At 45.6% G+C, this 142,160-nt stretch overlaps 6 protein-coding genes and 1 pseudogene across 11 annotated transcripts; 5 read left to right on the top strand and 2 right to left on the bottom strand.

Annotated features, from left to right (window-relative positions):
* The first annotated feature begins 4,703 nt into the window (after positions 1-4,703).
* On the top strand, positions 4,704-5,636 carry LOC103006272 (olfactory receptor 4D2-like). The gene has a single exon (XM_007176141.1). The coding sequence runs from the start codon at positions 4,704-4,706 to the stop codon at positions 5,634-5,636; it is 933 nt and encodes a 310-aa protein (XP_007176203.1).
* A 12,866-nt stretch (positions 5,637-18,502) lies between these two features.
* LOC103006003 (olfactory receptor 4D1-like) lies at positions 18,503-19,438 on the top strand. The gene has a single exon (XM_007176140.2). It carries the CDS (start codon positions 18,503-18,505, stop codon positions 19,436-19,438), a length of 936 nt encoding a protein of 311 aa, XP_007176202.2.
* A 2,138-nt stretch (positions 19,439-21,576) lies between these two features.
* Positions 21,577-28,855, top strand: LOC103014638 (olfactory receptor 4D2-like; annotated as a pseudogene).
* Positions 28,856-40,532: 11,677 nt separating this feature from the next.
* EPX (eosinophil peroxidase) lies at positions 40,533-62,048 on the top strand. Its single transcript, XM_028164965.2, has 14 exons — positions 40,533-40,623; positions 41,659-41,717; positions 48,544-48,667; positions 48,775-48,868; positions 49,126-49,301; positions 49,446-49,563; positions 49,654-49,783; positions 50,650-50,856; positions 55,652-55,970; positions 57,494-57,654; positions 58,010-58,265; positions 58,702-58,872; positions 61,042-61,279; positions 61,847-62,048. Exons 1-14 carry the CDS (start codon positions 40,533-40,535, stop codon positions 62,046-62,048), a joined length of 2,346 nt encoding a protein of 781 aa, XP_028020766.2.
* A 1,035-nt stretch (positions 62,049-63,083) lies between these two features.
* Positions 63,084-74,459, bottom strand: MKS1 (MKS transition zone complex subunit 1). 5 transcript variants are annotated; one of them, XM_057536740.1, is made up of 18 exons: positions 74,335-74,459; positions 73,812-73,921; positions 72,619-72,689; positions 71,990-72,145; positions 70,869-70,966; positions 70,553-70,681; positions 70,185-70,289; positions 69,637-69,745; positions 69,047-69,103; positions 67,965-68,007; positions 67,642-67,707; positions 66,075-66,145; positions 65,655-65,724; positions 65,448-65,555; positions 64,641-64,774; positions 64,054-64,136; positions 63,870-63,967; positions 63,084-63,763 (listed from the first exon to the last, which is right to left on the bottom strand). In XM_057536740.1, the coding sequence occupies exons 1-18, from the start codon at positions 74,412-74,414 to the stop codon at positions 63,672-63,674; spliced, it is 1,680 nt and encodes a 559-aa protein (XP_057392723.1). In that variant the 5' UTR covers positions 74,415-74,459; the 3' UTR covers positions 63,084-63,671. The 5 variants fall into 5 exon arrangements, 4 of the variants coding, with proteins under 4 accessions (XP_057392723.1, XP_057392726.1, XP_057392724.1 ...); XM_057536743.1 differs by lacking the exon at positions 64,054-64,136; XM_057536741.1 differs by lacking the exon at positions 74,335-74,459 and having other exon boundaries at positions 73,808-73,910.
* Positions 74,460-111,232: 36,773 nt separating this feature from the next.
* Positions 111,233-130,153, top strand: LPO (lactoperoxidase). 2 transcript variants are annotated; one of them, XM_007176137.2, is made up of 12 exons: positions 111,233-111,308; positions 112,538-112,625; positions 116,725-116,885; positions 118,235-118,352; positions 118,795-118,924; positions 119,674-119,880; positions 121,112-121,436; positions 123,046-123,206; positions 127,463-127,715; positions 128,578-128,751; positions 129,522-129,759; positions 129,946-130,153. In XM_007176137.2, the coding sequence occupies exons 1-12, from the start codon at positions 111,233-111,235 to the stop codon at positions 130,151-130,153; spliced, it is 2,139 nt and encodes a 712-aa protein (XP_007176199.1). The 2 variants fall into 2 exon arrangements, with proteins under 2 accessions (XP_007176199.1, XP_007176200.1); XM_007176138.1 differs by lacking the exons at positions 112,538-112,625; positions 116,725-116,885.
* A 1,861-nt stretch (positions 130,154-132,014) lies between these two features.
* MPO (myeloperoxidase) lies at positions 132,015-141,898 on the bottom strand. Its single transcript, XM_007176136.2, has 13 exons — positions 141,805-141,898; positions 141,562-141,655; positions 141,061-141,236; positions 140,701-140,824; positions 140,472-140,601; positions 140,195-140,401; positions 139,003-139,321; positions 137,038-137,198; positions 135,426-135,681; positions 134,789-134,959; positions 133,738-133,975; positions 132,798-133,012; positions 132,015-132,081 (listed from the first exon to the last, which is right to left on the bottom strand). Exons 1-12 carry the CDS (start codon positions 141,878-141,880, stop codon positions 132,805-132,807), a joined length of 2,160 nt encoding a protein of 719 aa, XP_007176198.2. The 5' UTR covers positions 141,881-141,898; the 3' UTR covers positions 132,015-132,081; positions 132,798-132,804.
* Between the last annotated feature and the right edge of the window lie 262 nt (positions 141,899-142,160).

The raw sequence follows: 142,160 nt of genomic DNA, 5'->3' as shown, positions 1-142,160 counted from the left end.
TTGGGCTTCCCTGGTGGTGCAGTGGTTGAGAATCTGCCTGCTAATGCAGGGGACATGGGTTCGAGCCCTGGTCTGGGAAGATCCCACATGCCATGGATCAACTAGGCCCGTGAGCCACAACTACTGAGCCTGCGCGTCTGGAGCCTGTGCTCCGCAACAAGAGAGGCCGCGATAGTGAAGAGGCCCGCACACTGCGATGAAGAGTGGCCCCCGCTTGCCACAAATAGAGAAAGCCCTCGCACAGAAACGAAGACCCAACACAGCCAAAAATAAATATAAAAATAAATAAATAAATAAATAAAAGATTACTATTAAAAAAAAAAAGAATGGGAAGCTAACCTTAAAAAAAAAATAAGAATGGCCATCATCAAAATATCTACAAACAATAAATGCTGGAGAGGGTGTGGAGAAAAGGGAGCCCTCTTGCACTGTTGGTGGGAATGTGAATTGATATAGCCATGTGGAGAACAGTATTTTTAGGTTCTTAAAAAACGAAAAATAGAACTACCATATGACCCAGCAATCCCACTACCGGATATATACCCTGAGAAAACCATAATTCAAAAGGACTGTACCCCAATGTCCACTGCAGCACTGTTTACAATAGCCAGGACAAGGAAACAACCTAAATGTCCAACGACAGAGGAATGGATAAAGAAGATGTGGTACATATATACAATGGAATATGACTCAGCCATAAAAAGGAATGAAATTGGGTCATTTGCAGAGATGTGGATGGACTTCGAGTCTGTCATACAGAGTGAAGTAAGTCAGAAAGAGAAAAACAAATACCGTATATTAATGCATACATACGGAATCTAGAAAAATGGTAGAGATGAACCTATTTCCAGGGCAGGAATAGAGTCACAGACGTAGAGAATGGACATGTGGACACAGTGGGGGAAGGGGAAGGTGGGACGAATTGGGAGATTAGGATTGACATATATACACTACCATGTGTAAAATAGATAGCTAGTGAGAAACTGTTACAAAGCATAGGAAGCTCAGCTTGGGGCTCTGTGATGATCTAGATGGGTGGGATGAGGGATTGGGTGGGAGGGAGGTCCAAGAGGGAAGGGATATATGTATACATATAGCTGATTCATTTCATTGTACCGCAGAAACTAACACAACATTGTAAAGCAATTGCACTCCAATAAAAAAATGAAATAAAATAAACTACAAGGATATATTGTACAACACAGGGAATATAGCCAATTTTTTATAATAACTGTAAATGGAGTATAACCTTTAAAAATTGTCAGTCAGTATATTGTACACCTGTAACTTATATAATATAGTACAGCAACTATAAGTCAATTTTTAAAAAATAACTTTTAAAAATCTATATCTCTTGTATGTGGAAGAGCTTCACATTATATTCTTATCTGCCACAGGCAGATACTTTATTTTGCCAAGTATAAACATTTGCAATGAAAGAATTCAGACCAATCTGGAAATCCTATGCAGATCAGAGAGCTCTGTGTAAGAAGTCAGACAGTTTTTACAGCACATCAAGGTTACAATGCCAATTAATTCCAGTTTTGAGCAATTCCTCATAATGGGATATATATGGGTTTCCTGTACCAATCCTTGTGTTAGAGGTGATAAGAATTCACATGTAAAGAATGTTGGCATTTTATAGATGATGTAGTAGACTTGGGACAGGTGGTTAATCAATATTGGGACTTTGGTTGGCAAAATAAAGGACACGGTTTACAGGGCAGTAAGTTTCCACTGTAGTCTACAAACATTTTCCCACCTATGAATTTCCCAAAGTGAAGATCAATTAGGCTTAAAAGTAGAAGAAAGGACAAAGAGAAGAAGGAGGAGAAGAAGAAGGAAAGAAATCAAGCCAGTTATCTGGACGATTCCAGGAGAAAGAGAATAGTCCCTGTGCTGATGAGCAAGTCCGTGATGCTCAAAGTGTGGTCCCCAGAACAGGGGCATCAGTATCATCTGAGAACTTGTTACAAATGCAAATTCTTGGCCTTACCATTGACCAACTGAATGAGAAAGGCTGGGATTGGGGCACACTAATTTGTCTTTTAACAAGTTCTCCAGGTGATTGTCTCAAGGGTAAGAATCACTGGTCTAAGAAATGGGTTCTTCCAAAACTCCCAGAGAGTCTGTTTCTTTTGAAGAGACTCTTGTCCTTTTAGATGTTGGCCTGAGAATTCTACATTCTACAAATCTATAAAATTATATTGTCCTTGGTCCTTTTGGCCCCCAAGGAATAACTCTTAATAATTATGTGTTTTTGAGACATTTTGAAACTTTTTAACAACTCCTATTGCTTCCTTGCCCCCAGTGGTAATCAGCCCAGCCCTGCTTCCTGAGCCGAGTCCAGTAGGTTCTCCCCAGGGATATACCCTCTTCCCCAAGGGTCACACCCATTGTTGTATAGGTGATGTATGGGCAGTGGCTGGGAAGCTAAAGCTGCAGAAAAGGATTTCCAAGAAGATGGAAGACCTGAAGGCGCTCTCCCATTCTGGGCTGAAGAAAGGTGAGAGACCAGGGTTTCCTCACCTATAGATAGAGCAGCTGTAAGAGGCATCCAGAAACACTTGCTGGACATGGAGATAATAAACAAGTGACATAGGCTTGATAGTAGTAATTCTTACGTGTGAGGAGAGCCTCAGAAAGTAATGCATGGAAAACGAGGTGTTGAAAACAGATTCCTCAAGTTGCATGTGCAAAACCAGTCTTTTTACAACCAAGTGAAAGCTTGGTTCTGTGATTTAGAGGGAGGACGCTAAGAGTAAAGGATAAGGGAATACAACACAAAATTCTCCACATGGATCACATAATTACCTATTAATACATTATGTTCGCAAGCATTTTTTGAGCAACTGCTAAATCAGACTTAATATAGGTGCTGGGGCTACTAAGTCGTTGAATTGAAAATCTAGTTAAAAGGGACAATAGAAAAAAATGATAAATACTATAACAGAGGTACTTATAAAAACATTATTGGAACCCAGAGAAATAAGGGATTAATTCTGTGTGGGAGAAATGGAGAAGGAGTCACAGAGAAGGTGGTATCTGAGGAATTCTAGGTTGAGAAGGTAGTAGAAGGTATTTCAGGAAACAGAATTCATTCCCAAAGCTACAGAAATAACCAAGCATATGGCATATGTGAGAGGTTATGAATTCCTTGAACAGCAATCAGTTCCTGGATAACAGGGATACTGATTAGAAAGGTAGATGGAGTCTACATTTTACAGTTCGGTATGACATACTGAGAGGGAGTTGCACATATGGAAGTATGTTTTTCAACCCTGAATTAATCTACAAAGCATGTTAGGCAGCTTCTAAGAGTTTGAGTTTTAAGCTGTGGGCCCTTGATAGTCATTAAAAGATCATAATGAGGGAGGAAGACGATCAGATACGAGTTTAGAAAGGTCTCTCTGACAGTGGTATAGAAGATGGCCTGGCGTGGAAGCAGATGGAAGCAGAAGGATGCGATTAAAATGACCTCTGATGGACAATAGATTGCAGGAGGCAGGTGCGGGGTGGGGGGGGGGGAGTGAGACAAAGCAGGGGAGTGTGGGAGCCACTTAACCCTCACCTGTCACCTCTGTCTCTCACCGTCTGTGTCCTTCTTCACCTTTGTTCCCATTCCCTTCCCTGCCCACCCCACCTCTCCATTCCCCTTCCTTCCTCCCCCTTTCTCTTAATCTGCCCTCTTTATTCCTTTGTCTATTCTATTTCTCTTGTTTCAACATCTTCCTTTGTCTTCTATCCTTGTATTCAGTAACATCTTCTAAAATTCTTGTTCCGTTCAGAAGAGCTCTTCCAGTCCCCTTCATACAATAGCCCTCACTCATTTCTTAACCCAGAGAATCTCTCTCCCCCTTCTCTTGTCTCAGCACTCACACCATATATCCCATTACCTCATCCAGTAAAAGACCACCTACATCAATGAGGGAGGCACTCCCTATAGCTGTTCACCCACCCAGCAGTCAACACCACGTGTTTTTGAGTATTGACTGTCAGCAAAGATGAGCACTGCAGGGCAGAAATAAATTATAAGATACATATTTATATCTCTGGGAACTTAGAGTTGAATTACGGAGGGAAAACCTAGAAATGTTAATGAACCATGAAAAGTTCATTAACATTATGATGTGTTCATTGTTGCATGAAAAATGATTGGTACAAAAAAGCATTAGAGACTGGAAAAGGGAGGGTATCTTTAGAGCAGGAGACTACACAGAGGAGAGTGATTACCATTTATTATTCCAGACACTGTTCTAGGAACCTTACGTGTTATTTATTAATTCCCTAGGCAATTTCTATAAAGGAAACATTCTTCTTAGAGATGTGGAAACTAAGACCCAGATTAAGTAACTTACTCAAGGTCAAATTCAAGGAAATAGAAGCTCTGAAATTTGACTCTCGTTTGTTGGATTCTAAGTTGTCTCCCCATCACTATATTACACTGAATCATTGAAAGGCAGGCTCTATGTGTCTCTGGATGGCTTTAAGATATCGCTTGAATGTGTATTCCAGCACTGACTAGTGAAATCTCCAAAGACAAGGCCATTTAATCAGCACCTGGTATTATGATCCGCACATGAGGATGTCCATCATCTGGACTTGGACAATTGCTTTGAGCCACTGAGCACTAGAAGGGCACATAGTAACTTCATGCATCTCTGTCTATGGTGTGTTTTCTTTAGGTGTATAGAGAAGACACCATGGAATCAGGGAACCTCACATGGGTATCAGAATTTGTCTTCCTGGGGCTCTCACAGACTCAGGAGCTCCAGCTCTTCTTGTTTCTGATATTCCTGTTTGTCTACACCACCACTCTCACGGGAAACCTCCTCGTCATGGTCACAGTGACCTCTGATTCCCGGCTCCAGACACCCATGTATTTTCTGTTCCAAAACCTGGCTATCTTAGACCTCTGTTTCTCCTCAGTCACTTCCCTAAAGATGCTTGTGGACTTCCTCGCTGAGAAGATCATCTCCTACCAGGGCTGCATGGCCCAGGTCTTCTTCTTCCACTTTCTGGGAGGTTCCATGGTCTTCTTCCTCTCAATGACAGCCTATGACCACCTTGCTGCCATCTCCCGGCCCCTCCACTATGTCACCATCATGAACACTCAGCTCTGTGTGGGGCTGGTGGTGACAGCCTGGATGGTAGGTTTTGTTCATTCCATTTCCCAACTGGCTCTGATGCTTCCACTGCCTTTCTGTGGCCCCAACATCTTAGGTAACTTTTACTGTGATGTTCCACAAGTACTGAGACTTGCCTGCACAGACACTTCTGTCTTAGAGTTCCTCATGATCTGCAACAGTGGGATGCTCGATGTCATCTTGTTCCTCCTCCTCCTGATCTCCAACTCAGTCTTCCTGGTGATGCTGAGGTCCCACTCAGGGAAGATAAGGAGGAAGGCAGCTTCCACCTGCACCACCCACATCATCGTCGTGCCTATGGTCTTCATTCCAAGCATTTACCTTTATGCCTGGCCCTTCACCTCCTTCTCCATGGACAAGGCTGTGTCCATCAGCCACAGGATCATGACCCCCATGCTCAACCCCATGATCTACACCCTGAGGAACCAGGAGATGCAGGCAGCAGTGAAGAGATTAGGGAGGCGCTGGGTGGTTTGTAAAAGGGAGTGACAATGGGTCACTTTTCTTTGGCTTTGTTTTCCATTTATAAGGTGGAGAGAGAGTATCTGCCCTCTTCATACCCGTGGATGTGTTGTGAGGGTCATTGTAGAAGTGAATGAGTTTGAAACTAAACAACTTACTCAGATTTTTAGAAAAAAGGAAAATATCCTTTTTTTGTGGTGGATGATTTGAACACTCCTAGGACAAGATGTGTTGTCATGGAAACATTCTGGAAAGCCATACCCTCCTTTCTGCCTTCTTGGTGGACAGTTTCCTCTTAAGATGTCAGCATTTCCCCAGAAGAGTAGTTCTGTTTTCTGTATTTTGACCTATTTTCCCAGTACCCCATTTTGGTGTGAATCTGGATTGTTGGAAACTGCACAGAATTCAGAGTATTAATCCTTAAATTAGAGACCCTAACCCAACACTTACCGAACAGATGACCTTGAATGAGACACCTGGCCTCTCTTGAACTTGTAACTTCTTCCTCAACAAACTTGCTGAAATTAATATCTGACCCCAAGCCTCCCAGGTGTATTATAAAAGTCAAACCCCCAAAATTGTGAGAAAACATTGAGTGAACCATATAACTATATTTTATTTTATTTTCAAATTGGAAATTATCATGAATATTCAGATTTTTTTGCTGTACATTTTAATATAGTATAATAATTATTACAAGCAAAAGATTATGTGTAAAATGCATGTAAGTTATAAAACACTATATTGTATGAACGCTCATGTACACACTACTCAGTTCAAGAACCATATGGCACCGATAGCTTATACCTGCCTGTAGGTACTCTCCATCACATCACTTCTCCCCAGATGAAACTATGTTCTTGAATTTTGTGTTTATCATTTCATTGCTTATAAAAATAATTTCACCACATTTTTACATAATCAGTGTATTGTTTTGTTTTGCTTTTTTTGAACTTTATAAACATATCAGACTGTACTTAATATTCTGAGGGTGTTTTTCACTCAACATTATGTTTCTAAACACCCGTATTGCTCTGTTTGACTGTGGTTCATTCATTTGCACTGCTATATTATATTCCATTGTGAGAATAAGTTATTGGGGTTGTTCCCAGTTTTTGCTCTAGCAAACAGTGCTCTTTTGAATATTTTTCTGCTTGTCTCCAGTTGTTATGTTGAGGAGCTATGGGTCATTACCTTGAAGTGGAATTGCTGAGTCATGAGATCTTCAAAGACTTACCTTTACAAAATAGTGCCAAATTGTTTTCCAAAGTTGTAACACATTACATGTTCATCAGCAGCGTTGAAGTGTTCCTACTGATTCACATCCTCCTAACAGTTGATGTTGTCAGACATCTTCATTTTTGCCGGTTTATGGGTAAAAAATGATATTTCACTGTAGTCAATTTGTATTCCTCTAACATTTCTTTCCATATTTTTTTATTGCATTCAGGTTTCCCATGAATGCATTTTGTTCACTTTTCTACTAACTTTTTCTAGTTAATGTAGGAGTTCTTACATAATTTGCTGATCTATTGTCAGCTATATTTATTACAATACCTTCTCCTAGTTTGTGGTTTGTCTTCTTTATTTTTGGTGTTAGTGTTCATGTAGTCAGGTATATCAATCTTTTATTTTGGTATTAGCTCTTATAGAGATCTAATTTTTTAAAATTGCTTCTTATCCAGAGGACAAAAAGATATTCTGCTACATATAATAGTTCTTTTTTTAAATATAAAGTTTATTTATTTATTTATTTATTTTTATTTGGGCTGCATTGGGTTTTCTTTGCTGTGTGTGGGCTTTCTCTGGTTGCTGCAAGCAGGGGCTACTCTTCGTTGCAGTTCGTGGTCTTCTCAGTGCAGTGGCTTCTCTTATTGCGGAGCACGGGCTCTAGGTGTGCGGACTTCAGTAGTTGTGGTATGTGGGCTCAGTAGTTGTGGCACGCGGGCTCTAGAGCACAGGCTCAGTAGTTGTGGCACACGGGCTTAGTTGCTCCGTGGCACGTGGGATCCTCCTGGGCCAGGGCTCGAACCCGTGTCCCCTGCATTGGCAGGCGGATTCTTAACCACTGCGCCACCAGGGAAGCCCCATATAATAGTTCTTCTATTTTAACTTTTTTAAAAATTTAACTTTAAACACCTTTTTAACTTTTTGAAAAATCTCAAACTTACACTAAAGTTGCAAGCATAGTATAAATGACTTTTTTTCCCCTAATGGTTTGAGGAAACTGGGTAAGTTGCCAACCTGATGCCCACCTTAATATTTGTGTGTATTTTCTACAGAGACATTCCCTACAATACTGCCATACAGTCACTAAAATTGATACACATCAATACATTGTTAGAATCAAATCTTTAGCCTCTACTCAAGTTTTGCCATATGTCCCAATAAAGTCTTATAGAAAGAGAATCTGCTTCAAAAACATGTGTTGCGGGACTTCCCTGGTGGTCCAGTGGTTAAGACTTCGCCTTCCAATGCAGGGGGTGCCAGTTCGATCCCTGGATGGGAAGCTAAGATCCCACATGCCTCGTGGCTGAAAAAAAAAAAAAAAACCCAAACATAAAACAGAAGCAATATTGTAACAAATTCAATAATGATCCACATCAAAAAAATCTTAAACAAACAAACAAACAAACAAAAAGACCATGTGTTGCATTTAGTCGTCATGTGTCTTTAGGCTCTTTTGATCTGGAAGAGTTGCTCCTTGATTTTGACTATCTTGGAACTTTAAAAAATTATTGGCCAATTATTTTGTAGAATGTCCTTCAGTTTGGATTTGTCAGATGTTTCATGATGATTAGACTCAGGTGATAACATCTTTGTCAGTTTGCCAGGAATATGGCAGAAGTCATGCTGTGTTCCTATTACAACCTATGAGGGATGAGTGATTTTACTTTGTCTCTTTACTAATGTCCCATCACTCTTTTTTTTTGTTGTCCCATCACTTTGATTACTTGACTAAGAAGTGTTCATTAGGCTTCTCACCTAAGTTATTTATTTTCCCTTGGAAATTAGTAAATATTTTGTGGAAAGGTACTTTGAGACTATGTCAATATCTGGTTTCTTATCAAACTTCCAATTTATTTATTTATTTATTATCTGTGTGAACTTGTATTTTCCTTTTGTTATTCATTAAGTTATAATCCATTATTATCATTACTTACTTTGATGCTCAATTTATGCCAGATTTGGCCAATCATAGTCTCTTCAGGCTGGCTTCTATGTTCTTTTTTTTTTTTTTAATATTAATTTATTTATTTAGCTGTGTCATTGTGGCACGTGGGCTCTAGAGCGCGCAGGCTTAGCTGCGGCATGCATATGGGATCTTAGTTCCCCGACAAGGGATTGAACCTGTGTCCCCTATGAAGGCGGATTCTTAACCACTGGACCACCAGGGAAATCCCATATGTTCTTTCTATTCTTTGAGCACTTCCTTTCTTACTGGCCCAATGAAACGCCCCATGCTTATCTTGTACTTTCTGTGCTCCAGCTCTGGAATCAACGATTTCAGTAAACAGTCCTGCTTCCTTTGAGTGGAGAATGGTATTTAGAAGGCAAATTTGGGTGCTGGGTGTGCTTATTGTTTCATATATATATATATATTTCTCCATTCCCAATCCAGCATCACAGAACTTAGAACTTATTCTGTTTTTCCCTTTCCACACTTATAACTATTTTCTCTGCTGAGGAACCTGGCTCTCATAATCCTTTATATAAATATATGAGATTCACTTCACATAAAATTAACTTTTTCAAGTGTACAATTTAGTGGCATTTAGTGTTTTCACAGTGTTGTGCAGCCATCACCTCTATCTTGTTCCAAAACATTTCATCCCCCCGAAAGGATTTCCCGTACCCACTAAGCAGTCATTCCCCATTCTCTCCCTTCTTAGCTCCTGGAAACCACTAATCCGCTTTATGGACTTACCTATTCTGGACATTTCATATAAGTAGAATGATAAAATATTTGTGTCTGGCTTCTTTCACTTAGCACAATGTTTAATAAGGTTAGTTTACACTGTAGTATGTATTAATACTTCATTCTTTTTTGGCCATGACGCACGGCTTGAGGGATCTTAGTTCCCCCATCAAGGACTGAATCTGCGCCCTCAGCAGTGAAAGTGTGGAGTCCTAACCACTGGACAGCAAGGGAATTCCCTGTTCTCCGTTCTTTTTTATGGCTGAATACTATCCCACTGTCTGGATACAGCACATTTTGTTTACCCATTCATCTGTTGAATGACATTTTAGTTGTTTACATCTTTTGCCTGTTGTGTGTAGTGCTGCTGTTAGCCTTTGTTTATAAGTATTTGAGTACCTGTTTTCAGGACTTTCAAGTATATACCTAGGAGTAGAATTGCTAGGTCATATGGTTAATTCTATGTGTAACTTGTTGAACTGCCAAAGTGTTTTGCACAGCAGCAGTACCCTTTTTTGTTCCCACTAGCAATTATGAGGCTTCTAAATTCCTCACATCTTCTCTAACACTTGTAATTTTCTTTTTTTTTTTTTTAAAGGATTTTCTTATTTATTTATTTATTTATTTATTTTATTTTTGGCTGTGTTGGGTCTTCGGTTCGTGCGAGGGCTTTCTCCAGTTGCGGCAAGCGGGGGCCACTCTTCATCGCGGTGCGGGGACCGCCCTTCATCGCGGTGCGCGGGCCTTTCTCTATCGCGGCCCCTCCCGTCGCGGGGCACAGGCTCCAGACGCGCAGGCTCAGCAATTGTGGCTCACGGGCCCAGCTGCTCCGTGGCATGTGGGATCCTCCCAGACCAGGGCTCGAACCCGTGTCCCCTGCATTAGCAGGCAGATTCTCAACCACTGCGCCACCAGGGAAGCCGTAATTTTCTATTGTTATTATTATTATTACCATCCTATCATGTATGAAGTGGTATCTCATATGATTTTGATTTTCATTTCCCTAATTACTAATGATGTTGAGCATCTTTTCATGTTGAGCATTTTTTCTTGTTGGACATTTGTATATCTTCTTTGCAGAAATGTATATTCAAATCCATTGCCTATTTTTTTAAAATTGGGTTGTTTGTCTTTTTTGTTGTCAAGTTGTAGAAGTTCATTACATATTTTGGATAATAGATCCTTGTCAAATTTTGATTTGCAAATATTTTCTCCCATTCTTTGGAAGAAATCTTTTCACTTTTTTCATAAGGGTCTTTGATGCACAAATTTTTAAATTAGGATGAAGTCCAATTTATCATTATTTCTTTTGTTGCTTGTGTTCTTGTTATCATACCTAAGTATGCCTTAAAAATCCAAGTTCATAAAGATTTACCTCTATGTTTTCTTCTAATATTTTTATAGTTTTGTCTCCTACATTTAGGACTTTGATCCATTTTGAGTTAATTTTTTGTAGATGGTATGAGGTAGTGGTCCAACTTTATTCTTTTGCATGTGGATATACAGTTGTCCCAGCACAATTAATGAAGAGACAATTCTTTCCCCATTGAATAGTCTTGGCACTCTTGGTGAAAATCAATTGACCATAAAAATATGGTTTATTTCTGGACTCTCAATTCTATTCTGTGTAGGGATGGGCCCTTGGAGTTCCCTACTCTGCCATTTTCTCTGACATCACTCTATCCTTAATTTATTAACTTGTTTCATTCATCCCCCTGTATACAACCATCTCCCATAGCAGTTCTGTCCATGTTTCCACTCTCTCCCCTGATGCTTTTCTCACTCCAGTTGGACTTTGGTATCACACAGCAGACCAGCCCCCTGCTCAGACACTTTCCTTCCCCTACTCATGCTCCAACACCCCCATCAGAACATCCCCCATGTGGAAACCATCCTCACCCTGCTTGGGCTCTGACGCCTGACATCAGGGTGCACCTCTGCATAGACACCCTTCTCATCCATTTGGAGCTTTGCTCCCCACAATGAGTCATCCCACTATGGGAATATTCTTCTCACTGTGCTTTAACGTTCACAATTGGTGGCTCCCAAAAGGGATATCCAGGCTCTGACAACCCATGCTGGGCCCCATCCTGTGGAAACTCTATTCAAACTATGCTTTTATTCTACACTAGGAGGATTTTCTCAACTCTACCTTCCAATCTCTCTATTAAAGTTTTCATTTCTGTCAACATATTTTAATATCCAAGAACCCTTTTTTGTTCTATGATTTTTAATACCATCTTGTTCTTATTTATGGATTCTATATCTTCTTGTTTCTCTGAAAGGATGTTAATTATATAAACTTTTCTTCCATTTCCTATGTCATTTCTGTTTGCTTCTCATTTATTTTTCTATTTATTTTTTTCTCCTTTTGTATTAGTGGTCTTCCTGTTGATCCTTGGCTATCTACATTTAAGAGTAAGGGAATAAAATATGAATTCATACCTCTATGTATTAAAGCTTTTAAACTTTACCTTAGGGGTTCAGGTGGAAATCAGCTCTTTACTGGAGGACACCCAAGTGCCAGTACATGGAGGTCTATTTTTCAGGAGTTGTTGTTTCTGCAAAGAAAAATCTTGATTTCCTGTCTTTGGCTTAGATGCTCAAATTTTGTCCTGGGGTGAGGAGAGTGATGATCCTCAGTACCTCTTAGACAGAGAAATTACTGCTGACCTCCTTCTCTTATTTGAGTTTGTGACCTCACATTTGAGTTCGTGACCTCTGCTGTTAGAAGAGTTTTCCTACATAAGACAGACATTGCATTCCTGTCAGTATTCTCTTGCCTCTGGCCCATCATGTTCATTCCGTATTCCAGATGCTTTACAAGAAGATAGCCCTGTTCTTGGGTGTCTACCCAAAGCCATTCCCAACCACCTCCACCTTGCTTGTCCCCTATCATAAGTGTTCACTTTCCCAGAACACTTAGAAGCCAGGAGTGCTCATGTGTTCATGTGATTCAGTTCATGTGATCACAACAGTGTGTTAGCCTAGGAGATTCTGGGAAAGATTTCTCCTTCAGGAGTAGAGGCAAGAGATGCAGGAGGAGAAAGAAACTGCCCTCCACCCGTTTCCTCACCACCAGCCTTTGAATGAGATGCGTGAGGGCATACACCATAAGGAAGCATGGAGGCCATCTCGGCTCATGAGGGAGAGGCCAAGGGCACCACAGACTCACTGAATCAGGGTCTTGGTATCACTGAGCCATGGGTCCTTGTTGGCTCGTCGGTTTTCACACTCTGATTATTCCTAGTTACCTATTTATCCTCCTCCTTCTGTTCTTAGCTCCCATCTCCTTTTCCCTTTCTCCTCTAGCTCTTCACCCTCCTCACATCTTTAATGATTTTGAAGCTGGGATCGGCTGGGTCATGAACACAGAATATTTATAGGCCCCTAACTGCCCTCATGAAGTCTTCTGAAACAGGATGGGGTATGAATAAACAGAGGAGCTGCACCGCTATGTTCATCCTCTCAACTCTCCCATCTCTCCTCCTCCCTGCTGCCAGACAGGCCCGCATCTGTAGGTCATTCTTCTGCATAACGTCCTCCACTGACTTCTCACCCCCCTCAAGGTAAAATCTAAGTGTATTAACCTGACCTCTTAACACTATTCACAGTGATCCCTGCCTCGTCTCCCCCCTAATGTCCCATCACTTCCCCTGTGCTCCAACCTTGTCAAGGCCCTGAGGGTTCTTGGAGTGTATGCTGTGCCATTTCATCTCTGGACCTCTGTTCCCCCTGCCAGAAACACACTTTCCCTCCTTTGTCTGCCTAACACACTTGAACATCACCTCTGTTTAAATGTCATGTCCTCTCCAAAGTCTTCCTTCTTTTCCAGTCATGGTTATTTGCTCAGCCTTTTAACCTTTGAGCATTCCCCTGGTAGAGCTGTCTCCTCTCTGAAGTGATTTTATATGCTTCTGGGTCTGTTTTCCCCATCAGCCTCTTATTTCCTTGAGAGGAGAATGCATGTTTTATTTTTGTATCCTCAGCATTGAGCATTGAGGTGTACCCAACCTGCCTTTCACTGCTCTTCTACTCTTAAAAAAGGATAATTTTCAGTTATGTTAACAAATTTTGATCTAAAACAGACTGCCAGATATTTCCCCAGCAAAGACAGGTTTATTCAGAATCAGCAGAGAACTGCAATTCAGTGTCTGCACCCAGGGTGAGCCATGTGGAAATCCCCCATGGAAAGGGAAAGGAATGCATTTAGAGAGAAAAAGGAGGGTGGCAGGCTGCAGTAAGAAAAGAGCCCATGGCTTTTCATTGGCTGAGTCCTTGCCAGGAAAGAAGAGGAGTCAATTCTACTTAATTGAGATTTCTGTTTATTAACTTTACACACATTTATTGAACTTTCACAATGGGCCAAGTACAATAACTCCAAAACAATATGAAACTTTGTAATCAATTTTTAAAACAAATAAATTATCCACAATCCTGCTCTAAGGGATCAACTTTGGGGTTAAGATGTGGTTTAGTAGACATTTCATTCTCATTTATGAGAGTATACTCCTTGAGAGGAGAAATATATAAACTAGAAGATACAAGGACTTTCTTATTGAAAACCAAATCAGAATAATAATGAATTAATCCAGGTAATTTAGTTACTGTTAATGTTACTGTTAGTGACATTTGACAGTCAAGGAGATTGATAAGACCTATTTCCTTCCCTAGCATCAACCCAGGCTCTTTTGACAAGACGCTGGAGTTTAAAATCAGCTAAAGCTCTAAATATTGGGAAGAATTAGTGTTTTTAGAATCTCTTATTATGTAGATAAAACCAGAGCTTAACATCGTTTTTTATAAACCTGAGAGATTACATTTTGCTAACTATAAATATTTGTAATGAAAGAATTCAGACCAACCTGGAAAGCTCATGTAGAAATGAAAACTGTAAGAATCACAGTTTTTATTGTACTCCAAAATTCTAAAGACAGTTAATTGCGATTCTGAACAGTTCATCATAATAAGATGGCATATACACTTCCTGTACTCATCCTTTTATGAAAGGAAGGACCTTATTGAGTAATAATTCATATATAAAGAGTACTAGAATGTTATAGATGGGTCAATAGAATTGGATATGGATGGGAAATCCACCTCCAAATCGATTTGGTTGACAAAATAAAAGACAGAGTTTACAGGGTTTTTTCCAATGTAGTATACAAATATTTTCCTACCTCTGATGTTGTCCAAGTTAAGATTAAATAACTTTTTTAAGTAAGCTATCAAACAGTTGTCTTGATGATGCTGTGAGAAAGAACTGTTCGTTGTGAAACTCAACAAGAGCAGTGAAACTCAAAGTCAGTGGTTCACAAACTGTGGCCCCAGAGAAGCAGTGTCAGCATCACCTGAAAACTTAGAAATGCAACTTCTCTGGCTCGACCAAAGACCTACTGAATCAAGAATTCTACGTGGGTGTTTCTGAGTTTTAACATACACTCCAGATAATTCTAATGGATGCTCAAGTGTCTGATCCAGTGAACTATGAAAGGGGTCCTTCCAAAAATCCCAGAAATTTTGTTTCTTTTGGAGAGACTCTGTCCTTTCCGATCCTCATCTCCTAATCCTACAGGTCATGAATCTCTACAATTTTCAATATCCTTGGTGGGTTTTTCTTTTCTTTTGTTGTTTCGTGAGGGTTTTTTGTTGCTGTTTTTGATTTTTGTTTGTTCCTTTGTTTTTTGGCCTCAAGGTGACCTTTCCAATAGTAAGTGTTTTTGTGAGACTTAGAAACTTTTTTAACAACTCCCACTGTTCCCATGTCCCCAGCAGGACTCATTCCAGCTCTGTTTCCTGAGCCCAGTTCAATAATTTTTCCCTGAGGATAATCCCTCTTCCCCAGGGTCGTGGCCATGAGTCATGTGTGTGAGGTATGGGCAAAGAACAGGAAGCTGTGAAGCTGTATGGAGAGGACCTCCCAGAAAGATGTAAGACCTGAACCCTCTTCCCCCATTGGGGGCTGAAGGAAGGTGAGAGCCTGAGGGTTTCCATACCTGCCGTTAGATCAATTGTAGTTAGGTTCTTGGAAACACCTGCTGGAGGGTGGAGAGAATAAACAAGTGACATAGACTTGATGGTACTAAGTCTAATGTTGGAGGAGAGCCTCGGGAAGTAATTGGGGGTCAGTGTGCTGTTAAAACAGGTGCTTAACTGTTGGTGGGAATGTAAATTGATACAGCCACTATGGAGAACAGTATGGAGGTTCCTTAAAAAGCTAAAACTAGAACTACCATATGACCCAGCAATCCCACTACTGGGCATATACCCCGAGAAAACCATAGTTCAAAAAGAGACATGTACCACAATGTTCATTGCAACACTGTTTACAATAGCCAGGACAGGGAAGCAACCTAAGTGTCCATCGACAGATGAATGGATAAAGAAGATGTGGCACATATATAAAATGGAATGTTACTCAGTCATAAAAAGAAATGAAATTGAGTTATTTGTAGTGAGGTGGATGGATCTAGAGTCTGTCCTACAGAGTGAAGTGAGTCAGAAAGAGAAAAACAAATACCATATGCTAACACATATATATAGAATCTAAAAAAAAAAAAAAGAGGTTCTGAAGAATGTAGGGGCAGGACAGGAATAAAGATGCAGATGTAGAGAATGCACTTGAGGACACGGGGAGGGAGAAGGGTAAGCTGGGACAAAGTGAGAGACTGGCATGGACATATATACACTACCAAATGTAAAATAGCTAGCTAGTGGGAAGCAGCCACATAGCACAGGGAGATCAGCTTGGTGCTTTGTGACCACCTAGAGGGGTGGGATAGGGAGGGTGGGAGGAAGACACAAGAAGGAGGGGATATGGGGATATATGTATACATATAGCTGATTCACTTTGTTATAAAGCAGAAACTAACACAACATTGTAAAACAGTTATACTCCAATTAAGATGTTAACAAAACAAAACAAAACACAGGTGCTTCAGGTTGCACGTAAAACCCCGTACTTTTAGCAACCAAATATAGAACTGGCCTTTTGAGATAGGGAACAGAGGATAAGTAAAATCACTTTAAAATTTTCCACATAATCAATTACCTACTTAATACCTTATTTTGACAACATTTACTGAGCATGTGCTATATCACTGTTGCTGTTCCAAGTTCTGGGGTTACCAAAATATTGAAATTATGATGTAGTTGGATGAAGGGAGAAGCTGAAAACATGAATGATGTTAAATCTATAACAGAGGTATTTTTAAATATTATAAGAATCCTGAGAACTGGGGAATTCATTTTGCATGGGAGAAATGGTGACAGGAGTGACAAAGAGGGTGAGATTTGAGTGGGCCTTTTCTAGGGTTGAGAAGGTATGAAAAGAATTCCAGGAAACCAACATGGAAATAAATATATGGCATGTTTAAGACTATAATCTATTAAAGAGCTAGTGGTTCATCAGAGGGGAAGATACTGACTAGAAAGACAGGGGGAGCTTACGTTTTACAGCCCTGTATGACATGCTGTGTTGCATGTACATGTGTATGTGTTTCTACCCTGACTTGATCCTAATGTGACTCCTAAGGGGCTGTGGATGTGACTCCTAAGGGGTTCTGGTGAGCATCACTACAGGAATAGACGTGAGACGGGAACGTGATCATTTCAGCATTTAGAAAAGTCTCAAGTACAGGTGTGTAGAAGGTGTACTGGAGTGAAAGAAGGTGAAAGTGAAAAATAAAAACGGAGTGATCTTTAAGAGATGATGGATTTCGGGAGGTCATGTGAGGGCAGGTGGAGACTGAGAGGAAGTGGGGGTGGGGAGTGGGGAAGCTACTTAACCTTCACCTGTCACCTCTTTCTCTCACCCTCCGAGTCTTCACCTTTGTTCCCATTCCCTCTCCTGCCCAACCACTTTTCCGTTCCCTTTCCTTCATTCATTCTATCCCCCCATTTTCCTTCCTTGTAATTTCCTTTCTCCCTTTAATTCTTCATCTATTTCCATTTCTCTTCCTTCAACATTTTTTTCTCTTCTACCCTTGGATTCAATACCATCTTCTGAAATTGCTGTCCTTTCAGAAGAGCTCTAAGTCTCCTTCAAAGAATGTATTCATCTATTTCTGCCACTTGACTCCACATATGATCTGGGTGAGGGGAGCCTTACCAAGTAAGGGGCCACCTACCCTAGGGGATGGGGAAAAAATGGAATTTCCCAGGTATGCAGCTCTTGCCAGAGGCTCCCCCGCATGGGCCTGCATGGACATGCACACCCAGAAGCGTTTCACCCACCCTGGAGTTAACACCAGGTACTTATTAATTAGTGACCATGTGCAAGGATGGGCAATGCAGGGCACAAACAAATTGTGAAGTCAAGACTATGTGTGTAGCACTTTATTGTTGAATTGTGGAAAGAAAACACAGACACATGAAAAGTTCATTAATATTATGATGTGTTAACTGTTGCATGAAAGAAAAATGATTGATATAAAAATGTATTAGAGACTGGAAAAGGGAGGAGGTCTTTAGAGCAGGAGACTACACAGAAGAGAGTGATTACCGTTTATTATTCCAGACACTGTTCTAGGAACCTTATGTGTTATTTCATTCAATCCCCTTGACAAATTTATAGGCAAAACATTTTCTTAGAGATGTGGAACCTGAGACTCAGATAAGTAACTTACTTAAGGTCAAATCTCATGGAAATATAAAGTTCTGAAATTTGACTCTGGTTCTGTTGGATTCTAAGTGTCTTCTCACCACTATATTACACTGATTCCTTGAAAAGCAGATTGCATGTGTCTCTGGATGGCTTAAAGATACCTTCTGATTGTGTATTCCAGCATCAACTAGTGAAATCTCCAAAGACAAGGCCATTTATATCAGCACATGTATTATGATCTGCACATGAGGATGCCCATTATCTGGACTTGGACAATTGCTTTGAGCCACTGAGCACTAGAAGGGCACATAGTAACTTCATGTATCTCTGTCTGTGGTGTGTTTTCTTGAGGTGTACGGAGAAGACGCCATGGATTCAAGGAACCTCACGTGGGTATCAGAATTTGTCTTCCTGGGGCTCTCACAGACTCAGGCGCTCTATCTTTTCTTGTTTCTGGTGTTCCTGTTTGTCTACACCACCACTGTCATGGCAAACCTCCTCATCATGGTCACGGTGACCTCTGATCCCCGGCTTCAGACACCCATGTATTTTCTGCTCCAAAACCTGGCTGTCATAGATCTCTGCTATTCCACAGTCACTGCCCCAAAGATGCTGGTGGACTTCTTTCATGAGACCAAGACCATCTCCTACCAGGGCTGCATGGCCCAGATCTTCTTTTTTCACCTCTTGGGAGGTGGGACTGTCTTCCTTCTCTCAGTGATGGCTTATGACCGCTACATAGCCATCTCCCGGCCCCTCCATTATGTCATCATCATGAACACTCGAATGTGTGTGGGGCTGGTGGTGGCTGCCTGGGTAGGGGGCTTTGTCCACTCTATTGTCCAGCTGGTTCTGATGCTCCCATTGCCTTTTTGTGGCCCCAACATCCTGGATAGCTTCTACTGTGATGTTCCACAAGTGCTAAGACTTGCCTGCACGGACACCTCCCTCCTGGAGTTCCTTATGATCTCCAACAGTGGGGTGCTGGTCCTCATCTGGTTCCTGCTCCTTCTGACCTCTTACACTCTCATCCTGGTGACACTGAGGTCCCACTCAGGGCAGGCGAGGAGGAAGGCAGCTTCCACCTGCACCACCCACATCATTGTCATGTCTATGAGCTTCATTCCTGGTATCTATATCTACACCCGGCCATTCTCCTCCTTCCCCATGTACAAGGCAGTGTCCGTCAGCTACACGGTCTTGACCCCCATGCTTAACCCCATCATCTACACCCTGAGGAACCAGGAGATGCAGGCGGCCATGAAGAGATTAGGTAAGCGCCCAGTGATTTTCAGCAGGGAGTGAACTTAAAATAGGTTGACTTCAAATGACAAGTCTTCTCTCAGAACTTTGGTTTTCCCATGTGAGAAGTGGAGGAAAGTCTTTATGGAGTGTAGCAGTTGAGATTAAACTAATATTTCTATGGACCTACTCCTGTGGCAGGTATTGTGTTAGGCACTTTTGCACTTTTATCTCATTCTCACAAAACTGACAGTGGATGTGTTCTTATTATATTAAACAGTTTTACAAATGAGAAAACTCAGAGAGAAGTGACCTGCTCAATGATGAACAGCAAGGGAAGGGCAGAGCTTGGCCATGAGATTGTTCCTCTGACTCCAAGTTTCAAGACAAGAGATATGGGTGGGATTTGAAACTCAGGGTCTTCCACAATCACAAGGGGAAACTTAGAGAGTTCCTCATCTATGGATGAATATCTGTGATGAATGGTCAATACTTTCATCTCAACTCTGAAACAATCACATTTGTCCTGCTCCCTGCCTCTCTACCTCATCCCCACTGTGGTATTTTGGAAGTGATCTCACTTGTAACATTGTTTAAATATTTCCCATAAGGGTATTTGCCTTTTGGACTTGTTCCTCTTCTACCAAATACTCCTTGGATAATCTGAATTCTACCAAATACTCCTTGGATAATCTGGATAGAGGATGTGGCTGAGAAGAAGATGCTGTAGTATGGTTGGGAAACCAAGGCCAGAGGGCAGGGCCTTGTCTATTAGTGGGCAGGGCCATGTCTATTAGTGGTCCAGATATGAGGTATGGGTTCAGTCCAAGGCTGCCACCTCATGGGTTTCTGCCTTTCTCTTTGTCTTCCTGCCCTGGAATGAGGGCTGCTTGAGGGCGGGGGCTGTGCTTTATTCATTTAAAAATCCTCTCAGTACATAGTACAGTATCTTGTTCAGGAAGCATTTCTACATTTTCTTGCACCGTTTTCTTTCCCTGGCAAGTTCAGATGTACTTTTAATTTTTCTCTGTAGAACTTATATTTGTTTATATCTCCTTTGAAGTATGCTTCACTTTATAAAAGTCTTGGTTAATGTATAATGTTGCTCCAAAGTTAAGAAGATAACACAAAAGCTCTTTTGTTTCCTCTTCCCTCCCAGCAACCATCCCATCCAAGAAATAAAAGTTATAGGCTCTTCAAGCCATCATGGCAGCTCTGAGTTTATCCTTTCTCCACCTCTACCTCCCTGCCCCATTTCACACATTCCTCCCCATTCATGGTGGGTCTTTGGAGATGAGGGGAGAGAACATGAACTGTGTCATGTTTGATCTGAGTGTCCCTCACAAAAGTGTTTTCCCCTTTCACACCAAAGTCCTTTAAATATCTGATATTTTTCTCATCCTCTAATTGATCTCTTTCCAGATGCAGCATCTGTATTCCTTCAATTGTTCCCATTGTGACAAATTTCCTGATTCCACCATCCTTGCCATCTCCTCTGTATTTACCCTCAAATGACAACATCCTCTTAAAATGTGATGCTCACCATATGACACACAGCTGCACAGGGGATGTGAGCTCTTTAGAAAACAATGATGGTCCTCTTTGAAATATATATCCATAAGGATGCTTTTGGTTGCAAGTAGCAGCATAACCAAATCACAGTGGCTTAAAGAATGAGGAAATTATCTCACTTAAAAAGACTAGAGGATAGGCAATTCCAGAGTTGGTTAATTCAGCAGCTCCAACATTTTAGGGCTCTGGGTTGGCTGCTCTATAATTCCTTGTCTTTCCCCTCATGCTGGCAATATGGCTGCCAATGCTCCAGTCATCATATCTTTATATCCAAATAATTCAGCAAGAAGGAAGAGGAGAGGTATTCATGTGCTTTTTTTTTAACCAGGGGAGAAAAAATTTTCTAGAACCATTGCAGCAGAATTTCCTTATGACTCATTGGCCAGAAACTGGGTCATATATTCACCCCACTCTGCAAAGGAGGATGGAAAGTGCATGGCTGGCTGTATCAGCCAGAAAGAAGGAGGTTGGAAATGGCAATTGACAGTGTCTGCCACATAGATATAAGCCCATGGTAGCAGGATTGTAGAGACATGATTGGCCTCAGTCAGAAATCTTGGTTGACAATGAGCAAAGTTTGTCATAGACAGGGTCATAAAATCAAAAGCCTAGAGAAGCTGACAGTGAGCATGAATAAGTTAAGTGAGCCCAGTTAAGACTAAGGTGAGCTAGAGGGTGCATATCCAGGCCAGAGGGCAAGTCCCACTCCTAGTGCTCTTCTCCATCCTCATGCAGAGCTCCAATATCTAAATCCTTACAGAACAATCAGAAGGATTTTATTTAGAGATACTAAACAGCCCCAGACGAACAGTCCAGGCCATCTTCCCAAACTGATATTCTAGGATCTTCTGACAGAACAACGGACCTGATCTTCCTAAACAGAAGCCTCAATGAATACAGCTATATCCATGCTGTCTTGACTAGTATAGTGGGATAATAATAGGCTTTGAAGCCATGGGACTCAGATCCCGGCTCTTCCTCCTCTTGGTTGTGCTCCTTTTAGGTATCTTTGAACCTCAACATCTTTAGCTACACTTGGTACATAGTAGGTGTTCAATTAATGTTAGTTCCTTCACACATTTCCATTTATCTTTTTTTTTTTAACTTTCCATCAATATTTTAAAATTAAGCCAAGATAGTTAGGCATCTGATTCCTTAGAATCTGAACAATCATGTTAAGTAATGGTCTCCAGTCATTTTATTTATATGATCAGTGAAAACAGCTCTTTTAGAAGTTGATGAGGGAAGGCTGTATATCATTCCAGTGACAGCAGATTAATTTTGGTCCAGAGATTACTTCACTTCTCCTCAGCATCATTAATCACTTGATCTTGCCATTCTGCGTGCACTTATAATCAAGCTCCAGGATGATTTAAGTGTAAGGAGAGAAAGACCTCAATACTCCTTGCCTAAGAAATTTACTTCATATATGATACATTAAAAATGGTGTATCAGTCAGTGTTCCACCAGAGAAACAGGACCAATATGATATGGAAATGTTTGGAAGGAAGAAATCTTCCTCTACAATTCTAAGTTCTTCTGGTTGGTCTTAGAATGAAATTGACCTGAGACATTAACAGGAGAGAATCAAACAAAGTTTGAGAACATACATGTGTGAGAGACACTCAGGCAAACTGAATAACTCACCAAAATGGCTGAAACCTTCTCCTTAAATACCATCTTCAGCTAAAGACAAGAGAAGGTATTGGAGGTAGGGCTGTGGACCTCCAAAAGAGAAAGAAAATTGACATGGAGATGGAAAAGCAAATGTTTTTGGTAAATTAATACTTGCTGGGCCATGTAGAGACAAGGGGACACAGATCTCTAGGCCATGTTCCCCCCGCTCACACACACACACCTAGCCCACATTCTTTGTAGGTGTCTCTGGTGATAGTTCCATTCTGGGAACAGGTCCTCTATCTAAATTCTTTTTGTAGCTAAAGGATAAGGTCAAAGTTTCTTCCTGAGTCTTTTTGGGCCTTGGTTGTTATCAGCTCAAAATAATCCACATGCCAAAGAAACAAAGAGACATTTTGGGGTGGCAAATTTTGCACGTATATATATCTGGAGAGAGAGAGAGAGGGAGATTTATTGCAAGATATTGTTATTGGCTTACATGATTGTGAGACTGGCTAGGCAAGTAAAACATCTGTAGGGCAGGCCAACAGGAAGGGCAGGCTGGAACTCTTAGGCATGAAGCTGCAGTCCAGAATTTCACTTTCTTCAGGACCTTTTAACTTACTGAATCAGGCACATCCAATCTCCATCAGGAGATTAGCTAGGATAATCTCCTTTACTTAAAATCAACTGATTATTAAAAAATAAAATCAACTGATTATAGAATCAATCACATCTACAAAATATCTACACAGCAACACCTAGATTCATGTTTGAATAACTGAGAATTATAGACTAGTCAAGTTGACACGTAAAACTGACCATCACAAGGGGAGAATCATTAATCATCAGTGATGCTGAGCTCCCTCAATGAGGATGTAAAAGAAGTTCCTTCTAAATGTATCCTGCATCCATTTAGCAGTTTGAAGTTAAGTCTGACAAATATATATTTTCTTAGATATGTGGCTTATAGAGAAATCATTTTCTCAGCTCTGTACATGACTGGGTCTTTAACATAATTACTCCATTCCAGCCATTCTGGGCTTTGGAAGTTATTACGTTGACTAGTGGATGCAGTGAACAGATGAGGTTTGGTGAACAATTTACAGAATCACATGTGCCCTGACAGGGGAATATGTAAACTGGAACATATCAGGTTTCTCTTATTGAAAGCTAAATCAGAATCATAAACTAAAATCAGCCACATGATAGTCAAAAAGATGGACAAGTCCTGTCCCCTTCCCCAGAATCAATCAAGGCTACTTTTCTAAGTGACGCAATTTTATTATTTTATTTTTTTCCTTAGTGACTCAATTTTTAAATGGACTAAAGCTCTAAATAAGTATCTTTTTAAATCTACATCTCTTGTATGTGGAAGAGCTTCACATTGTACTCTTTTTTAAAAATTTTTTATTTATTTATTTATTTATTTATGGCTGTGTTGGGTCTTTGTTTCTGTGCGAGGGCTTTCTCTAGTTGCGGCGAGCGGGGGCCACTCTTCATCGCGGTGCGCCGGCCTCTCACTGTCGCGGCCTCTCTTGTTGCGGAGCACAGGCCCCAGACGCACAGGCTCAGTAATTGTGGCTCACGGGCCCAGCCACTCCGTGGCATATGGGATCCTCCCAGACCAGGGCTCGAACCCGTGTCCCCTGCACTGGCAGGCAGACTCTCAATCACTGCGCCACCAGGGAAGCCCCACATTGTACTCTTATCTGCCACAGGCAGATAGTCTATTTTGCCAAGAGTAAACATTTCTGAAATAATTCAGACCAACCTGGAAGTCTTATGTAGATCAGAGAGCTGTGTCTAAGAAATCAGACAGTTGTTACAGCACATCAAGGTTATAATGCCAATTAATTCCAGTGTTGATCCGTTCATCATAATGAGAAATATAAGGGTTTCCTGTACCAATCCTTGTATTAGAGATAGTAAGAGTTCACAGGTAAAGAATGCTGCATTTTATAGATGATGTAATAGACTTGGGTACTGGTGGTGAATCAATATTGGGGATTCGGCTGAGAAAATAAAGGACAAGGTTTACAGGGCAGGAAGTTTCCCTTGTAGTATACATTTGCCCATCTATGACTTTCTCTAGGTAAAAATCAACTAGGCTTAAAAGTAGAAGAAAAGGAGAAAGGGGGGAAGGAGGAGAAGAAGGGGAAGAAGAAGGAAACAAATCAAACCAGTTATCTGGAAGATTCCAGGAGAGAGAGAATAGTCCCTGTGTTGAGGAGCAAGTCTGTGGTTCTCAAAGTGTGGTCATCAGTATCATCTGAGAACTTGTTACAAATGCAAATTCTTGGCCATACCATTGACCAGCTGAAAGTCTGGGGCTGGGGCACACTAATTTGTCCTTTAACAAGTTCTCTAGGTGATTGTCTCAAGGGTAAGAATCACTGATCTAAGAAATGCATTCTTCCAGAACTCCCAGAGAGTCTATTTCTTTTGAAGAGACTTTCATCCTTTTGGATCTTGGCCTGAGAATCCTACATTCTACAAATCTATAAAATTGTATTGTCTTTGGTCCTTTTGGCCCTCAAGGAATAGCTCTTAATGATTATGTGTTTTTGAGACATTTTGAAACTTTTTAACAACTCCTATTGCTTCCTTGCCCCCAGTGGTAATCAGCCCAGCCCTGCTTCCTGAGCCGAGTCCAGTAGGTTCTCCCCAGGGATATACCCTCTTCCCCAAGGGTCACACCCATTGTTGTATAGGTGATGTATGGGCAGTGGCTGGGAAGCTAAAGCTGCAGAAAAAGGATCTCCTAGAAGGTGGAAGACCAGAAGATTCTCTCCCATTCTTGTTGAAGGAAGGTGAGAGATCAGGGTTTCCTCACCTGTAGATAAAGTAAAAAGGATCCAGAAACACTTGCTGGAGAGTGCAGAGAATAAACAAGTGACACAGGCTTGATGGTAGTAAGTCTGAAGTGAGAGGGGAGACTCAGAAATTAATGCAGGGGAAGCAAAGTATTGAAAACAGATTCCTCAAGTTGCATAAGGAAAACCAGGCTTTTCACAACCAAGTGAAAACTTGGTCCTGTGGTTTAGAGGGAGGATACTGAGAGCAAAAGATAAGGAAATACATCACAAAATTCTCCACATGGTCACATTGAAAAAGATCACATAATTACCTACTAAATAACACATTAGGTTAGCAAACTTTTTTTGAGCAACTGCTAAATCAGAGCTGCTATTATAGGTGCTAGGGCAACTACGTTTTGAATTTAAAATCTCGTTCAAAGGGACAACCAAAAAAGTGATAAATGCTGTATCAGAGGTACTTATAAAATGTTATTGGAACCCAGAGAAATGAGGGATTAATTCTGCATGGGAGAAATGGAGAAGGAGTCACAGAGAAGGTGATATCTGAGGACTTCTAGGTTGAGAAGGTAGTAGAAGGTATTTCAGGAAACAGAATTCATTTCCAAAGCTCCAGAAATAACCAGGCATATGACATATGTGAGAGGCTATGAATTCCTTGAACAGGAGTCAGTTCCTGGTTAGAAAGGTAGATGGAGGCTACATTATAGAGCTTGATATGACATACTGAGAAGGAGTTGCGTGCGTGTATGGAAGCGTGTGTTTCAACCCTGAATTAACCCACAAAGCAGCTTCTAAGAGTTTGAGTTTTAAGCTGTGGGCCTTTGATAGTCATTAAAAGATTATAATGGGGAGGAAGACGATCAGATATGAGTTTAGAAAGGTCTCTCTGACAGTGGTATAGACGATGGCCTGGCGTGGAAGCAGATGGAAGCAGAAGGTTGCTATTAAAATGACCTCTGATGGACAATAGATTGCAGGAGTTAAGTAGGGGGGGCGGAGTGAGGCAAGGAAGGGGGGTGTGGAGGCCACTTAGCCCTCACCTGTCACCTCTGTCTCTCACCCTCCGTGTCCTTCACCTTTGTTCCCATTCCCTTCCCCGCCCACCCCACCTCTCCATTCCCCTTCCTTCCTCTCCCTTTCTCTTAATCTGCCCTCTTTATTCCTTTGTCTATTCTATTTCTCTTGTTTCCACATCTTCCTTTCTCTTCTATCCTTGTATTCAGTAACATCTTCTAAAATTCTTGTTTCTTTCAGAAGAGCTCTTCCAGTCCCCTTCATACAATAGCCCTCACTCATTTCTTAATCCAGAGAATCTCTCTCCCCCTTCTCTTGTCTCAGCACTCACACCATATATCCCATTACCTGATCCAGTAAGGGACCACCTACATCAATGAGGGAGGCACTTCCTATAGCTGTTCACCCACCCAGCAGTCAACGCCACGTGTTTTTGAGTATTGACTGTTAGCAAAGATGGGCACTGCAGGGTAGAAATAAATTATAAGATACATATTTATACTTCCGGAGTTTAGAGTTGAATTATGGAGGGAAAAACATAGACACATGCAAAGTTAATTGACATTATGATGTGTTCACTCTTGCATGAAAAATGATTGGTACAAAAATGTATTAGAGATTTGAGGAAGGGAGGGTGTCTTTAGAGCAGGAGACTACACAGAGGAGAGTGATTACCATTTATTATTCCAGACACTGTCCTGGGAAACTTATGTGTTATTTTACTTAATCCTCTAGACAATTCTATAAAAAAACATTTTTTTAAACATCTTTATTGGAGTATAATTGCTTTACAATGGTGTGTTAGTTTCTGCTTTATAACAAAGTGAATCAGTGATACATATACATATATCCCCATATCTCTTCCCTCTTGCATCTCCCTCCCTCCCACCCTCCCTATCCCACCCCTCTAGGTGGTCACAAAGCACCGAGCTGATCTCCCTGTGCTATGCAGCTGCTTCCCACTAGCTATCTATTTTACATTTGGTAGTGTATATATGTCCATGCCACTCTCTCACTTTGTCCCAGCTTACCCTTCCCCCTCCCCATATCCTCAAGTCCATTGTCTAGTAGTTCTGCATCTTTATTCCTGTCTTGCCCCTAGGTTCTTCATGACCATTTTTTTTTTGTAAGAAAACATTTTTATTCCCACCTTACAAATGTGGAAACTGAGATTCAGAGAGATGAAGTAATTTCCTCAGGGTCAAATCTCAAGGAAATAGAAATTTGACTGCAGGTCTGTTGGACCCCAAGAGTCTTCCCATCACTATATTACACTGACTCTTTGAAAGCCAGGGTGCATGTGTTTCTGGATGGCTTTAAGATATCTCATGAATGTATATTCCAGCAGCAACTAGTGAACTCTCCAGAGATAAGGCCATTTTATCAGACCTGATATTATGATATTATCAATGTCCATCATCTAGACCTGGACATATCAATTTGAGTCTCTGAGAACTAATGCATCTCTGTCTGTGGTTTGTGTTCTTTACGTGTATGGAGAAGACACCACGGAATCAGGGAACCTCACATGGGTGTTGGAATTTGTCTTCCTGGGACTCCTACAGACTCAGGAGCTCCATCTTTTCTTGTTTCTGGTGTTCCTGTTTGTCTACACCACCAGTGTCATAGGAAACCTCCTCATCATGATCATGGTGAGCTCTGATTCCCGGCTCCACACACCCATGTATTTTCTACTCTGAAACCTGGCTGTCATAGACCTCTGCTATTCCCCAGTCACTTCCCCAAAGATACTGGTGAATTTCCTCACTGAGAAGAAGACCATCTCCTACCAGGGCTGCATGGCTCAGGTCTTCTTCTTTCACTTTCTGGGAGGTGCCATGGTCTTCTTCATTTCAGTGATGGCCTATGACCACCTTGCTGCCATCTCCCGGCCCCTCCACTGTCACCATCATGAACACTCAGCTCTGTGTGGGGTTGGCGGTGGCTAGCTGTGTGGGAGGCTTCATACATTCCATTTACCAACTGGCTCTGATGCTCTCACTGTCTTTCTGTGGCCCAAATATCCTAGGTAATTTCTACTGTGATGTTCCACAGGTACTGAGACTCGCCTGCACTGACACTTCTGTCTTAGAGTTCCTCATGCAATAGTGGGTTGCTGGATGTCATCAGGTTCCTTTTTCTCCTGATCTCCTCAGTCCTCCTGGTGATGCTGAGGTCCCACTCGGGGCAGGTGAGGAGGAAGGCAGCTTCCATCTGCACCACCCACATTGTCGTGGTGTCTACGGTCTCTGTTCCAAGCATTTACCTCTATGCCCGGCCCTTCACCTCCTTCTCCGTGGACAAGGCTGTGTCCATCAGCCACAGGGTCATGACCCCCATGCTCAACCCCATGATCTACAGCCTGAGGAACCAGGAGATGCAGGCAGCAGTGAAGATATTAAGGAGGCATCCACTGGGTGAGTCACTTCTCTTAGGCTTTGTTTTCCATTCGTAAAGTGGAGAGTGAGCTACTGTATCTGCCCTGTTCATTACTTGTGGATGTGTTGTGAGGATTATCATGGAGGTGAATGCGTAGTGAACCTAAGTAGCCTACTCGGATTTTTAGGAAAATGGATAATATCCTTATTTTTGTTTTTGATGGTGATTTGAACACTCCTATGACAATGAGATGTGTTGTCATGGAAACATTCTGGAAACCCACACCCTCCTTTCTGCCTTCTTGGTGGATAGTTTCCTCTTAGGATGATAGCTTTTCCCCAGAAGAGCAGTTCTGTTTTCTGTATTTTGACCCCTTTTCCCAGTACCCCATTTTGGTGTGAGTCTGGATTGTTAGAAACTGCACAATATTTAGAATCTTAAGCCTTAAATTAGAGACTCTAACACATCACTTAACAAACGAATGACATTGAATGAGACACCTGGCCTCTCTTGGCCTCATGACATCTTCCTCAACACATTTGTTAAAATTGATATCTGACCCAAGCCTCCCAGCTTTATTGCTAGAACCAAATCCAAAACTTGTGAGAAAATATTGAGAGAACAGTATAACTATATTTTATCTAATTTTCAAGTTTGAAATCATCATGAATGTTCAGTTTTTTTGCTTTACAATTTAATAAGGTATACTAATTATAACAAGCAAAAGATTACATGTAAAATGCCTCTAAGTTATAAAAGACTATATTACATTGTATGAACATTCATGTATATACTACTCAGTTCAAGAACCAGAAGTTAACAATAACTTGTAGCTACCTATAGGGGCTCTCCATCACATCACTTCTCCCCAGATGAAACCAATTTCTTGAATTTGGTGTTTATCATTCCATTGCTTATAAAAACAGTTTCATCACATTTTAACATAATCAGTATATTGTTTTGGTTTTTTTTGAGCTTTATACAAATAAAATACTGCACATAATATTCTGAAATTTGCTTTTTTTCACTCAACATTATGTTTTTAAATGCCCATATTGTTTTGTTTGGCTGAAGTTCATTCATTTGCACTGCTGTGTGATATTCCATTGTGAGACAAAGCTTATTTGGATTGTTCCCAGATTCTGCTCTTTTGAATATTCTTCTACTTGTCTCCAGTTGTTATGTTGAGGAGCTATAAGTTATATACCTTGAGATGGAATTGCTGACTCATGAGATCTTCAAAGATGTACCTTTACATAGTAGCGCCAAATTGTTTTCCAAAGTTGTTGTACCAAATTACATGGTCATCAGCAGCGCTGAAGTGTTCCCATTGATTCACATCCTCCTAACAGTTGATATCGTCTGACTTGTTCATTATTGCCACTTAAGTGAGTAAAAAATGGTATTTCACTGTAGTCTTGATTTGCATTTCTCTAACATTGCTTTCCATATTTTTATTGCCTTCAGGTTTCCCATGAATGCCTTTTGTTTGCTTTTCTATTGGCTTTTCCTTTTTAATATAGGAGTTCTTATATAATTTGGTTACTGGTCTATTGTCAGTATTTATTATAATACGATCTATATTTATTATAATTCCTGCTCCCATTTTATAGTTTGTCTCCTTTATTTTTGGTGTTAGTTTTCATGTAGTCAGGTTTATCAATCTTTCATTTTAGTATTAGTTTTATTGAGATTTAATTTTTAAAAATTGCTTCTTACTCAGAGGACAGAAATACATATTTTCTTCTCTCAAAGGATGTTAATTGTATAAACTTTTCTTCTGTTTCCTATGTCTTTTGGGTTTTTTTCTCATTCATTTTTCTATTTATTTTGTTTTTCCCATTTGTATTAGTAGCCATCCTTAAACTCCTTTTGATCCTTGGCTATCTACATTTAAGAGCAAGGTAATAAAATACTAATTGGTACCTTGATGTATTGAAGCTTTTAGACTTTACCTTAGGGGTTCTGGAGGAAATCAGCTGTTTACTGGAGGGCCCTCAAATGCCAATACCTTGAGGTCTATTTTCCTAGAGTTGTTGTTTCGGCAAAGAAAAATCTTGATTTCCTGTCTTTGGCTTAGATGCTCAAATTTTGTGCTGGGGTGGGGAGAGTGATGATCCTCAGTACCTCTTTAGATAGAGAAATTCCTACTGAGCACCTTCTCTTATTTACATTACTCACATCTGAGTTCATGACCTCTGCTGTTAGAAGAGTTTTCCTGCATTAGACAGACATTGCATTCCTGTAAGTATTCTCTTGCCTCTGGTCCATCATGTTCATCCCCGTTTCCAGGTGCTTTATAAGAAGATAGCCTTGTTCTCTTGTGTCTACCCAAAGCCATTCCCAACCACCTCCCCCTTGCTTGTCCCCTATCATAAGTGTTCACTTTCCCAGAACACTTAGAAGCCAGGAGTGCTCATGTGTTCATGTGATTCAGTTCATGTGATCACAACAGTGTGTTAGCCTAGGAGATTCTGGGAAAGATTTCTCCTTCAGGAGTAGAGGCAAGAGATGCAGGAGGAGAAAGAAACTGCCCTTCACCCGTTTCCTCACCACCAGCCTTTGAATGAGATGCGTGAGGGCATACACCATAAGGAAGCATGGAGGCCATCTCGGCTCATGAGGGAGAGGCCAAGGGCACCACAGACTCACTGAATCAGGGTCTTGGTATCACTGAGCCATGGGTCCTTGTTGGCTCGTCGGCTTTCACACTTTGATTTTTCTTAATTACCTATTTATCCTCCTCCTTCTCTTCTTAGCTCCCATCTCCTTTTCGCTTTCTCCTCTAGCTCTTCACCCTCCTCACATCTTTAATGATTTTGAAGCTGAGATGGGCTGGGTCACGAACACAGAACACTTATAAGCCCTTAACTGCCCTCATGAAGTCTTCTGAAACAGGATGGGGTATGAATAAACAGAGGAGCTGCACCGCTATGTTCATCCTCTCAACTCTCCCATCTCTCCTCCTCCCTGCTGCCAGACAGGCCCTCATCTGTAGGTCATTCTTCTGCATAACGTCCTCCACTGGCTTCTCACCTCCCTCAAGGTAAAACTTAAGTGTATGATCCTGGTCTGTTAACACTATTCACAGTGATCCCTGCCTCCTCTCTACCCTAATGTCCCTTCACTTCCCCTGTGCTCCAACCTTGTCAAGGCCCTGAGGGTTCTTGGAGTATATGCTGTGTCAGTTCATCCCTGGACCACTGTTCTTCCTGTCAGAAACACACTTTCCCTCCTTGTCTGCCTAACACATTTGAATTTTACCTCTGTTTAAATGTCATGTCCTCTCCGAAGTCTTCCTTCTCTCCCAGTCATGGTCAGCTGCTCAGCCTTTTAACCATTGGCCATTCCGCTAGTAGAGGTATCTCCTCTCTGAAGTGCCTTTATGTGTTCTTGGGTCTGTTTTTCGCATCAACCTGTGAGTTCCTTGAGAGGAGAATGGATTTCTTATTTTTGTATCCGCAACATTGTGCATTGAGGTGTACCCAACCTGCCTTTTACTGCTCTCCTATTCTTAAAAAAGGATAACTTTCAGTTATGCTAACAAATAGACTGCCAAATATTTCCCAGCAAAGATGGGTTTATTCAGGATCAGCAGAGAATTGCAATTCAGTGTCTGCACCCATAGTGAGCCACGTGCAAGTCCCCAGTGGGAAGGGAACTTCTTTCTTTAGAGAGAAAAAGGAAGGTGGCAGGCTGTAGTAAAAAAAGAGCCCATGGCTTTTCTTTGCTGAGTCCTTGCCAGGAAAGAAGTAGAATCTTTCTTTTTCCTGTTGGGCTCTGCTATTGTCACAAGGTTTGAGAGCTCCCCCTTCTGGTCTCTCAACTCTATTTAATTGAAGTTTCTGTTTATTAATTTTTACACATTTATTGAATGTTCACAACGGCCCAAGTACAATAACTCCAAAACAATAAGCCACATTGTAATCAATTTCTAAAACAGATAACTCGTCCACAATCATGCTTTGAGGAATCAACTTTGGGGTTGAAATGTGTTTACAAACATTTATGTGACTTGAGAGGAGAATATATATAAAGTAGAAGATATAATGGCTTTCTTATTGAAAACCAAATCAGAATTATAATTAATTAGTCCAGGTAATTTAATTAGTTATTGTTAATCATGTTACAGTTAGTGACATCTGACAGTCAAGGAGATTGATAAGATCTAGTCCCTTCCCCAGCATCAACCCAGGCTATTTTAACGAGTGGTTGGTTTTTAAGTGGAATAAAGCTCTAAATATTGGGAAGAATTCATGTTTTTGAAATCTATATCTCTTGTATTTGGACGAAACCAGAGCTTCAGATTGTGTTTTTCTATGTTCTTGCTAAGTATAAATATTTGTAACAAAAGAATTCAGGTCATCCTGGAAATCTCATGTAGAAAGGAAAGCTACTGTACACCAAGATTAGAAATTCCAATTCTGACTGGTTCATCATAATAAGAAAACATATGCACTTCCTGTACTAGTCCTTGTATAAAAGGAAGGATCTTACTAATAATTCATATATAAAGGGTACTAGAATGTTATAGATGGTGCAATAGAATTGGATATGGATGGGGAATCAACCTTGGGATCCGGTTGACAAAATAAAAGACAGATTTATAGGTTTTGTTTCCAATGTAGTATACAAATATTTTCCCACCTATAATGTTGTCCAAGTCAAGGTCAATTAATTCTTTTTAAAAAAGTAAACTATTAAACCAGTTGCCTTGATGATGCTGTGAGAAAGGACTGTTCATTCTGCTGACAAGAGCAGTGAAACTCAAAGTCAGTGGTTCTCAAACTGTGGCCCCAGATAAGCAGCATCAGCCTCACCTGAAAACTTGTTAGAAATGTGAATTCTCAGGCTCCACCCAAACCTACTAAATCAAAAATTCTGCGTGGGAGTTTCTGAGTTTTAACATTCCCTCCCGGTGATTCTAATGCATGTTTAAGTGTGTGAACCACTTGTCTATGAAATGGGTCCTTCCAAAAATCCCAGAAATTTTGAGAGATTCTGGCCTTTCTAATCTTGATCTCTTAATCTTACATGTCATGAAGCTCTACAATTTTCATTGTCATTGGTGGGTTTTTGTTTTGTTGTTTTTTGTGTGTTTTTTAAAAATTTTTGTTTGTTTGCTTGCTTTTTGCCCTCAAGACAGACCTTTCAAATAGTAAGTGTTATTTTTTGTTGTTGTGTTGTTTTGTTTTTTGGTTTTGGAGTTTTCATATAGAATTATTTTATTTGCACTTAAGCAGATGCATTACAGAAGGTAGTTTGGTTATAGTGTCCATGTGTTAAATTATTTGTTCATGCGTTAATTCAGTTAATATTCATTAAGCTTCCAATATGTTCCAGGTATTTCTTGGGGGGGGGGAAGGGAGTTTGTAATTTTTTTAATTTTATTTTTTATACAATTTTTAAAGGTTACACTCCCTTTACAGTTATTACAAAATATTGGCTATATTCCTCGTGTTGTACAATACATCCCTGTATCCTATCTTACACCCAATAGTTTGTACCTCCCACTCCCCATCTCTATATCACCCCTCACCCCCTTTCCCACTGATAACCACTAGTTTGTTCTCTATGTCTGTGAATCTGCCTCTTTTTTTGCTTTATTCACTAATTTGTTATACTTTTTTAGATTGCACATATAAGTGATATCATATAGCATTTGTCTTTCTCTGTCTGACTTATTTCACTCAGCATAATGCCCTCGAAGTCCATCCATGTTATTGCAAATGGTAAAATTTCATTCTTTTTTATGGCTATTTAGTATTCTGTCATATCTATATACTGCATCTTTATCCATTCATCTGTTGATGGGCACTTAGGTTGCTTTCATACTTTGGCAATTGTAAATAATGCTGCTAGGAATATTGGGGTGCATGTACTTTTTTCAAATTAGTGCTTTTGTTTTTTCTGGATATACACCTAAGGGTGGAATTGCTTGGTCATATGGTAGTTCTATTCTTAGTTTTTTGAGAAACCCGCATACTGTTTTCCACGTGGCTGCACCAATTTACAGTCCCAACAGTGTACAAGGGCTCGCTTTTCTCCACATTCTGGCCAACATTTGTTATTTGTGTTCTTTTTGATGGTAACCATTCTGACAGGTGTGAGGTAATGTCTCATTGTGGTTTTGATTTGCATTTCCATGATGATTAGCGTTGCTGAGAATCTTTTCATGTACGTGTTGGCCATCTGCATTTCCTCTTTGCAAAAATGTCTATTAAGTTCTGCCAACTTTTAATTGTTTTTTTTGTTTTATTAATGTTGAGTTGTACGAGCTGTTTATATATGTTGGCTATTAACCCATTATTGGTCCTATCATTTGCAAATATTTTCTCCTATTCAGTAGGTTGTCTTTTCCTTTTATTGAGGGTTTCCTTTGCTCTACAAAAGCTGTTAGGTTTAATTAGGTCCCATTTGTTTATTTTTGCTTTTATTTTCTTTACTTTAGGAGACATATCTCAAAAAATATTGTGGCAATTTATGTGAAAGAGTGTTCTGCCTATGTTATAGTATACAGTTGTACATTTATGTCTTTAATCCATTTTGTGTTTATTTTTCTATATAGTGTTAGAGAATATTCTAATTTCATTCTTTTATATGTAGCTGTCCAGTTTTCCCAGCACCAATTATTGAAGTGTCTGTCTTTCCTCCATTGTATTGCCTCCTTTGTTGGAGATTGACTATCAGTGCATGGGTTTATTTCTGGCTGTCTATCCTGTTCCATTGATCTGTGTGTCTGTTTTTGTGCCCATACCATTCTGTATTGATTACTATAGCTTTGTAGTATAGTCTGGAGTCACAGCACATAATTCCTCCAACCCTGATCTTCATTCTCAAGATTGTTTTGGCTATTTGCAGTCTTTTGTGGTTCCATACAAATTTTTAAATTATTTGTTCTAGTACTGTGAAAAATGCCTTTGGTATTTTGATAGGGATTGCATTGAATCTGTAGGTTGCCTTGGGGAGTATGGTCAAATAGCAAGTGTTTCTGAAAGACTTAGAAACTTTTTAACAACTCCTTGTCCCCAGCAAGACTCAACTCAGCTCTGCTTCCTGTGCCCAGTCCAATAATTTCTCCCTAAGGATATCCCTTCGTCCCCAGGGTCATGCTGATGAGTTGTGTGTGTGAGGTATGGGCAGAGATCAGGAAGCTGTGAAGCTGCATAGAGAGGACCTCCCAGAAAGATGTAAGACCTGAACTCTCTTCCCCCATTTGGGGCTGAAGGAAGGTGAGAGCCTGAGGGTTTCCACATTTCCGGATAGGTCAATTGTAGCTAGGTTCTTGAAAACACCTGCTGGAGGCTGGAGAGAATAAACAAGTGACATAGACTAGATAGTACTAAGTTTAAAGCTGGAGGAGAGCTTCGGGAAGTAATTGAGAGGATGTGCTTTTAAGCAGCTGCTTTAGGTTACATGTAAAACCCAGTAATTTTAACAACCACTTACAGATCTGGCCTTATGAGATAGGGAACGTAGGATAAGGAAACTCACTTTAAAAATCTCCACATTGGGCTTCCCTGGTGGCACAGTGGTTGAGAATCTGCCTGCCAATGCAGGGGACACGGGTTCAAGCCCTGGTCTGGGAAGATCCCACATGCCGCGGAGCAACTAGGCCCTTGAGCCACAATTACTGAGCCTGCGCGTCTGGAGCCTGTGCTCTGCAACAAGAGAGGCCGCGATAGTGAAAGGCCCGCGCACCGCGATGAAGAGTGGCCCCCACTTGCCGCAACTAGAGAAAGCCCTCGCACAGAAACAAAGACCCAACACAGCCCAAAAACTAAATAAATAAATAAACTAATTAAAAAAAATATCTCCACATAATCAATTACCTACTTAATACATTAACTTGACAATATTTACAGAGCATGTACTGTATCAGAGCAGCTGTTCCAAGTTCTGGGGTTGCCAAGATATTGAAATTACGATGTAGTAAGTTGAGGAGAGAAGCTGGAAAAATGAATGATGATAAACCTGTAGCAGAGTATGTTTTCGATGTTTAAGAACACTGAAAAATGGGGAATTTGTTCTGTATGGGAGAAATGGTGACAGGAATGACAGACAGGGTGATGTTTGAGTGGGCCTTTTCTAGGGTTGAGAAGGTATGAACAGAATTCCAGGGAACCAACATGGAAATAAATAAATATGGAGAGTGTTTAAGACTTTAATCCATTAAAGAGCTAGTGGTTCATCAGAGGCGGAGATACCGATTAGAAAGGCAGATGGAGCTTACGTTTTACAGCCCTGTATGACATGCTGTGTTGCATGCACGTGTATGTGTATCCACCCTGACTTGATCCACAAAGTATTGGCTGTGGCTCCTAAGGGGCTCTGGTGAGCATCACTACAAGGATAGAAGTGAGAGGGGATGTGATCATTTCAGCATTTAGAAAGGTCTCATGGACAGCTGTGTAGAAAGTGGACTGGAGTGAAAACAAATTGAAGTGAAAAATAAGAAGGGAGTGATCTCTCAGACATAGAGAATAAATGTATGGATGCCAAGGGGGTGGTGGGATGAATTGGGAGATTGGGATTGAAATATATACACTGCTGTGTATAAGATAGATAACTGGTGGGAACCTACTGTGTAGCACAGGAAACTCTACGTGGTGCTCTGTGGTGACCTAGATGGGAGGGAAATCCAGGAAAGAGGGGATATGTGTATACATATGGCTGATTCACTTTGCTGTACAGTGGAAACTAACAACATTGTAAAGCAACTGTACTCCAATAAAAATTAATTTAAAAAAATAAGGGAGTGGTCTCTGATAGATAATGGATTGCATGAGGTCCGGGTGGGAGATGAGACGAGGCAGGGGGAGTGGGGAGGGCACTTAACCCTCATCTGTCACCTCTATCTCTCAACCTCTCTGTCCTTCTTCACCTTTGTTCCCATTCCCTCCCCTGCCCACCATCTTTCCATCTCTTCTTCCTTCACTCATTCTATTCCCCCATTTTCCTTCCTTATAATTTCCTTCCTCCCTTTAATTCTTCATATATTTCCATTTCTTCTCCTTCAATATTTTTTTCTCTTCTACTCTTGGATTCAATAACATCTTCTGAAATTGCTGTCCTTTCAGAAGAGCTCTAAGTCTCATTCAAACAATATATTCATTATCTATTTCTTCACTAATGATAGTTACCCCTCTGCCTCCACCTCTGATTTGGGGACCCTCACCTAGTAAAGGACCACCTACTGTGAAGAATGGAAAGAAATGGAATGTCCCAGGTGTCCAGCTGCGTCCAGAGGCTGCCCTGCATGGACCTGCACACACAATAGCTTTTCACCCACCCAGCAGTTAACACCAGCTATTTATTAAGTACTGACTATGAACAAGGGTGGGTACTGCAGGGCACCAATAAATTATGAATCAAGACTTATGTCTGTAGCACATTATGAACTGTGGAGGAAAAATATAGACACGAAAAGTTCATTAACATTATGATGTGCTAACTGTTGCATGAAAAATGATTGGTACAAAAATGTATTAGAGACTGGAAAGGGAAGGAGGTCTTTAGAGCAGGAGACTACACAGAGGAGAGTGATTATCATTTATTATTCCAGGCACTGTTCTAGGAACCTTATGTGTTATTTTATTTAATCCCCTAGACAATTTCTGTAAAGAAAACATTTTCTTATAAATGTGGAAACTGAGATTCAGAGAGATTAAGTAACTAGCTCAAGGCCAGATCTCAAGGAAATCTCAAGTGTGTGTGTGTGTGTGTGTGTGTGTGTGTGTGAGCAAGAGAGACAGACAGACAGGATCCCGAGAAAGTGGGAGAATTAGAGAGGGAGGAGCAGAGGCCTTATGAGGGAGGAGTGTGAGCGGTTGAAAGAGGGGATCACGGGCTCCCTTAGATTCTGCACAGGTGTCAATAAAGCAGCAAGGCTGTGGGGTGGCCGCTGAGGTGAAGGCTTGGGGGAGGGAAGAGGGTAAGCTGGAGCCTGTCTTCCATGACAGAGAATGTGCCCCAAGAGTCCCTGTATAGCTCTCCCAAGAACCTGGACACGGGGCCATGGGCCTTGGGCTAACCCCGCAGTGTGAACAGACAGAGAAGACACGATGGCCAGGAGACCTGCTGCTTTGCACTGGGAACTCTCACGGGGAAAGGACATGTTGTTTCCCCCTCTCATCCTCCCCACCTCAATACCAGACGAGAGGGACTGGAAAGAGGAAGGAAGAAGTGTGAGGAGATACACAAGTAACAAACGGACAAATAAATAGATAATTTCATAGAACAAAAGCTGTGAAGGAAATGCATGGGGTAGTGTGACAGATAGGATGGGCAGCATTGTAAAATGTGGCTGGGGAAGCGATCTCTGAGGAGGGGATATTTCAGCAAAGACCTGGACAATGAGAAGGAGACAGTCACACAAAGATCCAGGTGATGGGCAAGCATTCCAGAAAGAAGAAACAGCAAGTGCAAAGGTCCTGGAGGTTAGAATGAACTTTTTGCCCAGAGGAAAAAGAAAAGAGGACAGTGTAACTGGAGTGTTATGAACAAAAATGATCTTGGTAGGAGGTGAGGTCTGAGGTGTTATGTTAGTTATCTACTACTGCGTCACAAATCAACCGCAAACCTAACAGCTTAAAACACAGCGATCATGTATTCTCTGTCACAGGTTCTGTGGGCCAGGAATTCTGACAGGGCATGCGGGAGACAGCTCGTCCCTGCTTCCAGATGTCTGGAGCCGCAGCTGGAAGACTCAAAGGCCAGGGATGGAATCGTTTGACTTTCATTCACTCACACGTCTGGCTGTTGATGTTGGTGTCAACTGGATGCCTACGTGAGACTATTGACTAGTTTCTCCATGTGGCCTGGGGTTCCTCACAACATGGTAGTTTCCAAGGACAAGTGTCCTAAGAGAGAGAGGGAGGTGGGAGCTGAATTCTTTCTACATCTAGCTTCAGATGTCCCCATAGCCTCACTTCTACCACATTCTATCAGACAGAAGTGAGCATTCAAGGGAGGGGAATTAGACTCCATCTTTTAGATGGGGAGAGTCAAAGAATTTGTGGGCATACCTTTAAATTACCACCGATGTTGATAGGAACCAGATCATGAAAGCGTTTGAATTTTATTCTAACTGCAGTGAAAGTCTTTGGAGGGTTTGGGTGTAGAAGGGAGTAGTGGCATGATATAATTTATAATTTAAAAAGGTCACGTTGGCTGCTAGGCAGAGAATGGTTACAGAGGTCAAACCTGGTGGAGTGGGTTAAGAACTCGACTTGGATTCAAGTTCAAGTTCCTGCACTAATCAGCTGTTACCTTGGGCAAGTCTCCTAACAGTGGAGGGTAGGAGTACGCTTTTACATTTATATGGATTTACGTAGAGGTTTTTCCTCCCTCAGACCTACAGGGGCATGTTTGTTTCATGCCTCCCCTCTGTTAGATGCCTGTTTTTGTTCACCACCATAGCCCTAGTACCCAGAGCAGGCCCTGGATCGTAAAGGCTCTTCATAAAGTTTTGTTGAAAGCATAAACAAACAAATAATATTGTAAACCCCACATTAGTCCTTGAAGACAGTATCCACCAACCCAATAAGCCTTTAGCAACTGGGAGAAGTATCGGGGGAGCACCTGACTCCATCTCTTCTGGGATAATCCTGTACGCATTCTGGATGTGAGGTCTGATTCCATTCAGAACCATTATCACTGCCTAGATAGGCACAAAGAGAGCCAAGACCTGCCCTTGCCCCAGAGCCCAGCGCAAGTGGCAGACCCAGGATAGCCCACTCTGGCATCCAGTCATGGTGCATTCCTGGGACGATGTGCCTTCCAGGGACGAGGGGGAGGAGCAGGGCAGAGCCTTGTTCCTTCCCGTGACCGTCTCAGAAGACGGTACTGGGGGCGTAGGACGGGAGGAGGGGCGAGAGAGAGGAGCCCTCACTTAGCACAAAGGGCTCTGGCTAGTGGACTTTCTGTCCTTGACACTGGATGCTGGCTCCGGCCGCCTCCAGTGCTGCCAAGGGGCTGGGACCACAGACCCACAGACTCATTACCTCACCAGTGAGAAGCTGAGGAGGCTGTGGCTGGCGGGACGGGGATAAAACCTGCACAATCTTTGAAGTCATTGTTTGCATTTTTGAACCTTCTAAATTGTAAGTGCCCCAGGCAAGAGACTATTGCATTCAACAGGGTGTCTAAATTCCTACAGCTTTCAGGCCTTCATTCCTTCTGGATGCATTGAGATGCCAGGAGGCAAAAATGGATGCGTGTGGGCTCTTCCTGGTGGAGAAACTGTGCAGCCGTCCCTCTCAGGCTCTGGGACCCCGCCCACCCCCCTTGCTCCAGACTGGCTCCCATCCCCGTGCTGCAGCGGCCACCCTAGAGGTGGGGAGCTGAGGGGGGACAATCGGAGCAGCCAGGGCGGCCTGTCAGGCTCTCCTCCAGTCCCACCCGTGGGGCAACCTTCCCAGGCCTGAGGCACCTTCCAGCCTGTGTGAGGAGGCTTCTCTCACCAGGTCACACCCATGCCCTTGGGAGCCTGGGGGAGAAGGAAGCAGCTTGTAGAGTCAGACCCAGGTTGAGATCCCTTCCTGGCTTCAAGATGGTGACACCTTCTTTCCTCTGTACCCCAACAATAAAACTGAGGTCCCAGGCGGCAGCAGCTGCCTTGTAGGGGTGTTGTGAGAACTCAGATGAGTGTAGTAAAGCACAGAGCACAGGCTGGCGAGCAGCAAGGGCGATGGATCACCCCGAGCCAGCCGCAGTGCCCCACCCCCGCCCCTGCTGGAACCTGCACCTCCCGGCCTGTTACCCTACAAGCAGCAGCGCCCGGCGGCTCATATGTCCCACTGAGTCCTCTCACTCATGACGTCGCTCAGGCAAAACACGGTCTGCCTGGTGTGCAAGCCCACGGTCCTCCTCCCCTAGCCCCGTCCCTGCCCCTGGGAGTTCCCAGTCTGATGGAGGAGGCGAGGTACAGCTCTCAGGTAAGGCCAAGGCAGGCGGGAGGGGAAGGGATGGCCCTCAGCTGCCCCCACCCCCAGCCTGGACCTGCACATCTCAAGTGCTCACCAGGGACCACTCCTGCCTCCTGAACAGCCCTGCCCTTCGCTGATTTTACCAGCTGATCAGAGAGGTCAAGCAGCCGGGGTGGCACTGGGCTCCCAGGCCAGCTGGCCAAGGCCCCACGGTGTTTTTCCTGGCTTCGCAAAAAACAGAACACTCTGAGCTGCCTCCCTCTGGGAGCCCTCAGCTCTGGTGCACACCCATACACACAGGACCACACGTGCACACACCCTTGGCCTGCCCCGGCCTCTGGCACGGGGTGCAGCCACTGTCGTTTGAGCCAAGCCCCTTAGTCTCCCTGCAGACCTCAGTGTTCTTGTTATGAGAACAGAGCTAAGGGCCCCATTTCCAGGAACCCCTGGGAACAGGAGCAGGCCCTGAGCCCCGCTCCACTGCACCTGTCTCCACAGGGGCCATTGGAGCTGAGCAGATAAAGAGATCCAATCAGGCCTGTGGCCAGCAGCTCCACCGTGGCTGGCAGACGGTTCTTGTGAAAGCGGTTGCAGAATCTTGAGGTTTCAAGATGGCCAGAGGAGGGCAGGAAGGAAGTTTCTTGGGTACTGGCACCCGAAAGATGCCAGGGTTGGAAGGCTCCCTTGTGGTCCAGGGTCTGGGCGTCAGCCTGGTAGGGCCAGGCCTGCAACAGTATCCACTGACCCAGGGCTTGCCTGGCCCAGGGACAGCAACACACCTGACCAGAGGCACAGGTCCTAATAGACGTACAGGCACAAATCCACCCCCTGACCCGAGAGCTGTGACAGGCGAGGCCATAGATGCATCCATTCCACACATATGTATTAAAGCCCCGCCAGGCGGTGGGTTAGATGCTGAGGCTACAGTGAGCAACAGAGCAGGCACGTATCTTCTCTGTGTGGCTCTCACAGACCTGCAGGGAGCTGGGGCTTAATAAAATTCAAGCACAGAAATACATGTATAATCACAACGATGCTAAGCCCTAGGAACGCAGCTGCAAGAGTAAGGAACAGGAAGACCTGGCCACCCGAGTCATGGCCAGTGGGGCCGGGACAGGAAAGGCTCCGTGGGGATGGGGCCTGGAGGGTCAGCAGGAGTCACCAGGCACAAAGGAGAGGGGCCTTTGTGGTTGAGACCCATCGCAGGTGGCGGGAGGCCTGTCTCAGGAGTTGAAGCCAGCGGGGTTAGAGGGCAGAGGAACAGAGAGAGGAGACAGGGCTCTGGAGAGAGGGGCTGGCTCGCCCAGTCTGGCTCCTTAGGAGACGCTGCTTGGAGGGCCAAGATGAGTCCCAGGGGGGACGGCATGCTGGGACCAGTGTGCCAAGTCCCCCAGGGCCTCATACTCCCATGGTCATCAGGGAGGGAGCTGGCGGAACACAGTTGAGGAGCTGGCTGGTCAGGGCCCCAGTCCCCAGGTGTTCCCAACCCTTCTTATGGCCCCCTTATTCCTAGTGGCCTCATCTCCGGTCACCCCAAGTGGTCTTTTTGATGGGTTTCACTACAAATCTTTTCCTCCTGTGTGCCTCCATCTTGGACCCTTATTTTGCCCATTTCTCTTTCAGAGGAAGAGCTCTCCCGCACAACTCCCTAACCGCTGAGGTCCAACCAGGCCCCCAGCCTGTAAGGAGCCTGGTTCATCCCCAGCAGCGGGTTCTTGACTCCACATATAGAGGCAGGAGCTCACGCAGGCCTCGCAGGGAGCTGAGCTTCTCAGACACCCAACCCAGGGGGGCATCCCACCCTGGCTTCCATGCTCAGTGGACTGCCCATTCTCACATCCTTCGGGCAGCACCCACTTCAACCGCCTGCAGCTCCAGCTCCTGCCCTCTTGGCCTTGCACCGGGAATAGTCATGGGGCCCACCTAGTGCCCACCCGAAGGCTCCAAGTCACCACCATGGTGGCCCTCAACCCCCTGCCCCACTCCACTTACCTGGCCTATCGGGGTCAGGACCCTGGGAGCTCCAAACTGTCATCTGGAAAAGGAAGAGGAAATCGCATCTGGTGGGGGAAGGGACGTGTCCTCCTTTGCAGGGTGAAAAAAGGCGTGTGGATTCATGGAGCTAAATCAGGACATGACACGGTTCACTCATGTTCCACAAACATTTCTGAGCACTGGCCAGGCCCCGTGTGTTGGGTCCACAGCTGCAAACAAGATCGGGCCTGGGGTCCCCGTGGTCAGTCCGGGAGGGGGACATGGTGACAGCATGCCTTCAGTACAGCCCATTTTGTGCTGACAGAAGCATCAGCATAGGTTGCTCTGCAGACAGAACACAGACCATGTTGAGGGGTGAACGGGAAAGGGATGAGGGAAGGCTTCCTGGACGAAGTGGTGTCTCAGCTGGGTTGTGAAGATGAGTAGAGGTAAGTCAGGCAAAGGGAAAGTGCAGGAGGACCCAGAGGCGAGGGAGAACATGGTGCATTCAGAAAGCTTCTGGGAAGTCCAGGCTGGAGTGTGCTGGGCAGTGGGGAGGGGTGAGTGGAGGCTGGAGAGGTCCTATGGGGCCTGGGAGCGTGGAAGGTTTGGGGTGGGGGTCCCTGGGCTGCTGCTGAAGGGACATCGTGCATAGGCCCTGCAGACCATGACTGTGCACATCAGGATCCCGGAAGGGCCCGGGCTCCTCCCCGGTTCAGCACCTGAGCAACCCCTTCCCCACTCCCAGGCACTCAGAGCCCGGTGCTCCCCCTCGACCCCCTCCCCAGGGACCCAAACTTGGGATGTGTGTGGAAGGACTTGAAAGCTTCCTGACTTGTCATTTAGTGAGGGCAAGAGGAAGGGGCAAAATGCCAGTGCCAAGGCCGGGGCAGAGGACGAGCAGGATATAGGGGGGCCTTGTCTGTAGGGGATCTAAAAGTACCAATGGCACAGATGAAGTGTTGGACTGCTTCCTATTCTCGTCACGCGTCAGCAATTCTGAACAACGTCAGTGATGAAACGCTCCTCCCCAAAGACATCTTTCATTGGTCTAGATTCTAAACAATTGCTGCAATTACCGTTGCTTTAACAGTTCTATGTGTAAGCTTCAAATGAATGCATTTTTATTGCTTATCCTTTAATATGTACTGTGTTCCACGTGGAAGTCAATTTGGAGAATTCCCAGTTATATGGTGGCTCCCTCAGTTACCTGCATTTGCTTCGAGAGTAAGTTCTAAGGGTTCAGAACCATCCAAGCTGGCTCTCGCTATGCTTTGTGCCCCTCATCCCCTGTAGCATCACGTATTCTTGCTTTTAAACGGTTGGCTTAACATAAACAGTGTTAACTACTGGGACTGCAAAGAATGAAGAGACAGAACTTGACTTTCTTCCATTCTGTCACTCTTTGTGACCATTTGGAATGAGAATTTGTGTTTAAGATTTAAAACAGTGAAACAGAGTGCAAATTGGGCAGTATAATATTTTTAAAGTGCAAATTTAAATTAGTATGTGAATATTTTACTGAATTTGAATATCGTTAACATTGAGATTTGTTCTTTAAAATTTTTTCAATTGTTTATTTTAAAACTAAAAAAACACATCAAGAAAACAGAAACTGTAATGATACATTAAGTATTAAAACCACCAATATGTAGGTAGTTTTTCCCCTTTATTTAAACACATTCATGTAATTAAAAAGTATTAATCCACTACTCTTTTCCTTTTTATGTTGTAGTATTTTATTTTTATTTCATTACTGGGATGATTATGTCCAAATTTAATAAGTGAGAATTTCCACACATTTCCTTTCTAGCCATTATTATTACTTTTTTTCATTTAATGAGTGTTACTGAAAATAATTTTGTGGTGGAGAGGAGAAGGTATCAAAAACGAATCTGCTCCCATATCAGACACTCCAGGTCGCCACTGGGCAACACTTAGCCCCGAGGAAAATCTCTCCTGTGAGGTCCCAGTGGGCATCATGAAAAGCCCATGGGGGCATCTGAGGGGCCTGTGGCCCTTGCCCACACTCCTCTCCTGTTGTCTCTGTGTGGTTGACCCTGACCACAGAAAAAAAGCACGTGACACAGCTGACCACTGTGAGACCTGGAGAGGGCCACGCATGTCCAGGCCTGCCCCCCAGGGAAGGTCAAAGTGGGAGAGGGGGCGGATCCCCAAACTGGAGACCCCCAGGAGGGCTTCTCCCTCCATCACTGTCTCTCCACTCAGTTTCCAGTGGCCTGAGTTGAGCAGCTGGCACGCCCACTCCGACGGGAGGGTGGTCGGAGACCAGGATCTGAACAACCCTGACTTTGGAGGCCTCCCTTCCTTTCTTCCTGCCCTCCTTCTTCCCAGGCACCAGGGCCTGGATGGCCTGCAAAGCTCTTGCACTCACTGCCCCCCACCCTTCCACCTCATGGTAACTGCTGGAGTAGGCTCAGCAAAGGAAGCAGCAATAGGACGGGACGACAAGGCTTGTCAGACAAACACCGTCCAGCACCTGCTGCATGCCTGGCCCTGGTAGCGTGTCACCTTTATTCCATAACAGCTCTGCAAAGTAAACAGAGAAAGGCCTTCTGGTAGACAGTGAGGAGGCAGGCTCTGAGGCAGAGCAGCTGAGCCAGGTGAATGGCGGCTCTGGGATTTGGACCCAGGCCAGTTCTCTACCACCTCTCTATACTGCTCTCAACAAGCTCCTGGGTGCTAAGTGCTGCGGCTCCCAGAGGGAGCCTTCGTACGGCATCAGCAGAAGCCTGGGAGCAGACAAGAGGTTCGAGGTGGTTGCAGAGGAGGGGCAGGGTCCCTTGCCCGAACACTGCCTGCCTGTCCAGCCCTGCAGCCCCGGGAACCCGCCATCCATAGACCGCTTGTGCAGGGTTTCTTGGCGGCTCCTTCCTATCTGCTTTCCTCTCATCACCACCTGGAGCCGTCGGCACGCCAAAACCCCCCCGAGATGGGCCAACATGGCAGGGATGGGCCTAGAGCCCGGGTTCTGTCTCAAGCTTGTCCCAGGGACCATGGTGGCCCGCAGCTGCGGCAAAACCCGTGCACACCTCACTACTGCTGAAGAATGAGAGTCCTCTCGGGGGGAGAGCAGAGCTCAGTCTGAGTCCTCTCCGGGGGGGTACCCTGGAAGGAGAGCGACCTCGGTTCCATCCGCCCTGCCCCAGCTTCCAATCTCCTGGGCGCATCTGGGCTCCTGAGGGCAGGGGAGGTGAGCACATTTGGGGAGCACTCCACATCTTTTGCAATCTCTCTCCTTCCTGAGGGTCACTGTCCCACTCTCACAGGCCTGGAAGCTGAGGTCCAGGGAGCGGTGCGGTCTCCCCCGGTCACCCGGGAGATCAGCAGCAAGGAACTCGGTGGGCTTGCTGCAACTGCACGGTGACGGTCCATCCTGACCGTTATGCAGGAGAGGGGCCCCACGCTGAAGACAAGGAGATAAGATCAGCAGGCCCAGGCCCTCAACTGGGGCTTGTGAAAGGGGTTGCTGAACGGGCTGTTTCAAGAGCAACGGGCGGGCCGGTGCTACTGCTGTGGGAAGAGGCTGCGGAGGGCGTGGCGGCTGCGTTGGGCGGGGCGGGGCTCGGAGGGCAGGAGGCACAGGGACTGCTCCGAGGAAGGGATGGACACGTGCACCTGAAGAAGGGGCGAGCACAGGCAGGCTGCAGGGTGCAGCGGGGGTGACTCTGGGGCTGAGCGCTGAGCGCTGAGGGCGGGGTGAGCGCTCTCCAGGCAGACCAGGATGGGGTCGGAGCAAAGGATGAGCTTGGGCTCATCCAGTGGCGGAAACCGGGAGGAAAGGACAGGGGGTGTGAAGGCCTGGGTCCTGGGGGGAGCGCCGACTGGGGGCGTCCTACCCTTCAGATGCAGAAATGGAGGCCCAGCCAAGGTGGTGCAGGCCGTGGCAGAGTGGGGTCCAAACCCAGGTGGGTCGGAGCCCACCACCTCCTCTAGGGAAGCCACTGCTGACCAAGCACATAGAAGGTCAGAATTTACATCCAGCACGGGGTGCAAACCTGCTACTGACATGCACTGAAGAAGCACGCAGAGAAGCGCTAAGCCTGAGGCAGGTCCTCAGCTTGCACAGAAGCCTGCTGCCATCACTCTGCGGGGTGCTTCCCGGTGACATCACACTGTGTCCCCCAAATGGCCCATGAGGCAGCACCTTAATTTTCACTGCTAGGCCCTGCTTCCACCATCACCTCACCTTCCCCTGCATCTTGGAGAGAGCTGGAGCAAGGGGGAGGGACCGAATCATTGATCCCACATCATTCATCCCCTCAATCAACTTACTGAGCACCTACTGAATACTAGGCCTTGTGCTGGGGGCTGGGGAGATATGACAGTAAGGCAGACCCGGCTTCTGCCCTGTTGGAGGAGGAGAGGGGCCTTCCCTATGATTTAGCCCAAGTCCCATTTTAGGAATGTGGAAACTGAGGCTCAGAGAGGGGAAGTGACTTGCCCAGGACCATACAAATAGTTAGGGGCAGGACCAGGCGCAGCGCTCTTCTGAGGCACACCCAGCAAGTATTCACTGAGCAACATCTGTGTTCTAGGCACTGCTCTGGGCCCTGGGAGAAATATATCAGTGAACTCGATAGCAAAGAGGCTGGGGATGGAGTGAGCAGATGAAAGAACGTCTCCATGTTGGTGAGGGGTAAAGTGGGGTGTTTCAGTGTCACAACTCCCCCCAAAATGAGAGGGAAGTTCCAGAGCTCCACCTCAAGAGGCTGGGCTTCTTAGGCCCAGAGCTCCCCTCCCTCCCCCAGGACAGGCTATAAAAGTCCCTTCCCAGCTACTTCCGCAGAAGAGCAGGAGGAGGTGAGAGGTCAGCTCAGCATCCTCTCTCGGTGAGAAGGCATCAGGGGACACCCACCCGTGTGATCGCTTACCCCCCTGTGGCTGGGGTCTCACTGCAGAGATGAAGTTGCTCCTGGCCCTGGTGGGGCTCCTAGCCCGGCTCTCTGAGGGCACCACCCCAGGTAATAGCCCCTTGGACAGCCAAGGAGGAGGGCAATGGAGGGGGAAGCACTTGGGTCTGAGGGACCTGTGGCTGCCCTGGACCCTAAGCCTCCTTCCCCCTGAACAGCCTCCCCTAGGGTGGTGGAGACCTTGGTCCTCCAGAGCTGCATAACAGAGGCCAAGTTGCTAGTGGATGCCGCCTACAATCAGACTGAGAGGAGGTGGGCCTGGGTCTGGGTCTGGGGACTGCGTGGGCCTGGAAGGGTTGACGATGGGGGATGGATGGACTCCAGCCAAGGTCATCTCACCCAACACCTGCCCCTGGGCACCTTGGGGCAGTGCCATGTCGGTAGAGAGCCTCCTTTCTATCCATCCTTCTGTCTGTTCACACTGTGCTGACTGTCCACTGCCCAGGTTGGGGCTCTGCTGGGTGTGTCTGCTTCCTCTCTCCAGCCCTCACTTCTCCTCTTCTGGGCAGCATCAAGCAGCGCCTTCACAGTGGTTTGGCCAGCCCCATGGACCTCCTGTCCTACTTCAAACAACCGGTAGCGGCCACCAGGAGAGTCATTCAGGCTGCCGATTATATGCATGTGGCCTTGGGACTGCTGGAAGAGAAGTTACAACTCCAGGGGTCCAGATCCTTCAATGTCACTGGTACTGTGGAGTGGAAGGAAGCCAGGAGGGGGTTGCAGGGTGCACGCCTTGGGGTGTTGGGAGGGGAGAGGGGAAAGGGATGGGAGGTACAGAACAGACCAGCTCTAGAAGAAGCTAGAACCCTGCCCACTATCCCACCCCCAGATGTGCTAACGAAATCCCAAATGAGGCTGCTGTCCCAGGCCAGTGGCTGTGCAGCCCAGGATGAAGCCAAGAAGTGCAGTGACAAGTACCGCACCATCACTGGGAGATGCAACAACAAGTGGGTGCTGGGGCGGCACCTGACCTGGTGGGGCCCAGTTCCCTCCTCTCTTTCCCAACCCTGCTGACCCCAGCCCACCCATCGCTGCAGGAAGAGACCCTGGCTGGGGGCCTCCAACCAGGCCCTGGCGCGCTGGCTGCCAGCCGAGTATGAGGACAAGCTGTCTCTCCCCTTCGGCTGGACCCCCGGCAAGAGGCGCAACGGCTTCCTCCTCCCCCTTGTGAGTCAGGGCTGAGGGGCTGGAGGACGTTCCATCTCTTCTAAACGTGGGGAGTAAAAGCTCAGCCCGGAGTCGGACAGGGCTCGAACCAGGCTCTCCCACAGGCTGGCTGATGACTCTGGGCAAGGACTCCAGCTGAATCAGTTTCCTCAGCTGTAAAATGGCAGTAAAACCCACTTAATATTACTGTTGTGACTATTAAATAAAGTCCTGGACATAAACGTCCATGTAGGATGTGATATATTAATGCTAGCCATTACAATATTGTTTTTTCTGAAAGAATTCATGTCAAAGTACCTTGCTAAATATGAGGAGCAATACATCTTAATGTAGTTCTATCTATTGACCTAAACTATGTCATATTTAACAATTTATCAATCTTCTATTCATATGCCAAAATAACAATGTGTCATCTACCCATCTATCAACATCTATTTATCAATTTTTCTTCCGTTGGTCTTTCCATCTATCCAATTCTCTATTTATTATCCGTCGCCTAGCAACCAATCCTTGCATCTATCAATCAGTTCTACCATCTAATTATCCATTAGTCTATAAATTGATCTATCAGTTTGATCTATTTATCTCTCTGGAGAAGCTGGTGGGGTCTGAGCCAGCCAACCTGGCCCATCCCCTTCCTGGAATTACTCCTGGAATCCTCAGGAGCTGGGCTGGAGAGCATCCGTGTAGGAATGACAGCCACATAGGAAGTGGGACAAAGCAGGAGAGGGGAGGGGGGGGGGAGGGCAGGGGAGGAGGAGAGACTGTACTAACTCCAGCAGGGGCAACCTGCCACCCCCTGAGTCCTGGGTTGGCTCTGACACCCTGCAGAGTCAGCGCCCCACGCTGATCTATCTCCCCACCAGGTCCGAGCCGTCTCCAACCAGATCGTGCGCTTCCCCAGCAAGAGGCTAACCTCCGACCAGGGCCGGTCCCTCATGTTCATGCAGTGGGGCCAGTTCATTGACCACGACTTGGACTTCATCCCTGAGTCCCCAGCCAGAGTGGCCTTCACTGTGGGCGTCGACTGTGAGAGGACCTGTGCCCAGCTGCCCCCCTGCTTCCCCATCAAGGTACTTACCCCCGACTCCGAGGCTCCTGATGTGGACTCCACCTCTGGCCGAGAGCTGGGGCTGGGCATCTGGCACCTAGTGCACCTGCCTTAAGGAGCTGCCTGTGACGCTGGAGTATCAGACAGAGACAAGATGCACAGTCCGGCACAGACGCCTGGTTCTGTGTGTGTTTGGGGGTGGGGGGGTGGGGGGCAACCTGCCAGGAGGTCCTGGTGCTGGCCTCATGGAAGGGGAAGAAGTTGAGACTAGCCTTGACCCCTGGGTCCCTTTCCAACAGGGAAGTCTTTAGGGTCTCTTAGCTCTTGCCCTTCTCTCCCTCCTGGGGTGGTCTGAGAGCCCTGCAGTTCTCACCATTTCCTGGGATCGGGTTGTGAGCACGGTGCTCTCCTTCAGCTGAGAGACAAGGATGGTGAGGGACACTAGGGAAGAAAAGACGGGCTCCAGGGAGCACAGCCTCAGCTGGGGACAGAGGGGACCCTCTGTGCACACACACACACACACACACAGACACACACACACACACATTCACTCGCCCCTACTGGGTAGGGCAACGTTCTCGCGACGTGACATGTGAGGGCCCCTGGCTGGCTCCTTCCTCAAGCTCCTCTGGGGAACTGTCCCCTATCTTCCTATTACACCTTTAGCTCTTGACTTTTATTTATTTATTTAATTTTTAACATCTTTATTGGCATATAATTGCTTTACAATGGTGTGTTAGTTTCTGCTTTATAACAAAGTGAATCAGCCATACATACACATACATCCCCATATCTCCTCCCTCTTGCATCTCCCTCCCACCCTCCCTATCCCACCCCTCTAGGTGGTCACAAAGCATTGAGCTGATCTCCCTGTGCTATGCAGCTGCTTCCCACTAGCTATCTATTTTACATTTGGTAGTGTATATATGTCCACGCCACTCTCTCACTTCATCCCAGCTTATCCTTCCCCCTCCCTGTGTCCTCAAGTCCATTCTCTACCTCTGCGTCTTTATTCCTGTCCTGCCCCTAGGTTCCTCAGAACCTTTTTTTTTTTTTTTTTTTTTTAGATTCCATATATATGTGTTAGCATACGATATTTGTTTTTCTCTTTCTGACTTACTTCACTCTGTATGACAGACTCTAGGCCCATCCACCTCACTACAAATAACTCAGTTTCGTTTCTTTTTATGGCTGAGTAATATTCCATTGTATATATGTGTCACATCTTCTTTATCCATTCATCTGTCGATGGACACTTAGGTTGCTTCCTTGTCCCGGCTATTGTAAATAGAGCTGCAATGAATATTGTGGTACATGACTCCTTTTGAATTATGGTTTTCTCAGGGTATATACCCCGTAGTGGGATTGTTGGGTTATATGGTAGTTCTGTTTTTAGTTTTTTAAGGAACCTCCATACTGTTCTCCATAGTGGCTGTATCAAGTTACATTCCCACCAACAGTGCAAGAGGGTTCCCTTTTCTCCACACCCTCTCCAGCATTTATTGTTTGTAGATTTTTTGATGATGGCCATTTTGACTATTTCCTTACCCACATTAGGGAAGTTTTCAACTGTAATCTCTTCAAATACTTTCTCAGTCCCTTTTTTTCCCTCTTCTTCTTCTGGGACCCCTATAATTTGAATGTTGGTGCGTTTAATGTTGTCCCAGAGCTCTCTGAGATTGTCCTCAATTCTTTTCATTCTTTTTTCTTTATTCTGCTCTGCGGTAGTTATTTCCACTATCTTATCTTCTAGGTCACTTATCCGTTCTTCCGCCTCAGTTATTCTGCTATTGATTCCTTCTAGAGAATTTTTAATTTCATTTATCATGTGTTCATCATTGTTTGTTTGCTCTTTAGTTCTTCTATGTCCTTGTTAAATATTTCTTGTATTTTCTCCATTCTATTTCCAAGATTTTGCATCATCTTTACTATCATTACTCTGAATTCTTTTTCAGGTAGACTGCCTATTTCCTCTTCATTGTTTGGTCTGGTGGGTTTTTGTCTTGCTCCTTCATCTGCTGTGTGTTTCTGTTTCTCTGTCTTCTCATTTTGCTTAACTTACAGTGTTTGGGGCCTCCTTTTCGCAGGCTGCAGGTTCGTAGTTCCCATTGTTTTTGGTGTCTGCCCGCATTGGGTAAGGTTGATTCAGTAGGTTGTGTAGGCTTCCTGGTGGAGGGGACTAGTGCCTGTGTTCTGGTGGATGAGGCTGGATCTTGTCTTTCTGGTGTGCAGGACCACATCCGGTGGTGTGTTTTGGAGTGTCTGTGACCTTATTAAGATTTTAGACAGCCTCTCTGCTAATGGGTGGGTTTGTGTTCCTGTCTTGCTAGTTGTTTGGCAGAGGGTGTCCAGCACTGTAGCTTGCCTGTCGTTGAGTGGAGCTGGGTCTTAGCGTTGAGACAGAGATCTCTGGGAGAGCTTTAACCGTTTGATATTATGTGGAGCTGGGAGGTCTCTGGTGGACCAATGTCCTGAACTCAGCTCTCCCACCTCAGAGGCACAGGCCTGACACCCAGACAGAGCACCAAGACCATGTCAGCCACATGGCTCAGAAGAAAAGGGAGAAAAAAAGAAAGAAAGAAAGAAAGAAAGAAACAAAGAGAGAAAGAAAGAAAGAGAGAAAGAAAATAAAGTAAAATAAAGTTATTAAAATAAAAAATTTATTAAAAATTAAAAAAAATCTTAAGTAATAAAAAAAAAGAAAGAAAGAAGAGAGCAACAAACCAAAAAACAAATCCACCAATGATAACAAGCACTTAAAACTATAGTAAAAACAACAACAACAAAAAACAGACAGAACCCTAAGACAAATGGTAAAAGCAAGGCTATACAGACAAACTCACACAAAGAGGCATACACATACACACTCACAAACAGGGAAAAAGGAAATATATATATATATATATATATATATATATATATATATATATATATATATATATATATATAAAATGGAAGAGAGCAACTAAATCAATAAACAAATCTACCAATGATAATAAACTCTAAATACTAAAGTAAGATAAACATAAAACCAGAAATAAATTAGATGCCAAAAGCAAACCCCAAGTCTACAGTTGCTCTCAAAGTCCACCGCCTCAGTTTTGGGATGATTCGTTGTCTATTCAGGTATTCCACAGATGCAGGTACATCAAGTTGACTGTGGAGATTTAATCCGCTGCTCCTGAGGCTGCTGGGAGAGATTTCCCTTTCTTTTCTTTGTTCGCACAGCTCCCAGGGTTCAGCTTTGGATTTGGCCCCGCCTCTGTGTGTAGGTCGCACTCTGGCTTCTGTTCTTCACTCAGACAGGATGGGGTTAAAGGAGCAGCTGATTCGGGGGCTCTGGCTCACTCAGGCGGAGGGTGGGGGGAGGGAGGGGTACAGATGCGGGGTGAGCCTGCGGCGGCAGAGGCCGGCGTGACGTTGCAGCAGCCTGAGGCACCATGCGCGTTCTCCCTGGGAAGCTGTCCCTGGATCACGGGAGCCTGGCCGTGGCGGGCTGCACCGGCTCCCGGGAGGGGCGGTGTGGAGAGTGAGCTGTGCTCGCACACAGGCTTCTTGGTGGCGGCAGCAGCAGCCTTAGCGTTTCATGCCTGTCTCTGGGGTCCGCGCTGATAGTCACAGCTCACGCCCATCTCTGGAGCTCCTTTAGGCGGCGCTCTGAATCCCCTCTCCTCGTGCACCAGGAAACAAAGAGGCAAGAAAAGGTCTCTTGCCTCTTCGGCAGCTCCAGACTTTTTCCCGGACTCCCTCCCGGCTAGCTGTGGCGCACTAGCCCCTTCAGGCTGTGTTCACGCCGCCAACCCCAGTCCTCTCCCTGGGATCCGACCGAAGCCCGAGCCTCAGCTCCCAGCCCCCGCCCGCCCCGGCGGCTGAGCAGACAAGCCTCTCGGGCTGGTGAGTGCTGGTCGGCACGGATCCTCTGTGAGGGAATCTCTCCACTTTGCCCTCTGCACCCCTGTTGCTGCACTCTCCTCCGTGGCTCCAAAGCTTCCCCCTCCGCCACCCGCAGTCTCTACCCGTGAAGGGGCTCCTAGTGTGTGGAAACCTTTCCTCCTTCACAGCTCCCTCCCACTGGTGCAGGTCCTGTGCCTATTCTTTTGTCTCTGTTATTTCTTATTTCTTTTGCCCTACCCAAGTACGTGGGGTAGTTTCTTGCCTTTTGGGAGGTCTGAGGTCTTCTGCCAGCGTTCAGTAGGTGTTCCGTAGGAGCTGTTCCACATGTAGATGTATTTCTGATGTATTTGTGGGAAGGTGATCTCCGCGTCTTACTCCTCCGCCATCTTGAAGGTCTCCCTAGCTCTTGACTTTTAAACCAAGCATAGCAAATGCCACCTCAATTTCGAGTTACATTACTCTATGTGCAGGTCTGTTTTCACTGAATTGCCAGCTTCCTGCAACTTGTCCTGGGTTTCCTCGACCTTCACAGTCTCCGAGGCACCCGGCACAGAAAGGGGCTTAGGAAATGTCTGTTGAATTGAATGGAATGAAAGGAGCACAAGCCTCATGTCAGGAGAACTAGGTTCTAATCCCTCCTCTCCCGCTAACGAGTTGTCAGTTCCCCTCTCTGACCCTCAGTTTCCCCACCTGTAAAATGAGGATCTAAGGCCTCGTCCATTTCTAACCTTTCATGACTCTATGACACAACATGCTAAGGATGCTCAGATGACCTGGTGAGCAGCGTGAGTCTGGATGAGTCAAGGAGGGCTTCCTGGAAAAAGGGAGTTTTGAGCAAGGTTTTGAAGCAGGTGGGGGATGACCAGGAGGAGTGAGCTTGCTCGGGAGGGGCCCCAGTGTCACTGGCTCCTCTTCCACCTCAGATCCCGCCCAATGACCCCCGCATCATGAACCAGTGTGACTGCATCCCCTTCTTCCGTTCGGCACCCTCGTGCCCCCAAAACAAGAACAAAGTCCGCAACCAGATCAACGCGCTCACCTCCTTCGTGGATGCCAGCATGGTGTACGGCAGCGAGGACGCCCTCGCCCTGCGGCTCCGCAACCAGACCAACCAGCTGGGGCTGCTGGCCGTCAACACCTGCTTCCATGACAACGGCCGGGCACTGCTGCCCTTCGACAATCTGCACGAAGACCCCTGCCTGCTCACCAACCGCACCGCGAACATCCCCTGCTTCCTGGCAGGTCAGACTCGGGGGTCGGAAGGAGGAAACACCCAGTCCCTGGGTTCTGGGTTGGGAAAGCCTGGTGGGACTCGATGGGGGTGCATGGCTTCAGACCTCAATATTAGACACACAGATCTGTGCACAGTCTTCCCAGAATCAGTAAGTTGGAAGGAGTCTCTTTGTGAACCCGGTGTGTGGCCGGAGATCACCACTTGACTCTCTTCGGTGAAAAGGGACTCACCCCCTCTGCTGTTCATCTGGAGCGGCGCTGACTGCAGAAGGCCCGCCCCCCCCCCATTTTGATCCAATGCCCATCTGTGGCTCTTCATCATGCTTCTAGAGCCTCAGAGAAAAAGCTCTATCTTTCACACAGTAATAGCCTCTTTAATTACCTGAAAGTAGCTTTCACTTCCACCAAATATTTTTTTCTTCTCTGGGCTAAATTCCCTTAGAATCTTCAGTTTCCCCCCTGCTCTTGCTAGACACTGTCACCTGGTACCTTCTTCTGGATGCATAATCCGAACTCTCCTGGGGGTCTTTGCCCCTGCCCCCCCATGCTGGTTATCATAACGATGGTCATTGCTTCTGGTTATTTAATATATTTAAATGTGCCATCTCTAATCCTTACAGCAGCCCTGAAAGGAGAGCATTATTAGCGTCCTCGTTTTGCAGATGAGACACTCAGGGAAGATAACTAATGCGCTCCAGAGCAGAGTGTCAGATGGCAGAGTCCACGGTGAGGACTTAAGTCAGTGTAGTGGCCAGGTCTGGGCTCTCTCCACTCTGCTCCACCACCTCCTTTGCAGGGAGTCAGCTCCAGCCCCTTTTCTAAGGACTGTATGTTTCTTTGCTCCTGGCAAGAGCGGCATGCACCTTCACCAGAGGTTTACTTAAGAGTAGATTGAATAAGACCACATACAAGGGCTTAGTTCAAAGCCAGCAAATGACTGTGTGTAAGGCCACCTTCAGGAATGTACTTTCCTTCCTGGCCTCTAGCTTCAGGAATGTACTTTCCTTCCTGGCCTCTAGGAGAAGGTCTGGCTACAGGAACAGGCTCTGCCCAACCTTCCTTCTTTCTCCTTCCATGGGGCTCCCTGGGGAGGGTAGCATGACACCAAGCCCAAAGCTGGGGAGAGGTCCAGCCCCTGGAAGAGAATGTGCAGAAGGATGCAACCCACAGGACAGGTTCCTAAAGTCACCCAGGACCCTCCACCAGCTGTGGATCTGGTAATCCTGCAGAGCAGAATCATTAGGCAAAAGGGTTCCTGCCTAAGACCAGCAGCTGCCCTGGGCCACCTCACGCAAGCTCATTCCAGTAACTTAGGGACCCGAGACTCCACTGTCCTCCCACTCCTGGCCCATTGTGTTTGTCAGTGGAGCCTCACAGCACAGCTGAGGAGATGGAGGTCCATGAGGGCCAGGAATTTGGCCCAGGTCACAAAATCCCACCACCTCTTTCTAGTCCCCAGAGCTCTGTCTGCCTTAGCAGAAAGACATTGCTCTGGGAAGGACTATGGTGACTCTGAACTTGGGGTTTTCAAGGTGACAGCCGGTCAACCGAAACCCCGAAACTGGCAGCCATGCACACCCTCTTTGTGCGAGAGCACAACCGGCTGGCAACTGAGCTGAGACACCTGAATCCTCAGTGGACCAGTGACAAGCTGTACCAGGAGGCTCGGAAGATCGTGGGGGCCATGGTCCAGGTAGGGGGCCCTGGGCCCCAGCATCCCTTAGAAGGCAACCTGGCGTGAGAAGCCATCCTGGGAGATGTGCCTCAAGTCAGCTGGGTCTGGGTGATTGGGAGTGGTCCTGAGATCCGACCTGTATCCCCAACACTGCCACTAACTCTCTCTGTGACCCCGTTCATGTCACCCAGCCTCTCTGGGCCTCAGTATCTCCATCAGACAATGGGAAATTAACATCACCACATTTGACATACTGCCAATAAAGAATCAATATGTCTGAGCAGCCCTTCGAAAAGCAAAAGGTCTGTCCAAAGGCAAGGGAGTGGGGTGGGTGGCCACTAAGGTAACGTTCCTCCTCCATCTTTTCTTCCAGATCATCACCTACCGGGACTTTCTGCCCTTGGTTCTGGGCAAGGCCAGGGCCAGGAAAACCCTGGGGCCCTACCAGGGGTACTGTTCCAATGTAGACCCCCGTGTGGCCAACGTCTTCACCCTGGCCTTCCGCTTCGGCCACACCATGATCCAGCCCGTCATGTTCCGCCTGGACAGCCGGTACCAGGCCTCAGCACCCAACTCGCGGGTCCCACTCAGCTCCGCCTTCTTCGCCAGCTGGCGAATCGTGCACGAAGGTGACCAGGTTTTCCAGAGGCAGACAGGGCGAGGGGGTGGGGCCCAGCTTAGTGCCGGAGGCCAGGCTACCGCTCAGGCTACTGCTAATCACCTCCCCAAGCAAGTGAAAACAAGGCAGGTGCCACCAAGACCCTCAGTCACGGGCCTCCCATCCCCTCCGCGATTAGAGGATTTCTAAAAGGGGAGGAGACTGGTGGTTGTGGTCCTGAAAGGAGCTTGCCTTCCACTCCTTCCCGGAGAAGTGGGGGTGATTGCTTTTCTTGCCGGCTCCAGCTCCCTTCATGTCCACCCAGGCCACTGTTTCCGGACACAAACATTATAGAATGTAAGTGACTGGGGCTTGTCCAGCTCTGAGCTAGCTTGGCATCATGTGATGACCCTAGGGGCTTCCAGGAGGCTGGTCCAATCTGTGCTGCTCATATTCCCCGCCACCAGGTGGCATCGATCCCATCCTCCGAGGCCTCATGGCCACCCCTGCCAAGCTGAACCGTCAAGATTCCATGTTAGTGGATGAGCTCCGGGACCGGCTGTTTCAGCAAGTGAGAAGGATCGGGCTGGACCTGGCAGCTCTCAACATGCAACGCAGCCGGGACCATGGCCTCCCAGGTGAGGGGGCTGCCCGCCCCTTCCCAGGCTTCCCCAGAGCAGGGTTGCTGGTGATGGTTGGTTGGGGGGAGGGTTCAGAGAAGACCCTTGGCGCCTCCTTTCTGACTGGGACTGTCTATAGGATGTGCTGAGGCTGATGCAGCAAAGCATCCCTGGGACCTCGTTGTTGCTGTTCTGCCACATCTTCTCCATCCTCCATAGGGTCTCTAGCTTTAGGGTCACAACAGGACCAGGACTTGGACGCAGGAGCTGAAGGACACAGGACACAAAGGAGATCAGGACTTTCCAAGTAGAGAAAAACAGTGGCTTTAAAAGGCAGGGAAGAGCTGCTCCATGCCCCACCACCCTGGCAAGATCCAGGGAGGCAGTTCCAGGGATATAGAAACTGGCTCTTGGCTCTAATTGGGCAAAGAGCCTGAGAGGCAGGGAACAGGTGGAGTTAAGGTAAGACTGCCTTGGTTGTTTGGTGAGGCCACAGAAAGACTTTATCCCAGGAAATAAGAAAAATTAGGCACTTTGCTAGGATCTTTAATGGATATTAACTCTTTTAGTCCTCCCAATGACCTTGAAAAGCAGCTGTGACAGACATTTTTATAAATGAGGAAATAAACTCAGAGACATCTAGTAATTGGCCCAAGCCCACATAACTAGGAAGTAGTAAAATTCGAATCAGTTTCAAAATTTCTCCTTTCGTCCCCCTGTTCAATCCACGATGTTAGGGGAAGGCTTTGGCCACAGCCTCCCTCATCTCTCCCTCTCCCCATCTCCTACTTCCCTGTCTAAATACAACCCGAAGCCCCATCTGCCTCTGCTAATTTTTGGCCGTGAATAATATAGGGTGGGCAATTTCTACTGCACCTAACACAGCCCCTGGCTGGCACACAGCAGGCACTCAAGAACCTGAGTTTCTTTTCTTCCCTACGCTTGGGTGCTCCTGACAGCTAGTGTCGTGGGTGCCCCCTGCTGGAGATCTGATATTGCTAGCTGCCCAAGTTGCCACACAGTGAGTTTCTGTACCCTCTAAACTGTCCCAGAAATAGTGTACTGATCATAGCTCTTGCAGTCTCCTCCAATCCCTTCCCAAATTTGGAATTGGAAGGCCTGGTTTGAACTCCACTTAACGGTGGGGTGGCCTTGGAAAAGTCACAGTTGCTCAAGCTCAGCGAATATCCATTGATAACATGGGGATTACAAAGTACCTCACAAAAATGTGAGGATCCTGAGAGATATCCACACAGCAGTGCTCAGTAATGGTGAAACATTATATGGTTTTCCTTTGTTCAGCTTGGGGGATGGTGTTTGGGAGTTGTAGTTCAATGGACAACGTTGGGCTGGTGTTTCTTTGAGTCATGGCAAAGCTATCTTCCTCCTATCTTAATGGTCCCCATCATATCATGTGACTTGTCCTGGTGTGGGATCCTGATGGCTGAGAAATCAGTATGGTCTTTGTTAGTTTCTGAGTAGGTGAAAAAAAATTTTTAATTTTAGTTAAAATTTTAATTTTAAATTATATTGAGATATAATTAACATATCACAAAATTTACCAATGTAAAGTATATAATTCAATGATTTTAGTACATTTAGAGTTGTGCATCATATCTAATATCAGAACATTTTCATCACTCACAAAAGAAACCTAGTAATAATAGTCACTCCCCATCCCCACTCCAGCCCCTGACAATTACTAATCTTCTATCTCTACGTATTTGCCTATTCTGGACCTTTCATATAAATGGAATCATACAGCATGTGGTCCTCTTCTGAGTAGATAAATTTTATCCATGATTTTCATTTCTTGGTTCATTCACTCATTTATTCATTCGGGCATTCTACAAATCTGAGAGTCTTTTCTGTTCTAGGTAATGTCTTACTTGTGCCTGATTAATGCCACGATAATATCATTGTGATTGTGAGTGTTGGGTTACGACAGCTTCTTACATTAGGACACTCTTCAGTGTGTGCACAAAGCATGGCTGTCTGCTCGCACTGAAAATTAAGAGGGCAGTGGTTTGGTCTTTGGAAGGTTCAAGGCCTCTTCTGCCAGCAGGGATTTTGTTCTGCCCAATATTGCCTGACCACAGAGCTCCCTCAGGAGAAATCGCGGCGAGCAGAAGTTAATGGGAATCTGCAGGGGTAAGACTAAACTGCTCCTGTCCCCTTTCCCTACAGGGTACAATGCTTGGAGGCGCTTCTGCAGGCTCTCCCAGCCCCGGAATCTGGTACAGCTTAGCCGGGTTCTGAAAAACCAGGGTTTGGCAAGGAAGTTCCTGAATCTCTATGGAACACCTGACAACATTGACATCTGGACTGGGGCCATCGCAGAGCCTCTTTTGCCAGGGGCCCGAGTGGGGCCTCTTCTGGCTTGCCTTTTTGAGAACCAGTTCAGAAGAGCCCGAAATGGAGACAGGTAAGTAACCCCTACCCTAAAGGGACCAGCCCCAGAGGCAGGGCAGAAAAGCACTAGAATTTCAAGACTCAGAAATGAGAGAAAGTACTCTTTTTAGCTTCATCTCTTCCAAGTACACAGGATCCGAGACCAGGAGCTCCTCCCTGGAGAGCTTGGTAAGAGGCAGAGAGAGCACTTGCCTGAGTTGGAGGCACCTTTAACTCAGGAGAGAGACTTCTCAGCCTCACTGTTCCAGGCTTAAGGATCCCAGAAAACATGGGCACAAAAGCTAAATCTGGTTTCCCTCCAATAAGCTTGTGGTTTAAGACTTGACTTCTTATTTGGATTTGGCATTTACCTGGGTTCAAATCCAGTCCTGGCTACTTAAATTACTGTGCAATTAATACCGGGCAATTTACTAGACTGCTGAACTTGTTTCTTCCTTTATAAAATGGGAATCATACCTATTTTGCAGGGATTCTGGAGAATTGAATGAAATAATGTATGTAAAGTACCTCACACACAGCAGGTGCTCATTCCTGTTCATCCCTGCCAAACTTCACCCACATCTCTCCACTGTCTTGGTAGGTTCTGGTGGCAGAAACAGGGTGTTTTCACCAAGACACAGCGCAGGGCCCTGAGCCGTATCTCCTTGTCTCGAATTGTGTGTGACAACACTGGTATCACCACCGTTCCGAGGGACATCTTCAGGGCCAACACCTACCCCCAGGGCTTTGTGCCCTGCACCTGCATCCCCAGCCTGAACCTGTCAGCCTGGAGAGACAGATGAGGCTTCTGCAGGTAAGGGGGACCTCCTCCAACAGCCCTGGGCCGTGTCAGGCCCTCACTTCCTTCCCTGGACAGGACAGCTGTGTCCTCTCAGGCCCCTGAGCAGGAACAACAGAACTTGTCTCTAGCAACAGATCATGCTTTCACAGTGGCTTCCCAGTATGCTAGCCTCTGAGTTGATAGTTAATCCCAGGGCCCAGGACTTTGAGGGGCAATTAGGAAGTATCCAACTAGCCTCAGCTTGGTCATCAACACCCTAAGAACAGCTCAATCTCTGGACATCCAGCAAGTTCCTCACTTGCCCACTTGTGCTGCTTCCACAGGAGTCCATCCCAAGCCTCTGACCTTGGAGACCTTGGAGACAAGGAAACCTGGGGAAGACCACAAGGCTACCTCCTCCCCTGGAGCAACTGCTTCCTGCTGATGCTTTTACTGGCTATAGCTCAGAGCTGGTTCTCTGGCTGGGAGTGACGGCCAGGGCTCCCAGCAGCAATGAACCCTCCTGCCATGCGAGCCTCTTATGTATTAGGTCACATGTCAGCTCCAGGTGCAAGGGCTCATGAGCCAAGCAAGGGGGTCCTGAGGCCCAGGCAAGAAGAGTCATCTTCGTCTCCAGCCACTTTCATCTATTTCCCACCCTGTCCCTGACCCCTGCCTATGACTGGAAGGCCAGAGTCCCAGCCTCCAGCCGCCCCATGGTCTTTCTCTGGAGCCTTAAGGCTGCACAGCACACTCTGCTTCTACCAATAAAGCACCCGTGAGGGCAGAAGCTGGTTTCTGCATTGGGCTCGGGGGAGGGGGGCGGGGGGGGGCTGGACCTCAGTCCCATTCTTTGCTCCAGATGTTTAAGAGGAGTGCTGCTAAGACACAGCTGGCACTAACCTTAAAGCCTCTCCTGGGGGCTGAGTTTAGAGCATCGAGACACTGTGGAGTAGGAAAAGGCAGGGAAGGGCAGCAGCGTTAGGGGCCCCGACATTAAGGAGAATACCTTGGCCATGCAAGCAACCCGAGCAGAAAACCAGCCAACAGAACGTCAGTCAGTACAAAAAGTTTTTATGTACAAAAAACACAATAAAAGATGACAGCTGGCTAGCAGAAAGGACTGGGCACTGCCTTCAGCCTTCATTTACTACAGAAACAAGCCCCCAGCAGGAAGGGGAAGCTACCCTGGGAAGAGGAGGCTGGGTTCCTGGGCCAGGAATGTAAGATCTCTCTTGCCTGCCTTCTTTCTCAGGCCTCCATGTGTAAAGCAGGTGTGGAGCAGGAGGTACTGCTGCTCTCTGCCACTGAGACCGTGAGACAGGCCGGAAAGGAGGCTGTGTCGAGGACAGAACTAACTTTGGGCTTCCCCCCAAAACTGGTCTCAAACCAAAAAGCCTGTCTTGTTGCGATGGTCACTTGCAGTGGCTGACGTATGAAGACAGGGACCATACGGGGGCCACAGGGTCTTTGGCTTTGTTGCCACCCAGCAGCTGAAGATCAGGCAGGGGGGCCAGCCCGGGATTCTCAGCTCTTCCGGTTCTCAGCAGGTCAGCGGGGTCTCTAATCAGAAAGACGAAGAGGGCCCAGGCCTTGGATATCACTCGTCTTGTCCTCGTGCACGGCGGGCCAGGACTGCAGCGAGCTAGGAGACCGTGGCCCCCGAGGGGCTCCCGAGGTCCTGGGGAAGGCTTTCTCGGGCCTCCTGCATGCGGCGCCGGGCTCGACGGAAGGCTTCTGTGAGGGAAGCAGACACAGGAGTCAGCTGCCATGGTGTGGGGCAAATGGGGCCCACGCGGATGCTGGAGGGGGGTGTGGCTGGGACTGGGTGGGGCGAGCCTACCTAGCACACCGTGAATGGAACTTTGCTGGCTGAATCCCTCCAGACAGTCCAACACGCTCCTCAGCCTCTTCCGGAGAGAACTGGACTCCAGGAAGGCCCTGCGGGGGAGTCCGCCACATGGCCATGGCTGCTCTTGCAGCCCTCAGGGTCAGGAGCCGTGAGGCGGGGGGCCAGGGCCACTCACCGGGACTGCTGCAGACAATGCAGGCGGAAGGTGACACTGCCTGTGGTCTCCGTGCGGAGTCCAAAGCGGCTCAGACGCTCCCCCTGCGGCATCCGGTTAACGTCAGGCTTCTGTTGGTTCCTATACCCCAGGCGCCACAGTGGCCTCACTCCCATTCTTATTCCCATTCTTGGGGAGAACAGTTCTGTTGGGGAAACTTCATCCCAACACCCAGATTCCATCACCTCCCAACTGTAAATCAAGGAGCATTCCAACCTCATTCGAGAATCAGCAGTCTTATAAGCTGCCTGCCAATCCTCTGATTCCTGAGGACTCAGGGATGGGCTGGAAGGAGGGGCCAGTTATTCCGACAGGGACCAGGGGAGACCTCTAAGTGTACTATTTTCCAGAGCTCTCCTAGGATAGCAGTGATGTTTGTACCTGGTGCAAGATGTGGCCGAGACTTCCCGCTTAAGCCACAGGAAGGAAGAGACTAAGCAATGATGAAGCAATGAACAATTAAGAGGCTTTAAGCCAGATTCCACCTATTCCAGAAGAGATAGGGACATAAGTTCCCAGCATGAAGTCTCCCCAAAGACGAAAGTCACCTTGAAGGTTGCTGGTACCCGCACGTAGGAGAGGTCCTCCAGCTCCAGAGAGCCGCCGATGAAAACCCTCCTCAGCTCAGCCACCGGGCCCAGCTCCAGGGGCCTCCACGTAGAGACCGTCAGGGTGTGTGAGCCTGCGCAAGAAGAGGAGAATGGGGCCGGAAGCGGCACGTGGTCCCTTGCTGACTTCCCGGCAATGACATGGGCCTCGCCACCACCAAAACACCTGGTCTGGTGATGGCCTGACCTCTGGTGAAGGTCATCATCGTGGTTTAAGGTACCCACTTGAAAATCAATCCCATGGAAATTCAGATCTCAGCTCTGCCAGTTATTACCCGGGCACCAGGACAAGTTTCTCAACCTCTCTGAGCCCCATTCTCCTCATCTAATAACAACACCTACGCCTCGCAGAGTGATGGGGAGAATTAAATGAGAAGCACTTAGCACTGGCGCACAATAGAAGACAGCGGCTATTATTTCAAAAGGAACGCTGATCCACTCGATACACACCCACCGAGAGCCCGTCTTGCCGCGTGGCTGCTCCCTCAAGGCCACGAGTCAGATCAGAGGAGCCGGAAGCAGAGCCCAGAGCTGCTCAACTTCCCAGTTAGCGGTCATTTCACCCAGCTGTCTCTAACAGAGGGGGAACATTTCCTCAAAGGGAGCAAGGAATCTTGCAAGTTAAGTGCTTCGAATTTCCCATCATCCCTACTCCTCACAGGAAGTGGTCGAATCTTCTGAAGTGTTAGTCTTGTTTCTAGGAGCTAGGGCACATGGGCCACAGGAAGGGCAGGGATAAGAGGTCACCTGGGGTGGCAGGCAGCACCACAGCCCCGTAGCCTTCCACGCGGCACCTCTGCCAGTAGTCCAGCGAGAGGACCTCGCAGTAGAGCACAGGCCATGCCGGGAGAGCACCTGCAGCAAGGGGGAGAAGCGGCCAGGTCAGGGGGGGCCTTCACCAGGACAGGGCCTGTCTGAGGAGCCCCAAGGCCGAGCACCTGCCGGGCCACTCACCAGCAGATTCATCCTCGTGGAGGAAGGAGGCCTCAAACGTGAACGGGTAGGAGAAGTAAGCCACATTATCCTAAAAAAGAGGAATGCTATTTTATACTCAGTGCCATGGGGTGGACAAGGGCCCACTTGGAATCTGTTTTCCCTGTAGCCAACGACAAGGTCACCGTCCCAAGGGAAAAAGAAAAACTATCACCCCAGGTAGGAAATAAAAGGCTGACAGGTGAAGGGACACCGAAACCCGAGCTGCTACCACTCTCAAAAAGGCAGAGAGAACCCTTGGACCAGGCATCCCTGCAGAGCCCACAGTGAAGGGCCGGACCCAGCTCTGGAATCTTCCCCAGGACGTTAGCCTGATAATCTTCAGATGCCTTCCCCCGAGCAGTCCTGTTCCCTTCTAGGTGCCCCTTCTCATTGCCCTACCATTCCCAGGGACTTGGTGGCACAGGTCTGTGTTATTCCTGAGAGCTGCTGGAATGCTGGGCTTGACCAGCCTGAAAACCAAAGACCACATATAGTAAGTCAACGGGGAGGAAGGCAAGCAGTTGAGAAAAAAACAAAGCTCCTTTCTCCATTCACTCACTCATTCATGCAATCAATCATTCATTTCACATTCACTGTGTGTCTGCTATGTGCTATGACCGATCACTGGGGACATCTTGGTGACCAGATAGAAAAGCTTCCTGTCTCTCATGGGGCTACCATTCCAGTTGGGAGTGGGAGGGGGGAATAGACAACAAACCAACCAACAAAACACTATCAAGTAGTAATAAATGCTAAAGTAAAAATAAAACAGGGTGAAGACACTGAGTGGCTTGGAGGCTCATTTAGACGGGGTGGTGAGGGAACACCACTCAGAGGTGACACTTAGGCTGAGACCTAAACTAAAGCAGAACCAGTCGTGCAAAGACAGGACACAAAAGCTTTCAGACAAAGGAAATGGCCCTGAAAAGGCCCTGAGGTGGGAATGAACTTGGCCTGTTCAAGAACAGAAACGACAACTGCAATGTTGTAAGGGAGGGATAGGCAGGGGCCAGCTCGTTCAGGGAATGGAGTTTGGATTTTGCTCTAAGTGGGAAGGGAAGCTGTTGGGGCTTTAAGTTCAAAAGAGACGCAACTGGTTTACATTTTAAAGGCTCAGTTAGGCTGTGGTGTACGTGGCAAATGAAACGTAAGAGGGAGCAAGACAGGAAGCGAGAGGATAAATTAGAAACCTAATGCTTTGGCCTAAGCAAGAGATGACGGTGGCTTGGCCCAGGGTCCTCGAGAGAATAGAGGATTCAAGACATCTTTTGGAGACAGAACTGACAAGAACTGCTGATAGAATGAATGGCGGTAGGGAGCTAGGGAAAGTGAGGAATCAAGGATGTCTCTTAGGTTTCCGGTATCAGAAACTAAGTAGATGACGTTGCCATTCTGCTAAGATGGGAAAGACCGTGAGGGCAGGTTTGAGGCAAGAGGGGGAATCAAGAAGCTTTTGGTCACGTTAAACAGGAACGACAAAGAGGTAAGTGGACATGAGTGTGGCGTTCAGGGGAGAGGCTAAGGCTAGAGAGAGAAATCTGGGAGTCTGAGACATACAAACAGTACTGAAGCCACAGGATGTATGAGGCCACCTAGAAAGACCGTGGAGAGAGAGTCACAGAAGGCCAGGCCCAGCCTTGGGTACTCTAATAGTTTTAGATCAACAGAAGATGAGGAAACAGCCAAGAAGGCCGCTGAGCCACCAATGAGAGAGAAGAGAGGAGCACAGAGCCAGAAGCCAAGAGGAGAGTTTCAGTGAGGAAAGTGAGCTGTGGTGAATGCTTCTGAGAGGCCAAGTAGGGTGAAGGCAGAGACGTCACCACAGGATTTCACATCTTGGAAGTGATCTATGACCTTGAAAAGAACAGTAACAATTTCAGTGGAGGAGTGGGGAAGGAAGTCTGACCGAATGCCTCTGGAAAACTGTCAGAATGGGTAAAAAGAGAGACTTATGAATATTACTTACTAGTAGTCGGCAATTCCACGAAGAAGTGGACGTAAAGATTGTCAAACTCATAGCCTTGGGCTGAAACTAAGAAAACAGGAAACTGTTTCAGCTTATCCTCCTATCACCCTTAACACCCGCCCCAGTCCTGAAGGGCCCACCCACGTGTGGAAGCAAGTCCCTCACGGGCCAGGAACTCTCTGTGTTTCCAGGAAAGACACATGCCTGAGTCTCCCGAGTGCTGCGGACAACCCAAGGCCTCTACTAGGGCGGGGAGGATTACTCCACAGCTAAATCTGGCACTTGCCAAGCATCAAGGGACTTCTGTCTGGTAAGACACTTACCTACCTCTCCATTTACAAAGAGCCGGAGGGCACCTGGTACCGTCTGAGGTAGAGAGAAGGGGGGACAGATCAGGAGGTCTGAGGGAAGCGACCCCTCTCCTCCAGCCTGCCCATAAATCCCCAGAGGACCTGACGCTGGACGTCAGATCCAGGTGTGTGACTAATCCCGCTTCCTCCCCACCTGCCACTTCTGCACAAATCTGTTTCCTTCATTTCTAAAAGTGTGTAACGTAAGGGGAAAAGCACCTAATTTAAATGGTGGGGAAGGCAACAAAGTGTGGGGAATTTACAAGAATGGCCAAGAGAAGCATTCACAGCTGCCTGCTGCCATACAGCAAGAGGCTAGAGACCCCTGCTCCCTCTAGAGGGAGGTCAAGCAACTAGGAAGTTTCCTTTTTAAATTATTTGTGTATCTATCTTATCTAACTTTTTAACACCGAAAATCTGTTGCTAATACAACACAAAAATAGTGAAAGTTAACTTTTTAGAGAGAGAGAGGGAGACCACCAGGTAACTCTCTCCTTGTTTCCAGATCTAGAAATGGAACTCCTGGAATAAGAGAAGACAAAGTTAAGTCCGTAAAGACTTAAACCCTTTTGTTTTAAGAGCCAAACTATTTGACAAACAGAAATGACACCCCCCCCCTCTCTCTATGGGGCATTAGGAGAAATATCTACATGAAGTGTAAGGAAGACACTTTTCATCTTTATATTTATTTAAAATTAATTACAAATACATGAATGCACTCCCACTGATAAAAATTCAAAACCACCTAAGTTTAGAGAATAAAAAGTAAACATTCCTGACACGTCCCTCTCACCACCCAATAGCCATCTACCATTTCCCAATCCCACCCCCTCCCCAGAGAAAGCCGCCCATAGGGTGTGTGGCCTTTGAGAGCTTTTCCTGTGCATTAACACTTCTATATCAATACGCAGTGCTTCAAAAACATAACAAGGACTATACTCTAAATGTTATTTGTTACTTTTGTCCACTGAAGAGTATGTCTTCGGGACCTTGAGGAGAGAACTGTCACTCAGTTGCAGTCAGAACGCTCTGGCTACAGAAACCCAGCTACTCACCGTCTCAAAGTCAGTGCCCACGAGGCTGTTGAGATACTCCTTGTGCCGGCCATAGAGCTGAGGAAACAAACCACACTGAAACTCAAGGTGCGACCCCAGCCAGACCAGGGTTCAGATCTGCACGGGAGGGAGAAGAGCAGCAGGAGTGGGAAATGCCACAGAAAGCTGGAGGCCTAAGCATCCCAGACACTGACATCTGACAGTGAAGCACAGAGGCTCTGGAGTCCCCTGGTCTGGGACCAACCTGGCTCTCGCACTTACGTGACCCTGGGCAGACTGCTTAGCTTCTTGATCTCCATTTCCTCATTTATAAAGTGGTAATAATAAAAATATTCACCTCAAAGGCTTGTGGTACAGTCTAAATGAAATAAAGTATGTGCAGGGCCTAGCACAGAGCATGGTAAATGCTCAAATAAATGGCCATTATTATCATGATCTTATAATAGGATCGAAACCTTATATCTGATATGTCAGCAGTGCTTCCCAAGTCAGGGGAGGCCACTAAGAGCAAGGCCTTGCACCTGCTGACCCAACCTCGGCCGCGGCCTCAGCTCCCAGCTCTCTGGTTCTCAGAATGAACCAGCACTTACGTCCTTGAACACACGCTGTTCCCGCTCCTCCTCCTCAGGCTGTGCAAGGGAGGACACGTTGTCAATCGTATACTTCCACAGCTCCTGCTTCTCCCCGTCCGTCTCGATTCTGTAAGGTCAAAGTCACAAAGGGACTAACTCAGAAAATAGGAGATGGGCCCTCCAGCCCCAGCCCAGGGATGAGCCGATTTACAGTTCCGTTATTCTAAGACGTAAGAGGAGGAACAGTCAACCCAGAGGAGAAGACCTGGCTAGTTCATCTCTCCCAGTTGTGATTAGTCCCTACATGCAGCAGCACAGAGCATTATTTTCACTTAACTACACTGATAGAGGTATCACTTTCAAATCAGTGTAGGTGCATATTTTCTCAGAACAGGATGCCCAGTGTCCTAAGGGTCTATGACCTGGAACAGAATATGAACCACTGGCTGGGAATTTAAAAGTTAGAACAGATGAAGGGCTTTCAGAGAATCTCCTCAACTTGGGGCAAGAAGTGAAGCCAAGGAAAGGAATGCCAGTCTCCGCCATCCCTTTCTTCCTCTTCTCACCTGTAGGGTCCTCTGGAGCCAGTGAAGTCAGGTTTTACTGTGATCACACCATTACTGTCTACCTTCAGAGTACAGAGGACATGTTCATACTTCTTATAGCCAAGCCTAGAAACCAGGGAATTAACACCAGGGTTCAAGATTGCTGCCCCACCTCCAGGGAAGGAGGAAGAGGTATTCAGGACACATCAGGGGAGAGGACAGAGGCTGGAGTGAGAATTGTCATGGTAAAATACTCTCTTCCAAAGAAAAAGAAGAAGGAAAAAATCCCTCCCTCCCATATACCTGGGATGACTATAACAGGAGAGTGATGGTTAGTGACACGAGAAGAGAATGAAGGTCTGAGCTGGGCAGTAAGAAGCTTCACTCACTTTCCATAGGGCCCCAGGTCCGCCATGATGTACATTGTCTGAAGAGCGGTGTTGATGACATGGTTGTTCCTGATGAACTCTTCTGAGGGTTCCCAGGTGACGATGCGTGACTTAAGGATGCCACCCTCCCTGGGAGACACCACAGGAAGGGTCACTTCCCTGGCACCCCCCGAAGAGCCTGAAGGAGGAGCTCAGGGGAGCACGCGAAGGTGGAGGCCCGCTGCAGGACGGGACGCTCGAGGTGGTGGGCATACCGAGAACACAGGCATGGACGGACCACAGAGGCCGCCACGGCCCTGTACACACTTGCACTCACATCCCTCGCCTGTCCTGCCGTCGCCGCCTGACATTTGCCATTCGCTCGACCAAGAATGACGGCATTTCGCTGGCTGCAGTGGTCATTTTCTGACAGTGCTGGGAAAACAGAGCAGCCCAGTGTAAGCCTGCTCAGGGCCATGTGGGACCAAGGACCCGGAGGGAAGTCTTCCTTCTGAAACCTCACACAGAACCTGAACCTCACAATCACGCTGACGGAGGGCACAGTGGCACAAACAGCCCAAAGAAGAGCCCAACCAAGCCTTGGTTTGCCCGAAGGTTGTAGCAGCACATTATCCTTGAGAAATGAATTTATTTATGCTAATCTTAAAATGAGCCTGCCATCTCTAAACACATACCAACAAAAAGTTTGGTGAGTCTGCCTGGCAGATGTTGACATCACTAGGTGGCTGGCAGGTGTGAAGTGTGACATAAGTATTCTGTGGAAAACCCTCCCACGGGTAACTGAACACTGCCTGTAATTTCCTTTTCTTTACCAAAACAGACAACCCAAAGTTTATATGCTACCAACCCACAGCTTTCCTGATATAAGCATCAACCTTTCAAAAACATTCACTTAACACCTGGCTCCTTGCAGAGATCTACAAGGTCATAGACAAAAATCAGAAAATATAGGCACTCCCCTCCCTCAAGGAGTTTAAAATCTCACTAAGAAGACAGAATATGCAGAAGAAAATGTAAAACAAGTCCATGAGGGTGTGCTGTCAGAGGCAAATTGAGGATATAAGCCATTCCCTACGCAGTACCGAATTCTTCTTCAAACCCATATATTCAGTTTTGGCTGAATCCATGATGAATTTTATCTAGATGGTTCTAGACTCCATCCACCTGTCTGATCTCATGATGCACAGAGGAAGTCAAACCCAGTGGCTGCTTCTCCCAGTTTGTGGTCTGCAAGCCTATCATTAGAGACACTGCCGGCTCCCCCAGGCCCTCCAGCAGAGGGAGCAGGGAACAGCAGCCCCATCCCCCACCTACCCCAGCTTGGCTGCCAGAAGCTCTGTGTCCCCTTAACAGGTTTCTGAGTTAACACACAGAGAGGCCAGAAAGCTAAGGGAGACAAAGGTGAAGGGAGCTACGGTGCTTGGGAAAGAATGCTACCTCCTCCAAATTGGTGTATCTATCAGAGTCAGTGTAGGTAAAGATTCGTCGGTTCTTCCTGGCATCCAAATGCTCCAGCTTCAGAATCTCTTGGCGGTACTGATGATCCAAAGGGCTCTGACAGGCTGCTTCATTTTGGTACAGATCTACTTCAAACTGAGGTCACAAGGAAACAGAGTTCTACTGAGAATATGTCAAATTTTGTTCCTATAACAGTTTGGTCAAATTAGTTCTATAGAGCTGATGCAATTTGACATGTTCTCATAGCCAACTGTCGTTTATCTAAACTAATGGAGGACAGGAGAGCCAACGAATGTTAGAGCTGAAAGGAACCACAGTGATAGTCTAATTCAATTCTGCTATTACAGAATTGACATACCAAAACAGTAATTCTGCTGTTTTGGTATGTGGCCCAGAGATGAAAAGTGTCTTACCCAGGATTATAAAACTGGGTAGTGGCAGGCACTATATTCCATTGACCCCATAAGCACAACCGTGGAAAGTATAAACTGTTATAAGCTTTCTGGAAATCAGTTCAGCAATATGCATCAAGAATCCTTCTCTGTGACTAGTCAGGTGGAGGTGGACCGGGGGGAGGCAGACTGAGCAGACAAGGGACACTGGCTCACCTGGCTGAAGAGCTTCTCTTGCCATTCAATCACGACCTCCTCCTCTTCATCTACCTCCGGGCGGTGTCCACCTCCAAAGACAACAGAGTGAGTCAAATGTTTGAGCCAAACTAGCACCACTTCTTGCTCTGTGGTTGGTTATAACCAAAGTCCCTGCTCTTATATTTGCCACAAAACCAGTTGGAGTTCACTGATCTATGAAGCACTCACTCTAGACTTACTCTATAGAGGCTGTGGATATGTGCAGAAGCCAAGATTAGGACCCAAGAAGTCTTCATCACTACTCTGATTTGAATAAAAGGAAGTCATGCTTTCCAGGAATTATTTGATCTAATTCAGTGTCAGGAGCTGAAAGTTATTAGATATAGGCTGAATAGCTCTTCCTCAATCCCAATTGCCTACATTTGCTAGACAGGAACTGTGGCATTTTTATCTTCACTATTCCTGAAGCCATATATCTAGAATCACAAACACTATAACCTTAAGAGACCAAGTATCAGGAGAGAAAAGGAAAGACATATAACTGATTTTTTTTTTTAAAGAACCAAATCTAATATACACACTCCTAGCTGAGTATGTCTTTTTCAAAGACACATGCTTCACAACCAGCCAGCTCACACTCTTGCCCAGGAATATTTTTGAACAGAAACAACAAAAGCAGAGAGACCAGTGACCTAACACAAACACACTGTCCTCTCTTCCTCACTTTTCTGGCTTCCCAGATAAGGAAAACTGCTAGATCACAGATGGTGTCAATATGTACATTTTCCAAGCAGACCCCAATTTTTAAGCTGTTTTAAAAAGTGTTTAGTTGTATGTTTCAAGCTTGGAGCGATATTTTCTCTCAGAAAAAAAAATGCCACAAATGGTATTTAGGTTGACAGGCAAATTTATAACATATCTAAAGTATGGTATTTGCTATTTCCCTACATTTGACCACAATTCGGATCAGCATCTTGATGGCAGGAATCAAGCCTTATTCAATTTTACACAACATAATGTAGTAGTTAAAATTGCCTGGGATCAAATCCTGGCTTCAACATTTACCAGCCCTGCGACCTTGGACAATAAACCCAACCTCTCTATACCTTTTCTCAGACTATAGACCTGGGTCTACTCTGTCTTAAGAGGTAACCTCCGCCCTAGGCCCTTCCCCAGATCCCCAAGCGGCCACACCACCACCATTCACCCACTGGCGGATGGGTGAGGCCTAAAAGTGGCCAAGTCTATGAGGTCCTTCCCGGGCTGGGCAGCAGGCTGGTAATGGAGGTAGTTGCTTGATGTGATTCTTTGCAGGTGGACTCTGCCAGGAAAAGAGAAGCCCAAAATACTTGTTACAAAACACTCAACCAGGAGATGAATGCAGAGCAAAGATGGGGAAACAAAACTCAGAAGAGGGTACGGCTACCAAGAATGTGGCGGGGTGTAGGCGACAGAGGGGATGTGAGTGGGGCACGGGGCCCTAAGAAGAAGACGATGGGAGAGTGTACTGGAGACACAGGGCCTCGAGAAACTTGGGAGGGGCAGGGTCCTGAAAGGGTGGGTCTGGAAGTTGTGAATGAAGAGGGTGCCGGGTAGTGAGGGAGACGCGGGGAGACGAGGTGACAGCGGTCAGGACTGCAAACGCAAGTGGGGGTCCCAGCAAACAAGAAGTGAAGTTCAGGCTCTAATTATCTGACAGCATAAAAGCACGGGGCTCTGGGGTGATGCGACTACCGGAGGCGGAGGTTGCGCACGGGGTCCCAAGAGCGATACACGGCCTCTCCGGTGTCACTGCTCCAGACGGTCTCCGCCATGACAGCTGCGCTGCGCGCGACTGCGCCGGAAAGCGCGCCGCCCCAGTTCCCCTGGCAACGGAAACGCTGGGTTAGGGAGGCGGGAACCCGGTTCCCTACGCGGCGCTGCAGAGTCCCGCCCGTTGCAGGCCCAGGCCAGTTGGTGCAAGCGCACGCTTCGGCTGGGGGATCTGCGGGTTTGCCGCTAATCCTGAGTGGGAACAAAGCTCGCTCACAGCCAAGGCCAGACTTGATGCACTTTACAAATGAGGGAACTAAAGCAGCGCTATAGGCCCCTTTTATACAGATTCAGACAGAAATGGTGATGGACACCAAACCCAAGCGTCCTGAGTTCTCAACTACTACTTTTTCCACCACACGACACAGCCTTCCACTGAATCCTGGGAAACTTTGGCCTCCTGATCGGTGGACGTGACTCACAGAATGCACCCATTCTTCCCAAAGGAGTCAGGGGAGGTGATGACGGTTACTCAGACATGAAAATATATTCTTGGAAGAAGGCAAAAAAGTGTCAAGATTTATTAATCCTTGTGTTGGCATTCACTGAACCAGAGAAAGAAGAAACAAGGAAGCTAACAGTAAGGAAGGAAAAGATGTCATTATTGCACTGGTTTTTCCCCTGCGTGTGTTATTTCCGGATTTTTAAGCCAGCTTAAATACCTCACTGGCCTTGGGAAAAGTCAACAAAATGCCATTATGAAGACGTGCTTCACTGGACTGCCAGAGGCAGGACACACCATAACCTTGAGTCTAGCTCCCTGACACCTTGGGGATGTCAACAATTTTCAGCCTTTGACATTTGCTGCTTCCTCAACAGGGTAGGCAATAGTCCCCTGAACTCAAGAATCTCATGCCAGTTTCATTATATGGCATTGGGAGCCCTAAGCAATAAAGCTGCTGTTGTGTAACACTAAGGACTCACCGTAACAATAGCCCTATTTATTTAAGATCTGATACAGCCTGGGCGCTTTGTTTGTATTGTCCTTAATCCTCCTAGAAACCCCTTAAGTAGGTATTTGTTATTCTCATTTAATCAATGAAGTTATTGAAGGCCAGAGCTTGAAGGTTGAACTCTAGTAAGTGGTGAAGGAGCTGAGATTCCAGCCCAGGTCTGTCTTTTGAAGCCTGAACACCTTCCACTCTGCTTCACGACCTCTTACCTACCAATTTATTCTATAAAAGCACACAGTTGCCAATCTGGGAAATAATTATTTCAACAGGTGAAACCACGGAGGCAGAATATTAGCTTTTAAGAGAAAAGCCACTCTAATTTTTTCTTTTTAAGTTGTGAATAGGCAACACTGTGCCACATGAACAACAAATGATAAAGGTGGAGCCTGTACCAACAGTTTAGTTTTATACGAAATCAAACTTATAGCAAAGTCAATCTGACATAATTATAGACAAAATAGGTACTGTACCACATGGTATGGAAATATAAGTTATTTGTCTAACCATAGGTGAATTATTTTTATACAGGTAAACTAGATTTTTATTCTCCTTATATTTACTGGTATAAGTCAGTATTCTTAAAATTGGGATCCATGAGCATAGTTCAAAGGGTCTATTGACTCTTTCCCTTACCAGTAGGGGATACCAATATGAGATTAAGAGATACAATCTACTATGTATAAAATAAATAAGCAGCAGAGATATATTTTACAGCACAGGGAAATATAGCCATTATTTTGTAATACCTTTAAATGGAGTATCTATAAAAAATATTGAATGCCTATGTTGTACACCTGAACTAATATGTTCTAAATCAACTCTACGTCAATTAAAAAAAACCTCCCTAGATTTTTGTGGGGGCCATTTTCTGGAAAGAGTTCATGGCTTTTATCAGATTCTGGAAGGAGTTTGTACCCTGATATCAAGAGTAGCCTGATCCCCACTACATTTATATACTGACATCTTGTTAAACATCAAAAGTTTGGATTATATAGCATAAAGGCCAAAATCCCTTGTACCACCCCCAGCAACCCTTCCTCCCCCATCCCCAGTCAGGAAGGTTCAGAGTTGACGTTTAATGTGTTCTCCCTAAAATAGAACCATTATTTGGAGGCTTTTTGTTTTTTGTTTTTTTGTCTAGAAAACACTTACACAAGCCATCACAAAGGGTAGATATTGCCTCCATTTCACATATTTATAAACCAAGACATTAATTGTATTTCTCAGTCTTATGACCAAGAAGTATAGAGCCTGGTCTTATGTTCAGGATATTTTGACTCAAACCTATGGGCTCTCCTTTGAACTGTGCTGCCTCCATACATCTACTCCCACCCCCAACCCCAATTTTTTCTTTCTTAAACCAGCCACATCTGAGCTATATCATAACAGTCCAATCGCTCTCTCTTTCCCCTCTCCAGTTGGTACTTTATAACTTACTTGGGCTCTCCCGACTACAAGACTTTAGGAAAGCAGAAGAATATCACTACAGTTCTTCAAAAATTCTTCTAGGTCCCACAGTGTCTATGCTTTATGCCTAATAACTATCCCTTGAACTCACCTTGGTCCAGAGAAGAGATCCTACTGAAATGGAACAATCTTATGAGGAATAATAGACTTGACTCTTGCTTTTCTCTCTCTCTCCCTGACTTTGAAGACGGAGGAAGGGGCCATAAATACACCATAAAGCAGAAATTGTCAGATTGGATAAAAAGCAAGATCCAACTATATGCTGTCCACAAGAAGCTCACTTTAAATATAAAGACATTGATACTTTAAAAGTTAAAAAAATGGAATGAAATCTTGCCATTTGTGACAACAGGATGGATATAGAGTGTATTATGCTAAATGAAAAAAGTCAGAGAAAGACAAATACTTCATGATTTCATTTATATGTGAAATCTAAAAAATAAAACAAGTGAACAAACAACGAAACAGAGATATAGATACAGAGAACAAATAGGAGGTTGCCAGAGGGGAGGGAGGTAGGGAGAGGAAAGAAATAGATGAGGGAGATTAAGAAGTACAAACTTCTAGTTGCAAAATAAATGTCACGGGTATGAAATGTACTTTGTGGAGAATATAGTAAATAATTTTGTAATATCATTGTATGGTGACAGATCAAAACTAGACTTACCGTGGTGATCATTTTGAAATGTATAGAAATATCACATCACTATGTTGTATAACAGGAACTAACATAATGTTGTAGGTCTGTTATACTCCAAAAACAAACAAACTCATAGAAAAAAGATCAGATTTGTGGTTACCAGAAGTGGGGGGTGGGGGCAGAGGGAATTGGATGAAGACAGTCAAAAGGTGCAAATTTCCAGTTATAATAAAAATAAGTACTAGGTATGTAAGGTACAACATGATAAATATAATTAACACTGCTGTACGTTACACGTGAAAGTTGTTAAGAAGGTAAATCCTAAGCATTCTCATCGCAAGGAAAATTATTTTTTTCTATTTCTTTAATTTTGTATGAGTATTTTTGTATTCTGTAATTTTGTATGAGATTATGGATGTTCACTAAACTTATTGTGATAATCATTTCATGACATACGTAAGTCAAATCATTATGCTATACACTTTAAACTTACACAGTGCTGTATGTCAATTATATCTCAATAAAACTGGAAGAAAACAAAAGTAGAAAAAGAAAAAGCAGGAAAAGAAAAAAAATGTTTTTAAAAGTTAAAGGATGGAAGAAGATATACCAAACAAACACTAATCAAAAGAAAGCTAGAGTGGCTATATTAATAACAGACAAAATAGACTTCAAAACAAGGGATATTATCAAGAATAAAGAGGTATATTTTGTAATGATAAATGCATCAATTCATCAAGAGGACATAAGAAACCTAAATATTTATGCAGTTAATAACAGAACTTCAAAATACATAAAGCAAAAATTGGTAGAAATGAAAGAAATCCACAATTATAGTTGGAGATATCAACACTTTTTCTTTTTTCTTTTTGTTTGTAATACAAGCATTTATTTATTTTCTTTTTTAAAAATAATACTACAATATTATATTAACTTCAGGTGTACAACGTAGTGACTCAATATTTTTATAGATTATACACCATACAAAGTTATTACAATATTATTGACCATACTACTTGTGCTGGACATTTATCCCTGTGACTTTTATTTTTTAAGTGGTAGTTTGTACCTCTTAATCCCCTTCACCTATTTTGCCCATCCCTGCACACTCCTCCCTTCTGGCAGCCACAAGTTTGTTCTCTGTATCTGTGAGTCTGTTTCTGTTTTTTTCTGTTTTATTATACTTTTTTGTTTGTTTTTTAGGTCCCACATATAAGTGAAAATGTTCAGTATTTGACTTTCTCTAACTTATTTCACTTAGCATAATACCCTGTAAGTCCATGCATGCTGTTGCATATGGCAAGATTTCATTCTTCTTATGGCTGATATTCCATTGTGTATAATATGCCACATCTTCTTTATCCATTCATCTATCAGTGAACGCTTAGGTTGCTTCCATACATTGACTATTGTAAATAATACTGCAATGAACATTGCAGTGCATATATCTTTTTGAATTAGTGTTTTCATTTTCTTCAGATAAATACCCAGGAGTGGAATTGCTGAATCATATGGTAGTTCTATATTTAATTTTTTGAGGACCCTCCATATTATTTTCCACACTGGCTATACCAATTTACATTCCCACCAAAAGTGCATTAGGGTTCCCTTTTTACCACATCCTCACCAACACTTGTTATTTGTTCTCTTTTTGATAATAGCCATTTTGAAAGGTGTTAGGTGATGTTTCATTGTGGTTTTGATTTGCATTTCCCTGATGATTAGTGATGTTAAGTATCTTTTCATGTGTCTGTTGACAATCTGCATGTTTTCTTTGGAAAACTGCCAATTCAGGTCCTTTGCCCATTTTTAAATCAGATTTTTTTTTATATATTGAGTTGTATGAATTCTTTATATATTTTGGATATTTACTGTTAACCTCTTTTTAGACGTATCATTTGCAAATATATTCTCCCATTCAATATGCTGTCTTTTCATTTTGTTGATGATTTCCTTCACTGTGCAAAAGGTTTTCAGTTTGATGTGGTCTCATTTGTTTATTTTTACTTTTGTTGCCCTGGCCTGAGAAATCAGATCCAAAACAATATTGTTAAGACCAATGTCAAAGAATGTACTGCCTATGTTTTCATGGGAGTTTTATGGTTTCAGGTCTTATATTTATGTCTTTAATCCATTTTGAGCTTATTTTTGTATATGGTGTGAGAAAATGGTCTAGTTTCATTCTTTTACATGTAGCTGTTCAGTTTTCCCAACACCACTTATTGGAGAGACTATCTTTTCCCCATTGATTGATTTGTGGATATTGAACCATCCTATTGTCCCTGGAATAAATCTCACTTGATCATGATGTATGATTCTTTTAATGTATCATTGAATTTGGTTTACTAATACTTTGTTGAGAATTTTTGTGACTGTGTTTATCAGGGATATTGGCCCATAATTTTTTTTTTGGTAGTGTCTTTGGTTTTGATATCAGTGTAATGCTGGCTTCATAGAATGCATTTGAAAGCATTCCCTCTTCTTGGAAGACTATATGTTTCCAGAAATTTATCCATTTCTTCTAGGTTGTCCAATTTGTTGGCATATAGTTGTTCATAATATTGTCTTATGATTGTTTGTATTTCTGTGTTATTGATTATAACTTCTTTTTCTTCATTTCTGATTTTACTTGGGCTCTCTATTTTTCTCAATGAGTCTGGCTAAAGGTTTATCAATTTTGTTTATCTTTTCAAAAAAGAGCTCTTAGATTTGCTGAATTTTTCTATTGTTTTGTTTTTTCAGTCTCTTTCATTTATTTCTGCTCTGATCTCTATTATTTCTTTCATTCTACTAACTTTGGGCTTTGTTTGTTCTTTTTCTAATTCCTTTAGGTATAAAGTTGGGTTCTTTATTTGAGATTTTTCTTGTTTCTTGAGGTAGGCCTGAATTGCTATGAACTTCCCTCTTAGAACTGCTTTTGCTGTGTCCCATAGATTTCAGAAAGTTGTGTTTCTATTTTCATTCATCTCACAGAATTTTTAAAATTTCATCTTTAATTTCTTCAGTGATCCATTGGCTTTTTAGTAGCATGTGGTTTAGTTTCCATGTGTCTGTATTTTTTCCAGTTTTCTTCCTGTAACTGATTTCTAGTTTCATACCATTGTGGTTGGAAAATATGAGTGATAGGATTCCAATCTTCTTAAATATACTGAGACTTGTTTTGTGGCCTAGCACGTGATCTATCCTGGAGAATGTTTCATGTGCACTTGAAAAGAATGTGTAGTCTGCTGTTTGTGGGTGGAATGTTCTATCAATGTCTATTAAGTCCATCTGGTTTAATTTATTGTTTAAGGCCAATGTTTCTTTTTTATTTTATTTATTTATTATTTATTTACTTACTTATTTATTTATGGCTGTGTTGGGTCTTTGTTGCTGCATGCAGGCTTTCTCTTCTTGTGGCGACTGGAGACTACTCTTTGTTGTGGTGTGCAGGCTTCTCATTGAGTGGCTTCTCTTGTTGCAGAGCACAGGGTCTAGGCTTGCGGGCTTCAGTAGTTGTGGCACACAGGCTCACTAGTTGTGGCTCCCGGGCTTAGTTGCTCCATGGCATGTGGGATCTTCCCGGACCAGGGATCCAACCCACGTCCCCTGCATTGGCAGGCAGATTCTTAACCACTGTGCCACCAGGGCAGTCCCAAGGCCAATGTTTCTTTATTGATTTTCTGTCTGCATGATACATCCATTGATGTAAATAGGGCATTAAAGTTCTCTATTATTATTGTATTACTGTCAATGTCTCCCTTTATACCTGTTAATATTTGCTTAATATATTTAGGTGCCCCTATGTGTATATATGTTTACAAATGTTATATCCTCTTCTTCTATTGACACCTTATTCAGTATGTAATGCACCTCTTTGTATTTTCTTATAGTCTTTGTTTTAAAGTTTACTTTGTCTGATATGAATATTGCTACCCCGGGTTTTTGTTTTTGTTTTTTTCATTTCTATTTGCATGGAACGTCTTTTTTCCATCCTTTCTCTTTCTGTGTGTGTCTTTAGCTCTGAAGTGAGTCTCTTATAGCCAGCATATAGATGGGTCTTGCTTTTTTTTTTTTACCCATTCAGCCACTCTGTCTTTTGATTGGGGTATTTAGTCCATTTACATTTAGAGTGATTATTGATAGGTATGTACTTATTGCTATTTTGTTACTTGTTTTCTGGTTGTTTTTGTAGTTCTCTGTTTTTTTTCTTCTTTTAGTCTCTTCTCTTGTGATTTGATGATTTTTTTTTTTTTTTTTTTTAGTGTTATGTTTGGGCTCCTCTTTGTTGTTGTTGGGGTTTCTTTGGCATTTATTGAAAGTTTTTGGTTTCTGGTTACCATGAGTTTCATGTATATTGACTTCTACATGTATCTGTTTGTTTTAGTTGATAGTTGTTTAAGTTTGAACACATTCTAAAAGATCTATATTTTTTATTCCGCCCTCTACGTTTTATGTTTTGATGTCATATTTTACATTTTTTTGTGTATCCCTTAACTACTTATTGTAGAAATAGTTGATTTTATGACTTTTGTGTTTTAATCTTCATCCTAGGTTTTTAAGTGGTTAATCCACTGCCTTTATATATATTTCCCTTTACCAGTGAGATTTTTTTTTTCTTCATGTATTTTCTTATTTCTTGTTATTGCCTTTTCTTTTTCACTTAAAGAAGGCAATTTAACATTTCTTTTAAGGCCAGTTTGGTAGATGAACTCTTTAGTTTTTGCTTGTCTGGGAAACTACCTCTCCTTCAATTCTGAATGATAACCTTACTGGGTAGACTACCCTTGGTTGTAGGTTTTTTCCTTTCAGCACTTTAAATATATCATGCCACTCCCTTCTGACCTGCAAACTTTTCACTGAAAAATCAGTTGATAACCTTATGAGGGTTCCCTTGAATGTGACTCTTTGTTTTTCTCTTTCTGCCTTTAAAATTCTCTCTTTATCTTTAACTTTTGGTATTTTAATTATGATATGTCTTGGTGTGTATCTCTTTGGGTTCATCTTGTGTGAGACTCTCTATGATTACTGGAAATAAGTATCTGTTTCCAAGTTAAGGAAATTTACAGCCATTATTTCATCAAATACATTTCCTGCCCCCTTCTCTCTCTCTCCTCTCCTTTTGGTACTGCTATAATGTAAGTGTTAATTTTCTTGATGTCCTTTAAGGTATCCTCATTAAAAAAACACACATTTGTTTATTTATTTATGCTGTTCTGATCAGGTAATTTCCACTATTCTGTCTTCCAGGGTCCTTTTGCATTCTTCTGTATCACCTAATCTGCTGTTGATTCCCCCTAGTGTATTTTTCATTTCAATTACTGTATTTTTCACCTCTGATTTGGTTCTTTTTTATATTTTCTAATTCTTTGTTGAAGTTCTCACTGTGTTCCTCTGTTCTTTTCCTGAGTTCAGTGAGCATTTTTATGACCATTGCTTTGAACTCTTTATCAGGTAAACTACTTACCTCTATTTATTAGGATTTTTTCCTGGGGTTTTATCTTGTCTTTCCATTTAGAACATATATCTCTGTCTTCTCATTTTGTTTAACTTTCTGTGTTTTTATCTCTATGAATTAGGTGAAACAGTTACCTCTACCAGTCTTTAAGGCATGTCTTTGTGTAGGAGCATCCCTTTGCAGACTGTGTGTGACTGGTGACTTTGGTGGGAGGGCTGGAACTGAAGCAGGTATGGGCCAGGGCTTTCTCTGGGGTGTGCTGGAAGCTGCAACCTTGGCAGGGGGCAGAGGGCAGGGGGCTGGGGCTTCTCCTGGTGCATGCCAGGGGCCACTGCCTTGACAGTTGAGGTGGAGATGTTGGAGCTGGAGCCAAGTGCAGGCTGCAGGAGAAGCTGGTGTATTCTTGACAGGCCAGCAGAGAGCCAGGTGCTTTTCAGTCTGCTGCCTCTGTACTGGGACTTGGATTGAGTGAGTTTATATGTGATCCCTTTAAAAGTGGAGGCTTGGTTTCCTACAGCCCTCCAGCTCTCCTGGTCATAAGTTCCACTTGTTTTCAAAACCAGTTAAGGGGGCTCATTTTCCTGGTGCCAGTCCCCATGGCTGGGGTTCCTGAGTGAGGCTCAAACCCCTCACTCCTTGGGGAGGATCTCTGAGTTTGTGATATCCCCTTCTGCTTTTGGGTCGCCTGGTGTGGGTGTGGGCCCTGACTAGATTGTGTCTCTGTCCCTCTTACCCATTTTGATGTGTTTTTTTTTTCTCTTTATATCCTTAATTGTAGAAGTGCTGTCCTGTTAGTCTTGAGGTCATTCTCAAAGAGAGTTGTTCTACAGGTAGTTGTAGTTTTGGTGTGAATGTGGGAGGAGGTGGGCTCCAGCTCTTCCTACTCTGCCATCTTGATCTCTCTTTCTCAACACTTTTTCTTAGTACATGATGAAACACATGGACAGAAAATCAGTAAGTATATAGACCTGAACAACATTATCAACAAATTTGACCAAACTGACATTTGTAGAATGTCAACAGACATTCTCTACAACAGAAAGCATATTCTTTTCAAGTGCACAAGGAATACTAAGATAGACCATTTCTGGGCTATAAAACAAATCCTAATAAATTTAAAAGGACTGAAATCATATGAAATAAATTCCCAGAACACAACAGAATTAAACTAGAAATCAAAAACAGAAAGGTATCTGGAAAATTCCCAAGTATTTGGTTTATAACAACAAACTTCTAAATAATCCATTTTTCAAGAGAGAAATCATAATGGAAATTAGGAAATGAGTTGAGTGAAAATGAAAACCTGATATATTAAAATGTTGGGCATGCAGCTAAAGCAGCACTTGGAGGGAAATTTATAGCATGAAGTACTTCTGTAAGAAAAAAACTCTCAAATCAGTGATCTAAATTTCAATTTTAATAAACTAGGAGGAGAAAATCAAAACTAAGTAAGAAGTAGGGGAAAAATAATAAACATAAGAGCATAAGTTTATGAAATACAATTTAAAAACATAAAAACTGGGACTTCCCTGGTAGTCCAGTGGTTAGGACTCTGTGCTTCCACTGCAGGGGACACAGGTTTTGATCCCTGGTTAGAGAACTGGGATCCTGCATGCCATGTGGCACAGCCAAAAAAAACCCAAAGACAAAAACATAAAAACAAATTTTTAAAAAAGGCACTTCTGTAGTGGTGAAGGAAAGGCCTTTAAAAATTCACTCTTCCATAAAGCAACAAGAACCCTGGCAAAAATTATCAAACTCAACTTTTTCAAAACTCTACAAATTGACCAAATTCTTGAAACAATCCAAGGAACATCTATCAAAAAAAGAGAGCCAAATTTCAGTAAGAACAGTGAGCTTTGTGGAATTTTAGCTGTCCTATTCCTTCTCTCCTCTCCCCAGCATAAACTCATTGTGACTAGCCTTTTCCCCTGAGGGTAATGTCAAAAGGAATGAGTGGCAATTGTTTAATATTGCAGCTGCTTCAGGTGATGATAATACCTGAGATAAACTAGAAACTATCAAAAAAAAACTTGAAAGGAAAAACTGGGGACTGATAAGTTCATGGGAGTTTTCAAAAGCTCTAATATATTCTTGGGAATCTAGGTCATGCACATGTGCGGGGAGGTGTGTATGCCCAGGAAAGATACGAGATGACTGAATCTCTCATCTCTGGCTGATCTTGAGGCTCTGACAATCATGATGTGAAGGCTAAGACAGAGTTATAAACTGTCTGCCAAAAAATTGACAGTGTACCTCAACATGTTCAGAGAGCCTTAGACAAAGGCTGAGAGACTTATTGGTTTAGGGGATTTAAGGAAATCTCTATCCAGTCATTAGCTGACCAACAAGCTAACCAACCAAGCAGACTTCAGTTGGCACACATGACAAAGAATATAGACTTTACAGAATTAGTTCAGAAAAGTCATTAAACAAATAAGCAGCAGCATCACCACCAACAAAGAGCAACAAGAAGCCCTGGAAAGGAGGGAGGGAGTTGCCACTTTATATTATTTTAAATGTCCAGTTTTCAACTAAAACTTACAAGACAAGGAAAGTATTGTACCTACACAGGAAGAAAAGCAGTCCATAGAAATAGTCTCTGAGAGAGCACAGATAGTTGGAATATTTATGTGCATCTAGTAATTTTTATATAAATATGTCCAAAGAACTCAAGGAAACCATATCTAAAGAACTAAAGGAACATATGAGAATGATGTTGCACCAAGTATAGAATATCAGTAAAGAAATATAACTTATTTTTTAACAAGAAACTAATATAAATTCTGGAGTTGGGAAGATTAATAAATGAAATGAAAAATTCCCTAGAGAGGCTCAACAGCACATGAACACTGGCAGAAGAAAGAATCAGTAAACTTGAAGACAGGCTGATTTAAATAATTCATTCTGAGGAACAGAGAGAAAAATAGAATGAACAAAAATGAACAGAGCCTCACAGACCTATAGGACACAATCAAGTATACCAACAATTAAATAATGGGAGTCCCAAAAGGAGGGGAGAGAGAGAAAGAATTAGAAAAAATATTTGAAGAAATAATGGCTGAAATTTTCCCAAATTTGATGTAAAAACTATTAATCTACATTCCCAAAAAGCTTAATGAACTCCAAGTAGTATAAACTCAAATGAGAATCTGGAAAGCAGCATGAGAGAAGCAATTTTCATGTACAAGGAATTCTCAATAAGATTAACAGCTGATTTCTCATCAGAAAATATGTAGACTAGAAGGCAGTGGTATGACATATTTCAGGTGCTGAAAGAAAAAGATTGTCAACCAAAAATACTATAGCAGCAAAACCATCCTTTAAAAATGACAGAGAAATTAAGGCATACTCCAAAAAAACCCAAAAACTGAGAGAATATGTCACTAGCAGATCTTCCCTAAAAGGGAGACCTTCAGGTTGAAAGAAAAGGACACAAGACTGTAGCTCAAAGTCACATGAAAATAAAGAACACCAGTAAAGGTAACTACATAGACAAATATAAGAAAGTGTAATTTTTTTCTCATATATGATTTAAATGACAATTCCTAAAAGTGAGAATTTAAAACTGTGTTAATGATCTTATAATAAATAAAGATGCAATTTGTATGACTAATAGTATAAAAGAGGGGGCAGAGAAAAGAGCTATATAGGAGCAAGGCTCTTGAAATTAAGCTGGAATTAATCTGAACTAGATTAATTTAAGTTGTTAATTGTTAAGAATTAATATGTTAATTGTAATCCTTAGGGCAACCACTAAGAAAATAACTCGAAAGAAAAAAAGAAAGAAAGAAAGAAAGAGAGAAAGAAAGAGAGAGAGACAGACAGAGAAAGAAAGAAAGGGAAATGATAAGGGTACACTAGAAAATATCTAATATAAAATAAGGCTGTAATAGAGGAACAGAAAACAAAAAGACAGAATACATACAGAAAACAAATAGCAAAATGGCATATGTACATTCTACCTTGTCTGTAACTATATTAAATGTGAATGGATTAAACACACTGATCAAAGGGCAGAGACTGGCATAATGGGTTGGAAATACATGATCCAATCGTATGCTATCGATAATAGACACTTTAGATTCAAAGACGCAAATAGGTTGAAAGTAAATTGATAGGAGAAGATACACCATGCAAGCAGTAACCAAAAGAGAGCTAGAACGGTTCAACTAATAATATTAGACAAAGTAAACTTTAAGACAAACATTGTTATAGAGAAAAAGGACATTTTACAATGGTAAAAGTGTCACTCCATCAAGCAGACATAACAACTCCTAAATTCAAGCATAAAGTAAGGAACATTACTACTGACCTTACAGAAATAAAAAGGATAATAAGGGAGTGCTATGAAAAATTATATGTCGGTAAATTAAACAGTTTCAATGAAATGGACAAATTCCTAGAAAAACAAAAACTAAATCTTACTAAAGGATAAATAAAAAATCTGAGAAGACCTATATCAGATTGAATTGTTAATTTAAAAAATTCTTCCCTAACACACAATCCAACTTAAAAATGGGCAGAAGATTTGAATAGACATTTCTAGAGAAGACATACAGAGGCCAACAGGTACATGATGCTCAACGTCAGTTATTATCAGGGAAATGCAAATCAAAATCACAAGGAGATATCACTTCATACCTGTTAGAATGACTTCTACAAAGCCTTCTTAGATACAACACCAAAAATACAAGCAACTAAAGAAAAAGTAAATTGGATGCCATCAAAATTCAAAACTTCTGCACTTCAAAAGACAATATCAAGAAAGTGAAAATACGACTTACAAAATGAGAGAACATATTTTCAAACCATATATCTGACAAAAGACCTGTATCTGGAATATACACATAACTCCTACAAATCATATGTATTAAAAGATACACAACTCAAGTAAAAAAATGGGCAAAGATCTGAGTATACATTTCTCCATAGAAGATATACAAATGGCCAATGAGCACATGGAAAGATGTTCAACATCATTGATCATAAAGGAAGTGCAAATCAAAACCACAAAGTGCAAATTTCACCCCACTAAGATGTTTATAATAAAAAGACAGATAATAAAAAGTGTTGGCAACGATATGAAGAAATTGGGACACTCATACACTGCTGGTGGGAATATAAAATGGTGCAGCTGCTTTGGAAAACAGTGGAATTTCATCAAAATGTTAAGCATAAAGTTACCATATGATGCAGAACTTCCACTCTTTGGTATTTACATGGAGAATTGAAAACATATGTCCACATAAAAACAGCTAACTTCATACTTGGTGATAAAATATTGAACACTTTCCTGAAGATTGGAAATCAAGAAGAATATTTGCTATCACAACTTCTATTTAACTTTATACTAGAAGGCCTGTACAGTGAAATAAGGCAAAAAAACAAAAATGAGAAGCATAATTTAACCAGAAGAAGTAAAACTATCCTTATCTAGAAATAAAAACAAAAATAAACAAATTGAGCCTAATCAAACTTATAAGTTTTGCACAGCAAAGGAAACAATAAACAAAATGAAAAGACAACCTACAGACTGGGAGAAAATATTTGCAAATGATGTGACCGACAAGGGCTTAATTTCCAAAATATACAAACAGCCCATACAACTAAATATCAAAAAAGCAAACAACACAATCAAAAAATGGGCAGAAGACCTAAATAGACATTTCTCCAAAGAAGGCATATGGATTGCCAATAGGTACATAAAAAGATGCTCGAACATCGCTAATTATTAGAGAAATGCAAATCAAAACTACAATGAAGTATCACCTCACACCAGTCAGGATGGCCATTATTTAAAAATCCGCAAATAACAAATGCTGGAGAGAGTGTGGGGAAAAAGGAACCCTCCTACACTGTTGGTGGGAACGTAAATTGGTGCAGCCATATGGAAAAGAGAATGGAAGTTCCTTAAAAAATTAAAAATAGAGTTACCATATGATCCAGCACTCCCACTCCTGGGTATATATCCAGAAAAGATGAAAACTCTAATTCAAAAAGATACATGCACTCCAATGTTCACAGCAGCACTATTTACAATAGCCAAGACAAGGAAGCAGCCTAAATGTCCAAAACAGATTAATGGATAAAGAATACGTTTTATATATATACATATATATAACGTATATATATATATATATAACATATATAAATGTTAGATAGATAGATAGATAGATAGATAAATAGATAGATAGATAAACTGGGACTCATGAAATTACTAGTAGGAGTACAAAATGGTACAGCTGCTTTGGAAAAATGGACACTTATAAAAGCAAAACATTTACACACACACACAAAGAACCAGACTGGAAAAAAAAGTATTTGCAAAACACTGGACTTATATCCAGAAAAACAAAGAATTTTTACAACTCAGAATCATCAATCTTACATTTTTTTTAATATCTTTATTGGGATATAATTGCTTTACAATGGTGTGTTAGTTTCTGCTGTATAACAAAGTGAATCAGCTATACATATACATATATCCTCATATCTCCTCCTCTTGCGTCTCCCTCCCACCCTCCCTATCCCACCCCTCTAGGTGGACACAAAGCACCGAGCTGATCTCCCTGTGCTATGCGGCTGCTTCCCACTAGCTATCTATTTTACATTTGGTAGTGTATATATGTCCATGCCACTCTCTCACTTTGTCACAGCTTACCCTTCTGCCTCCCCGTGTCCTCAAGTCCATTCTCTATGTCTGCGTCTTTATTCCTGTCCTGCCCCTAGGTTCTTCAGAACCTTTCTTTTTTTTAGATTCCATACATATGTGTTAGCATATAGTATTTGTTTTTCTCTTTCTGACTTACTTCACTCTGTATGACAGACTCTAGGTCCATCCATCTCACTAAAAGTAACTCAATTTCGTTTCTTTTCATGGCTGAGTATATTCCATTGTATATATGTGCCACATCTTCTTTATCCATTCATCTGTCGATGGACACTTAGGTTGCTTCCATGCCCTGGCTATTGTAAATAGAGTTGCAATGAACATTGTGGTACATGACTCTTTTTGAATTATGGTTTTCTCAGGGTATATGCCCAGTAGTGGGATTGCTGGGCCGTATGGTAGTTCTATTTTTAGTTTTTTAAGGAACCTCCATACTGTTCTCCATAGTGGCTGTATCAATTTACATTCCCACCAACAGTGCAAGAGGTTTCCCTTTTCTCCACACCCTCTCCAGCATTTTGTTTGTAGATTTTTTGATGATGGCCATTCTGACTTCTGTGAGATGATACCTCATTGTAGTTTTGATTTGCATTTCTCTAATGATTAGTGATGATGAGCATCCTTTCATGTGTTTGTTGGCAATCTATATGTCTTCTTTGGAGAAATATCTGTTTAGGTCTTCTGCCCATTTTTGGATTGGGTTGTTTGTTTTTTTGGTATTGAGCTGCATGAGCTGCTTGTAAATTTTGGAGATTAATCCTTTGTCAGTTGCTTCACTTGCAAATACTTTCTCCCATTCTGAGGGTTGTCTTTTCGTCTTATTTATGGTTTCCTTTCCTGTGTAAAAGCTTTTAAGTTCCATTAGGTCCCATTTGTTTATTTCTGTTTTTATTTCCATTTCTCTAGGAGGTGGGCCAAAAAGGATCTTGCTGTGATTTATGTCATAGAGCGTTCTGCCTATGTTCTCCTCTAAGAGTTTTATAGTGTCTGGCCTTACATATAGGTCTTTAATCCATTTTGAGTTTATTTTTGTGTATGGTGTTAGGGAGTGTTCTAATTTCATCTTTGACATGTAGCTGGCCAGTTTTCCCAGCACCACTTATTGAAGAGGCTGTCTTTTCTCCATTGTGTATTCTTGCCTCCTTTATCAAAGATAAGGTGACCATATGTGCGTGGGTTTATCTCTGGGCTTTCTATCCTATTCCATTGATCTATATTTCTGTTTTTGTGCCAGTATCATACTGTCTTGATTATTGTAGCTTTGTAGTATAGACTGAAGTCAGGGAGCCTGATTCCTCCAACTCCGTTTTTCTTTCTCAAGATTGCTTTGGCTATTCAGGGTCTTTTGTGTTTCCATACAAATTGTGAAATTTTGGGTTCTATTTCTGTGAAAAATGTCATTGGTAGTTTGATAGGAATTGCATTGAATCTGTAGATTGCTTTGGGTGGTATAGTCATTTTCACAACGTTGGTTCTTCCAATCCAAGAACACGGTATATCTCTCCACCTGTTTGTATCATCTTTAATTTCTTTCATCAGTGTCTTATAGTTTTCTGCATACAGGTCTTTTGTCTCCTTAGGTAGGTTTATTCCTAGATATTTTATTCTTTTTGTTGCAATGGTAAATGGGAGTGTTTCCTTAATTTCTCTTTCAGATTTTTCATCATTAGTGTATAGGACTGCAAGTGATTTCTGTGTATTAATTTTGTATCTTGCTACTTTACCAAATTCATTTATTAGCTCTAGTAGTTTTCTGGTAGCATCTTTAGGATTCTCTATGTATACTATCATGTCACCTGCAAACAGTGACAGTTTTCCTTCTTCTTTTCCGATTTGGATTCCTTTTATTTCTTTTTTGTCTCTGATTGCTGTGGCTAAAACTTCCAAACCTATGTTGAATAATAGTGGTGAGAGTGGGCAACCTTGTCTTGTTCCTGATCTTAGTGGACATGGTTTCAGTTTTTCACCATTGAGAATGATGTTGGCTGTGGGTTTGTCATGTATGGCCTTTTTTATGTTGAGGTAAGTTCCCTCTATGCCTACTTTCTGGAGGGTTTTTATCATAAATGGGTGTTGAATTTTGTCAAAAGTTTTTCTGCATCTATTGAATAATCATATGGTTTTTCTCCTTCAGTTTGTTAATACGGTGCATCACATTGATTGATTTGCGTATATCGAAGAATCCTTGCATTCCTGGGATAAACCCCTTCATCCTTTTAATGTGCTGTTGGATTCTGTTTGCTAGTATTTTGTTGAGGATTTTTGCATCTGTGTTCATCAGTGATATTGGCCTGTAGTTTTCTTTCTCTGTGACATCTTTGCCTGGTTTTGGTATCACGGTGATGGTGGCCTCGTAGAATGAGTTTGGGAGTGTTCCTCCCTCTGCTATATTTTGGAAGAGTTTGAGAAAGATAGGTGTTAGCTCTTCTCTAAAGTTTGATAGAATTCACCTGTGAAGCAAGCCATCTGGCCCTGGGCTTTTGTTTGTTGTAAGATTTTTTTTTTAATTTTTTAAAAAAATTAATTAATTTTTGGCTGCGTTGGGTCTTCGTTTCTGTGCGAGGGCTTTCTCTAGTTGCGGCAAGCGGGGGCCACTCTTCATCGCGGTGTGTGGGCCTCTCATTATCACGGCCTCTCCTGTTGCAGAGCACGGGCTCCAGACACGCAGGCTCAGCAGTTGTGGCTCATGGGCCTAGTTGCTCGGCGGCATGTGGGATCTTCCCAGACCAGGGCTCGAACCCGTGTCCCCTGCATTGGCAGGCAGATTCTCAACCACTGTGCCACCAGGGAAGCCCCCCATGTTGGAAGATTTTTAATCACAGATTCAATTTCAGTGCTTGTGATTGGTCTGTTTATATTTTCTATTTCTTCCTGGTTCAGTCTCGGCAGGTTGTGCTTTTCTAAGAATTTGTCCATTTCTTCCAGGTTGTCCAATTTATTGGCATATAGTTGCGTGTAGTAATCTCTCATGATCCTTTGTATTTCTGAAGTGTCAGTTGTTACTTCTCCTTTTTCATTTCTAATTCTATTGATCTGAGTCTTCTCTCTTTTTTTCTTGATGAGTCTGGCTAATGGTTTAACAATTTTGTTTATCTTCTCAAAGAACCAGCTTTTAGTTTTATTGATCTTTGCTATCGCTTCCTTCATTTCTTTTTCATTTATTTCTGATCTGATCTTTATGATTTCTTTCCTTCTACTAACTTTATGGTATTTTTGTTCTTCTTTCTCTAATTGCTTTAGGTGTAAGGTTAGGTTGTTTATTTGAGATGTTTCTTGTTTCTAAGGTAGGATTGTATTGCTGTAAACTTCCCTCTTAGAACTGTCCTTGCTGCATCCCATAGGTTTTGGGTAGTTGTGTTTTCATTGTCACTTGTTCCTAGGTATTTTTTGATTTCCTTTTTGATTTCTTCAGTGATCTCTTGGTTATTTACTAGTGTATTGCTTAGCCTCCATGCGTTTGTATTTTTTACAGATTTTTTCCTGTAATTGATATCTAGTCTCATAGTGTTGTGGTCGCAAAAGATACTTGATATGATTTCAATTTTCTTAAATTTACCAAGGCTTGACTTGTGACCCAAGATATGATCTACCCTGGAGAATGTTCCAAGAGCACTTGAGAAGAAAGTGTAATCTGCTGTTTTTTGATGGAATGTCCTATAAATATCAATTAAGTCCATCTTGTTGAATGTATCATTTAAAGCTTGTGTTTCCTTATTTATTTTCATTTTGGATGATCTGTCCATTGGTGAAAGTGGGGTGTTAAATTCCCCTACTATGATTGTGTTACTGTCGATTTCCCCTTTTATGGCTGTTAGCATTTGCCTTATTGAGGTGCTCCTATGTAGGATGCATAAATATTTACTATTGTTATAGCTTCTTCTTGGATTGACCCCTTGATCATTATGTAGTGTCCTTCTTTGTCTCTTGTAATAGTCTTTATTTTAAAGTCTATTTTGTCTGATATGAGAATTGCTACTCCAGCTTTCTTTTGATTTCCATTTGCATGGAATATCTTTTTCCATCCCCCCCACTTTCAGTCTGTATGTGTCCCGAGGTCTGAAGTGGGTCTCTTGTAGACAACATATATATGGGTTTGTTTTTGTATCCACTCAGCCCGTCTATGTCTTTTGGTTGGAGCATTTAATCCATTTACATTTAAGGTAGTTATCGATATGTATGTTCCTATTACCATTTTCTTAATTGTTTTGGGTTTGTTATTGTAATCTTTTCCTTCTCTTGTGTTTCCTGCCTAGAGAAGTTCCTCTAGCATTTGTTGTAAAGCTGGTTTGGTGGTGCTGAATTCTCTTGGCTTTTGCTTATCTGTGAAGGTTTTAATTTCTCCATCGAATCTGAATGAGATCCTTGCTGGGCAGAGTAATCTTGGTTGTAGGTTTTTCCCTTTCATCACTTTCAATATGTCCTGCCACTCCCTTCTGGGTTGCAGAGTTTCTGCTGAAAGGTCAGCTGTTAACCTTATGGGGATTCCCTTGTATTTTATTTGTTGCTTTTCCCTTGCCGCTTTTAATATTTTTTCTTTGTGTTTAATTTTTGATAGTTTGATGAGTATGTGTCTTGGCATGTTTCTCCTTGGATTTATCCTGTATGGGACTCTCTGTGCTTCCTGGATTTGATTGACTATTTCCTTACCCATATTAGGGAAGTTTTCAACTGTAATCTCTTCAAATACTTTCTCAGTCCCTTTTTTTCCCTCTTCTTCTTCTGGGACCCCTATAATTCGAATGTTGGTGCATTTAATGTTGTCCCAGAGCTCTCTGAGATTGTCCTCAATTCTTTTCATTCTTTTTTCTTTATTCTGCTCTGTGGTAGTTATTTCCACTATTTTATCTTCTAGGTCACTTATCCATTCTTCTGCCTCAGTTATTCTGCTATTGATTCCTTCTAGAGAATTTTTAATTTCATTTATTGTGGTGTTCATCATTGTTTGGTTGCTCTTTAGTTCTTCTATGTCCTTGTTAAACGTTTCTTGTATTTTCTCCATTCTATTTCCAAGATATTGGATCATCTTTACTATCATTACTCTGAATTCTTTTTCAGGTAGACTGCCTATTTCCTCTTCATTTGTTTGGTCTGGTGGGTTTTTACCTTGCTCCTTCATCTGCTGTGTATTTCTCTGTCTTCTCATTTTGCTTAACTTACTGTGTTTGGGGTCTCCTTTTTGCAGGCTGTGGGTTCGTAGTTCCTGTTGTTTTTGGTGTCTGCTCCCAATGGGTAAGGTGGTTCAGTGGGTTGTGTAGGCTTCCTGGTGGAGGGGACTGGTGCCTGTGTTCTGGTGGATGAGGCTGGATCTTGTCTTTCTGGTGGGCAGGACCACGTCTGATGGTGTGTTTTGGGGTGTCTGTGAACTTATTATGATTTTAAGCAGTCTCTCTGCTAATGGGTGGGGTTGTGTTCCTGTCTTGCTAGTTGCTTGGCATAGGGTGTCCAGCACTGTAGCTTGCTGGTCGTTGAGTGGAGGTGTGTCTTAGCATTGAGATGGAAATCTCTGGGAGAGCTTTCACCATTTGATATTACGTGGGGCTGGGAGGCCTCTGGTCGACCAATGTCCTGAACACGGCTCTCCCACCTCAGAGGCTCAGGCTTGACACCCGGCCAGAGCACCAAGACCAGAATGCAGACTATGACAAAGGAATCTAACTGTGTTAAAAAATAATTTACATAACCACACTGAAGGGATTGAGAAAGTAAGGAGCCAACCGAAATAACTCTTGAAAGCAGTGTTTTGAGGGAAACTGAAAGCTAAAGACAAAAAGAACTGTCCACAAACACTGTACTCTGGTTGGTAAATTCACTTCTCAGAGGCATATGGATTAGCAATTCTGAAACTACTTTATATGTATACTAGGGTTGAAGAAATAAGTAATCATACTGTAGAGAACAAGAGCAATGTTTCTCACTGTCTGAGAAAAAAGTTACAAAAAGGAAAGGAGGTAAAGGTTAGAATGAACCCCGTGGTGCTGGATCAGAGTTGGAGTTAATGATAAAACTCCTGGGTGTTTTTTAAAATATGTACAAAGACAGAGTCAGACATGAATAGAGGTATGTAAGTATGTGTGTATGTATGCGTGAGTACTATCCATACATACAGTTCCCAGGTCTGTCCACCAAGAGAGTCCAGAAGCAGTCACTCTCCAGGAGAAATGAGCATTCCCAGTACCCAGACTTGGTTTGTAAATATCTTCCTTCATTATAAGGGATCAGGCTCCTTGAGGAATTGTTTTATTTCCTAGAAGAAACAGAATGGAACCTCTTAGGAACCGCTGGGCTAGCTAGCTTCCGTTAGCCAAGGGCAATCCTGAGATGGGTGCACCTATGCGCTGTTAACAGTCAACATGCTCAGCAGCCCATCAAGGGGACCTGGGCAGGGCACCAACAGCATCTGCTGCAAGTATCCTTTGGAGAGGTGATCCCAGGAAATACTTGTACAAGAGTGTTATTTACAGGCCAGCTTACTCAGGGCACAAAGAGCATAAGCATCCTCACCTTTCCCCAGCCCCTTCCAGGCAGTATGTCAACAGGTAGAACAGGTGGGACCACATGGGTATTACCACACGAACACTACCAGAATCAGTAGGAGAATAAAACAGGTCAGCAGTACCCAGAAACTCAGCCTCTGAAGCAGTTGATTTGTATGTCCTAACCAGATCTCAAATGCTTTTTCTCAAGAAACATACTCAGCTTTTGATAATTAATTGCTTTTATCTTGGGCAGCCCCATTTTCCCTACAATGTGTCCCAACAAGTTAGCCCAGATCTTCAGTGACATCTCAAGACTTGGAGCAGTAGGAGTGTTCTAAATGGTAGGACTCTGATGACATTGGCTCCTATGGTCCCTCCTCCTCCAAGAAGAGGTTTCAAGTTTTGGAAACACGGGGCCTTTAAAATTTACCTTCCATGCTCCTCCCTTTCTTGGTATTCTCCTGGAAATATGAAGAAATTTATCTCTTCAATAAATTCTAGGGCTTCCCTGGTGGCGTAGTGGTTGAGAATCCGCCTGCCAATGCAGGGGACACGGGTTCGAGCCCTGGTCTGGGAAGATCCCACATGCCGCGGAGCAACTGGGCCCGTGCGCCACAACTACTGAGCCTGCGCGTCTGGAGCCTGTGCTCCGCAACAAGAGAGGCCGCGACAGTGAGAGGCCCGCGCACCGTGATGAAGAGTGGCCCCTGCTCGCAGCAACTAGAGAAAGCCCTCGCACAGAAACAAACACCCAACACAGCCAAAAATAAATAAATAAATTTATTAAAAAAAAATTCTAATAAATGCCAGCATTTTCTGCCAACTACAAGATTCTTTCAAGTTTAATCTCATTAAAGTCTATTGACTTTCCCCAAATCAGCAATGACATTTTGAAAGTCTATATCTATATCTACACAATAATTATGAATCAAGTTTTTGGCTATTGCTTCAAAAGGATCATTTGGCTACAGCTATTAGGGTTGAAATTAAGTGGCATAGAAAGTATTTTGAGTAAGGATTCTCAGCAATCCTGTCTGAGCCCCTACCATACTAAGATATGGTTGTTATGAGTTCGCTCCACAATTTATTAATTAATTCACTTAGTTCAACAAATATTTATTACTGGTCTTCTGTGTGGGGGCCATTGTGTAAGTCCTGCAGATATGTGATATATACTAAACATTCTCTGACCTCATGAAATTTACATTCTAGGTAGATAGATAGACAGTAAACAAATAAAAAAGTAAAACATGGTACAATATTTGGTGGTCAGTTCCATGAAGAAAAATAAAACAAGGAAGGATAATAAGAATTGTGGGAGGGGAAGAGTTTGAATTTTTTTTAAGGGAAATCAGGAAACACTCAATGAGATTGTGATATTTAAGCAAACACCTGAAGATGATGAGGAAGCAAGGCATGTGGAGATCTGGAGAGTGAGCGTTCCAGGCAGAGGATTCAGCCATTACAAAGCAGGGTCGTGGGGCATGGGTGTACATTATATTTATTCTCAACTGTATTATAATTTATGTGAATAATTATAGTAATAGATATTGCTAAATTAAAACTAACTCCAAGCTTCCACTCAGCAAAGCTGATGAGATGTCCAGTGTCAGTCATTATTGAGGGTCCTTCCCACTCCCTAGACTCAGGGAAGAGTCCCTGTGCCCTGGAAAGGGGCCTCCAGTCCACTGTGGTCATTGCTGGAATGGTCATGGCCTGAGCTCACTGAAGAGTAAGCTGCTCTCTGCTCATTACACCCATCTTCCTCATGACCAACTTGGCCCCCCAAGACTGTAGCCTCAGGGATCAGTCCCCGATATGCATGTGCCACCCCATCAGAGGTCCTGCCCCATCTAGGAATGCTACATGGGAGCTGAAGTTCCCTGCTTCTTGGCCCTACATCTTGGAGCAATCCCTCCATCAACACAGACTTCAGGAATCAAACTACTAGTCTCCTGTCTTAAGCCCTGGGGATATGTTGTATACGAAATAGTCTCTGATCTCATGAAATTTACTTTTTTTTCCTGTGTAAAAATGTTTATTTGTACTAATGCTTAGAATATAAGAACTGAGAAAAGAAAGACACCTCAACTCCAAAGGGACAGTGAATTAGGGCCTGCCTGAAGCCAAGAGGGGGCACACTCCAGGGTGTCCTGGTATGGACTGTCCCCACTACTACTTAGTGTCACCAGGCAGAAAATTGAAGAATCAGGGTGTGAAGACCTTACCAGCTGCTAGCAAGTGTTGAAGGAACGAAAGGGAAGCCAGGATACACAGAGCAGGAGGCAAAGGCTCCCAATTCAGTTCAGGGCAGTAGCTGAATGTCCAGGTCCAAGAAGAACAAAAAGGGATTTTGGAGGTACACTTCCATTCCTCACCCCCTAATACCTCAACGGAGCTCCCCAGCCCCTGTGAGCTAGGTTTGTTTGTCAGTTATGTTGTTGTTGGTGGTGGTAGGCTGGTTGGCTGGCTGGTTGGTTGGTTGGTTGGTTGTTTGGTTTATTATTTCTTGGTTGTTTAAAGCAAAGGCTTATTAATTTCCTGGGAGGCAAGGAAAATCCAGCCCTCCAGGACACAAAGCTTTTAACTGCTGTCCTGAGGGAGGGTGGAGGGGAAAGTAGTTTTATCCTTTCAACAGAAGAAAATGAGTTAAGATCTCAATCAGGTTAATCTACCACATAAACATCTCTGGAGTCTTCTCCAGGCTCTCCATCTCCAGGACCACCAGTCACTACCTTGTTCCAGGTTACTGTTATTTCTTACCTAAATGATTGCAACAGGTTCCCACCTGATCTCTCTGTCTCCAGTCTTGTCCCCTCTAACTGTTCTCCATACTGATACCAAAGTGACCTTTCTAAGGCAATAATCTGATGAGGCTTAAAATTTCTTTGCCAGTTAAGGAACTAGCATGTGATCCAATTGAGGCCTGTGAAATGTGAGAAAAGATTCGCCAGGATTTCTGGGAAAACTGTTCTTTCTCTTCTGTGAGATTCTCTGCCTTCCTACGAAGGTGGTTGTGTGCCATCTTGCCTCCAAAGCAGCTTGGAGGAGGCTTGGCAGGGAGAACTGCAGGATAAAGAAATCCAGAACCACCGAATTAAATCAACCCTGAAGTCTGCCCTATCTCTGCACTTCTTGTTAGAGTTTTCTTTTTGTTTTTAATATTTCAGATGATCAAAAATATGGACCAGAGATTGCACAACAATGTGAATATACTTAATACTGAGCTGTACACTTAAAAATGGTTAAGGTGTTAAATTTTATGTTGTGTATTTTACCACAATTTTTAAAAAACATTACAAAAATGACAATAAAAATATGGAGAGGGTGTGGAGGAAAGGGAACACTCTTGCACTGTTGGTGGGAATGTAAATTGATACAGCCACTATGGAGAACAGTATGGAGGTTCCTTAAAAAACTACAAATAGAACTACCATACGACCCAGCAATCCCACTACTGGGCATATACCCTGAGAAAACCATAGTTCAAAAAGAGTCATGTACCAAAATGTTCATTGCATCTCTATTTACAATAGCCAGGACATGGAAGCAACCTAAGTGTCCATCGACAGATGAATGGATAAAGAAGATGTGGCACATATATACAATGGAATATTACTCAGCCATAAAAAGAAATGAAATGGAGGTATTTGTAATGAGGTGGATGGAGTTAGAGTCTGTCATACAGAGTGAAGTAAGTCAGAAAGAGAAAAACAAATACAGTATGCTAACACATATATATGGAATCTAAGGGGAAAAAAAAAAAAGGCCATGAAGAACCTAGTGGCAAGACGGGAATAAAGACACAGACCTACTAGAGAATGGACTTGAGGATATGGGGAGGGGGTGGGGTGAGATGTGACAGGGTAAGAGAGTGTCATGGACATATATACACTACCAAATGTAAAATAGATAACTAGTGGGAAGCAGCCGCATAGCACAGGGACATCAGCTCGGTGCTTTGTGACCACCTAGAGGGGTGGGATGGGGAGGGTGGGAGGGAGGGAGATGCAAGAGGGAAGAGAAATGGGAACATATTGTATATGTATAACTGATTCACTTTGTTATAAAGCAGAAGCTAACACACTATTGTAAGGCAATTATACTTCAATAAAGATGTTTAAAAAAAAATATGGAGAAATAGTATAATGACCACCTATACTGTATATTTGGATATTTCAGTATCCAACTTGAAAATTTCCCTATTAGTTAAGCCAATTCGAGCTGAGTCCAGCAGCAGAAGCCAAAAAAGAAACTTTCCATTACTGCCCCCTCCTCTCCCAGCCTGTGAAATGCAACCCAGCAAGGAGAACATGGGCCTTAGTTTTAGTTTCTGGCCTCCTCAGTAACTAGAGACTCAGACGAGGCTGAGAGCAGACAGCGTGATGTCTCAAGAACAAGTTCATGCTGAAGTAGCTGCTCACCTCCCATGACTAAGAACTCATCTCCATACTCATCTCTTACCTGTGATTCATGCTTTCCACGTCTGCATACAGGACCTCAAGTGGCCCTGACAGAGCCCTGTGATACAGGCTGGGGATATTGTTCCCATTGGCCAGAAAAGGAAGCCGAGACTCAGAGACTGAGTGACTGCCTGGGGTCACACAGCGACTGAGCAGGGTTATCAGGACCCAGGGAGATGATCTGACCCCATTCCAAGCTCACTCTCCGCAACTCATGCTGCCCAAGCTGGCTGGACACCTGCCTGGGGGAGCAGGAGTAACCCAGAGCACACAGAGCACTGGCTAAACATGGCTCATATTCCTTGCGTTGTCCATTTTAGCTTGATGCTAAGTAAATTTAAATTTTTTATTTAGTAAAACACACACAGATGAGTTCTGGAGTAGCACACAAAAGTGTGACTTGTTAAATTAAAATGTGAGATCTCGAACTTTTAGTTGATAATAACGTAACAATATTGGTTCATTAATTGTGACAAACATACCACAGTGATGTAAGATGGTAACAATAGGAAAAACCGGGGGTGGGTATATGAGAATTCTCTGTACTATCTTAGTAATAATATTGTAAATCTAAAATTGCTCTAAAGGGACTTCCCTGGTGGCTCAGTGTTTAAGAATCCGCCTGCCAATGCAGGGGACATGGGTTTGATCCCTGGTCTGGAAAGATCCCACATGCCGCGGAGCAACTAAGCCCGTACACCACGACTGCTGAGCCTGCGCTCTAGAGCCCGCGTGCTGCAACTACTGGAGCCCATGCGCCTAGAGCCCGCGCTCCAAAACAAGAGAAGCCACCGCAGTGAGAAGCCTGCGCACCGCAACGAAGACTATCCGCCGCTCACTGCAACTAGAGAAAGCCCGTGCGCAGCAACGAAGACCCAACGCGGTGAAATAAAGAAATAAAAATTTTAAAAAATAAAGCTGTTCTAAAATAAAAATTTTACTTTTAAAAATGTGAGATATCAAAGAAATTGTACAATCTCAGTTTCCTCCAGGAGTACCTGGTCACACTCCTCTTTTGTTGAAGGTATATCAGAAGCCGTGTTTAAAAAGCATTGCCAGGAACCCTCCTACACTGTTGGTGGGAATGTAAATTGGTGCAGCCACTATGGAGAACAGTATGGAGGTTCCTTAAGAAACTAAAAATAGAGCTAACATATGATCCTGCAATCCCACTCCTGGGCACATATCTGGAGAAAAACATGGTTCCAAAGGATACGTGCATCCCAATGTTCACTGCAGTGCTGTTTACAATAGCCAAGACATGGAAGCAACCTAAATGTTTATCAACAGATGAATGGATAAAGAAGATGTGGTACACATATACAAAGGAATATTACTCAGTCATTAAAAAGAATGAAATAATGCCATTTGCGGCAACATGGATGGACCTGGAGGTTATCATACTAAGTGAAGTAAGTCAGACAGACAAATATCATGTGATATCACTTATATGCAGAATCTTTAAAAAATGATACAAATGAACTTATTTACAAAGCAGAAACAGATCACAGACTTAGAGAACTTATGGTTACTGGGGGTAATGGTATGGTGGATAGACTGGGAGTTTGGGATTGCCACATACACACTGCTATATTTAAAATAGATAACCAACAAGGACCCACTGTATACCACAGGGACCTCTGCTGAATACTCTGTAATAACCTAAATGGGAAAAGCATTTGAAAAACAATGGATACATGTACGTGTATAACTGAATCACTTTGCTGTACACCTGAAACTAGCACAACAGTGTTAACCAACTCTACTCCAATATAAAATAACAAATTTTTTAATAAATAAATAAAGAGCATTGCCCATGCCCTGTCATTCACAGAGTAGAAGGACATTCTACAGCATCTTGAAAACCCCGCATTTCTTAAGAGAAGAACAAGAAAGCAGGACAATAAGGGCTCATTCACTCTCCTCCCCTGGCCTCTGCCCCCTTCTTAGCGCTATGAGAAGAGTGAGAGGCAAATAATCACTTAGCCCTTCCCAGGTTCCCAGGAGAGCAGAAGGGATTCTCTTACAGCAAGTCCGCTCCAGCACCTCACCCCATTCCAGCCTCCACCACAATCTTCCAGAGATAATTATCTTTGCACAGCCCCAAATTATCTGGGTGGAGCCCTAGGAAGAAGTAGCGAGATCTCAGCCATTTACGGTAAGTCCCAGAGCCTGCACACCCTGGCACCTAGTGGGCACAATTCACTAGTTCCAGGGCTAGTCCGCAGGGGAAGGGGGTGCCTTCTCAGGAATGTCCATGCAGAATTCCAGCCTCCATCTGGCAAAGAGACCTAAAGATGGAACTTCACAAGACTAGGGCATGTGGGTTCTGTTGCTTCTGAGAGATTCTTCCGCCATCTGTAAAATAGGCATTGAAGTTCCACCTTCAGGTTGGAAAAGGGGGTCTAGCTGCTGTCTTCACCCAACTGTAAAAGGACCAAGATCCAGATGTTCCTCACAATCTCCTGGCTCTCTCTGCTTTTGTGCAGCTTAAGATGGGCAGTGGGGCTCTAAGTTGGGGAAAACGAAAGAGAAGAGAAAAATTCAGAAATTATACCCTCTAGTTACACTTTGAATAGCCACTGTGTTTTAGTTAAGCCAGAAGTGATTTACAGAAACAGCTTTAGGACCAACAGCCAAGACCTTGGACTTGAATGACTGAGTTAAGGCAAGGTCATTTTTACACTGATATCATCATCTTTATCAACCAAACAAATATCATTGATTGCCCAATACAATCTGGAGCTCTTAAGGAATTTATGATCTAATTTGGGCATCAGGAAAGATGCATAAAGAGATAATAGATAGGAAAAGCAAAGGAGAGAAAAAGAGAAGCAATATCTGATGCTCCCTGGAGGTTGGCAGATAGGGAAGTCTCCATGGACAAGATAGGGCTTGAGATACTGGTCAGACAAGAAGGGAGAGAGCCAGCCAGACATGGAGGACAGCAGTGGGAAAGGCACAGAAGCAGGATAGTGCCTGGCATGTTAGGGAAGAAAGAGTAGGTTAGTTTGGCTGGAATAAAGAGATTGGGTAGAGGAGTGATGTCTGAGGGGCTGGGAGAGATGGGAGGGTAAGCAGGCTAGAACTTTGGCTAAAACTTGAGACTTTGTCCTCTGGGTAGTAGGGAGCTCAGGAGTGAAAACCTTAGTATAGAGGAGGAAGGGGTGGAGCGGATTGGTGGCAGGGAGACCAATGAGAAGGATGTGATCTTGGAGCAAAACTGAGGTGAGTCAGAGCAGAACCAGAATGTGGGGAAGGCAAGGAAGTGACCAATGCAAGTGACTGATGAAGAACAAATGGGTAGGAATCAGTGACTGAGATAGGAGATGGGAGGAAGGCAGAGGAAGAGAAAAGAAGAGAAAAAAGAAGAGCAGAAGTACTTGGGATGACTCCCTGGTTTCCAAACTTGAGTGACTGAGGGAATGATCACATTCCCAGCAGAATTTTTCTTCCTGTTTCTCAAGAAGATTCCTCTCGTTCTTTTATTCTGGTTGTCCCTCAGAACTAAAGGAAACTCCATCCCAGCTGGTCCTAACAGAGAATAACATAGGATTCTGATGCCCTTTTTGTATAAAGAGAACCTGAGGATATGTGACTCGTACAAGATTGAACAGGTGGGGCAGAAGCAGACAGGTACTAGGAGCTCCTAGATCTGATGATTCACAGGAGAATCCTAAACACCAGAGCCTCGGGGAACCACCACGATTATTTAGTGGACCCACTTCTCTTTACAGATAAATTGAGGCCTGCAAATGAAGAATGACTTCCCCAAGGTCACACAACCAGTAGATGGCAAGGTAAGCCATCTGGCTTCCTGAATCTTAATCCAGAGTTCCTTGCATTTCCACTTGTTGCTTAGTGTTTTATCTCTGTGTGTGTCTGTCTGTCTGTGGTGTGCACATGCTTGCTGAGTGACAGGAGGTATTTTATTGGAATGATATTTTCTCTGTGGATTTACCACAAAACATACCTCACCTGACTTCTCATGTAATAACAATAATAATTCAAGATTGGCTTTTGTTTAAAATCCTGAGTTTGTGACTTATATGAGAGTTGGTTTCTCTTCCCATCTCTACCCCAACCATCTCTGGATCTATTTTAGGTCAAATGGTCTCAGCTGAGCTCTAAGATCTGTCTGTCACCTTTCCCAGTTCTGTCCCTACACAATTCTACCAAGGCATGGAACAGATATGACATCTTTTTCATTTGAAGCCAACTTTATCAAAATGCATCATTTGTAAGCTAATTGGGAAGAAGGAGGGTTGGGGGTAAGAAAAGGAAAAAACAAGAACACATAATACGGGGTGCTCACTGAACATCTAAGAGGGAGATAAAAGAAAGGAAGGAGAGATGGAACACTGATGGAAAATAGGAGAATGGCCTTGACCAAAAAGGACTTTAGATTAATGGAGAGAAGGAAGAACATTCTGCCCACTCCAGCAGAGAGGTTCTTGGTTATTCCCTCTGCCCGCCCCACCAGAGTGGTCCCTGGAGGAACCCTGAACAAGACCCAGCCCTTCCGCTCCCAACATTCTGTGGCTAACTGGAAAAACTCATTGATACTTGGTTTACCAGTCAGAACCCTGATGTTATGCCAATCTCAGAAGCCACCAAATATCCAATGAATCCTCCCACTAAAAAATACTTACAGGAGACAGAAGGCCTCTTCTTGCCTGCTGAGGAAGACACACAAACCATCCCAGACACTTTTCTCTTCCACAAACCCCTCTTCCTCCTGAAGGGGGCTGCCTGGCAATGTTCCCATCCCTCCCAAGGCCCTGTGCTGCCAGGGACACCATTCAGAGAAACTTTGTTGTCTCCACACCTCTCCCAAGGCCAGGATGGCTGACGCCAGAACACCTGGGTTCCTTCCTTCTCTGGGGTGAACAGCGGATGTGTCCCAAAGAGGGTAAACATTGACATGTGGAGCCATACTGGGGACAAGAAGTCCGTTTGTTTGGTGTTCTGAGAACCAACAAGAGGAAATGCATTTTAACCAGGAAAGAAAAAAATTAACGTGTCCAGCTGTGAATGACAGCCAAGCCAGTGGAAGGTGGGTGAAAACAGACAGCTGAGAAAGGGACTGGCTGGGCTTCCAAGAAGTTATCACCTGAAACGGTGGAGATGGCTGGAAGGCCAGGGCCCAGTGCGAGAGCTACTGTCACCTCATACACAGTGGTCACTTTGTCACTCACTGACCATGAATGTCCCTTGATCAGCATGCAGAATTGTACTTCCAGAAGTAAAGGAGGAAAGCCAACCATGTCTGAGGTCAGCCTTGCTTATAAACTATGAATTCTTGGAAAGTGTGTGTGTGTGTGTGCGTGCGCACGTGCAATGCCATGTGCCAGTGGCAGACTTCATCTTCATTGGGTATTTCCTGCTGCCACTATTACTAAAATATCTTGGACTCTCTGTGCTGATATATGAGAAGCTGTTGGCCTTTTTAGCTTTCTACTGGGCTACCTGTCTTCCAGTCTCCATTTCTCGGGCCAGTTCCCTCATGGGGAGACATCTAACTGTGTTAAACAGATTTAACTAAACTGAGATAAGTCCATGAATACATGTCATCACACATCAGCAAAGCTCTGAAAATACAAGTATTCAGAACCAACTAGGTCAAGATCCACCTAAAGACACAGCTTCATTAACTCGTAAAGCACAAAACCCAGAGGTGAGAGCCCTGAGAAGCATGTTCCAAAGTTCAAGGAGTGGTCAGACAAAGAAACCTTGGCTGACAAGCGGAAATGTCTTTCAAAGAAAACAAGAAGAGCTTGATGTCTTTCACTTACCTTTCCTGGACAGCTGCCTTCTTTTGAGATGCCCAGCTCATTTGCCTGGATTCATCGCAAGAGAAGCAGATTCTAACTACCTTCCATCAGCCAGAGAAAAGGAATATTACCTTTTGGAAGGTAAATTCAGGGGGCTGGTTTTGGGATGATGAAATTCTGACAGTCCCCCAGAGTATTTTCAACCCAAAGTATAATTTTATAAAGAGGCTTATGTTTTAATTTGCCTGTCTCTAAAATACACTCTCATGAAATTTCATTTTCTTTAAACCTTCTTATTTCCTTCCTGTATGGATCTAATGAACTTGATGGTATATAACATTATACTTGGGCTTTAAGTCAATAAGTTCCTGGATAGTGGTGGTTTTTTTTTTTTAATGGCTCACCCTATAGAAGGTATGAAGTCATAGAATCCTAGTAATCATCTAAGCCAACCATTGGCTTTGCAACTAGAGTATACGAGGAAACAGAAGGTGGAGTGACTTGTCCAGAGTCACACAGTGACAGAGGCAGGGATCTAACCTACCCCTTGACAACAAGTCCAGGGCTCTTCTCACTTCCCTGGTGGCCAAAAAAGGGCAGTATTTTGAAATTTTGACCCCCCTCAAAAGGGAACATTTGAAAACTACTGCAAATCCCAAAGATAAATCTAGTGGCTTCCACAATGATTGGGTGAAAGGTAAGGGAGGGATCAAAGGGCACTGAATAAACAAATGGGGAAGAAAGTCATTTAATTGTTCCTAATTTTAAGAGCTATTCAGATCCCATTAAGCGCATAAAAGGGACAAGCCTGCTCAAAGGTTGGAGTTTTGCCTTCCATGACTGCAGTGGGACCACATAGTTCACCTGAAAAATAGGAAGAAGAGGACTTGCTTCATCCAGGATCAGTGATAGTGTATCAACCAATCCCTGCCATTTGGCAGTTTCCTCGTGCATCTGCCCAGAGTCACAGGGTATTTCCCGCTGAACCTGAGATCCTCCTCCAAGCCACGTCAGCCCCTCATAATCTTTCTTTCTGGGCCTTTCCCTGAAATTAATTCTTGATAGACGGTATAAAAGACCAGCTCCTCTAAGGAGAGAAACTCCCCTGGCTGCCACAGGAGGCCAAGGCACTTGGCAGGTAAGACTCATTAACTGGAATCTGCAAAGTTGATGATGAAATTTCCTAAAGGCTTCTCAGAAAGCTTGGTACTGCATTTGGACTTGTCTTCATCAGGCATTTTCTGGTGCCAGATTTGGCTGCCAACCTGGCAGGTCATCCCTGTTTGGGAGAATGTGATTGAATCCATAAGGGACAATGTGATTGAATCCATAAGGGAGAACGTAATTGAATCCATTGTGGGGCAAAGAGGCTTTTCTGAGTCTGAACACCGAGCCATAGAATCATAAATTCTTAAGGCTGGAAGGTACCATATTCCTCTCATCCATCCTGTTTAGGAGCTAAGGTCTAAGAGATATCATGTGTCCAGGTCACACAGAAAGTTGGGGGAAAATAGTAACAGAATGATGCTCCGTGTGGTGTTCTTGAGACTGATGCAATTATGATATGAACGCTAATGGAAGTTCATTCTAGTGAAAATTTTGCAGTGTTTAAGGGGTTCCCTAAGCCAGGGCTCTCAGATCTTCAACCTGTTTTTAGTGTCTCATGCTATCTACAGCAGACCTGAACATCTAGTTAGCCCTGAATGTCTAGTCCCAGGTGTCTCCAATGTCCTGTGGGCACTATGTTCTCAATCAGATTTATGAATTGCATCAATATGTAAATGGGTTTCATCTTGGGAAAATTGAGTGATTGAATCATATTTTTTTTTTATGAAATTGCATATCCCAAACCCTGTGGCTAAGGGGAATTTTTTCTGCTGTAGAGAGCTTGTCTCTTCTCTATTTTCCTCTTGATACGGGAACTGCTCAAAAGATCAAATAGAACATTCTTGGGGGTGATGGTCAGTTCATTGGTTTTCTTTCTGGCTCATCCCACTACCCTCAACAGAGCGTTCACCATTCATGGAAACGAATCCTACTGATGCCTTCCCTTCTCAGGCCTTCCTGAGAAGCAGCCCCCTTGGTGACTTCTCAGCAAGTCTGAGAGCCGGACTCTGGGAGATCGTGGTACTCAGTGTGGTCTATAGACCTGCAGCATCGGCGTCACCTGGAACTTGTTGGAAGTGCAGGATCTCTGGCCCCTTCTATAACCTTCTGAGTTAGAATCTGCATTTAACAAGGTCCCCCGGTGATTTAGCCACATTAAGGTGGGAGAAGCCTGTTAAGGGACCATCACCACCCTCTCCCTCTGCACCATCTGGATGCTGAACTTCTCTACCGTGGGAGTTTCATTCATTCAGCATGTACCCAGCACCTATTATGTACCAACACTAGGCTTGGGCAGTGGAAAAAACAAAAATAGGACGTAGCTCTTGAGGAGCTTATGATCTGACGGGGAAACAGACATGAAAACAGTGATACGAGATGTGAGTAAAGTACTGTGGGAAGAGAGAAAAAAGAATGACCTAATTTTGCCTAGATCTGGTACACTTCACCGAGAAGGTGGCATTTGGCCTGGGTTTTAAAGAATGAATAGGAGTTCACTGGGCCAAGAGAGCATTGCATAGGAGAGTGTGAGTAAGAGGCAGGGGACTGTGGACCAGACTGGCATTTGAGAGGCAGAGGCTGTGGTTCTGTCTCCAGATAATGCTTCATGTCTCAGGGAAGGCTCCAAGCTTTGATGCAAACCAAAGGACTTGGGAAAGGGTTTCTGCACTGAGCATGATGATAAGAATGTGGGTAAATATCCAAACATCCCAGAAGCCTCTTGGCTCTGGCTGCAGATAGTGTTCCTCCAGGATCTTTCTGAACACCTCTTTCCCAGCAGCATGACCTCGTGTTTGCTTTTCTCTGCTTTCTGTCCCACGTGCTTCCTTCACACTCACCAGGAAAGATGGCCGAGACAAGGAAAATAATTTAGCTTTGGCCTTGAGGTTCCCTCCTACCACTTTCCAGTGATGGAGAGTATTAAGGAGGTTCCAAGGAAAGGAGAGGAGAAATGAGTATCTAAGGATTTTTTCCTGTTCAGATTTCTCAACTTTTATTTCTTCGGCTACGATATTTTTCTACCTCAATCTATTTCAGATGATGCTTATTTTCATAGACTAACCTTTCACTTTTTGTTTTTGATTTATCATGAAACACACTAGTCATTGAAAGAATAATATAATGAATACTTGTGTGCCCATCAGCTCTCTTAAAAATCAATGATATGGCGGTTGTCAGGGGCTGGGAGGAGGGAGGAAGGGGGAGTTGGTGTTTAGTGGGTAGAGAGTTTCAGTTTTGCAAGATGAAATAGTTCTAAAGATCTGTTGTACATCAATATGAATGTACTTATCACTACTGTACTATCTGGTTAAAATGGTTAAGGTAGTAAATTTTATCCTGTGTGTTTTTACCACAACTTAAAATAATACCAGTGTTGCTTTTTACTCCAAAACCATCGTATTTCTTTGCCTAAAAGGGCAGATTTCTGCTGGCTCAGTGGTCTCCTCGAAGCACAAAGAGGAGGACTACTCCGGGCCATAGAGGTGTAAGGACAGGAGCCCACTGAGGGGTCAAGCTGTTTTCCTCTTGGGGAAAAAAAAAAGTGCCAGGGAGAATCTTGGCCAGAGAGGTATTTATTCACACTTTGCTTTTTTTTTTTCCTACAGTTAGCTTACAAGAAGTACATTCAACAAGATAAAAATTATTAGGGGGATCATCAAAGGTCAGAGGAAAAGATTGGGGGAGTGCAAGGGAAGCTGAAATTACCTGTCCAGATACACAGTTCTCCTTTTCTGGAGATTATCTGGAGAGTGTCTGGAAGACCTCCTGGGTGGTCTCTTGGGCAAAACTCTAGAACCATGATTTCTCTTAGGGAGCTTTGAGTAGATACAGAGGGGGAAGCCAATCTGAGGATGTTTCTGGGGTCCAACCAGTGAATGCACACTATGGGGAGAACCTGTGCCCTCTTGTGAAGAACATGGTCTAGACGCATGATCGTTCCATCTGTACAGCATGGGTGCCTCTTGGGCTGGAACTGGAATCTCCTCAAAAGACATTTTGGGTCTATTCCACCAATGCTAATGAACACTCTGAGCCCCAAAGCCCCTCGTCAGCAAACAAAGCTGCACAATTTTAATCTGATGATTTAGGTTCAGAGTTAAAGCTCATGATAAAGGCGTTGATCTAAGAGCAGGAATCTCTTCAGGCAACCTGGGACACAGCTGTGAGCTCTGGAGAGCTCTGAGCTTTGCCACAATTTTCATTCGTGTTTTCCCATCATGTCGACTCTTTGAGGGAGGGTGGAGTTCCTTGCCAGTTCCCAAAGGAGGAACTGAGTGTCTGCTTCTCAGGCACACTCCCCTGGTGCTGGGCTAGAGGAGGATGGCTTTCAGGGAGCAATACATCCTGAGGGGGAAAAGGAAGGGGAACTTCAAAGTTGTGTTTTGGGTTTGGTAAGAGCATTTGTCACCAGTGACAAGACAGGTACAGGAACTTGGGTCACGGGGTGTCAGGGCAGAATCAGACATCCTGGATCACTTGGTCCTACCCTCTCACTCAATCAGGCCGGGGTCCCAGAGATGTCAAGTAACCTGCTCAATGTCACAGAGCTAGTTAGAGCAAATACATAACTACAACTCAGGACCCTCTGACCACAAAGCCTGTGTTCTTTCCCTTCCACCACTGCCTCTTTCCATCTCCCAGGACCTAACATGGGCCTGCACATATGGTAGATGCTTAGTTAGTTACTGTGGTTTCCCCTCCTCTGTTCTAATGTTAGGGTGTCTCGTGTTCTCTGGGCTTTCTCTGCTTTACCACCCCCTTTCTGTGATTCAGTCCTACCCATGGGGACTCTACAAAGCTCACAGCCTGATCCTGGTCTCATTTCAGCGATGAGGGTCCTTTTCCATCTCCCAGTCCTTTTGGCTTCCCTGAGCTTGTTCCAGGTTGTAGAATCTGACACAAATGGTAAGTACCACCTTGTATTGGTTTCCTGGGGCTGCTGTAACAAAGGACCACAAACTGGGTGGCTTAAGACAACAGAAATTTATTCTCCTACAGTTCAGGAGGCTGGAAGTCCAAAATCAAGGTGTTGGCTGGGTCATGCTCCTCTGAAGGCTCTAGGGCAGAATCATTCCTTGCCCCTTCCAGCCTCTGGTAGCTCCCAGCAACCCTTGGCTTATATGTGCATCACTCCAATCTCTGCCTCCATCTTCACACGGGCTTCTTCTCTGTGGTGTCCTCTGTGTGTCCTCTCCTCTTGTTATAAGACCACAAGTCATTGGATTTAGAGCCCACTCTAATCCCGTACCTGTATGCCTTCTTCTTAATTAGCTACATCTGCAAAGACCCTATTTCCAAATAAAGTCACATTCTCAGGTGCTAGTTGGACAAGTATTTTGGAGGGACACTATTTAAGCCACTACATTCCCCTTGTTCAAAGACTGCATCCTGATTCCCCTCACCATTCCAGACCCCAATTCGAGTAAAACAAGGAACCCCACCTCTACTCTACACCATCCCCTTCCCTACCTCAGGGTCCTGGTGATCAGCTAAGCCCTTTGAGGGACTTGTTTTCAGGTCCACCTCACCAAGAACCAAAGAAAAAATCCCCACAGCCCAGAGCCAAGAGCCAACCTGAGTGGTCACACACCTTCTTAATCCCATCACTGGGTCCAGTCAGGCCTCTGTATCCACAGGTTCCGCATCAGCAGATTCAACAAGCAGTGGATTGAAAATATTTTTTAAAAAGATTCCAGAAAGCTCCCCCTCCCCCCAAAAAAAACCCACTCTGGCAACTATTTACATGACATTTACATTGCATTAAGTGTTATAAGTAATCTAGAGGTGATTCAAAGTATACAGGAAGATGCGCATAGGTTATATACAAATACTATGCCCTTTTACCTAAGGGACTTGAGCATCCTGGAGGGTCCTGGAACCAACCCCCTGTGGATACTGAGGGATGAATGTATTCTACTGGACTCCTAAAGAGTGATATTGACACCTTATTGAGGATCAGAGAGTATTCTTCCCATTCTGGGCTTTTCCTCCTGTCGAATGTTTCTTAATCTTGATCTTCTGCCTGCTCAGGTTTGAGTGGTGGGGATAATGGTGGAGAAAGAGGGAGACAGAGCAAAGGGCTTCACCAAAGAGTGGTGTCTGATACCCTGCTCCTTGCTTCTCCCCCCTCCAAGAGCAGGCCACCCGCACCTTCACCATCTCTGATGCTGTGAGTCAGGTCAAGATCCAGGTCAACAAGGCCTTCCTGGATTCCCGGACCAGGTAGGTGAGACACACATACCACATGCTTCTCTTCCTAGGCTGACGAGGGCATCTAGGCCAGTCCTGACAAGCCAATGAGCCAAAGCAATGATACAACCTGCCCTTCCACCCCCAGCCCCTGCCCACCTGCGAGTATGGGGCAAGTATGAGTAAAAGCCAACAACTCCTAAAATCCTCAGCCTCTAACTTACCTTGAAGGGGATGTCTCATCTGATCCTATAAGCACTTTCTTCCACGTGGCTGAGTGATTCCTTAGGTCATGCATTGCAGAGTCTCAGAAAGCCTGTCCCTAGAAGTTCTCCATTCATTCAACATGTCTTAGGTCAGGTCCCCTTGAGGCAGAACCTGAGACCTGGATTCACATGCGGGTGGCTTACTGGGGAGCGCTCTCAGGTAAGTAGCGGAGTGAAGGAGTGAGGCCAGATAGGTAAAAAGAAGGGGTTAAGCAGGGATGTGGTTTAAGGTCTAGCCCCAGCTGACCTCACAGGGAGATCCGGAGTGTAGGCTGCACCTCAGAGCCTGTCCTACCCCAAGCAAGGGAGCAGAGCTTTCACCTGCCAAAGGGGTCCTTGATATAAGCCAGATGTACTGCAAGCTTGGCACTGGGTTGGGGGGGTGGTGCGGTGTAGCACACTGTGTGACTCCCAGGCACCTCCAGCCAGGAAGCCACCCTGACTCAGAAGCAATTGCCCAAGAAATTACGGGAGTGAGCCATCAGCAGCTAGGGGAGGGGCACGCCAAATTCTATAAATGGGCCCAAAGCAACTTGAGAAACGTGCAGGACACCGGCAGAATCAGCCACCTCCCAAACACGTGTAGGGCCTGGGTTTTCTGAAATAAGCAATGCAGACTGGGTCCCTGCCCTCAGGAAGCCCATGCTGGAGCTAGAGAGGCAGAAAAACAAGAGTAACCACTTCACTGAGCAGAAAACAACCTTGCTCGTTCCTCTTGCTGCCCCTTTACTGGACTTGGGGTTTCATTCCTCCCTGGCCCTTGCATAAACTCTCAAGAGGTCCCATAACTTTTTTGCTGACTTTTAGATGACAAGATGTGCTCTGATCACTTCTAGTCCTTTCAGGAACTCAAATGTCAGCAGAAGAAGACAAAGCCCAGAGCCTCTCGCTTTCCTCCACTCGGAGCTGCTTTAGGCTCTCATAGTGAGAGAAGGGCGCGTGGTCCGCCCGTCCCTCTTTCCCGAGCTTCTCCTCATCCCCCAGCCCAGGATTGTCACTCTTAGGGGTCAAGCTGGGGGAGGTAGGAGAGATACAGGATGGCAAAGTCTAAGTCGCCTGGACAGCTTAGTGCCTGGGGGTTGGGGATTGGGTCAGAAGCTCTTTCCCTCCTTGGGCGCTTTTCAGCTCTCAGAGATTCTGTTGCCAACTCTCTGACCCAGAGAAGTTTCTGACCAGTAGCTCACAGCTCCACCCTTCAGCCCTGGAGCTTGCGGCTCCCTCCCTCACCCCTCCCCACACCATCTTGAGCCAGGTCCCCTTTAAAGATGCTCCAGAAGACTAAAAGCTTTGCCCTGCTGCTGGAGGATGTGCCGATCTGGGGCCGAGGGCTGCCCTGTCCGGCTTACTCTGCTGTTAGGTGCAGAGCACGAGCCACCTCTTCTTTTCTTGTTTTCTTTAAGCTCTTTGGCCAGGGGTCAACCAGCAGCCATAGCTCCAGGACACACAGCAGGCTAGGTGCGGGGAGCGGGGAAGCCTGATGGAAGATGAGAAGGAGCCAGCCATGTAGAGAGCCAGGGGGATGGCATTCCAGGGTCTGGGAGTAGCAAAGGCAAAGGTCCTGAGGCAGGAAAGAGCTTAGGGTGCCCAGGAAACAGAAAGAAGGCCCACGCTGGTGGCGGCAGTAGGAGAAGAGGACACACAGGTGGAGCCTGAGGGCCAGATAGTCAGAGGCACAGCAGTGGCTGACAGGGGCTGGGGGAGAAGGGGAGGGACTGGGCTGGCTGTTCATGGGTGTGGGGTCTCCTTTGAGGGGATGAAAATGTTCGGGAACTAGATAGAGGCAAAGATCCCACAACGTCACGAGCACGTACACAGTAAGCCCGTGGATTCATGCACGTCACAGGGAGAGCCAAGAAAGTGCTTCAGTCAGAGTGGCCTGCTCTGCTTTTCACTAGAAAAAGCGCCTTCCTGCAGCCGGAGGGAGAACGGATGGGAGAAGGACAGGAGAGGAGGCATGAGTCCCGTTAGGAGTCTGCTGGGGCCATCCAGATGGGAGAGGATGGGGGCTAGGACAAGCGGGTGGGCCTGGAGATGGAATAAGAGTTCCTCCAGGGCCCTGCCTGCTCCCGTGGAACCCGGCCCTGAGGCAGAGCAGGAGGTAAGTCCTTGGTGAGTCAAGGTCAGGCAGGAGACCGCGCAGAACGCTAGCCGGGGGAGAAAGGCAGGAACAGGTAGGGCCTTGCATGGGACCTCTGGGTGGAGCCCTGGGAGGCCCAGCAACACACCTTCTCTGTTGGGTGGGGGGCCCTTTGGGACCCATGATGATGGTGATGGCGCTGGTGCTAACACGTGTGTTTACTCTGTGCCAGAGACAGTTCTCAGCGCTTCACACGCCTTCCTCCCCCAAATGCTAGAACGTGCTCGATCCAACTATGTGAAACAGCTGTTTTTGAAGTCAGAATGATCAAATAACGTGATTACCATCATTATCCTCATTTTATGGATAAGGAAATTGGGTACAGAGATGTTGAGTAACTTGCTCAAAGGCACACAGCTACTAAGGGGCGGCAGGAGTCAAACCCAGCCAGCGTGTTCCAAAGGCCCTGATGTAAGTTAACACAGTGAGTCCTAGCTCCCTCAGAAGTCATGTCTGTAAACCAATCCTGGGGGAACCAGGGTTCAAACTCTAGGTCAGTGCTGTCCAATACAGGAGCCACTGACTACATGTGACTACGGAGCCCTTGAAATGTGGCTGGTGACACTGAGGAACTGAATTTTTAATTGTATTTAATTTTAATGAATTTCCGTTTAAACAGCCACATGTGGCTAGCGGTTACCATATTGGACATGCCACGCAGCAGTCTGGGCCACTGGGCCATGATGTCTCTTGTAACAGCAACAAAAGGCAGTCTGGCTTATCTTCCTGGGTCCTTTCTTACCGAGGTTGGGGGGAGGTTGGAAGGGGTCAGGCCTGGTGATTATAGCTCAGTCATCACCCATGCCTGCCCGCTCGCCCACTCGCCCGCTCGCCCATGTTGCCCCTCAGGCTGAGCACCAGGCCCCCTCATGCTTGAAGCAGAATCGATAACCTGATCCACAGGGACAGGCCAGGAGTTACATCCTGTGACGCATATCCCCAAAGCAGGGCTGCCTTTGTGAGAATCTGAGCCACTTCCAAAATTTCAGTCTTAGAGCCGTAAAGATCATCTCATAGGACCCCTCATCGCACACACAAGAAACTGAGGCACAGGAAGGGGGAGAGGGTTCTCATGCAGGGACTTTTCTGACACTACCTTGCCCTTGGTCACCAACTTCTTAGTAGTAGAAAAGTTTTTGGCTTCTCTTTTTATAGACTGGTAATTAAGAAAAAGCCCGAACATCTGGCCCAAGAAATGGTCAACAAGAGGCTAGATGCTACAGCCACAACTAAACGAACTCCACACTAATTCTAGGGCCAGATGGGATGAAGGATGCTTTCATGGGCAGAACTGGGGCCCATAGGCATGTTATTTCCAGAATTCTCGGTGCACGAGGCCAGCTCCATGGCCAGGGGTTCCTCGGTCTGAATCGGTACATCCTGGGACTTAGGGGTTTTTAGGGTTCCCCAACTGATTCAGAAGCAGCCAGCACAGCTGCAACCCTCTGACTCTAATTCAGGAAGTGCTCACGTCCATCTGTCTGCCTTCCTTCAGAACCAGACTTAACGAAGCTTAAAGACACACTGTAGCTTCCTCATTTCCCAGAGGAGATTTTCCAGAGGCATCAGAGGAGAGCTAAGAAAAGATCCTGAGAGCACAGAGGTGGGGGTCTCCTGCGTGCTGCCCACACCCCCGCGGCTCCTCTGTACACACACGGCACCTCACACCCCTGCTACACGGTCGGAGCCGAGGGCCCGGTCATGACTCCCCCGTTGCTCTCCATTGTAGGCTGAAGACGGCCATGAGCTCTGAGGCGCCCACCACCCGACAGCTCTCCGAATACCTCAAGCACGCCAAGGGCTGGACCCGCATGGCCATCCGCAACGGGCAGGTGTGGGAGGAGTCCTTAAAGAGACTGAGGCACAAAGCGACCCTGACCAATGTCACAGGTACAGAAAACCCACCAGCCCTCTGATGGCAGGAAGCGGTCATCTCCCTGCAGGAGAGAACACAAGCCACCAAAAGCCGCAGTTCCGACTGGGAGCCGTCTCCTCTCTCTCCGTCAGAGTCGTGGACCACAGAGCAAGGAGGGGCTGGGAGGGCAGCCAGACCAATGCTCTTTTTGCAGAGAAAGGAACTTGGGCCCAGCAAGGTCACACTGCCAACTCCAAATGAGGGGACATTTGTGCCTTTTGTTATAACACCATCTGTAAGGCCTCTGTCCAGAGGAAGGACTAAAGTTAGTACACACGGGCTCCCTGTCCCAAACCACAGTGTCACCACTTCCGCCTGTGGAGGGGACATTTCAGCCACCTGTGTCGGGGGGCTTTACTGGGATTACGTCACAGGTGATGAGTGTCTCTCCTGTTCTGGGTACCGTGGAGCTGAAACAATGAGCCGATGGATTGATCACGACCTCCTCCACCCCTCCACCCCACCCCCTACCAAGTGTCACTGTTCACGGTGGGTCACGGAGGAAGGGGATTGGTCTTGACGGGAGGAAGAGGCTGCAGGTTCTCCCTGGGAAAACATCAAGCGGGGGAAGATACCTGGCCTAGGACTTGGGCAAATTCTAAAGTTCCAAAAGGAGGAAACCAGGACAAGGTAGGGAGAAGTAGGGAGCACTTTGGACTCTGAGACTCAAAAGGTGCTGGGACTTGAACCTCGGCCCCTGCCAACTTCTGCAGATGAGCTCCCGAAGAAGGCCCCCAGAGCCGGGTTCCCTTCAGGCTGCATTAGGACGTTGGTGGCTCTTTCCATTCTGTGCCCACGTGGAGGTCTCTGATGCCTAAAGCTCCCCACTCTGTTACTCCCGCCGAGATCACAGCGCCCCTCACATAAAAATGCCCTGTCCCTTCCCAACATCTTTCCTATCTAGATTCCTGCGTGCTTGGGACCTTAGACGTCAGTGGAGCCTTAGAAGAAAAGCAATCTTCTCAAACTAACTCATACTAACATGTACCTAACCTCTCAGGGGTATTGTCATTCTAAAAGAAAGGTCTGTTGGTTCAAAGGGTCTGATAGACAAAGAACTACTAACAACTCTGGAGACCGTTACTATCTGTGTGGCCTTGGGCAAGTCTCATGGGCACTATGGTCTCAGTTTCTTCTCTCGTAAAATGAGAATTTTAATTCTTACCTTAATGAGTTGTCAGGATTCAATGAGAAACCCCCTGAGAAATGCTTACTTAGAACGTAAAATGTACTCCCCCAAAAATCAAGTTCAGAAAATAAACCTCCCCTCAGGGCCTCAGAATGGAGAAAGAACTCAGCCCTTTTGGCGTCCCTTCTCTTTCAGACCCTAGCCTGGAATTGACTGCACTCTCTCAGGAGGTGGGCTGTGGCGTCCCAGTTCCTTTGGTGAAATGTGATGAGAACAGCCCTTACCGCACCATCACGGGAGACTGTAATAACAGGTGAGTGGCCAGTGGGTGGGTTTAGGAGGCAGGTTCTCCCAATCACCACAGCCAACCCATCTGCCCAGCCCACCTGCCCTGCTCAGCCCGGCCAGGGGCTTTGCCACGTGGGCATTACAGGCATAACTCCCACTGCCTCACCCTCCTGGACTAGCCTCCCACTGGAATCTGTTCTGTTGGAACCCCGCTAACTTCCCCACCTTCTAAAGAGGCCACTGCATCCCACTGGAAGAAGCACCTTTCCCCAGGGCAGAGGAGCCCCGCGCCTTCGGAGGTGGCAGTAGTTCCGACACCCCACATTGCAGAGGCCCCTCCTCCGCGCCCCCTTTCCCTTGGGCAGAGGCTCCGGGTCCTTCCCCAGGGGATCCCCGTGGGGTTTGCGGAGAAGCGGACCCCGGAGCGAACCCGCCGCCTAGGCTGAGGCCCGGTCTTGCTGTTTCAGGAGGAACCCCGGGCTGGGCGCGTCCAACAGGGCGCTGGCGCGCTGGCTGCCGGCGGAGTACGAGGACGGGCTCTCCCTGCCCTTCGGCTGGACGCCGAGGAAGACGCGGAACGGCTTCCCTCTCCCACTGGTGAGGGCGAACACGGGGTGGGGGCGAGCCCCGAGCAGGCGGGTGAAAGATGGGAGTCAGAGGGGAAGGGATGTCCTCCCACAAACACACAAGGAAAGGAAGAAGAAATAGGTGGGAGGACAGACGCGCGGTAGAACCGCATCCGGAGAGAGATGGGAGATTTGGACTTCCTCCCTGGTGGTGTTCCGGAAAATGCCACTAGAGAGCAGCAGAGTCCGGGTCCCGGAGCCCAGCCACGAGATGGTCACGTCCCAGCTGCCGTCAGGCCAAGTACCCTGGGGTCTCCCAGGCAGATGGCTTCCCTGCCCCATCCTGCTCATGCTTGCCCTGCCCCAGCCCCTGGAGTGCATCAGCTGGTGCTTGCCGGGACGTCCTATCTGTTGGCCTCATCTGAGTTGGCGGGCCCTCCCCAGAGGCCCTCTTCTATTCCCAGACACCTGGCACCTCCGTGGCACTTACTTCAGGGACAGCCTGTCTTTGTTTTCCCTCTTTGAGTGGAAAGAGCACTGGCCTTGAAGCCAGCAAGTCATACAGACCTGGCCTTTGGTAGCAGCAGGACCTTGGTGAGTTGACCTCACCTGTCTAGTCCTCAGTCTCCTCATCTACAAAATGGGGGTAATGCCACCTACCTCACAAGCTTGTCATGAGGATGAAGTGTACCTGTTACATCATAGGTACTCTATAAACTGCAGTTGAATCTGAATCCTCAAAGCACCTTTTCCTCCCTCTCCTTCTCTCTCCACCTGTAGGCCCGCGAGGTATCCAACAAGATTGTAGGCTACCTAAATGAAGAGGGTGCTCTGGACCAAAACAGGTCCCTGCTCTTCATGCAGTGGGGTCAAATTGTGGACCACGACCTGGATTTTGCCCCCGACACGGAACTGGGGAGCAGCGAGTACTCCAAAGTGCAGTGTGATGAACACTGTATCCAGGGAGACAACTGTTTCCCCATCATGGTAGGCCCTGCAGCTGCGGGTCCCTAGCAAACCCCTTGCCTCCCTGATGTGGCAGACATTCCCAGCCTGTCAGCCAGGACCTCCTGGAGATCTTGAATGTTGATTTGACAGCTTCCCAAGCCTCACACATCTATTCATTCACTCACCCATTTATTTAGCAAATAGACATTAATCATCAACTCTGTGCCAGGCAGTACGCTAAACACTTAGAATTCAAAGGTGAACAAGACACTGTCCCTTCCCTCAAGGACAAAGGACCTGTGTGGGAAATGGACAAGTAATCACTAATGGCAAAATTGGGAAGCTCTGGGGCGTGTTGTCTTCATCCCTGGCCCAGCAGCATTGATGTCACCTGGGGTCTTATTAGAAATGTAAAATCTCAAACCTCATCCCAGACATTGGGAAGCAGAATCTACATTTTATCGGAATCCCCATGAGACTTATTTTATAGACAGCAAAATTTGTGGAATGCTATCGTAAGTCATCTCAGAGTCGGGAAGTCTACTCCCAGAATGGATGAGTCAGGATGAGTGGCAGGCATTTGTGGGAATTTCCAGCAGGAAGGGAAAGGAACTTGCAGTGGTGCACTTTTCTTCTTACTCATGATTTTACATTTAGAGAATGATTTATTCACTCAAACAAATCGGGGCTATGTGTTGTGGTGTAAAGAACATAAGCTGTGAAGTAAGGTCAGCCTAGATCTGAATCCCCCATCTTTCCCTTTCAGTTTGTAAGCTCTTGGGCAAATTGCTTAACCTTTCTGAGCCTCCGTTTTCTCACGTGTAAAATGGGACAGAATTATCTACCTTACAGGGTTTTATGAGGACCAAAGTGAGTTAAAGTATGCATAATGCCAAGCACATGGTAGGTCCAGAATAAATAAATGGTAGCTGTTGTTAGTAGTAATTATTAACAAACCCTTTCCTGCCTCATGTCCTGCTTCCTTGTGCCGGGATCTCAGGACTCCCTCTCAACCAAAAATTTGGAGCTTTTGCTATGAAAGATTGAATGATTCCCCCTCAGCCCTTTTACCCAGCGGACGTAGTGACCTTCAGGGCGTTGGGGGCCCAGGATTTATAGCATCAGCAGGAGGCATCTGGAGCCATTGTCTGGTACCAGGGTCCCAGGAGGGCACCATCAGCATCTTTGCCAGCTGCATCCAGACCTACCCTGGGGAGAGGTTGCCAGCTGTACCACCTCTGCCCAGTCACCCACCCCGATCTCTCTGCAGTTCCCGTGCAACGACCCCAAGGTGAAGACTCAAGGGAAATGCATGCCTTTCTTCCGAGCTGGGTTTGTCTGCCCCACTCCACCTTACCAGTCATTGGCCCGAGAGCAGATCAATGCTCTGACCTCCTTCCTGGATGCCAGTTTAGTGTACAGCCCTGAGCCCAGCCTGGCCGGCCGCCTCCGGGATCTCAGCAGCCCACTGGGCCTCATGGCCATCAACCAGGAGGCCCAGGACCACGGGCTGGCCTACCCGCCCTTTGACAACAAGAAGCCGAGCCCCTGTGAGTTCATCAACACCACTGCCTGTGTGCCCTGCTTCCTGACAGGTGAGTCTAGGCTGGCAACAGAGGGGCCAAAGGACAAGGGGATTATCCTGGGGTCTGAGAGCAGAGGAAGGCCAGAAAAGTTTCTCGAGGCCACTGGGCAGCTTCCAGGGAGGCTTTACCATTGCTTCTTCTCATTGTCTTCTGGAAAAATACACACCAGGCCACCACTGCCATGGGCAGTGGTCCAGGACTGGCAAAAGGGCACAGATGAATACAGAATCTAAGAACATGTGTTCACTGTATAAAAAAAAAAAAATTAAGGAAGTCCAGTAAAGCACAAAGAAAATAAGAAAATCCACAAAATCCCACCACTCACAGATAATCATTGTTAGCATTTTAATGCCTATGTTTCCAGTTTTTTTCTATCACAGATCTAGTTCTACCTTGTTTTACACAATTGGGGTCATACTAGAAGTAATTCTCTGTAACCTGATGTCTTCTCTTAATGTATCACATCTTTAAATATTCTTCTACATCATGATCTTTAATGGCTGCCTGGTATTCCATGACATATATTTATCATAATTTATTTTATCAACCTTACTTGGAGACATTTGTGTCATTTCTAATTTTTCTGTGATTTTTTTGTTTGTTCGTTTTTGTTAAGGTCCTGAGCATCCTTGTTGATGAATTCTTGTGCTCATTTTTAATAATTTTACTAAGATAACCTCCTAGAGGAGGACGTTCTAGATCAAGAGGAATGTATATTTTTAAGGCTTTCCATAAACTTGGCACAAAGTCCCCACTCCATGTAGCCTGTACGCAGCCAAAGCCCTCCAATTCTCCTCATTCTGGGGGCTCATGCCCTCCTGGTCTTCTCTGCCTTTGGCTTCTGGAGGCCTTCTCTCTTCCAAAAATCCAGTCTCCTAGGACAAACCACCAGCCCACCCAGACATGGCAGAAGACCCAGATCTCTTGGATTCTATGTCCATACACATCTCACATCAGTCCAGACACAAAACTAAGCCCTTCCTGTTTTCCATTAAAATATCCAGTAAGACCAAGCATTCATGAATTTAATAGACTTTTCTGAAGATTAGAGGACACAAGGAGAAATCCCCTTATGAAACAGCTGGTCTTTTACCATCTATATGACCCTCTCCTCCCAATAGCCCCCATCTCTAGATTCTTCTCCCTTATTACACAGAGGAATTCAACCCTACCCAAGCTCTTACCCTCAAACTTGCATTCCTAAAACCATCCAAATTGCTCTGCGCAATAAAAAGCCCCTCGTTTATTTGTAGGTCCCATCTTAGAAGGCAGTTGGGATTTAGTTAGCAAAATTTTACTTTTTAATATCACCTGTATGTAGTCTTTCTTTACCACAGTCTTGTGGGTTCGACCTTATTATCCCCATTTTCACAGATATGAAGACTGAGGCTTAGAAATGTTAAGTAACTTGTCCAAAGTCACAGAACTAAAAAGTGTGTGTGGAGAGCTGGGATTCAAATCTATGAATCGCAACCCCAATCTCTTTCCACCTTAAACTAACAGGAAGGAGGGGCTTAGGAGAGCTTCCCTCTGGGGCACCACATTTATTCTTTGTGCAGGTTACTGGGTTCTGGGGCTGCTCAGGAGGGACCCACCCTTCTGCCTTCTGGGCTTTCAGGAGATCCACGAGCCTCGGAACAGATCCTGCTGGCCATTTCCCACACCCTCCTTCTCCGAGAGCACAACCGGCTGGCCAGAGAACTAAAGAGACTCAACCCTCATTGGGATGGAGAGAAGCTCTACCAGGAAGCCCGGAAGATCCTAGGAGCCTTCATACAGGTAATAGGCTCAGGAGAACTGCCTCATGTGCCAGCCTCGCTTCCGCTCCTGGCTCTGCCCCCTGCCCGCAGCCACGCATCCAGTGACCTCCTCGGCTTTCCACACCTCCATTTCCCCCTTCCTCTCCTCTGCTGCTTCTTTCCCACTGTCTCATTCTTTTAAACCCTCCCTTTTGTTTCTTCAGCTTCTCAGCCCCAAAATGAATCCCTGGATTCAGGGTGTTGGAGAGTCATTCATATGTCAGTCACTCAGTATGCCCGCCCAGGGGCCATCACTGGGACCACAGGCTCCATCACTCCTGGGACTGTTACATCACAGTTATTTTGATTGTTTTGATTGGATTATCTTTTAAAATTTTCCACACCTAAGCCACACGTCACAGGCATAGTCAATTGCTATTGCTGATTGACTGATTGACTAACTAGAAGAGACTTAGAAAAGTTGATATGTTGATATTAACCATACACATATTTTTTAAACATTTTATTTAAAAATAATTGTAGATGCTCAGGAAGTTGTATTAAAAAAAAAAAAAAAAAAAAAGCACATGCACCTAGTCTCCCCCAGTGCTAACAGTTTGCATAACTATGGTACAATATCAAAAGCCAGAAGTTAACATAGATATGAACCATAAAGTTTATTCAGATTTCACCAGTTATAAGTGCAGTCAATTCGTGTGTGAGTGTGTGTGTGTGTGTGTATGTGTGTGTGTAGCTCCATGTAAGTGTATCACATATGTAGTTTCATGTAACCACCACCACAATAACATCACTTACCTCTACCATCACCACAGACTCCCTTGTGCTACGTTTTTATAGCCACATCCACCCTCCCCCTTCCCACATCCCTAACCCCCGGCAACCACTAATCTGTTCTCCATCTGTACAGTTATGTTATTTCACGAGTATTATATAAATGAAATCATGCAATATGTATTCTTTTGAGACTGGCTTTTTACTTTCAGCATAATTTCCTTGAGGTTCATCCAACTTGTTACATACATCAATTGTTCATTTCTTTTTGTTGTTGAGTAGTATTCCATGTTTTGTTTAACCATTCACCTATTGAATGACATTTGCATAGCTTCCAATTTGGGGCTATTATGAATAAAGCTGCTATGAACATTCATGGATAAGTGTCTGCATGAAAATAAGCTTTTATTTCTCTGGGATATATGCCCAAGAGTGCAATTGCTGGGCTATATGCTAAGTCCATTCTTAGTTTTAAAAGGAACTGCCAAAGTATTTTTCAGAGTGGCTGTACTGTTTTTTACATTCCCACCAGCAATGTATGAATGATCCAGTTTCTCTGCATTCTGGTCATTATTTGGTGTCATCACTCTTTTTTTTTTTACCCTTTCTGTTAGGTATGTAGTGATATTGCATTGTGGTTTTACTTTGCATTTATCTGATGGCTGATCATATTGAACTTCTTTTCATGTACTTTTTTGCCATCTGGATATCCTCTTCAATAAAACATCTGTTCACATAGTTTGCCAATTTTCAAAATGGATTTTGTCTTTTTGTTGACTTTTGAGAGTTCTTTATATATTCTAGATATGAATCCTTTGTCAGATATGTGACTGTAAATATTTTCTCCCAGTCTGTACTTTGTACATTTTCTTAATAGGGTCTTTTGCAGAGTAAGAGTTTTTAATTTTGATGAGGCCAAATTTATCAGTTTTTTCCTTTCATAGATTGTGTTTTGGTGTCAAGTTTCAATTCTTTCCCTAGTCTTAGGTCCCAGAGATTTTTCTCCTGGTTTTATTTTTCTAGACATTTTATAGTTTTATCTTTTACATTTAAGTCCATGATCCATTTGAGGTTAATTTTTGTATAAAGCATAAGGTTTAGGTCAGGGTTCATTTGGGGTGGGGGCTATGGTTGTCTAATTGCTCCAGCACCACTTATTGAAAGGCTATCTTTCTCCTTTTGAATTGCTTTTGCTCCATTGTCAACAATTATTTGGGCATTATGTGGCAGCCTGGATGGGAGGGAAGTCTGGGGGAGAATGGATACATGTATATGTATGGCTGAGTCGCTTTGCTGTGCACCTGAAACTATCACAACATTGTTAATCGGCTATACTCCAATGTAAAATAAAAAGTTTTAAAAAACTATTTGGGCATATTTATGTCAATCTATTTCTAGGTTGTCCATTATATTCCACTAATCTACATGTCTATTCCTACACCAGTACCACAGTGTTTAATAACTGTAGCTATACAATAAGACAACATTAGGAAGAATGACTCCTCACTTTATTCTTTCTCAAAATTATTTTGGCTATTGTAGGGTCTTTACCTTTCCATATATATTTTAAAACATGCTTATCTATGTCTACAAAGAAATCTTGCTGAGATTTTGATAAGAATTGTATTAAAACTATAGATCAATTTAGGGACAATTGACATCTTTACAATGTTGAGTTTTCCACTATATAAACATAGTATGTCTCTCCAAGTATTTAGATTTTCTTTGATTTATTTCATCAGCATTTTATAATTTTAATCATACATATCCTATACATGCTTATTACATTTATACCTGAGTATTTCATTTCCTTTGGAGGAATTGTAAGTGGTATTACATCTCTTATTTCAGTTTCCACTTATTCATTATCAGTGTATAAAAATATAATTGATTTTTATGTGTTGATTCTGTATCCTATGACCTTGTTGAACGCAATTAGTTCCAGGAGTTCTGTAGATTCCTTGGGATTTTCTACATAGATAGTCATGTCATCTACAAATAATGACAGTTATATTCCTTCTTTTCTAATTTGTATGTTTTTCACTTCTTTTTCTTGCCTTATTACAGTGGCTACAACTTTCAGCACTATACTGAATAAGAGTGATGAGAGCAGACATTCTTGTCTTCCCAATAGTAAAAGAAAAGCATTCAAGGTTTCACCATTAAGTATAATGTTAGTTGTGATTTTTTTTGTACATGCTCTATATGAAGTTGAGGACGTTCTGCTCTATTCCTAGCGTACTGAGAGTTTTTGTCATGAATAGATGTGGAATTTTGTCAAATGGTTTTTCTGCATTGATTTAGATAATCATATGACTTTTCTTCTTTAGTTTATTCTGCTTGCTTTAGGTTTACTTTGCTCTTCCTGCTAGTTTATTGAGGTAGGAACTTAGATTAGTGATTTGAGAGCTTTCTTCTTTTCTAACATAAGTATTACAAGTGATATAAATTTCCCTCTTAGCACTGTTAGTTGTATCCCACAAATATTGATATGTTGTATTTTCATTTTAATTCACTGTGTATGTTCTGTTGTTGTTGTTTCTTCTTTTCAGACTTTCTCTTTGACCTATGGGTTATTGAGAAGTATATTGTTTTTTTTCCACGTGTTTAGAGATTTTTCTGCTGCCTTTCTGTTACTGATTTCTAATTTGATTCCATCATGGTCAGAGAATATACTCTTATGATCTCAATTCTTTCAAATTTGTTAAGGTTTATTTTATAACCCTGGTATGGTTATCTTGTTGAATGTTCCATAGGTCCTTAGAAAGTATTTGTATTCTGCTGTTGATGGGTGTAGTGTTACCCAGTACATCATTCTTCTTTCCTTTCTGGAGGTCACACGTCTTTCCCCTGTGCGTGAGTCTCTCTCATCTTATCAGGACACTAGTCTTTTTGGTTTAGGGCTCCACCCTTATGACATCATTTAACCTTAATTACCTCTTTACAGGCCCTATCTTCAAATACAGTCAAATGAGAGGGTTAGAGCTTCAACATATGGATTTTCATCCATAATAAGGCTTCTTGGACTACAAGAAAAAGAAACCCACGCAAGCTAGTTCAGATGTTCAGTACTGGTTCACCCTATACATGTATCAACTGGAAGCTAGTAAGGGTTTCTCCTGGAACCCCCAGGCAGGGAGTGTAGTTGGGCCTCAACTAGGGTGAGAGCCAGAGACTGGAAACCATCTGGAATTAGGGCAGCTACTCTCACTCCGTCTCTCCCTCCTCTCTGCTCCTCTCTTCACTTCTCCACTCTCTTTCTCTACAGATGGGTTTTCTCTGCTTTTCTGCACATGATAGAAAATGACAACCCATATCACCCCATCTGTCCCCTCAGATAGAGCGCCGCCAGAAACAGTCTTGAATAGCTGCATCTGAAATCTAAGTTCCTGAGACAGAGAATCTGACTAACCAGCTTAGTCTGGTGCCACAGCTGGGCCCGTCCACTGTGGCCAGAGGTAAGGTTTCTCACACCCTTTTCTCATGACTTGTTTCTCCTTCCAGATTATCACCTTTAGGGACTACCTACCTATTGTGCTAGGTGATGAGATGCAAAAGTGGATCCCTCCATACCAAGGCTATAACAAATCTGTAGATCCCCGAATTTCCAATGTCTTCACCTTCGCCTTCCGCTTTGGCCACTTGGAGGTCCCCTCCACTGTGTTCCGCCTGGATGAGAATTATCAGCCATGGGGTCTGGAAGCAGAGCTCCCCCTGCATACCCTCTTCTTCAACACCTGGAGGATAGTCAAAGATGGTATGTCCTTTCAGGGAAGCACTGTCACTAGGCTGTCTCACTCTGTAGCCTGCTTCTAGGGAAACGTGGCTTGGAAGTCAGACTCCAGGCACTTCCTGTGTGACCTTGGGCAAGTGAATTCACCTCACTGAGCCTCAGTTTCTTCATTTGTAAAATGGGGACAGTAATAATACCTATCTCATAGGATATAAAAAAAATAGAAATATATGTATAAAACACCCTACAATGGTTCTTGACACACAGGAGGTGGTCACTAAATATTAGTTATTATTCTTTCTTTCTTCCACTGGCCTTTAAGATGCCGAGTTTTCCCTGTTTCCTTTCCCTGCCTCAGGCTTCTCTGATCCCTGCAGAAATAATTCCTGGGTCTGGTAAAAAAAAAAAAAAAAAAAGTTGCTCTTTTCTGCTCTCCTGTATGGCTTTCCACCTACATTAAGTGCCAAAGGTTGAACCCAGCTCCCCTTTATCCTGAGGTGGGCTGTGTTGAAACTGGCTTTACTTAAGGCCTGACAAGTCAGGGCATTTTCCAGAGATTTCTGCCATCTCTTCCCAAGCTGCACAGTTCATTGCGGGAACATATGGAGGAGAAGGAGCCAACTCTCTGAACTGCAGCTTGAAAGAAACCCTAAGCTTATGCTGATGCCATCACCCCAGGACGGCAGGTGGTCTGGACTGACCCCCAGCCCCCAGCATACCCTGCGGGCTGCATTGTGCTCTTCTCTCCCCACTTCCAGCCCGAGAGGTGCAGTTGGCCCTTCTTTCACCTGAGAAAGAGAAAATGTCTGGTAGAGGGAGGAGCCAACAGTGGAAGATGTCCCCAGCTGCCCCCATCCCCAACATGGCCTCTGGGTCTCCCTTGCAGGTGGAATTGACCCTCTGGTGCGGGGCCTGCTGGCCAAGAAGTCCAAATCGATGAATCAGAATAAAATGATGACGGGCGAGCTGCGCAACAAGCTTTTCCAACCCACTCACACGATCCACGGCTTTGACCTGGCTGCCATCAACATACAGCGTTGCCGGGACCATGGGATGCCTGGTGAGTGGGCCTAGGGTCCTGCCAGGCCTGGGGAACTTTTAGCTACTTTCTGGGGTTCCAAGGGACTCTCGTCTGTAGCCCTGAGGAGCTGATCACTTCTAAAACAGAAGGCAGAGATGCCCTTTTTTTTTTTTGACTGCGCCACGCAGCATGTGGGATCTTAGTTCCCCGACCAGGGATCGAACCCGTGCCCCCTGCAGTGGAAGCACAGAGTCTTAACCACTGGACCACCAGGGAAGTCCAGAGATGCCCATTTTTAAAACTCACTTTGCTCATCTGTGAAATGGAATCTTCCATTCTCCTTAATGCAGAGACCAGAGAACACATCTGGTACTTTCTTTGAGCTCCTCAAATGAAAGAAATCAACAACTGACTTGTAAAACCAGTTTAAAAGTCCAGGAAATATTAAGAAAAGGATAACAGAGGGAAAACAACGACTATCGGATCTTCCTAAATGTAGTACTTAAGAGCCAGACTGCCTGGGTTCAAATTCCAGCTATGCCCTTTCTACTTATGTGACCTTAGGCAAGTTACTTGACATCTCTGTTCTTCAATTTACGTTTGTGTACAGGGCTTAGAATAGTTCCTGGACCCATAGTAAGCACCATATAACCTCCTAGCCCCCTCGAAGCTTAAGTGCCACAGTATAAAACAATGGCTCACTGACTCCCCTATCCCAAGGGCTGTGAACACAGACTTTCTGGGGCTGATGGAGCTGGAGTGGGCACGTCTGCAAGGGGGATGAGACAGCTCCAGCCTCTCTGCCCTAGGGTACAACTCCTGGAGAGGCTTCTGTGGCCTCTCACAGCCCCAAACGCTGAAGGAGCTGCACGCCGTGCTGAAGAACAAGGTGCTGGCTGAGAAGTTACTGGTTCTCTACGGGACCCCTGCCAACATTGACATCTGGATAGGGGCCATCGCTGAGCCCCTGGTAGAAAGGGGCCAGGTGGGGCCTCTCCTGGCCTGCCTCCTGGGAAGGCAGTTCCAGCAGATCCGTGATGGAGACAGGCGAGTGAGACCTCAGCGGGGAGGGTGTGGAGGGCACCCCTTCTCGGAGGTGGGCCGTGGGTTTCCTACAGGAGGACTGACGCCAGACCTTGGCATGTTCCAGTGACCTCCTCCCTCCCCCTCTGGCAGACTGGGGAGGGTGCAACAGCTGGGCTGTATGGAGAGACCCTACTTCTGTCTCTGCAGGTTCTGGTGGGAGAACCCTGGGGTCTTCACTGAGGAGCAGCGGAACTCTCTACAGAAAATGTCCTTGTCACGCCTTGTCTGTGACAACACCCACGTCACCAAGGTCCCGCTGCACCCCTTCCAAGCCAACAGCTACCCCCACGGCTTTGTGGATTGCTCAGCCATCGATAAGCTGGACCTCTCACCATGGGCCTCCGAGGAGAATTAGGGGCCTGGACTCCACGGCCTCCCAAACTGTGCAGTAAAGCTCCCCTTGGTCCACGATGCCATTTCAAGCAAGCTCAGTGACCCGGTCCCTTAGAGCTCCATACCCAGTCCCAGCCCTTCTTTCCAGCCGGGTCTCTCTACACGCCCTGGATGCACACCTCACTCAAGCCTGAGGCCAGCCCCCTCGACCTCTCCAGCCCTTCCTCTTGAATCCATATTCTCTGCCTGCAGAAACCCTCCTTTCTGTCAAGACTCTGAGATACCCTCTGAGATACCTTCCAGTCTAGCTTGCCAGATGTCAGCCATCCTCTCCCTTGAACAAGTCAAGGCCTTTACGCCCTTTTATCTCTCCTCCCCGTGAACGAGCTTGTAAACTCCTTGAGCCGGGGACTTCAGCCCACTTCCAGGTGTGTCCCGTGGCCCCCAGCATGGTGCTCAGCACACAGTAAGTGCTCAGTAAACATCTGGTGATTGACTACAGGTGCCGGCAATGACCTTGTTCCCCTCCCAAGGCAGGCCTTGGAATCACTGCCAAATGACTAACTGGATGTTTACAGTTCAGACATGTCTCACCACTAACAGGTCATGTGCACGACTCTATGGGGTGAGAGGGCACGGTCTGGTGGGATTTCAAAGTGCTCTCAAAGAAAGAGAGGAGGCAAGGGGCTCCTGGGAAAAGAAGCCATGGCCGTGGGGTGGCAAGAGAGCACTCAGTGCCATGGGGTCAAAGAGGGAGGAAATCCAAGCCTGGATTCCCCCAGAGCTAAAGTTAATTTCCCTTCCAGGGGCCCTTCAGGGAAATACCCTCTTCTTCTAGGCCAGTCCTTGGAGCCTGCAAGGCCGTTGACGGGCAGCTCCAGAGTATTGCTAGTGCTGCCGCCCAATACATATTCATGAGTTCTTTTAAAATGACCTTCCTGGGTAAGGTCAGCCCAGCCAGGGCCTCCAGATCCCCTGACTGGCGGGGCAGGGGTGGGAGGCACTTAGCCATCCTGTGGGAAAAGCCCAGGAGCCAGAAGGCCTGGGCTGCAGCCCTGACTCTGGCACCCTCTTCTCTGAGGCCTCAGATGAGGCCCTTGACCTCTCTGAACACCCCTCTCGTCATCAGTGAAATGGAGCTGAGTAGTATTTATCCTGCTAGGGTGAAGTGCCGGGGGCTCCTATGCGCATGGGAGCCCCAGCATCCTGCATACTTTCAGGCTCCAGCTGTGGGTGTCCCTCCCCAAATGTGGGAAGAAGGGAGGGAACAGGGAGGGAATCCACCAGTCAGAGGGATTAAGTTCCAGGCAAGTTTATTAGGGAAGTATGCTTCTTCCCCTCCCTCAGCCCAGCCTGCTGTCCCGGTCTGGGAACCTGGCCCCGTGAAGGCAGGAGTGAGAAGGAGTCTACTGTCCTAAGGCCTCCGAACCAGTATGCCAGCTGCAGGGATGCAGGATCCAGAGGTGCCTTGTTATCTGGGGAGGGAACTACCTTCCCATCACCCCTCCGCTCTTCCTCTCCTGCAGGAAAAGTGTGTGTCCCCTCTATTTCCCAGCCTGACACAGAGTGAGCACGTAGCAAATACTTCCCAGAGCAACGCACGAACAGAAGGGCTTGGTGACCACAATTCCTGTTCCCTGGGGAAGGTGAGGGAAGAGGGTCTGCTTGGTTTGGCCTGGCCCCTAGGCTTCTAAGAACTGACTGCCTTCCATGTATGAATCAACCAAAGGAGGACTCCTGGATGTCCTGACCCCCAGTTCAGAAAGGGCCCTGAAGCACTGACCACCCTGGTTCAAGTTCAGAGCCCAGAGCAAGCCTCATGCTGAGGGTCCAGCCCCACTGCAGACAGAGCAAAGATCCCCATCAGTGATGTTTTATTATCCTAATCATCAGGTACAAACAAGTGGTACAAAAGGGCCAAAGGGCCCCAGTCCCTCTCCAGGCAGGCTCCTGTGAAAAAGCAAGAGAAGAGAGTAAGCAAGAAAAAGGGCAGCCAGGGACTGAGCCTGGCTCGCACGGGCCCATAACTCAGCCGCCACCCACAGCCCAGCTGCTACTAGCCACTCCTCTGGGGTCGCTGGTTCACCTCTGCTCCCTGGACACTCTCAAGGTATAAGCTCCGTGAGGGCAGAAACAGTGTCTGACTTTTTCTGTATGTTTCCCATGCCTAGCACAGTGCCTGGCAGGTAGTAAGTGCTCAATAAACCAAGTACTAGAGAATGCAAATGGACCTTCTAAGGAGCTGTGATAGCTGTTACTTACAGAGAAGAAAACTCAGGCTTAGCAAGGTTGAGGAACTTGTTCAAGGTCACACAGCTGGTGAGCTGCAGAGGCAGGATTTGAACCCAAGCAGTCTGGCTCCTGAGCCTGTGCTCCTCACCAATCTACTCTGCTGCCTTCCATACTCAGTACATAAACAGCAAACACACACTCACACATACACAGCACACAAAATACCCATGTTCACACACACACAAAATGCAATTTATATTCATTGCGCACGTACACACACACACACACACACACATGAATGAATGTCCAGTCATTGGTTTTTCTGGCTGGCACCCAGAACCGGGATGGGCTCACCTAGGGAAGGGAGATCTCTGTGGTTGCAGCTGGCCAGCCCAGGTACGCCCAACCTGCCCCTCACCACTGCACCCCCTTACCCAGCCTCTAGTCCGTGTCCCTCCAGGAAGCCAAGTCCAACGCAGGGAGGGCACTGCAGTTGACAAAGTCCCGAGGGAACGTGTTGGACGCAAAGATGTTGTTCTTGGACACGACGGTGATGCCTGTGTTGTCGCAGATGATGCGGGGCAAGGAGATCTTGGCCAGGGCCTGCTGTTGCTGCGGGCTGAACACGCCCTTGTTCTGCCACCAAAACCTGCACGAGAACACACCTGGCCACTGTGCCTGAGGCCCTCCTGGGCCGGGAGGGCGTCCGCTGGCTGGAGCTGCTCCCGGATGACAGAGGACCACGGCAGACACCGGCCCCACAGTACGGGGGAGCTCCAGGCCCTCAGGCAGCCCAGGGGGGTTCAAACAAATAGAACCCCACTCACAGCTGCCCAGCTGCCTCCCCCGCCCATGCCCCAGGAGCTTCCGGGCACCGCTGATGACAGACCGGGAGCCAGGCCCACACTCATTCACAGTGTAGCCAGGGCTACATCCACGTGGGGAGAAAGGCTCTTGGGGGTGGTTTATCATTTGCCCACCCGGAGTGGGACACCTTTTAAAAATGATCCCAAAGGCGCGATTCAGGCTAGGGTAGAACTGGGTGTGATAGATGTCAGGACCCCAGGGAAATGACAGTAGGAGCAGCCATGGGAAAGCGAGGATGGGACCTCTCAACAGAGACTGGCCGTGCCATGGTGGCAGCCCGGGACCCGGAGAAGTGACTACGAGTGGCATTTTCTCTCTTCCCTCCTCTACAACCAAGGGTCCAGGTCTCTCCTTGCTGCGCCCCCAACAGATTCAGGGCACATTAGGGATGACCCTGAGGCTCCCCAGAGCACACTCCTTCTAGCAGGAGGAAGCTGGGGCCCCCGAGGGTCGGGGACAGGCCCACCGCCACGCAGCGGGCCTGCGCCGCTCGGCCTCCGTCCTCACCGATCGCCGTCGCGGAGCTTCCTGAACTGGGTCCCGATGAGGCAGGCGAGGAGCAGGCCCACGCGGCCTTTGCTGTTCAAGGGCTCGGCCACAGCACCCATCCAGATGTCGATGTTGCTGGGCGTGCCGTACTGGGCCATCAGCTTCCTCGCTAGGTCCAGGTTCTTCAGGACCGTGCCCAGCTCGCCCACCGTGCTGGGCTGCGGAAGCCCGCAGAAGCGCCTCCAGGCATTGTACCCTGTATGGGGGGTGGGGGGGGAGAGAGGCCTGTGGGTGGGTCCCAGAAAGGCCACCTTCCCAACACAGCGAGGCCACGTACTGAGGTACCTGAGGGAGGGGAGGACACAGAGGGGCTGCTACCAGGCTATAAACCCCCCAGGGAACCCTCCGGCCTCTCCAGGGGCCTGGGGACAGCTGGGTCTCTCCAGGAGCCTCTCTGTCTTCCCCTTGCCCTCCCACCCTAAGGTAAATCCTAAATTGCCATAACTCCTGCTGGGTCAAAGAATAGGAGCATCTCCCGGCCCCCTGTGGAGATCTCAGACCGGTGATGGGCGCAGTGTGTCTAGAAGGATCAGCCACACCAGCTGTCCTGTAACACGGGCACGGGCCTGGCGTGAGGCTGATCTGGGCTCCAGTTCCAGCTCTGTCATGGACTTGGCTGGAGAACCTGGGCAGATTCTGAATTTCTCCAAGCCTCGGTTTCCTCATCAGTAAAATGGAAGTGATAATAGTCTCTTCCCCTCAGAATTCATGTAAAATGAAGCAAAGTGAAATGAGATGGAGACAGATTTTCAGACTGTGGGCGGGGGCTTGTGGTTATTACGACGATGCTCTGAGTTGGAGGGTTACAGCAACACAAAGGAGGCGGGAGGTGCTGGAAATGGGGCAGATGGACCCAGGGAGAGGTAGGGGCCTGACCTCAGACCGCATCCTAAGAGCAAGGTTCTGGGGGTTCGGGGGAGCCCTGGGCAGCTGGGGGCACTGGAGAGGGCAGGCCCTGGAGTGGGAGGTGGGGAGGGGTGGGACCGGGGAGACTCCTACAGCCCCTCACCTGGGAGGCCGTGGTCCCGGCTGCGCTGCATGTTTAGAGCGGGCAGATCCAGCCCGATCCTCATGACCTGCTCAAACAACCGCTCCCGGATCTCATCCACCGCGATTTGGTTCTGGCGATTCAGCTTCGCAGGGGTGGCCATGAGGCCCCGGAGGATGGGGTCGATGCCACCTGGGGCAAGAGGAGCAAGGTTGGGGGAAGGATCTGGCTCAGTATCAGAGCTCAGACCGGAGTCAGGTAGAACCGGGGGGATTGCAGAAGAGGGCCGGGCACATGCGGCTTCTGGTGCCAAGGTGTCCCCAGCGGGCAGGTCCTCACTGAGGCTTTGAGGTCTCAGGGGGGAATGCCATTCAGACTGGCAAGGCTCAGGTGCTCCCAGCCCCTGGCCTCCCGGGTCACTGAGAATTATTCAATACAACACACAGGAAGGAGCCAGCTCCTTACAAGCCATCTCCACCCCACTCTTTGTTATCAGATGTGCAAGCAGAGTCAGGTGAACTGAGGCTGGAAAGTCAGATCAGATCCCCAAAGATGGAAGGAAAGAGGATTTGTTCCACCCTAGCTCCCTGTGACCAAGCCCACCCCCATCCCACCCTAGGCTGCCAGCTAACTCACTCCTGGCCTAGGTCCCGCTCACCTTCCAGCACAACCCTCCAGCTGGCAAAAAAGACCTTGCTGAGCGGAACACGAGGGTTGGGTTGCATAGGCTGGTACTGATTGTTCAGGCGGAACATGAAGGGTTGGATGAGGGTGTGGCCATAGCGGAAGGCATTGGTGAAGACGTTGGCGATGCGCGGGTCCACCGAGTCATTGTAGGCGCGGTACTTGGGCAGGTACTTCCTCATGGCCACCGGCCCCAGCACCAGGGGCAAGTAATCCCGGTAAGTGATGATCTAAAGAAAAGTCACGCAGAGCAGCCTCTCCACTCACCCTGCCCAGCAGATTCTTTGCCTGCTCCTGACTCGGGGGATCCCTCCCTCGTATATACGGCCAGAGATTTGCCTCCCACAGCACTGGAGCTGAGTCTCACAGAGTGGCACCGAGTGGCACAAACAGAGCTCTAGTGCTTGCCTGCTGTGTGCCCTTGGGCCAGTTATTAACCTCTCTGAGCCCCAGTTCCTCAAATGTAAATTACGGGTAATTATGCTGCTCTCTGCCCTAAAGTATTGCATAAAAAAAGGGCTTTGTTAGTCCTTGCAATAGCTCCCTTGCCCTTGTTACCCATGGTCCCATTTCTCCTACAAACTTATTAGCTCCTTGAGGGCAAAGGTTGTATCTCATTTCTCTTGAAATTACTCAGTGCCCAGCAAGTGCCTGGCTCACAGTAGGGTTCAATATATTGCCTGTAGGAGGAGGGGCAGCAAAATGGAAAAGGGCCACCTTAGATGCTTTCTCCCAGTGAAAAGAGAAGAGATGGAACAGTCCCACTCTAGATTCTAGACTCTGGAATTTCCTCTGAGGTTTAAATGAATCTCACTTACTTTCTTAGTGCAAATTGAAAACTCACCCTCAGCACCAGCAACTCTCTCCCCTCCAGGGTCAAGGAGTATTAACAAGGGTTGTGCATGTGCATGCGTGTGTGTGTGTGTGTGTGTGTGTGTGTGTGTTTATGTCTTGGGGAGACAATGGGGATGCTGGAGCATCAAAAGTTGGGAGAAGGGAAATCCCCTGGTGGTCCAGTGGTTAGGACTCTGTGCTTCCACTGCAGAGGGTACGGGTTCGATCCCTGGTCAGGGAACTAAGATTCCGCAAGCCACGTAGTGCGGCCAATAAATAAATAAATAAAGCATTTAAACATTTCAAAAGAAGTTGAGAGAACACCCCCCATGGATAAGCGAGGATAAGGAGAGCAGGTGAGCTGTGATAGAGCTATACAGAAGAGGGAGTGTGCAAAGGAGCCAAGGGTGATGATGAGATGAAGGAAAGGAGAAGCATTTACTCAACAGCTACTGTGCACCAGGCACTTTAGAACCACCTGTTTAAACCTCCCAGTACCATTCCCGGTGGACAGGAAAGTATCAGTAGAAAGGTCAGCAAGCCTGGGAAAGAGGGGATGGAAGGCAAGTGACCCTTGTCAGGCATTTAGTATCTGCCAGGTGTTTTCATATGTGTCCTTTAATCCTTATAGTATCATGGATGAAGAAACTGAAGCTCCTGAGGGTTAATTTGCACTGCTAAGATGTGGCAGAGGCATGTCTGGATCCCAAGTCTGCCGACCCCTGGCATCACTGATGCGCAGGACTGCCTACCTGGACCATGGCTCCCACGATCTTTCGGGCTTCCTGATAGAGCTTCTCTCCATTCCAGCAGGGGTTCAGGCGCTTGAGCTCTGTGGCCAGCCGGTTGTGCTCCCGCAAAAAGAGTGTGTGCATAGAGGTGAGCTCAGGCATCTCACTTGAGCGGGTGTCCCCTTGGGGAAGCAAAAGCTACTGTCATTCCTAAGACCCCCCTCCCAGAAAGGACTTGCTCCACTGAAACCCTCTCCCAAGCCAAGGCCTCAAATGCCCCTTACCCAGCCCTCCTCTCCACCCATCTTTCCATGCCATGCTCAGTTTACCCCTCCTCTAGGAAGCCTGCCTTGATGCCCTGGTCTGCCATAATAGCTCTTCCTCTCTTTAGTGGCACTGCTGGTCAGAGGTGCTCATTCACTAAGCACCAGATCTGACACAAGACTTGCCACCTTCCCACACCTGAGACTGGTAGCACCTTGAGGACAAGGACCGTGGCTTGTGCCTTTTTGTATCTGACCCTCCCACCCAATGTATACATAGACCCGTGGGGTTTAACACAGTGCCTGGTACAAAATAGGAGATCCATGAATACAGCTTGATTGACTTATTCTCTTGATTCAGGGAAGGCCAAAAAGTAGCATGCACGTTGGCTCTCCCTATTTTCCTGTCCATGTGAGACACAGTGAATGATCACAGCCCTCTCTCCTGCTAAAATTGGATGCAACCTCAGAATCCTTCTTAACACAGGACTCTAGAAAGCCAGTACCATCTGCTCAGAACTGCCATCCGCACCTTACTGCATACTAATTGTGCAGCCTGCTCAGGGCAGGGAACCAGGGCACAGGATGTGTGAAGTCCACCCCTGAGACTGTGCGAAAGAATGAAGTGTGACCCTCTGATCCTCTAGTCCTCTCCCAAACCTGCTCTGGAAGTACCAGAGGGTTAGGGCCAGGCCCATTTCTGCAGGACACTGGGTTCAGTCCTCCACAGCTCTCAAGTTTGTTGAGAAGGATATTCTCTGAGAGCAGCTTTTCCTTCCCACAACCTGACAGAGGTCATGACCATCCGGGCTGGGAACATGTGGCTCAACACCAATGTGGAGGCCAAGGAGCGCTGCTCTTCCCCCGCTAGCCCAGAAAAGCCCACCCTGGTGCTGACCTTGATTCTCCTCCCCAGGGCCCAGCCATCAGGAGCCACCAGGAGGTGAGGTTGGGAGGCCAGAGAGAAAGGTCTCAGACCCACTGTTGGGTTTAAAGGTAAAAGCATAAAATTTCTGGGCACTACCACCATCATTGTCCCAACCATATCCCCAGGAGTGCCAGTTGTTTAAATCGAAAATCCCACCCTCTCTTATTACAGGGAATCAAGGTGGATAGGTGGGATGTTCTGGAGCAGCTCTGCCCAATAGAACATGAAGATGGAAATGTTCTACATTTGAGCTGTCCTGTATGGAAGCCACTAGCCTACGAGACTATTGAGCACTTGAAATGTAGCTAGCGCGGTGGAGGAATCTTGTTTTTAATTTAAGTTAATTTAAATTAACTTACACGTAAATGAAAATAGCCATGTGTGGCTAGTGGCTACCATATTGGATGCTGTGATTCTAGAGGGTGAGGGTGCCATGTTGCTCTCTGTCCCTTCAGTTCCCTGTTCCTGGAGGACTCAACTTTCCTCTCTCCCAGAGTCCAGAGGGAAAGAGAGCGACAGAGAAAGGGCTGAACAGATGGACAGAGGCTCGCTCCTTGGCCATCCCTGAGTCTCCTTCTTAGGTTTGGGGTTATTGTTTTTGTTGGTTTGGGGTTTTGTTTTTGTTTCGCCTTTCTGGCTCCAACCAACTTGTTACCAAGGCAACTGGATTAATATCATGAAGTTGGTGAGGACAGTCTCTCTAAATGCAAACCCACAAGGGGCTCTCAAACAGGCCCGCTGTGCCTCCGGTAGGGGGCACCCCTGCGTCAGCCCAGGTCCCTGCCCAGGACTGACCTGCCAGGAAGCAGGGGATGTGCGCCGAGCGGTTGGTGAGGAGGCAGGGGTCATCGTGCAGGTTGCCAAAGGGCAGCAGGGCCCGGCCGTTGTCTTGGAAGCGGGTGTTGACGGCCAGCAGCCCCAGCTGGTTGGTCTGGTTGCGGAGCCGCAGGGCGAGGGCGTCCTCGCTGCCGTACACCATGCTGGCGTCCACGAAGGAGGTGAGCGCGTTGATCTGGTTGCGGATGGTGATGTTGCTCCCTTCGCAGGCCGGGCTGGAGCGGAAGAAGGGGATGCAGTCACGTTGGTTCTTGATGCGGGGGTCGTCAGGCGGGATCTGCGGCACAGAGAGAGGCCCGGCGGGCTCGCCGAGGGCAGGGACAGAGATCAGGAGTGGCTCTCCCCCGTCCACCTTCCTGAAGGCCTTAATTCCCACCTCAGAAGCAGCCTAGAGCCCAGGACCAGAGGGGGCAACCCAGACACTAAAACGGAGCTCCTCGGCCCCCTCGGCCGGCAGGAAGGCGTCTCAAGGCCCCCAGGGGATCAGCCTGAGGTTCCACCAGCAGAGCGCCTCCGAGCTGGAGGGGTGTCGAGTAGGATGCTGGCGTGGGGGATGTGGGGCTCCCTGGAGGGGGTGTGGCCAATCCTCTGACTCCTCCCCTCAAACCTCCTTTCTCTCCTCTTTTCTGTCTCTGCTCCTCCCTCCTCTGTTCTCTAGATCTGGTCTCTACACTCTCCGGGGGCCTCCTCTTCCTTTCGCCTTCCTCTCCCGTCTCTGTCTCTTCCCTATCCCTTTCCTCTCTCTCACTCTGGCCCCTGTGTCTCTCTCTCTCTCTCTCTCTCTCTCTCTCTCTCTCGGATCCTCCTTCCTTCTTTCTCCCCTCGTCTACCTACTCTGCACCTGCCTCAACCAACCAGCCCACTCTCAGTCCTGCTCCAACCCCAAAAGCCAGCCTCTGTGTGATGTGGGCTTGGGGAGAGGGAGCCCGTGAGTGGGGAGGGAGGAGGACTGAGCCCCCGGCACCTGCACACAGAGGTTTGAGGGACGGTGGGAAGGTCCCTAGCCCAGAGCGGTGGGGGATGGGGGCTCAGGGCCAGCCTTGCTGGGAGCCAGGGAAGGAAGGCTGGGCACGGAGGGAGGTGTTCCCTTCCGGGAACGCTGCCCTTCCCGCGACCCGGCAAGCTGGCCGGGGGGGCAAGGAGGTTGTACCTTGAGCGGGAAGCAGGGAGGTTGCTTCAGGCAGCTGATCTCGCAGTTGAGGCCAGTGAGGAAGGAGACGTGGGCGGCTGGCTTGGGGGTGAAGTCGAGGTCGTGGTCCAGCAGCTGGCCCCACTGCATGAACATGAGCGAGCGCTCCTGGTCCGGGGTCAGGTTCTCCGTGGGGAAGCGCACGATGGCGTTGGAGACGGCGCGAGCCTGCGGGACACGGGGAGTCAGGGGCCCTGGCCTCGGCCGGGCCTCTCCCACTCCGCGGGCCAGGGCTCACCAGGGGCACCGGGAAGCCGTTGCGCTTGACCCCGGGCGTCCAGCCGAAGGGCAGGGAGAAGCCATCCTCGTACTCCGCCGGCAGCCAGCGCGCAAAGGCGCGGTTGGAGGCCCCTAGCGTGGGGCTGCGCCTGCAGGGGTTGGGGGACAGGGCGCTGACGCCATGTGGCCGGGACCAACCCCCTCTAGCCACCGCCCGCCCGCCGAGGGGCGGTCCCCAGCGGCTGCACCTGTTGTTGCACTGCCCGGTGATGGTTCGGTACTTGTCCTCCTCTGGGCACCTCACCCCCAGGTCCTGGTAGGCGCAGCCGCTAGTCTTGGACAGCAGATCCAGCTGGGCAGGTGTCAGCACGTCTGCGGGGCCGGGAAAGTAGGGGGCGAGTGGGAGCTGAGACCCTATTTTCTATCCTCTGCTGGGGCGAGTGGGAGCTGAGACCCTATTTTCTATCCTCTGCTGGGGAGCCTCGGTTGGGGGGTGTGGTCTGAGGACATGGAGGGGACGCTAGGATGCCCCCTGAGACTCTCTGGAAAGAGGGGTTGGGGGAACCACTGGGACTGAGCGAGGGTCTGGGATGTAGAGGGCACGGTACCTGTGACATTGAAGCGGCCTGGCCACAGGGGCCGCAGCTTCCTCTCCAGCAGGCCTAGGGCCACGTGCAGGTAGTCAGCAGCCCTCACAGCTGTCCTGGTGGCTGCCACCGGCTGCTTGAAGTAGGACAGGAGTTCCATGGGGCTGGCTGAGCCACTGCGAAGCCGCTGCTTGATGCTGCTTGGGGGAGGGAGGAGGGAGGGCCAGAGGAGGGAGGCAGAGACACTCAGCAGAGCCCCAGCCCAGGGTTCTGGGCACAGAGGACAGTGTAGACAGACCCACAGTTAGGAAGCAGGTTTCTCTTTTTAAACAGGGTTTGGACCTGGGTGCCCAGAGGCCAGGCCATGGGAGGCATGGTTTGGAAAATGTTCTCACACCCAGAGATAAAAAGACTGACAGACAGAGGGCCCCACGCCCAGCCACAAATTCCCCACTGCCTGTTCCTTCTCTGAAAGGCCTGGGACAGCCTTGCCCAGAGCCAGGCCGTACCCCGGCGCCCCACCTTTCCCGCCGCTCCTTGTAGGCTTTGTCCACTAGCCGCTTGGCCTCCTCCATGCAGGTCAGCACCACCGAGGTCTCCACTTCCCCCAGGACAGCTGCCCAGAACAGGGGTCACGCGGTCAGGAATGGGGCCAAAGCCCCCATCAGGCCCTAGAGCCCTGGTGGCTTACACTGAGGAAGGGCATCCCGGGGACTCAGAACCACCCCCAACACACCACCTTTTCCCTTCCTTCCGAACTGTTACCTGGAGCGGCACCCTCAGAAGGCTGGGGCGTGGCTAGAATGACCAGGAGTCCTGCTAGGCCCAGGGGCAGCTTCATCTCTGCAGCAAGACCCCAAGCCCAGTAAGTGTCCAAAGCCCACAGGGCATTTAGGGAGAAGAGAGCCCCACGTCCCTCTCCTCCCAGGCCCCTCACTCCCACCTTCACCCCCACCCCCAGTGCCCCCTCAGTGGGTTCTGCCTACAGACGGAGTCCAGGACCCTACCTCCAAAGTTCCAGTGCTCCACCTGGCATTGGCATCACCTCTTAGCTAAATCAGGGCTTTTATGTCCTCCAAGCTGGGGGAGGGGCGGGGCAGATGAGGCCCGCCCCTGGAGGC

Source organism: Balaenoptera acutorostrata, chromosome 20 (genome assembly GCF_949987535.1).
Source record: "Balaenoptera acutorostrata chromosome 20, mBalAcu1.1, whole genome shotgun sequence".
Taxonomy (NCBI): domain Eukaryota; kingdom Metazoa; phylum Chordata; class Mammalia; order Artiodactyla; family Balaenopteridae; genus Balaenoptera; species Balaenoptera acutorostrata.
Note: the sequence above shows the minus strand (reverse complement) of the source record. Positions and strands in the feature narration are given on the sequence as shown.

Coding starts and splice junctions, on each gene's coding strand:
- LOC103006272 (XM_007176141.1), top strand. CDS start 4,704: ATGGAATCAGGGAACCTCACATGGGTATCAGAATTTGTCTTCCTGGGG.
- LOC103006003 (XM_007176140.2), top strand. CDS start 18,503: ATGGATTCAAGGAACCTCACGTGGGTATCAGAATTTGTCTTCCTGGGG.
- EPX (XM_028164965.2), top strand. CDS start 40,533: ATGGTGCATTCCTGGGACGATGTGCCTTCCAGGGACGAGGGGGAGGAG. Junction 57,655..58,009: donor TCGTGGGGGCCATGGTCCAG/GTAGGGGGCCCT, acceptor CTTTTCTTCCAG/ATCATCACCTACCGGGACTT. Junction 61,280..61,846: donor AGAGCCCGAAATGGAGACAG/GTAAGTAACCCC, acceptor CTGTCTTGGTAG/GTTCTGGTGGCAGAAACAGG.
- MKS1 (XM_057536743.1), bottom strand. CDS start 74,414: ATGGCGGAGACCGTCTGGAGCAGTGACACCGGAGAGGCCGTGTATCGC. Junction 72,146..72,618: donor AAGAGAAGCTCTTCAGCCAG/GTGAGCCAGTGT, acceptor TTGTGACCTCAG/TTTGAAGTAGATCTGTACCA. Junction 70,290..70,552: donor GACCTGGGGCCCTATGGAAA/GTGAGTGAAGCT, acceptor CCTGGTTTCTAG/GCTTGGCTATAAGAAGTATG.
- LPO (XM_007176137.2), top strand. CDS start 111,233: ATGAGGGTCCTTTTCCATCTCCCAGTCCTTTTGGCTTCCCTGAGCTTG. Junction 118,353..118,794: donor ACGGGAGACTGTAATAACAG/GTGAGTGGCCAG, acceptor TTGCTGTTTCAG/GAGGAACCCCGGGCTGGGCG. Junction 118,925..119,673: donor ACGGCTTCCCTCTCCCACTG/GTGAGGGCGAAC, acceptor CTCCACCTGTAG/GCCCGCGAGGTATCCAACAA.
- MPO (XM_007176136.2), bottom strand. CDS start 141,880: ATGAAGCTGCCCCTGGGCCTAGCAGGACTCCTGGTCATTCTAGCCACG. Junction 141,237..141,561: donor TACAAGGAGCGGCGGGAAAG/GTGGGGCGCCGG, acceptor TCCCCCAAGCAG/CATCAAGCAGCGGCTTCGCA. Junction 140,402..140,471: donor ACGGCTTCCCGGTGCCCCTG/GTGAGCCCTGGC, acceptor CGTGTCCCGCAG/GCTCGCGCCGTCTCCAACGC.